Genomic DNA, 144179 nt, shown 5'->3' on the forward strand with positions numbered 1-144179 from the left:
CACAGAGAGGGAGTGAGCAAAAGAAGGATGTGTCGATAGAGAGTGAGACGAGGCTTGACAGCGGAAGAGACAGAGACAGAGAGGAAGGAGATAGGGAGAGTGACTGAGAGAATGAGGGTAGGGAGGAAATGTAGTGGTTGAGTGAGAAGAACAGACGGGGGGGGGGGGGGGGGGGGGGGTAGACCTTGTGGCTGTGACTCCAGTTAGACTTGTAGCTGAGTCATAGTGCATGAAAATAGATCAACAATAGCCTGGATCTCTCTATACCTCCATCAATGTCACCTCATGGTCACTGGGGGTATGATCTTTGGAAGTGCAGAACTGTTGCCATTTGCGGTTGTGTTATCTGCCGTGTGAGCTATGAACAACCAATCTCAGCTCATAGCTCCTGCCATAACCCCCCCCCCCCAGTCTTTTACACCTCATCTACACTTTGATAAAACCATTTCATCAATCCAGATGGGACTAAGCGAACAGCTTTGTACTTTTAAATTTGTTTGGACTAGATTACAGCTGTCTTGGTGATTTTTTCTAAATTGCAAGATAACAGATGGTCTGTTCAATACTCACATCCTGCTTTTATTTTTTTTTAACTCTTTATGTTACTGTTCCCTTGTTGGTTGTGACAGTTTTATATCACTACCAGCTTTGCATTTCATTAAACAACTTACTTTGTGCCAAGTGTTTGAAATCTTGTGCAAACATGAAACTGCATTCAGGAGCATGCACCCAGACACATACAGTGTATACTGTTGCTTTTGAGATACTTACAGGAGAATAACATCATCAATAAATCAGACGTGGCTGTTCTGGCTGTGGTACAGGCAGGAAAAGCAATCATAAAAAGTCCAGACACAAGAACACAATCATTCAAGAGTAGCAATACGGCCACGCTCTCTGACTTAGACTCTGACGGCCATGCTGGAGGGACACAGTGGAATTTATGTCCTAATCAATAATTTCTTGTTATTATTACACTTTTTATTGTTGTTATTACTACAGATAAAAATATAGTATATAGATCTCAAATAAATCTATAGTATACAGATCTCAATATATCTATTTATTACAAGATGATTTTCTTCTAATCTTCTCTTTAGTCCCAGCTGTTCTCTCCTTTCTCTGTGGAGGATGTGAAGGAGTAAAATGATGAGGTTAAGTGGAACAGGCTCAATGGAGATGTTTTAATTGATTACATTGGCAGTCATGACAGCCTTGTGGCTGTTAATGAGCAGCTCTGGTGCTTAGGTGCTTGGTGGAACAGACCTGTGTTGGAAAGTTAGAGAGGCTCACCTCTGCATCGTTATTGGCTCGTCAGTATAGAAGCAGTGTTTTGTGACTGCTGGTCAGTACTGATGAAAGTGGTTTAATGAGGTCCGGGGCTCATCCTGGACAAATAGCTTGAAAGTGATTAGGAGGTGGGAGGCAGCTGGTGAAACAGAAGGCCTTTCACAATACAGAGTATATATAGAGAGACTATAATAGGCCTTTCTGACAGCAGACATTTGCACTTGTCATTAAGAGAAGCACAGGTGTTAGTAATAACATTAACAATGTCTCTGTTCTATTCAAATGTCCCATTGCCATGACAGTGTGACAGTGAACCAGCATGTTCAGTGCCAGGAACCTTAAACTGAAGCAGCTAAATGGAATTCAGGCATTATTAATCTTATTATTTACACCTGAACTTTATCTACTGTGATGTGTCAAAAATGGCCTCAGTGGAAAAGGTCTACTACACTTCACACCACAACACATGTGTACACCTGTTATACTCACGCTCACGTATATCTACAATAGAATCAAATCCAGTATTACACATCACAATCCCTCTGTTTTTTTTTTTTGTTTTTTTTTAAATTTACATGTAATTATACATTTTTACTGTAGTGTGGCAAGATTGTGGCATCAGTGTAAATTTCCAAAGGACTTATTGGGATAAGACCATTCTTATCTTAAAAAAACCTCCAGACACTTGACTTTCTTTGTTAAATGTGGACTTTGAACTTGGACATTTCTTGGCCATGACTGATGATGACATATCCAGAAGGGCTGAGTCAAGGGCAAATGGACTTGCTTTTTGAAGATGCTTCGCCTCCAATTCCAAAAGGCAGCTTCTTCAGTTCAATGAAGAAACCTTTTGGGTGAGAGGATTTTAAAGCAAGTCCAGCTGCCCTCGACTTAGCCCTTCTGGATATATCATGACCTGGATGAGTGAGAATCTTCACACATATATGACTGATGACATTTTGCAAGTCCCAGAGAACACAAGTAGAGAACAAGAACACAGACTGAGAGAGGCCCACCTTCACTTTGCTATGTTTATCAACAATACAGCTGTTCTGTGTTAACTATAGAAGCATTATGACAAGAAAATGAAACTTGTCTAATGGCACAAAAGATTAATTGTTCATTATCCATCGAAAATTATGAAACATATATATCATGCCTATTTAGCACATTACCCACTATACTGATTCCAATAAATTGACTCTTGCTCCATAGCCCTGTCTTATCCATGCCCTTTCTTCTCCTTCACGTGTAATCTACCCATGTTTTATGCCTCCTGTGTGGGAGAGAAGATGAACGTGAGGATGGACGTGCCCAGTGAAAAGTAGGGAAATATCAAGATAAGCTTTGGGAAGATGAGTGAATTGAAAGATTAGGACCAGCAACCGCTCCACCATGAAGTTGAAAACTAAATCTCCATAAGCTGTAGTCCACATGACAGCTGTAAGCCTTATCAACTCACTGTCACATAATAATGAGGGGATAGTTTCTCCAGACTGTGATAAGGCAGGCAGGTGGCATTCATTGTGTTTTTGAGAAACATCTGCTGCTGTTATCATGAACAACTGTGTCTTTGCGTCATACCACTTTACCTAATTTGGTGATGGGAGAAGTGTTTGATGTATTGTATCAGTACCTCAGGACATTGGAATGAGGATGAATGAGGGATGTGGTGATGAATGGAGATGAGGATATCAAGACTGAGACTGAGAACATAAAGACTGAATAGCCAATGGGGCATATACATGTGAGCTGCTTTCTGCTGGATTACTAACTGTTTTATTTGAACCATCTTCTACATATGATGAAAAGAAAAAATGCGTCTTTTGATCTAAAAATGACTGCAGAACAGAGTGTGTTTTTTTGTAATTTCAGTCAGTACAACAATAATGTCATCAAGATGATGCAAAATGACCGCAATGAAGTTCTCATTTTGTGTAATATCAGTGAATCTCAGATTTCACCACTTAAGGACATGTCCAGTATATCAGTGCAGCTATACCTTTTGCTACCATGCAGCAAAAGTATACTAGCAGCTTAAATAATTTTACAGCACAATCAACAACTGTTAAATTTTAGGAAGGTGTTGGTAGAGAGGCAAGGAGAAAGGCTTTAGGTAGAAAACAGCTATTTCTGGTTAGAAACCCGTTGATTGTTTTAGGTAGGCTTGCCATTGGCACTTCAATGTGAGGGCTGGTCTGGGACTCTTGTGCTAGAGTGTTTGGTAATATACTGCACTCAACTATTCTGTTTATGATCATGTTTTCAGAAAATCTTGATCCTGGTTTCAGAACCTTGAATAAATCCTTATCTCAGTCTTGAGAAACCCAAACATAGCTATGTCATTCTGAGACAAACAAGGATTCTGTAGCATGTTAACACCTTATCCAGGTTTAAAATGTAATATGTCTGCACAGAAAATGTAATGTGATGCTTCCCCCCCTCCTTTTTATCCTCAATTCCCATTTACTGCAGCGCTTGTAGCTGTACTAGTGATTCCTGCTAGTTTTGCTCTGGGGAGATAATGTGATCCTTTGTGGCTGATACCATGTACACTCGAGGAAACACATGGCTGTATCTTCAGGCCAACAGTGGAGTCAGCAGATATGATCCCTCACCAGCTTCTGACCTGCAGACAATGAAAAGGTGCCCATGGTGCTTTTCAATTCTACTGGGTCTGTTTTTTGCATCTGTGCAGTACACCTGTACTCACGGCAGAAAAGTTGTACCTTACTAAACCACAACATTTCCCTAACTAACAAAGTACTTATTTTAACCCAAACCATGATCTTTCCCTAAACCTAGCTAAGTCATTTTTGTGCTTAAACCTAACCACACCTAAAACACAGTGTTTTGAATTTTGAGGACTTGTTTGCTTAGCAACAGCTGCCTGGAGAAGCTAAATCCAGCAAAAAATGCAGCAGTGTTCAGGCAGTCATCAACTGTGAGATAATGGATATGTCAAGGAGTCAAAGACACTGCTCAAAATCCTGAATAATGTTTTGATCACATATACAGGAACATGATAAATAACCCCTTGCTTTCATGTTCCGTGTCCTGTAAACGTCATTTCCCAAATATGATCAAAAACAGGATATGACTCATAATAATGATGCTGGGATGCATGTAGACATCCTCAGTGAAAGTAGGTTATTTAGGAATTCAAATACATACTGGGAGAATGAGTCAACGTGGATGTTGGGAATGTGGGGTGAAATTAGATGGGGAGTAGAAGAGAGATACAGAGAAATAGACATATGGTGCTGTCACAATAAGAAACGGATGTGAAGAAAGATGCAGGGTCAGCAGTGGCCTACACACACACACACACACACACACACACACACACACACACACACATACACACATAATTATGTAAAGCTGATGCATTCATGGAGCACAAAAAATGCTTCCACTGATTGGGATTAGCACACTTGTATAGGAGCATCAGTTGGCAGGATGCTTGTTGTCTTCTTGTATGATATGCCCGTTCAATTGTGCAAAAAATATGTTGCATCACATCTGCTGTCCTTGGGTTCAGCCTTTTATGGATGGTGTACATGTGAGGAAGATAAATGTGGACTGGGAGGTCAAATTTATAATATGCAGCTGATGTAGCATTGAGAATTGATTGAAAACAGACAAACAAACAAAAAATTCATACCAGAACAACAGAAGGACTTAACAAATGTGCTTATCAGTGTGTACAAGGAAACTGTGTTGTTCTTTTATACTGCATAGACTTTTGGTCTACACTTTCTGAAGCATACTTGACCCAAACTGACCCTACAATAGCCTCATGACTTGTCAGATTAGATAATGTACAAATCTTGTTCTTACAAAAGGACTGAGGCTGAAAACAGGTCAGAGATGTAGAGACAACATTTAATTGTCTTAGGGTCTTTATGGAACAGTTTGAACTGTGAGTCCAAAGTGCCCCAAGGACGTCAAAATCTCTACTCCTATTTGCTGCAGACTTTTTTGTGTCTGACAAAATTTGGAGGTTTTTTAATTCACTTTCTCTACAGTTACTCCAGGTACAGCAGTATGAGTTTGCCTTTCTCTCGCTAGGTTAAAAATGCAGTGGCTTGGATTGATCTGGAACTCTGTGTGAATACAGAGAAACCATTGTCCCACACATTTGGTGGACAAAAGTCTCAATCATCAGAAGTTAATGATCAACAACCAGATGTAAAGTCAACTCAGTCACTACTCCCTGTCTCACCTTGCTTTCCACACACAGAAAAAGTAAAGGAGTGCTGGGATAAGCTGACAATGCCAGTGGGAATCCTAATGTGCAAGTGTGTCAATGTCACGCTACTACAGGAGGCATCACAGCCAGCACTACAACTCCACTTCAAGCATGATGCAGCTGCCAGACATGTATGTCATTTTATAATACATTTGCTGCCCTTGCCCACACTTTGCCTGACACTCTGGAGGAAGTTACCAGGAGGCAGAATGCATTTCACCTGTAGCATTATTCCAGAAAGATTAGAATCACTGTCAGAGTTTCCCCTGAGTCCTTCCTATGTAAGCACCTCTATCACAGAGTGAATGGGAATCTACTCGCTACACCCCATGGGAAAGAGTCTTAGCCCATCGCCCTCCTGTGACTGGGGAGCTAGGGATATTCTCTCATCTGAAAAGTCACTATTACAGTATCTGATTTGGGGAGTCCTGGCTGTCTACAAGCCCAGGGGGCAATTTGAGCACGGAACTGAGCTATTGGACATCAGTTTCCACAAGTCTGTGGAGGAAACTTCCTGCACTGGGGAGTTTGATGTGAAGATATCCCACCTGCAACGTAATGACACTAGTGACTTTTATGTGTAAACACAGGAATGCATGTCCATAGGGCTGAGATAATGCAAACTAAAACTTCACTGTGCCTCAATAAAATGACACTTCACTAGCATAAAACTGTGCCTTGTGTTATAAGCCTGCATGTAAATAGGGCCTATTATATTAATTTAGCTAAATGGCATTAACCTTTACACAAGAAGCAGCAGCTCAGAGACTGATTTGTTTTATGAATACCTTGCAACATGAAGTGAGTGGTGGTGTTGGCTGGTTTGCTTCAGGATAAAATGTGCAGAATTACTGCTCAGTCTTAAAAATGCCTCCTGTGTGATTATGGCCTAAAATAGCACATCGGTCCACTTCCAGTGCACTGGAGAAGAGAACAGAGGGATGCAGCCAATGCATCAATGCAATATGTGCAATATGTAGTATGTAATATGTATGTGTAGTGTTAGTTTATTGACTTAAATGATGATGCAAAAAAATATAAAATACAACTTCATGTAGTACTATGGAGCCTCACTAAGAGTTTTTTTCTGCACCTTTATATAGTAACTTAAGATAATTTGAGATCATGCTGAAACCTTACAAATATCTTGTGAGTTAAAGATAATAGTACATGACTGAAGTTCTTTGAGAATTAGCAATGTAGTATAAAGTCAAGAGGTTGTAATTTGTAGCATAACAAGCAAGTAAAGCTCTGTAAATGTAACCACGCATGCTCAGTGGCGTCTGCCTTACATGGAACTACTTTCCGGAGACTGAAAACGTGATGGCTGTTGGCATCAGGCTTTGGATACACACACAATACTATTTACTTTTTGTCAATTTGTTGTTGGTTTCAGTTTGCATATGAAATTTGTTGAAAATAAGAGAAATATAGAAAATGGTCTTATCCTTTAAGTAGGCGACTGCCACACAACCACAGACACTGTTCAGGTGGCATACAACTCCATCTTCCTAGTTCAATGTGCGACCTCTGTGATGATAGATGGAACAATGTAAATGTCATTCTCAAATTATCTTCAGTGTATAGTCTGCTGTGTTTTTTTTACTGACTGTTCATTCAGGGTTTAGTTAAAAATATATCTTGATCTCTTTCTTTTTTTCTACCATTTTTTATCATCTCATCTCGGTCAGTACTGATGTAATCTGTCACCTCCATCACATGAACCAGCTGTGAGATCATATGATTCTCATATGTAGTCAAAACCCAGTGGACCGTCATGCATATCAAGTTGATGCTTCATCTTACATAGGAACATAGGCCTGTCGGATAAAAGCATGCACTGATGGAAGCCCTGCCTGAACTCTTTTTCTCTCTAAAAGGGGCATCATAATTAGCAGCTAAAAAGATTATAGAGGAAAGAAAATATTATTGTAGTCCATTTACTGTAAGTAATTTTGCTTTCTCTAAGTGTAATGTAAATACGACCAAGGCTCGTGCATCAGAAGGTGTACTCCATCAAAATGCCTGGCTGTAAATGAAACGTCAGTTTGATGCCAGTCACTGTCAGAAATTCAAATTGCAATTTCTCATTCTTTAATGTGTTTTCCAGCCCTGAATAATCACTCCCACTGAAAATCCTCACATGTGGCAAAGGGGAAAAAAATTATAATTACACATTATAATAATTTGGGATGGTGTAAAAAATAAACCCACATCAATTATACAGATCTGTATCTTTCATCTCATAATTTGGCTGAAATAAATCCCTTTTGCCAGTTTTAATACCAAATTGAATAGTTTTTTATGAGTTCTCAAAACAAAATAGTTCAAAATAGTTTGATGAACCTCATTTTAAGTTTACACCTACTGAGAATACAATATTTTAATTCAGCTGGTATCTCATATAGATCCTTGATTGACTGTGAGTGGGTCTGTTGTTTGTAGGGGAAGGAGCCAGAAAGGAACTACTGCCTGGGCAACTGAGAAGTATTGATTTCCAATCAAAGAAATTTGACCTCTGAGGCTAATATAATCACATTACATGGCATTTTTGGCACTGTTTTGTTGTTATACTTTCTAGAAACAGCTATTAATATGGAGGGTTATTTTAGAATTATCATTCTAATTTGTATTCATTCTATCTGTATATTGTGATGTAATGTAACAACTGTATACCCGCCAACTCACCTGATTTGTTTTAGCATTGATTTTCTTTGGATATGTGTATGCACTAATATTACTTTATATGTTTTCCACTGCTTTCATTGGTCAGGCTAACAAGGATGAGCATATGAGACATGACTAGTCTGCTTCTGTTTACTTTGATCAATAACATAGATATATATGTGAGAGGTATATTTATCACAATGTTTAATAGTCAGATAACCAAAATACAAGTTTCGTATAAAGGCATTATATGTTCATTATTTCATGTACATCTTAAGATTATTTTGGAATAAATATGTCCATGGTAAAATGAAACTACTTTTCTACTTTTTCTCTTCTGTTCAACATTCTCCTGCTTGCTCAGATTACGGAAAACAGCAAAAGGTCCATATTTATTCAGGGGACACGCAGATTTATGTAACTATTTCACCAAATGTCTATGGTCACTTACAAGTACTGAGTAATCGAACAATCAGTAATTGGATGTGACAATTTTTCCTCCAGTTAAACAAAGATAAAACAGGGATAATTGTTTTCAAAACCAAGAAAGAACAATTAAAAATCAGTGTTCAGCTTCAACCGCTAACATTAAAAACCACAAAAAAGCTGGAAATCTTGGTGTAGTAATGGACTCTGACCTAAATTTTAACATCCAGAAAATCAGCCTAGAATTGCCTTAAGAATATATAAAGACTTAAAGGACTTTTGTCTAAGCAGGTCTTTTAGAAAAACTTGTCCATGCCTTTAACTTCACTAGACTCAACTACTGTAATGGTGTCTTCCCAAGTTTCTCTAAAAAGTCAATCAGACAGCATGCTGCTGCATGAGCCCTCACTAAGATCAAGAGAGTGGATCACATCATTCCAGTTCTGAGGTCTTTGCTCTGGCTTCTTGTCTGTCAACATTCAGTTTTTATGCACCACATATCTGGAAGAAACTCCCTGAAAACTTGAGGTCTGCTCCAAATCTGCTCAGTTCTTTTAAATCAAGACTTAAAGGTCCAGTGTGTAGAATTTAGTGGCATCTAATGGTGAGATTGCAGATTGCAACCAACTGAAGTGTGTAGGAGAACCTAATGTGGCAGTGAAACTCATGAAAAATAAAAAGGCCCTCTCTAGAGCCAGTGTTTGGTTTGTCCCTTCTGGGCTACCGTAGAAACATAGTGGTGCAACATGGCGGGTTCCCTGGAAGGGGACCGGCTCTCTTTGTAGATATAAAGGGCTCATTCTAAGGTAACGGAGATGCAATGATTCTTATTTTCATGGGATTAAACACTAATTAAAACATAGTTATGAATATTATATTCCATTTCTGCTAAGTCAGTTCCGCTGGATGCTACTAAATTCTACACATTGGACCTTTAAGACACCTATGCCTTTCAAACTCTATGCCCTGATTTAACAAAGATAGATTTTTAGTCTCAGATCCCAAGCTGACGTAACCTTGTTGACATCATCAGGGTTACCTGACATAAGACATTATACAACAGTTTTCACAGGCTGAATAGTACTTTCCATGACTAATAAAATCTGGGGCATTCTCCTTTAGTTAAGTTAAGTTAAGTTAAGTTAAGTTATTGTCCACCAATGACAACATGGCAGTGTTATGGCTCTAACACAGCAAAACAACTGTTGTGGCTGTTGTAATATAAAGAACTGGTGTTTATAGCTTGAGCAGCCGACTTTTTGTTCTGTTAAAATGAATTTTTCACCTACAGATAACTGAGTCATGAATTAACTTAAATTTTTATACCATAATGACATACCATTGTTCCATTTGCTTGATGTTGCAGATGTGCAGCTTAAAAGAAATAGCAGCCATTGTCTATTTAAAAAAAGAAAGAAATTACATTGAAGGAAATGTTTCATTACTGTAAAATAATATGCTCTACTATTTTCTTATTAGTGTCTGTAAACAAGAACAATTCCTTCCTCCTTTCATACAATGGTATGTATTTAGCATTCACAAGACAAAATGTATATTCCACGCTTCAGTCATGTGTACAAATCCAAGAAAATTACATTAGATGTGTGAAGCTAACGCAGCAACAATAATCTCTGCACGTGGCATGTCTGTCTCCGGTGTGCTCCAATAACACACACCTCACTGAATACATCTGAGTTGGTTATATACTGTAAAACACTTTCTGGGCCAAATGTGAGTTTGTGCAGACTTGTTATTCTTGAGCCTCAGAGCCTCGAGCACCAGAGGCAGTTCCCATTACGGGGTAGAGGCATGCATCATCAGGCGTTGTCTCCTGACCCCCTGCGAGAAACGCTTCACAAGAAGGTGGCTAAAGACGGGTCTGTTGTCAAAACCCTTGTGACAGGAAGATACAGCAGCTGCATACACTTTAATAGTGGTATGAGACAGCTCTCTGCCCAGCAAAAACTGCAAAAAGGAGAAAATAGAACCGACTGCACACATCAGGGAATCTCACCTCCTTTCCTCCAACCAGCATTGGAAACCCTATAACATAGGCCAGAAGGGTCTGAGCCATCAGGGTAGTCCATGAATGCACCACTGCTAGCCGCTCTGTGTTATTGTGTCCAATCCTCCTCGTCTCCCATGTGGAGACTGATGAGGAAGAACAGGCCATACATGTACGCCCCTCACTCTGGGGTAAGTGCGTTTCAGGTGTACTTCTCTGACGAAGAGACGCCATACCCTCAACCAAAGAGATGCATTGTACACACCACTCCGTGACAAAGTGGTAACGGCGGCCACAGCAAGAGACAAATGCGATATTTAGTGCTGTTATGTCAGGTGAGGTGTGCTTTCTGACAGCATCACGCCAACTGTTACGTGCATGAAGCAGCACAGCACCACAATGTCTCTGAACATCACTGTCTAGACTGGCATGAGTGCCCTGGCCCTCTGCCTCCTTCAATGAACCGAATTAACCATGGTGTCGTGGAGAGGTGGGGAGGGTGGAGGAACTTCCTTTGTTAGAAATGTAACTTGTTTTAATCAAAACACTTTCAAGGCACAGCATCTCAACATCAACATTACAGCTGCGAACAGCATAAACAGCATGAACAGCATGGTGGGGGGGTATGGAAACCTTGCTTTCACATCGCAGGGTTGCTGGAGAACACTGCCCTCACCATTGGGACCCCCCCCCACCCCATAGACAGTCATTTCTGTGCTATTGGTTTGCTTGAAGCAGGAGCTCTCTGCTGTCGTGGATTTCTGTCTGCGCTCTGTGTCTCCGTCAGGGCAGCCTGAGAAGTGGAGGTGGCAGGAGCTGTGGATGCTCTGTACTGCTGTCGTTCTCTCCTTCTTGCTGTCACGCTGTTACACCTCATTGCATCCCCTCTCTGAGGATGGGCAAGCAGCAGATGATGGCAAAGCTAAGCTTCTCCTCCTCCAGTCATTTACGGCGCTGAGTAGCCGATGAAATGGATCCTAAGAGTCACTCAGAAGTGATGGGGGCTCCCAGGCATGTCCTGATTGGTCGGCTACATTTATGCAAAGTTCAGTGGGAGAATATGTGTGTATGATTGGAGGAGAGTAGTACCCATAGAGTCCAGTGGAGGGCGGAGCCTGTGTGAGATAGAACAGTATATTGCAGTGCAACCTTTACATGTAGTATTTTGAGTTAGAGGCTGTGACTAAAGTTTTTTGTATTTTTTTGGGCGAGGGGGCTAGAAATATGTACTCCCTTGCTGTGACTCTCTTGATGATTGTTTCTATTAGTCTCTTTTTCTTATACATGTACAGGATGTGGCAAGACACATTCTCGAGGGAATGTAAGGAGGCATTTTAGGAAACATGGAAAATCACTACTGCCAAAGTAGACAAGATACTGGGTAATACTGAGATATCCCAGAGGGAAACATCAGAGAAGATCAGAATAAATTTACACGGCTTTCAGCACAGATACAAGGATACAAGAAATTGAGAAGGTGAATACACTAAGAGACCTAGACAACATATTGATGAACCACAGAGTAAAAACATATCCCAAAAAAATGGATATCATGTAAAATGTGGCAGATAAGATTGATAAGACACACAGAAGGAATGCATTTAAGTCACAGTTGATGTAAATACAATGAAGACATTTGACAGAGACAGAGGACATGGGCTTATAAAACAAAATACTGAATATTATTATGGGGAAACATCCAGCAGGTTTGGCTGAATGCTGACAGAAATGGTAAAGCATCTTTGAAGCAAGTGTTGGAAGAATAGTTCAAATAGAGAAGTTATGTAAATGTTATGTGAGTGCTGGACAGTGGAGTGCAGCAATTTACTTATTTCATTTGACTTCTTCGAGGATGTAGATGCAAGCAAGATGTTGAACATGTGGTACAGCACAGAGAGAAATCTAAAATAAAAGGCAGACTATGTGTAGCGAACAAAAAATTGAAAATAGATTAATATAGAGGAAGAAAAACAGTGTACGTGTTCAGGAAGGGCACAGAACCACAAATAGTTCATCTTGACATTAACCATTTTAATGTTTACAAAATATTTATAACTCAGTCTTAAATCACAGAGACTCTTATTTCTTAAGACCCTTCACATGCACACTTCTGTGTGTGTTCAGGAGTCTCTATTTTGAGATGTTCCTGAGGCTTAAATGTTTAATCCAGTTAAATTTTTAAAATTTTTAATGTCTACAAAATATTTATAACTCAGTTCTATATCACAGAGACTCTTATTTCTTAAGACCCTTTACACACAAATTTCTGTGTTCAAGAGTCTCTATTTAGAGATGTTCCTGAGGCTTAAATGTTTAATCCAGTTAAATTTGTACTTTTCAGATTATTAAATCCACTGTGAGGAATGTCAGATGAGAGTACAAGGTCAGCAAAATGCAAAAAGTGATTATTCAGTGGCAGAGTCATAGGCTTTCTTTCTTACTTCTGCCTCAAGGAAAACAAGCAAAGAACTACTTTCTGTATCCAATTTCTTTTATTGTCCCTGTGTGTACCACATATTAACAAAAGTAAAACTTATGGGGCTTTTTTCCTATCCCTATTCAAGAGCGTGGTCTTTCAATTTGAGAGCTTGATTTATTGATTTCATGTTCATATTTTGCAATTCTTTCTGTCAAACCCTGCCCTTGCACTCAAACAGCCCCTGCTTGTGTGCAGATTTGCTCTACTTCAGCTCAAACTGTATGCTTGCACTCAGATATAATGTTGCTTGGACAGATTTCCAGCTCCAGCTTCAGCCCTTTTCCACGCAGTCAGGCTGCTTCTCTGCGCCTGTGAGACTTAAAACTTGAGATTGAAATTTACTCACAGATTTCTGCTCTGCTCTTGGATTTTTTTGTGCAACAACCTTGTCAAAATCCCCCAACTAATAGAAGGCCAGGTGTAGTGTTAACCAGTGAAATTATCCCTGCCTCTTTGCGGGCCTGTTCGCTTTACTTAGAGTGTCCTGTACAGGCGGTTATTCTTTAACTGTGTTCATCCACTCCCGTATGGAGGACCACAAGGGTCATGGAAATAATACAACCCAATCACCAGAACAAAACATTAGCATTGAACATTTATGCAAACCACAGAAACGTTGAATATATATTGTTTCAACACGTGCAATACGTATCATATCAACATTTCTACAAATGTAGCATATTAACATTTCCGTCCACTGAATAATGATGTTTTATGGTGTGACAACATTGTGGTTGAGGTCTGGTTAGGTTTAGGCACAAAGACCACTTGGTTAGGATTAGGGTTAGGGTTGGGGTCTCGGTAACTTGCAGAACAAAAAGTCTCTGGAAGGCCACGGATTTTGCAAAGTGCTGGGAGCAACAAGTGGAAATCTACAAACTGCTGCCAAGACAACACACACCGTTACCTCAGTAAAGGTGAGTTAGCCCAGCTGTTAGCATTGCCCCTGTGTAACTTGACGTTACTCAGCTTACTTTAATATCTGGCTGAAGTAACGCTATCATGAGATGTTGTAAGTAGTTTAATAAGCATGAACTCATTTCAAGACCATACACTGAGGAATTAAGAGACTGAAGCAGGTAATGTTTAATTTTTGTTGTTGTTACTGTGTGTATTCAAGTCACCACAGTGGTAGGCTATGGAGTGGGACTGCTGCACATACAATGCCTACAAAGGTGGTTTGCCAGCCTTCGCTTGGATGCCAAGAAACACAAGCGCCACTTGGTGACCCCCTCAGTGCAGGATGACCTGCGATACTGCTGGTCTCCACAGCACCTGTCATAGGGCACACCACTGGGATGAGTGACTTCCTACGTCACAGTGTTCACAGATGCGTCCCTGACGGGGTGGACAGGGACTTCCCTTGGGATAGTGATAGGTGGAGTTTGGCCTCCGACGGAGAGCCGACACATCAACCTCCTTGAACTCTAGGCCGTGATCTTGGTCCTCCAACACTTCAGGCCCCTGGTACAGGGGAGACCAAGGTATTGAAGCAGATCTGGGCCGAGTTCGGGAAGGCGAAGTGGATCTGTTCACCAACACCCACTGTCCCCTATGGTTCTCCCTGATGCTGCAAGATGAATCAGCCCTGGAGGTGGATGCATTTGCACACACGCCATGGCCAGAAAAGCTGCTTTACACTTTTTCACCTCTCTGGCTCATTGCTCTCCTGTTGGAGAGAGTGAGACAGGAACAGTTGGCAGTCATCTTGATAGCTCCAGGCCACCGCTTAGCACCATGGTACGCAGAGATGACTCAAATACTGGTGGCCCAGCCCTGGACAATCCCCCAGTTTTGGGGGGCTCTGTCCCAGGAGGTGGAGGCGATAGATGCGCTGCCCATTTTGGGCCAGCCCCTCCAGGCTTGGCTCCTGAAAGGGAGAGGCTGATGCAGGCTGGACTGTTCGTATGGGTTGTACAGACCATGCAGGCAGTGAGGGTGGGATCCACCCATCCCTGCTATAGGGCACACTATTAAAGTGTATGCAGCACCTGTCTCTTCCTGTCAACAGGGTTTTGATGACATCTTTAGCAACCCTCTTGTGAATTGTGTCTTGCATGGGGTCAAGAGACAATGCCTGATGATGCATGCCTCTACCCCCTAATGGGAACTGTCTCTGATGCTCGAGGCTCTGGTCAAGGAGCCGCACGAGCCTCTGGAGCACTCCTCTCTGAAAGCGTTGTCACTCAAGACAGCTTTGCTGCTTGCTCTGACCTCAGCTAAAAGAAAGTGTGAGCTAAGCGCCCTGTTGGTTCACCCCAGCTGCATGCTGCTTTGCGGTGACCACAGTGGAGCTACTTTCAGACCAAATCTCTCCTTTGTTCCCGAGAACATACAGAGTTCTTTCAGGTCAAGGGTTATTCAGCTGGATGCATTTTGCCGTCCACCCCATGCAGGGGACAGGGAGACAAAATTGTCTTTGCCCAGTTCACACGTTAGCATGTTTTGTTGAACGCACAGCCCCCATCAGATGCACAGAGCAGTTTGTGTGCTACAGGGCTGGTGTGGCTCAAAAAGCCCTATCCAAGAAACGCCTTGCTAGGTGGCCTTGTGAGTACATCTCCCAAGCCTATAGGTAGGCGGGAAGAGACCATCCCACTGTGATCCGTGCACACTCTAGTTGCAGCATGGTGGTGTCCACAGCCTTGTTTAGTGGGATGAGTGTCGAGGACATATGCATGGCAGCATTGTGGTCTATGTTCTGTCTGTTCATATGGTTCTATATCTTGGACATGTTGGGCTCCTTTTCACAGTCTGTCCTCGCTGGATCGACCGAAGACTGGTGAAAGGGGTGGATGTGTGCGTCAGCTGTGTTTCACATGACCCCCCTTTGGGCATGATACATTTGCATTTTTCCTGTGCTCCTTGATGACCCAGGAAATCAGGTGTTAGGGTCTGTTGTGGGTGACAGTAAACCCCTGCGAGTACCAATTCAGTGGTATACTATTGGGGTTGGCTGGGGCCCCCTACTTCTCCACTGTGGTGGCCTAGGCTATAGAAGTAGGTGGGCTGCGGTGACTAACCTTTGGCCAGTCAGGATCAGTGGGGCTGGGTCAGATGTTATGTCATGGCAGGGCGTTAATCATCAGGCTCCACCAACTACCCATAGAGTTCAGTGGAGGGTGGAGCCTGTGTGAGATAGAACAAAGGTTATGATATTGTAACCCTAGTTCTATTAGTACGGGCAGAGCCCTCTACCTACGGGCCCTGCTGCCTCTACACCGTTCACTTAAGAGGTTTTTGGATGTTAAACAGTGGGTACAGTGCCTTATATACTGTTGGACGTATTCTGATATGCAGGTCCTGATTGGCTGGCTACATTTGTCCAAAGTTCAGTGGGCGAATACGTGCGTGTGATTGGAGAAGAGTAGTACATATAGAGTGAGAGTGGATGAATCCAGTTAAAGAATGACTGCCTGTACGGGACGCTCTAAGAAGAAAAGTGAACGCGCCCTCAAGGAGGAAAGGGTAATTTTATTGGTGAATACCTGACCTTTAATTGGTTGGGGGACAGGGTTGTTGCACAGAAAATTGAGAGCAGAGCAGAAATCTGAGAGCAGATGTTTCACAAGTGCACAGAGGCTGCCTGGGTGTGAGGAAAAGGGCTAAAGCTGGAGTAGGAAATCCGTGCAAGCAACAATTCACCTGAGTATAAGCACACAGTTTGAGCAGTAGCAAAGCAAATCTGCACGCAAGCAGGAGCTATTTGAGTGCAAGGGCAGGGTTTGATGGAAAGCATTACAAAATCTGAATTTGAAATCAATAAATCATGCACTCAAATTGAAAGACCACGCTCTTGAATAAAGATAGGAAAAAAGGCCCATAAACACTGTGTAACCTTGGCTCACTATCCTTGGATCAAACTAGCAGGATAAGAAAAATTGAAGTTTACGGCCTGAGGAAGGCTAGGTCACCTCATCAGGGTCAGGTCTACATACTCAGAGTTTACTTAACTTTAATCTACCTCATTATTTCCATGTACTAACATACTGACATTAGCATGTTAACATGCTACAGCTCACGTTTAACATGTTAAGTTCACCTGAGGCTGATATGAATTTGTCTAGTGTTTGATAAGTGGAATTTTTTGACCCGATGATGGTGAAACTTCAAATCGTCCAGTAGAATTTAAGTGTAGGACTCAGAATGATGGATCAACACACAGTCATCCCTGGAGTCACACAACTAGCATGACTAAAAATGCCTTCTTTATCTGAATTTGCTATCTGGATAATCACATCTGACACTGATATGCTATTATGATGTCATTCCATTACAAACATTGTATTGTTTCCAAATTGTATGAATAACACATGTTGATTGTTGTGAAAATCTATCTGCAGGCATTGGGAATGTTTATGGAAATATAACAGGCAATCATCAGGAGTCACACGCACGTCCATAAATCCTTTGCAGGTGCATGATGATAATAATTTGCACAAAAAGATGATGAAGAAAGGTGAAAAGAATACTGATATATTGCATTCTTACTCTTTCATTCTCCATGGACAATGTTTCGACAACAAACAGGAGACCATTTGCCTCTATAAAGGGGAGTTTTTCCTTGCTGCTGTTGCCAAGTGCTTACTCATGGGGGAATGTTGGGACTCTGTAAATTAAAGAGTACGCTCTAGACCTGCTCTATGTGAAAAGTGCCTTGAGATAATATCTGTTGTGATTTGGCGCTATATAAACAAAATTCATTTGAATGGACTTGACTTGATTCTGTTAAAGGTGAGGATGTGAACACACCTGTATTGAGTTGTGATGACTCATCACATTATTGATAATACATATGATCATGCAGGTACACAATACCCATGTAAATATCAAATCAACATTATGTTAAAAGTACAGCATGAGTATAGCAGAAAATTAAAGAAGTTTTCTTATACATAAAAGAGATTACATTCTTCTACCAGCACATCTCAAAAATATGAATCCCCCAAAGTGGAGTCAGGTATCCTCAACACCAAAAAAAATTAAATTACTAGTATGCTGAGGTCTAAGGCATTAAATCCACAGCTATGAATATCTACTAATTGTCTTTTTTCATGATGCTTTCCCCCAATACATTTAAATAAGTGTGAGTCAGTATGCTATAACTCAGGGGACAGGAAACATCAGACTCAAAACACCCTCAGAAAGAACTGACTTTGATTTGTAAGTTCTCACTGTAAACTGAGAACATTTTGTGCTTGTATTACCTTGGGAAAAACATTCTGAAAATATAAAATATCTTTTACAACCAATACTACTAATAATACCACAGTGTCAAACATTTTTTTGGTAATGCTCTGTGTTTTAGACTCAGACTGCAATCTACCAGCTGGATGATCATGAGTGAATGTTTTTCATACAATCCTACATTTACACAACAGAATATTTCAAATATAGATGCATGCCCTATTTTAAAGGCTTTGTAAAAATCAAGGAACAAAAATTGCATTACCATAAATCAAACTTGAGCTGTCATTTAAGGCAAATATTGTTTTAAGGCCAGTAATACCTGCCTGTGTGGGTACAGTACCAGTCAAAAGTTTGGACACACTTTCCCATTGACTTGAATGAGAAAGAGTGTCCAAACTTTTGACCGGTACTTTATTGAAAATTATTTATTTATTCTACAGTAATCATATCAACTAACAATTGTAATCCGAATCAAAGAAAATTATTGGACACTGACTATCTGGAACAATATCCCATTCATCTTTGGTAATAAAGAAATAAACCAATGTTCCTTAAACTCAGATAACCCTTTGTTCTGTGCACATTCATCAAACTGATCTAAAATGATTTGCTAATATCCCATTCCACCCTTTCTAACGTAATTCACTGCATTTCCTGATGGACAACATTGTATTTGCTCTGAGATTGTGAAAAATACACAAAGCCAGTCTTTTGTCATGACCTAAAGATGCTAAATTTGATATAATGATGCATAAAGAATAGAACAAAGGAGAGTCTTTTCCTCACATAATGTCCTGGTCATGTGGTCAGACTTACCACAGTTTGCTTTCTTTTACCCCTTGATTCATGTAAGTCACATGATATATAGTGTTGTGTTCATTATGAATGGTAGCTTGGTTGTGCAGAGTTGAGGGTGGAAAAAAAGAGTTCAAGTAATTTCAGATAAACAGTGGAGAATAACATTAAATACGGTACAAAAAAGTCAATTTTTGACCAAATTGGACATATTGTCAATCATGTTAACCACCTGTAAGATAAGAAAAAATAGGATATAATAACAGCAAAGAAAAGAAAGAGAACATATGCTTTATGTATCATAAGAAGAGAGAGACAAAGATTTGAAGAATGCCTCACCTATTAAATGATTAAGTATTAAAGAATTGCAAGACAGCGGGGTTAGACAAGATGGTAAAGCACAACACACTCAAAAATGTCACAAAATGAACTGCTTCACAGTTATGTTGAGAATGTTTAAGGGCATGAACTACTTTTGCTGTGAAAATGGGCACTTTGTTGTATGTCTGTCAAGGTGAAACTGTAGGCACGCCAGAGCAGGGATGTGACAACAACTAATACTGACTGCAGGCTCTAAGAAAAAGAGCTGCTCTGAGGCAAAATCTGTGGCAGTTACCACCCATGATGGAACATAAAGACATGTTTTTTTAAACTGATTGCTTAAATTTTACATCATTGGTGCTGGATTTACTACAACAGTATGTAGTTGTTTTTATTTATGTAGTTCTAACTTACAAATGAAAATCCAAATCTTACGTTTGACCCTGATTAATATTTCTTGGGCATCTATTCTTTATATATTTGAAAGCTCCTCTGCAAAAATATCAGGAATGTCTCTGAAAAAATATTTGATATTCCAACTCCCATTTTTGATTGGTTCATTAGCTCATAAAAGTAAGCAGTTTGAAGTTGTTTTGAATGTATTATGCTACAATTCTTGATAATGATATACCAAATTGTTAAAACATGAGTACCTCAGGTGTCCTCCAATTTCATCTATAAGCAGCTCTGTAACCTTTGTAAATTGTCCCTCTAGTTATAATCATTCTTTGGTCCAATCACATCACAAAAACCTGACTTGGAAGCCACAGTGATAATAAGCAATTATGAGGGTTATGATTAATTGCTGATCTTAAATTTAGCAATGATTTTCTTTCAAGAGTAAATGTAGGGCAATGCACCTCTCTCAGACAATAACTCAGCCACTGACACAGGCTGTACAATTTCACAATTTCACTGCCTTAAGCACTGGGTTGTTATCACAGCTGTAGCTCTAGATTGGTTCACTTATCTGAAATACACAAGCACACTCTCAAATTTAAAGGTGCAGAGTGTAGAATTTAGTGGCATCTAGTGGAACGGACTTGGTAGAAATGGAATATAATATTCATAAGTATGTTTCAATGAGTGTATAATCTTTGTTAACTTAGAATGAGCCCTTTATATCTATATAGTGAGCGGGTCCTCTTCCACGGAGCCCACCATGTTGCACCGCCACGTTTCTACAGTAGCCCAGTACAGACAAACCAAATACTGTAGAGAGGGACTATTGCGTTTTTTGAGTTTCAGAGCCAACGTAGGTTCTCCTGCATGCTTGGAAGGGGAGGGGAAGGGGTAATCAGCTGGTTTGCGATCTGCAACTTAGATGCCACTAAATCCTACACACAGGTCCTTTAAACTATCATGCTGGTGGTTTTGCATGTTTTATTCAATTTACTATAAACCCCAGATATTTTATTTCACTACTGGCCATTTTTCAAACCATTTAATAATTTTCTACGTTTTAACTGTGATACCTCATGATATTCAACCCATCACAGTAATTGTTTATCTTTAGTAGTCATTATATCTTGTTTTATCTTTGTTAAAGCAGGTGAAGGTGTGGATTGATTTAAAACACTACTTTACTGTATCTTATTGTGTCTCAGGCACAAGAGAAATCCATTAAGAAACACCTCCGAGGCTAAGATTTAGCACACATAATGAGCTCAGCGCATTTTGAATGACAGTTAAGACCTACACCTATTCCCAGTATATAAAAATGAAAGGACAGAAAGTATGGAAACTTCAATATGGCTTAAGTGTAAATTTGATGTACTGTAAGTAAAATTTTCCTGATGTGACAAAGCTCTTGGTTTTGGTTTGATATTGGGGACAGCATGCCTTGCAGTCTTATAAGGAGCAAATTATTCTGGGTCTCCATGTGACAAGTGTGATAAGAGGAGATCTCCTGCTCTTGGATGATGTTTAGGGGACTGAATAAAGAACATATAATGATGAAATTATATTCTCTTTGGGTTCAGGAGTGAAAAGCCAATAGGATTTCACAGTATTACACTTCAGGTCCTCTTTTCAATATTAAAAGCCAACGTGTTATTTATCTATTTCTAATTTTATCATGTTTTTCTGGTACCTAACCAAAAAGAAAATGTATTTTCATTAAAATGTTAGCAGTGGTGGACTTTTACTTTTGCATGTGTTACCGGCCTCAAGCCTACGGGTACCTGGGCCAGTAGCTATGTTGCTACACAGTCCTGGGTGGCTGCGGAGCAGTAAGGAACAGACACAAGTTTATTGGTAAGTGACCAACTTAAGTGCCATTTTATTCTGTCTTATCAAAACCACAATCTTTGAAGGATGTTCAACTTCAATATCATCCTCATGAACCAACAATGTATTTCTGTATCGAAATTAAACATATATCCCCCCTTAACTGATACAGCCATCTGTATCTTCAGTTATTACTATCATTTCAATCATATTTCAGTCACGTCATGTACATATCACTTCACATTCAACTGGTTTCCACTCCTAACAGTATTGTTTACTGTTAGGAGTGGAAACCAGTTGAATGTGAAGTGATATGATAATTTTATATAAATGGAATACTATTGCATAAATGCACGATCAAATACATGAAAATGATATAACGCGACAGTGAAATGGCATACTGTAGCTGCAATGTCAAATGCACAAAGATGATGAAACAACTCCGTTAAATAACAATAAAACATCCCTACGTATATTTCTCCTCTCCCTAACACCAAGTCAGTCTGTAAACATGAACTACGTCACCTGGGGGCTGCCATTATCCAAAATTACGGTGCCATAAACTACTACAAATTCACTGTAATTTCACTTTTAGCTCATAGAATCAAAACTTAATACTTTCCCCTCACAAAAGGAACTGAAAATCTACTGTACCTTGTTATTTTCAGAATGTGAGTGAAATCAAGAACTATTCTTTCCACACTTACATCTTAGTCACTTTGAGCTAGGCAGCGTAAACAATAGATGCTAGCTTGACAAATACACTCGACACAAAACTACGTCCAAACTCGGTCTTTGAGCACACAAATGTAGTCGAATGCTTATCTAACATCTAGGGAGTATGTCAGCCTGCTCTAAGTTGTTTTACACCACACTGTACATACCTGCGGAGCAGTAATTAACAGACACAAGTTTATGGGTGTGTGACCAACTCAAGCGCCATTTTATTCTGTCCCTGACTTGACCAACACAACATTTAAACCAAATGTATTATCTGAGATATGAATGTATAAAGTTGCTTGCTATTTACATGTTTATTTTTTTTTTTAAAAATAAGGGGGGTTATCAGTTTTTTAATTACTTTTAATAGAGGCTATTTTTCCATCCTCTACACATTCACGCTGTGCATCTGGAAACAGCCATTGTGTTATGTTGTCTTGTGGCAGTATATTGGAATTCTATCTAATCTAATTCAATACACTGTCAGGCAAAAAATCTAATTAGACTAATATCCTGTGTTTATGGATGGCATATTCATGTATGGGAGATTGGATCTTAACGTTCAAAGATAAAATTATTTATACTGGCAATGTAGTTCAATATACCGTACAGACTCTGGGAGCAAAGACAAGGACAGTCATTCTAAATGAACTGTTTTTTTTTCAGGGAGTCTGCCCATGGGCTACGAATGCCTGGCTTTGGTCCCAGCAGTCACATTTTCACATTATGAGAAGATGAAGTAAGACGAGGGAGAAAAAAGAACATCATAAAAAAGTACGATAAAATATTGACCAAGTGTAACATGAAAATGATCCATGAAACTGTGAAAAATATTACAAGCAGTGACTTGTTAAAGAGTTTTACAGACTGTGTATTATAATGGTTACAAACTGCCATCACTGCTATAAAAAATCATATTACCACATCCTTTGTAATTGCTCACTTGAATCATTTTATTAGGATGTTAGCTGCCAGTTTACACAAGGACATTAGTATATATAAAATTAACATATGCACAGCTGTGTTAATGCAGCAAGGACAGCCATTATCGGCCTTATCTGAGTATAAGTTCACTGGGAACATCAAATGCCACTCAAAAATGCTGACAGTGCAGATTCTGAAAAATAGGATTGATGTCCTTCAGCTATTACACTGTAGACGCTGCTCTGTACTTATAAATACCATCTGCTTACTTAACAACAAATTCTACCGTTGAATTTGCATTTCAAGTTATTCTTAATGTTAATTTGAGATGGAGACTGTCCTTTCAAGAAAGTTGTTTTAGCAAATGCCTAATAATGTTTACATTTAAGAGAAAGATCAGTGGACATAGGACTTATGTGGAGCAGAGTAGAGTGACACTGTCATAGAACAATAAAGTCCGCAGAGGGAGGTTGGGTTAAAGGGGACATATCGTCCTTTTTGTGATTTCCTGTTATTTTTATACTGTTATGATGTTGGATGTTTATGTTAAACATGATCAAAGTTCTAAAACTTGAGGTAAACATGTGCGAAATTGTCCCTGCTAGTCAAAAGTCCAGGTTTCAACCTGTTTTGTTTGCAAACTTACCTCTACATCCTCCTTGTGACGATGTATTATTTTTCGCACATACCTTCACAGTCTCCATTCCATAGCCTTTGTTGCTAAGGTTGATCCAGGGGTTGTAGACATTGTCCACATTCATATTTCAGGTTGGATTACAGCTCAAACATGTATGGATGTATTTGAGAAGTATCCATTGTGAGTAAAGAATGAGAAAAAGAAGTGAAATCCTACTACTACTGTTTGTTTACGTATAGCCTCCCTAACCAATCAGAACAGAGTGGGGGCCTAAAAGAGACAAGAGCAAAAACAGCCTGTTTCATACAGACGCTGAACGGAGGGGCTGCATAAAGAGCAAGTATAAGATAAATAAGGAGTTTTTTGAACTGTAAACCATGCAAAGATTGAGAATATTAAGACCTGGATATGTGCATGATATGTCCCCTTTAACAAAATGTTGGACTTGTTGTTGGCCTCAGGAGACTGCTGTTTGCTTTCTGTTTCTTGCCAAAAGTTAACAATGGTTTCTTTTAACCATGACCCCAATCATCCCCCTAACCTTAACAAAGAGTTATTCAGACTCGAACCATGATGTTTCCCAAATCTTGCCAAGTTGTTTTTTGACTAAACCTAACCATAATAGAGTCAGATCAGAAAGCATTTTTATTTTTTTAACGGTAATGGTTTTAGAAGGAAGTGGCACATAAATTTAAATGTGTAGAAAGATTAAATAACGACAAAAGCACACAAACAGTGTCTGCATGAATTGACATATTATGTCATCCTGCTGATAGGTGCTTCAGATCAGAAAACACGGGTAATTACAAACAACGTATTTTGCCGTTTAATTTGAAGGACTTATTTTGCTCACAATATAAATTGTAGAATTGTGGTAAGTTGGTGTACATTTATTCACATTCACACAGTCACATTATGCTTCGAAAAGTGAGCATACCCAGTTCAGTCAGAGACACTTACATCAAGGAATTGAACATTTATAGCAAATGATTATAAGGAAAAGGCTCTGGGGCCTTTATAACTGTTCCGTACGCATAAAATAGGGCTTGAAAGAGGTGTATGCCACTTCTCATGAAAAAGTTGGGATTTATAAAAACATATTTGATGGGAAAATGTGCACACCTGTATGAAAACTCTGACCCATGCATATGAACATTTTGGAGACAGGGGATATTGGCGACACAGATGGAGAGGTGGTGAATCGAAGCCAGATTTTGTGATGATTCCTCTCAAAAAGTTAATTTCACTTAATATCAAATGTTAATTATAGATCCTCTTTATGGGTAGATTAGCATACACTATAAATATATAAAATAAACATAGCATAACATAATATATACATTAGACAAGTGTGCAAAGTTGTTGAAGTTTTTATTATAAAAATGAAATGTCATAGGGAGTATAAAGATGTACAAATTTGCCATGAGCAAAGTTATTGGAGGAGTAAAACAGAGTGTAGTTTGGTTGACAGAGACTATAAAACTGGCAGTTCTGAGAGTTCTCTGTTAGACAAAGGTGAGGTTTGTGGAGAGTTATAGCTTTGGGCAGGAAAGATTTCCTTTATCAGTCCTTGTGACAGCGAAGCTGAACCAGTCTGTTTGAGAAAGTGCTCCGCTGTCTATCCAATAGGTGGTGGAGAGGGTGGTCAGGATTATCCATAATGGATAACAGTTTGTTCAGTGTCCTCCTCTCCACCACAACTTCAGAGGTGTCTGGTTTGCAGCCAATTATGGAACCGGCCTTCTTAATTTGTTTATTTAGTCTGTTGGTGTCACCAGCTACAATGCTGCTCCTCCAGCAGACTACAGCGAAGTACAGTGCACTGGCCACAACAGACTGGTGGAAGATTTTCAATATCTTGCTGCTGGATCTAGCTTCCTCAGGAAATAGGGTCTGCTCATCCTCTTCGATGTTGGTCTTCCTGTTCAGTCTGTTGTTGATGTGAACGCCCAGGTACTTGTTGTCCTCAACCATGCCAACATCCTCTCCCAGAATACACAGGGGCTGTGTAGTCATCCTCTTCCTTCTGAAGTCGAACACCATCTCCCTGGTCTTGGCCATGTTCAGAAGCAGATGATTTCTCTCAGACCACTCCACAAAATCGTCCACCATTGCTCTGCACTCCTCCTCTCGCCCATCACTTAACTTCTGCAAGCATTTTTATTGAAAGTCTGAGGTGTACAAGGTGAAAAGGAAGGGAGACCGCACAGTCCCCTTTGGAGCTCCTGTACTACTCTCCACCATTTCAGACAGAGTACTGTCTCGTCAGACAAACTGCGGTCTGTCTGTCAGGTAGTCGATAATCCAGGAGAGAGGGAGAGATAGACGTGTCTACCGTTATCAATTGCAGCTTCTCCCTCAGTAGCAGTGGCTGGATAGTGCTGAATGCACTGGAGAAATCAAAGAATGTGATTCTCACAGTGCAACTGGTTCTATCCAGATGCGAGTGAGCTTGCTGCAGCAGGTAGATGATGGCATCGACCATTCCCATATGAGGATGGTAGGCAAACTGCAGAGGGTCCAGCAATGATTTCACCTGCGGTCTAAGGTGGGCAAAGACCAGCCTCTCCAGCATCTTCTTCGCATGAGATGTGAGGGCAACTGGTTGATAGTTGTTGAGGCCAGATGGAGTCATCCTCTTGGGAACAGGAACCAAGCAGGGTGTCTTCCACAGCACCAGTATCTTCTCCTGGTTCAGGCTCTGGTTGAGGAGGTGTCACAGAATAGCAGATAGCACATAGCTGATAGCTGATAGCTGGCTGGCACAGGCCCTCAGAACACTGGAGTTAATATTGTCAGGGTCAGCAGCTTTGCCTTGGTGGAGTCTCTCCATCTGTCTCCTAATCTGGCCAGTAGTCACATCCATCTACATATTTATCATAAACATTCAAACCAGCAGTGTTATTTGTGCTTGTGCTCATGAGCACCTATCAGTTTGAAAAGATAAGCCAACTCAAATCTTAATCAATTACATCTGTGATTTATTATTGAACTATTTATGAAATATTGAGTGCAATGCGCTGTCTCACCATCACATTCCCAACCCCCAGAGTGCAGAGGAGAAGGCTGGACTGTATGGTACTCACATTGGTGGTCAGTTGCAGAGCAGCACAGTGCTACTGAAATGCCAGGTTGGGGCAGGTGGCAGGATTCTGGAAAGTCTGGCTTGTCTTTCCCCAGTATGAAGCGTGAATATACTGATTCCTTCTCACTTCAACCACATTAACTAACTGATGAAATTATCATCATCAGTTGTAGAAATCCAAGATGACATCAAATAACTTTAAAGCATTGCAGAACAGAGCACTAATGATTTTTTAATAATATCTTCTAATACTGTGCATATATCACCAAGTATGATTTTAGCTTTCATATAGTTTTTGTGTGTAAAATCACTGCAGTGAACATGACTGTGCTATGAGGCACAGAGCGCACTGGAGACACCGCAGTGGCTGCCACACACATTACCTTCTACAGTCACATCTTCACCACCTACATTCATTGTGTAAATTAGAGAAACACCTGTACGCTGGATTTTGGAGTAAATATAAATGTGTTTATTGAACCACATGCACATCAATATTCATAAGGGCTTTTGCACTGACCATTTATGGATAATTGTGGGAGTGTAGGGGGTGGGATATGAAGTTTGCCCACATGTGCACATTTTCAAGTTGATTGTGATTTATAAGGGGAAACATGCTTGCTTTCTTGTGTGTGCACAGTTTTATAAATCTGATTATTTTTTGGTGCATGCCATTTTCAGCTTTGTGCCCATGCACACTTTTGATATGGATCCAATGTGCTGCTTTATGAATGACGCCCATGGTGTGTCAAGGAATTCTCAAAGAATCAGAGCAGTGACAAGGACTCTGTTGAGAGAGATTATTCCCCTGAATAAACATACATGATTATAAATCATAGTTAAATCAGAAATATAAGATATCTGTGTCTATGACACTGTGTATGTGTGTGTTTGTAGGGTGGGGGTGGGTGTGGGGGGCTGATGATTGAAATAAATATGTATGTTTGGATTTAGTATTTATTTACATTTTGTACTATTAATTGCGTTGGTTGCATTAGTGTTTTGTGTCTACCTGCCCAGTGACAGCAGAAGGAAATGAGCAACTAGCTAAATCTGGTACAAAACATTTCTTCTCCTTATGTGAGATTAACTTTTTTTTTTAAGCTAAACTAAACTTAAGGAGGAGGGTGGGTTGGTGGAGGAGCATGAGCATGATCAGCAGAGTAATAATGATAAGCGTTAGGTTATAATGTCTGTGCTGTACACCTGCATGAATATAATGATGTTACTAGTCAAAGAGCTGTGAAATGAGCCAATGTTTTATATTTATATGACATATTTGAAACAGCTGATGCCAATCAGCCACGACTTCAGTGCTTTGCCTGAACTAATGCTATACTACTTCAGTTTTTGTCATTATGCACAATTGATAAATGAGGTTCCTGGTGTAACACTTTCAAATTTTGTCATGTTTTTATATTAATTAAAACACCAGTAAAGCTTGTACATTGACAACAGCAATTTATGATTGATGTAAATAATAAACCTATGCTTAGCTGCTCCAGTCCAACATGTAATGACACATACCTCCCCTTCTTTTTCTACTGCAGACCTGGCAGAGTGAAGGTATTCTGGCAGATTGTGTTCAGCAGGGACATCTTGTTAAGGTGAGGCAGCCAGATCACGTCCATCTGTTTTTTTGTCCATATGCATACAGTGTAAGTACTCTCGACTTACACATAAATCAGCAGAGTTGATGCAATATGCCAGGTGTGAAAAGACAAAGTGAGATGAAGAGGTGTTGATAGTAACAGAAGCAGCAGCAGATACAGTACTTTTTCAAAATGTGTCCAATGGGATGAAGTAGGAAAACAAGCTTTCTCCTCTTTGTTGCTTCAAGGTCAGAGATGTTGCTGAAACTGTGATAAAAGATTAAGATTAAAACTGAGTATATCACTGAGAGCTCATATTGCACTAAAGCCTATTATGTAATACTAATGGTTTAACTTCTCATAAGAGATTATTGATTCAGTCACATAATGAAAAATGAAGAGAACCTTCATTTTTCATTTATATCCCCACTTTTGTTACCAGTTTCCACAGTATGCACCTACACGAACATCAAGGGAGAAAAGCAGCTGTGTTGAGTAAACCATTATTAGTAAGACCCAGCTGTCTTCAGAGACAGGAAACACACATGAATCTCAATCAATAGTCTTGTTTTGGAGATGCAGAACACTGTGACAAAACCAATTAGAGCTAAAAAGCCTTGCCAGCCTGCTAAGAGGTCCCAGCAAGACACCGTGTATATGTGAGTGTGTGTATGTTTGTGTGTACACATCCTGTAGAAAAACATGGGCACAGGGGAAAAGGGCCTAAAAATCTCCTTAATGGAAAAACAATTCTCAAAATTACCACCAAGATATGCATCAGCAGAAGTGGAATTAACAATTGAGCCCTTGACCTGCTATCGACTTTGTATTCCCAGAACAATGTTTAAGGTTTTTCCACTGATTTCAACAGAGGTTGAAGTTTCTTGGAGTCAGTAGAGCAGCCATTAAATGTTAATACAATAAGCTTTGGGTGAACTTGAACTAGAATGCAAATATACACTGAACAAAGCCATTTCAGAATTTACTGTATGGTGGCCTTTTTTGGCTGGACCAGCCCTATAACAGCAGTTGTCTGTGAGTGAGTGAGTGATGAAGTTTCACGATTGGTCGGCCAGCTGAGTGTTAGAGTTTCCTTATTGGCTGTTGCTCTTTCAAAATGAATTGGTGTGAGATGATAGAAGTGAAGGGCAGCAGCATGAAGCAGGGCGACTGTGTTCCCTGCTTCGAGCTCTGACACTCTCAGCTCCAGTGTTAAATGCAGAGAAGTCGACTAAACTTCACATCACAAACAAACGATAAACAACAGCATTAAAACACGAGTCTTGCAGGTAAAACATGCGACTCATGTAGCTGTTACATCAGTTTAGTGTGGGGCGGCTGCTCTGCAGGTGTGCTGGGTTTAACTGTAACTGCAGTAACCAGGCAGATTTAACCTTCCTTAATTTGCACCCAAAATGCTGTCAAAACTGTCATTTATAATTTCCACCACAGCCTGCAGGATCATCGACTGGGAAAGAGGCAGAAAAAAGGTGCACAGAGGCAGGAGGGAGAGCGCACAGTTAAAGCACCTCAAATAACCATCATTGACAAAACACTCAATGCATAGTGAAAAACAAGAGACATCCACAGAGTAAAACAGATGAAAGAGCAGGGGGAGTTAACAGATACGTAATTAGAATAATTAAATTAGAATTCAAATAAGTTTTCTTTCAAATAGAAAGATATGACTGGAAAGTATTGTTCTTGCAACTGCATTTATACCCTTTTTTAAAATCAAATGTAGCTTAACCATGTCATGTGACTTGTTACTTGTTACTTCAGTACACTTTAACAACAAATATTACTGGGACCACTATAGAAATTTGCAGATGAACATTTAATATCAAAGAGCTCACATTATAGACACTACCACTGACTATCCCTGTAACAAATTGGCCATAATTTCACGCATTGACCATACATGGTCCAGCCATATACAAGGTTTTGATGTAGTCTTGTTAGCATCTATGGGGCAATATTTGTCGGTCCACCACTTAGGTCCAGGCTGAAATATCTAAACAACTGGGATGGGTTGCCATTAAATTTTGTACATACATTCATGGTCCTCAGAGGATAAAGCCTGCTGACTTTGTTGACTTTTCATCTAGAGCCACATTTTGTTTTTTAGGAAAATGTCTTGACAATTTTTGGATGGATCACCATGACGTTTTGTGTATATATCTATAGTGCCCAGTGGATGAATTTGAATGAAACTTAATTTATAGTTGTATTATGGTTCTGAAGCTATATCGTAGGCCACGCTGCAGCTGGCGTCCGCTATGAAGATAACATTAAATGATGTTGCTGTCAAGAAGTTGTGATATGTAGCACAATAAGCTAACAAATCACTATAAATGGAATCGTGTTCCTGCACATGTGGATAGGTGTCTGCCTTATATAGAACTCTCTGGAGAGTTATCAGTTTTTGGAGCTGTTTCTAAACAAAACAACCTGCCCAAACTCTCAGTGGCAAAGGAACATGTCACCCAGTGCAATGGTGTGGGTCATTGACGTGCTTGTAATAGTTTTTGGACAACAACGGAGGTCTACGGCAGAGAGTGAATAAGAAATATCAGGCTTTGGATACACGCACAATACTTGAAAGTAGGATGAGTTCATTGTCAGTTTGGCTCTGCACATGAGATTTGTTGACAATAAGAAAAATATAGAAAAGCCAAATCCTTTAAGGAAGGTGATGAAAATCTTAATAATGTCCCTTTCAGTAACACACATCTAACAAAGCCATTTATCATCAATGGTCACCTATAAATCAAAAGGGTGCCCATTAGCCACTTGTGTTGATTATAAATCCATGTTCACTTTGCTCACCTAGTGCCATCATCAGGTCAAAATTTAATTGTCCAATACTTTGGTTTATCCATCTAACAATTTATATTTAATTACAATGAGCATTACAGTCTCACAAAGCTGCTAGCATGGGTGTAGACTCTTACTCTTGTTTTGTGTGCCTCATGTATTTTCTAGGTTGTAGCTGAACGAGTATGATTCTTCATGCGCTACTGTAACTTTTAAAAACAATTAAAAGAAGAGAACATAAAAGTAGTGAAATACTTATTCATGGAATCCTGAATTATATTTATTTATCATTCCACTTTACCCCAGAACAAATGATATGCTCTTGGATAGATGTATTTAACACTTTTCATACAATCCTCAATATTTTTTTAACAAAAAAACTAAAGATGTAAACATTTTTCACAGTGCATATGAAACTTCACTGACAACAATGATAATAATTTCAATAATTATAATGCAATAATAATATTACCTATAATAAAACCTATTTAGATAGATAGACAGACATTTTTCCCACATACAAACATATAGATATATGTACAACACATCACATTCAGCCTTGTTTGTGTCTTAGAAACCGGGGGAGAGGGGCTGCAAAACTCCTGATGTGTGTGTGTGTATTTGTATCTGCATATGCCAGCATAATACACTGCAGTCTAAAACTGCAAATCTCCTGAGTGTTTGCTTTTCAGAAGACAAAAGGAAAATAGGGATTCAATACAAAGACTTTGCTCTTAAGCTGCAGTCACATAATTCAGATTCTAGTTGCATCCTCTTGATCGCATTTAACTTTATTTGCAATGGCTTAGCACAGACATATAGAGAGCCGTGCGTATAGGATTTATCACACTATTCAGAACCAGTGTAGGCTTAAGAGTTCAGTAAGTGCATTATAAACTGATATAAATACTGCATAAGAAATCTCTTCTGATTCAGAGTCTCACTTCTCAAATGGGATTAACGAAGTCTTTGTCATGTTTCCAGGCTGCTTCTTGACAGGTAAGAATCAGAAAGTTAAGGGAGATAAGATGAGCATGTTTAACAAAAGCTCCACCTTACACTGTTCATGTGACAACAGAGGATTTCTTGACACAAAGGCAAACGATAATTGCATCTAGCAAGCTGTTTCATGCACACTTCCAACATATTAACACTTTAATTTCTCCATAATTAAGCTCGCTTGCAGTAAACTGTTCATCCAAGTGGCTGTAATCACATTAAACACTTCTGCACTACTTGGATTCCTTAATATTAAATGTTATATATCTCCAATTCAAATTCATCCGCATTATATTCAATCATAAACTGAGAGCCATGAATACATTCCATGATTAACTGGGAGGTAAAAACAATCACCTTCATAGAAGCTGTATACACAGTAATATCATCATAATGGACTCAATCTCCCACTTGGATGAGTGTGTCTCTTAGGAAACCAACAACACAATGGTGGGAAAGTGAGCTTAATAATAGCCAGACCATATTATGGCTGTGTAATTTTAGTGATTTGCAAGTAGAATATTTAAGTTCAGTTAAGTCTATCCTTCTCTCAAGAAGCTATTAAGAGGGCTAAAGGAAAATGGATTCCAGCTGCACTGAGAGAAGCCACAAACCTGGAAGCTGTTTTGCACTAAAACCATATAATACAAAACATTTATGGAAACACCTTCAAAGTAAAGCCACCAGTAGCAGCTGAAATAACATAAAATCCTTCACCCCCATTTCAAGACACTGCAAGGGGTTTCACCATCCTGTATTTACACATTTAGGCTGATATTCATGATAATATATTAATTAACATTGGCATCTGTACATACACATATTATCTACATACATGCAAACCAATGTCTACATGAAATCCCTGACATCTGTTATATACAGTATATGCACATAGTTTTAATGGGTAAAGCAAGTGAAGATGACTGAGGTGGGAATGGCTAGTGATACAGTATATACACCCAGATACTTGTAGTATTTGTTCCTTGAGTAGAACAGAATAGAAAAGAGTCAGAATCAAATTTTCACAGTTATGTTTCCTGGTTTGTATGTCCATTTTTGCCCAAGAGTGTGGGCTCAGCAAAGCCCATCCAGCGCTGGACTGGAAGCCAAGTCTTTGATATGTATGGTCCTTTAATGGTAACCTGCATATTGGTAGAAAAATAACAGTGTCCAAAACAACAATTTGGCTTCAACAGTGAGTGTAAGGTGACTGTAACCTTTGGTTCCAGCACGACATGCGGAAAATTCCTCTTGCATTTCACTGATCCTTCAGCTTTGACATTGCTTTTCTCCTAAATCTTATAGCCAACATGAAACCAGCAACATCCTTCACACATCAGAGGAGTAATCAGAGTACAATCATGTCGTTTTTTCAGGAAAACAATTGCACCATGCACAGTTACTGGGCTACTTATCACCTAAGTGTTCACTCTGTAGGTTACAGAGCAAGAAACAGTAATGAGCTGCTACCCTGTACATCCACATGAATAGTTGTAAGTTACATAACAGAAAAAATATGAACATGACATTATGTCCCCCCCCCCCAATAAGAATCAACAGTATAGTATAGTGAAAAGGCCTGTTTGTCTTTGCAAACATTGAGTGTTTTTACAGCAGTAAGGCTTTCACATGTTCATATGTCAGCCCTGGGCTGAAATTAACATAACAAAAAGCCTGAGGCTTCCTTAAACTCACCTCACAGTAAGCCCAAGGTTGAAGATTCACACTTGAACATCACAGTTCTGGGTTAATGTTATCAGAACGCTTGCAGCATATGACGTGTGTGATTTGATTTGACATCAGATGTCCCACTGCTTTTATGCTAACCTTGAATCACTCTAATGATCATATCTGTTTTTTGGAATAACCATGAAAAGTTGGGAATGAGTATGCTCCAGATTGGGGTCTGTGCCAAATGTTTGCAGTAGATATCCCCCAATCGAATTGTGAAACAACTGTGACTGGACGTTCAGAGGAAAAACAGCACTGCATTATAAAAGTGCAAGGGGCTGTGTTGGTGGTGGTGTGTTGTTTATGGTACCAATGAGACAATAAAATACAATCAAGGTAGACCAGTTTGACTACATAATAGACCCAAAAGGTTGAAGGCCTATTAGACACCAAAGCACTGCACAGTGTTTTATAATACTATGAGATTTTGGAAAGTTATCAGGGAGGCAATCATTTTATCTTTTGTTGTGTTGTTCGAGAGGTAAACAGTACAAATAACCCAACCAGGTTACAAAGCAATCTACCAGGAATTTGCACTTACACGCATTTGATTTGACAAATATAGGGTGCCGTGGGAAGCACGATGGAAAAATCGAGCCAGGTTCAAATATTTTTGCCAGATGATACTGTGTTTTCTTTTTTGCTAGAGCCCTCTGCGTCAATGCAGTGGTCCTACTGAAATGGGTATTGGGGTACTGCATTTTTTCATGCAGTGCTAATGTCTGTCTGAACATGGTCTAAGCCCACAGCTAAAAGAGCTGTAAGACCAGAGCTAAGCGCAATGTGAAAAGTCCAAAAGGGGTATTAGTTCAAATGGCAGTGGAGGTTTAGTGTAAATTTATTCAAGAAGCAATCACTACTAATGTCAGAGCAGTAGTTCAGGGAGTGCAGCCAGCAGCAAAATACATCATGTGCTGAACTGTTTGTTTTGCATGACTTAAAGCAAATTATTAATGACAAACTGAGTGGGAGAATATAAATGGAAGTGGTTCTATACTCAGGTATTCTGTGGAAACTACACAGAACTGCTATCTGTCCTGTCATCATGATAAAGAAAGGATTCATGTCATGGCATGAAAGTCATGCCAATCAACCACAACATGTGCTCAAGCAGATCTAATTAATCTTGTCCACGGCAGGTCTTTTTGTACCACCATTTGATGACCTATGCTGCCAGAGGAACAGTACAAAACCGCTTGTTGGACAAACACTGCGGTTGAGCTCAACTATGCTTGCTGGGCATTTTTTTATGTTGGCCTTGTGTCTCTCATGTTACAAGTCCTTTTACTGAACAACAGGCCCTCTCTTTTCCAAGAGGCAAGAGGGGTGCTAAAGGCAAGTGGCCTATATCCATGCATAGACATAAGGTTAATTTATCTTCTTTTGTTGTAATGGCTTAAGGAACATGTTTAATCTGCCCATTTCAGCATTTGTTTTTTGTTTGTGCGACAGATCCCAGAACATTTGGTGATACACAAGCACACTTCATACTTCTGCCCATGAAAGCACATGCTCACAGAGGCACATTAGAAAAAAACACATACATACAGTATAAATAAACCACAAGATATTTCTTTGTCTTACACACACAACCACACACACACACACACACACACACACACACACACACACATACACACACAGGCTTCAGGTAATAGGAGCACTCTAAAGGATATTTCTGCTTTGCAATTTGGGTCTTATTTTTGTAGGAATGGTAATAATAACATTGTACTCATCAAGTTAATTGCTGAGATCTGAGAACACGGCAACATTGTTAAAAAGTAAACCAATAAAAGATGCAGGTTTGACTTTTTACTGGTTTTAAATAAATTCCCAGGTGAGCAAAACTAATTTGGAAGAGAAGATGAAGGGAAATTCTTTCTCAAACTGCTGTAGGGCTGCAACTAATGATTACTTTTATTATTGATTAACCTGCAGATTTTTTTCACGATAATCGATTAATCATTTGGTGAATAAGACACCAGAAAATTGTGAAAAATGGCCATCACACATCCTGGAGTTTTAGGTGACTTATTTTGTCCAAAACACCAAAATGTTAAATTTACAGTAATGTAAGCAACCTTATGAAAAAGCAACAAATTCTAAATTTGACAGCCTTGTACCAGCCAATGTTTCGCATTTTTGCTTGAATAATTCCTTCAACGATTATTCGATTATCAAAATAGTTACTGAATAATTTTCTGTCAATCGACTAATTGAATAATTGACTAATTGTTGCAGCTCTAAATTGTTGTAAACATCCATCACAGTTTACAGACCAACTTCCTGGCAACTTTGACCTTTTTCTGTGCAGTTAAGGAGTTATTATCAACATTATTGATGCACTTTTGGTTTAAAATAAAGCGGTTTAAAACAATCTGGCTAAAATATTGACTTGTTTACAATCTGCTTGATTGTTGTCTCTTGCTCTGTGTGACTTTGTTGTAGTAATCTGTCACAGTGCTTCCAGATTTCAGCAATTACTTTGGTGAGTTATCATAACCAACAGAAACTATTACCAGAACTATCAAAATAACCCATGTTATAAAAAAGACCTCCCACTGCTGCAGGGCTCAGTTTGATGATGAAATAGCTACCTGATTGCACCTGATCAGCCTTCTGGAAATGAAAGATGGCAACATGTGAACATAACTCCCTCTTTAGATTATCAACCTTGTCCACCGTGCTTAGAAGAGCCAGCTCTCTGTTTTATGAACACTTACAGATTTTAAATCATAGCCAAAAACAACAATTTAACCACAGTCTTCCTATTCTGAATAAACATTTGATTGCTATTGGAATAAAAATTAGAATAACCGTTTATTATGATCCGTTAATCACTCTGATTATTGTATTCATTGTGTATTTTTGTCTGTATTTCATGCCAGAAAAGCAAAGCACTCGTTTCTCAAAAATGTTGACATTTAGATATTATCTGTCACATTGCAATATATGTTTGGTATAATTTGAAATTTGTAGCGTATTTCATATGATGCCCTTTAGAAATGGTGCATTTCTAAAGGCAAGATACTATGGTACATTTTGTACCATAGTATCTTGAGGTCTCTATATAGAGTACAATGAGAGAGAATAGAGCTTACTAAGTGTTATAGATTTAGATTGATTACCCAAAATCTTCTCCTTTTACTGTATTATTCAGCCATGCCTCCTGTCCTGGACTCAGCTGATTAGACAAAATTGACATTGGCAACTCCTCTCTGCAGAGAGATCAATACAACACCCCATGGGTAAAATGTGGGACCTCCATGTTCATTTTGACATTTGTAACAATGTTACAACAATTGTAATCCCTCTAAGTCCAGCTTGATTTACATCATGACTTCATGGATTCTCAGTCTTATTTGCTTAATGTTGATCAATCAAAGTGATCAGATAGTTATTGATGCATGTTAATTTGACCTGATGAAATATCAGTGCGCACATCTGTGGTTGCATGTTGGTTGGTGACTCACTTATCCTCCTGTATCGGCTTTTAACTTTGTGGTCATGTATATTTTGGCAGTATCACATATTTGAGGCATGAGGCAAGTTCTTAGTCTTTAAACTTTGACCTTCACAGTTCCAACATTATTTTCCTTCATTAATCTTTTAGTTTTTTATTACGTTTTCCCTTTTCCCTGACTTGCAGTTAATGTCTTTCAACCTTCTATCTTGCCATCTTTTTCTCTTTTCCACTTCGTTTGCTCACTTTCACACTGTCTGGCTGAGTTTGAATTTAGAGGAAGTCGCTCTGCAACTCGTTGGAGAGCTGACTGACAGCCACCTCACTATGGTGTGATCCTTTAAGTATCCTGGCAGTCTGCTGGGGGCTATAGTCTGTAAAGTTTTCTCTGGTGCCAGCGACTGCTTCAGGGCATGGACAGTGTCTGCAGGTACCGTGATTCTCCGGTAGCCCATTTGACAATCTTGTAGAGTTGCAGTCTTCTTTGTGGTGAGGTTGCCTGCAAGTTCCCTTCTGTGTGGAGCTGCGTTGACACATACATCCACAGAGTGTCCTTTTGCACTGGGCCACATCCCGACAGAGGAACTTGCGGAAGTTGGGCTTGAAGACCAGATAGACAATAGGGTTGTAAAGGGTGGAGGACTTGGCAAACATAGCTGCCAGAGCAAAAGCCATGGGGGGAACAGTTGCTGGGTTACCAAACGCTGCCCACATGGACACAATAGCATATGGACTCCATGCTGTCAGGAAACCGATGCAAACTGCCACAGAAAGCTGAAAAGAAGCACAACATCCAAAAAACATTCATCATGTAAACACAGTAAATAATATGTAGTCAAAGTAACCTTGTAAACTGAGCCAGCACATTTACCTTAATAATAAGTGCATGTGCATTGGTGATCTTGTTCTGTGGGGACATGTGCTGCTGCACAGCCTGGCGGGAGCCCCGGACAGTCAGCAGGATGAATGTGTAGGACAGGAAGATGACAGTGCAGGGCACAATGTAGCAGCAGAAGAAGAGGCAGATGATGTAGCTCATAGCTGCGGAGTTTTGGCTGGGTGCATGCCAGTTGATGCAGCATGCTGTGCCGTAAGGCTCAGCCCCGTATTCTCCCCAACCTGACAGGGGACCTACAGCAAACACTCCAGCGTAGCACCAGACCCCGGCAACCAGCAGACAGGCATGGCAGTAAGAAAACTTGTTACCTGAGGAGAAGCGTAATAGGGCAGAGACAGAGGAAGGAGAATTGGGGGAGTGATTACTGACAGATGAGGACATAGAGGAAGGATATAGAAACAACAGCATAGCAACAATATGCTACTGAAGCATATTGAGTCTGGTTACCGGATGCTGAAAACAGGCAATGAGTGAGGAGGAGAGAGAGGAAGACAGAAGGAGGAGGAAGTAAAGAAATATCATCCAATAAGAGATGAACAACTTAAAATGAGTTTCCGTTAAGACGGTTTCGTAGATTTGACAAGGAAAATTATATATATTCTGCAAATAATATCATGTGATATTATTTATGGTATTAAAGCATTTAGTGTGTGTATTTTGACCTCAGGTATATTAGGATAAGCGAGCACATGGCCCACATGAATGCACATGTGAAGGTAGCAATGTTCATAAAGCCAGGGACCCAAATATAAATATTATTCTGTGTGTAAGGAGAGTAGCTGCGCAGCATGTTTGCTTAGAGGCCAAAGTATATGAGAAAAACCATTTGAAAAGCTACACAGCTGTAGCTGTAACAATTGACTCCACTAAACCCTTTACTCCATGACATTGTGACATAAACAAATCTAAAGTTGATTTTTGTGATAGTTTTGGTATTTTATTTGTATCAGAAGCTAAGTCGCTGTATTAATGATGCATTAGTGTTTACGATTAGCATGATTAGTGGTGGATCACTCGCCTCTCATTACTCATGTGCCACAGTGTGAATAAGGAGATCTACAGGAAACACTGAATTAGCCCTCTAACTGTTGACTGTAATTGATTTAGACGATTGCTTCTTCACTGTGGAATCAGTGTGGAGGAGAACACAGGGAGCCTTATCTGCGGCACCACACAGCCTCTTCAGCTGGATGTCAGCCCCTCTTACAGTTCAAACTGAGGGTGGGGGTTGGTGATTAAGCCCTGTGGCAGACACTGAACTGTGTGGTGCTAAGGAAGGAGGCTGGTTAGCCATTACAGATGGCTTTTATCTGATGTGCAGCATCCTTTCACCGATCAAACTCTCCAGCTATCTGAGTGGCACATGAAGGATTCAACCTGAGCACTTTTGACATGCAGAGCTGAGCTCAATTTCTAACAAAAGCTGTCAAACATGTTCTCTCACATTTTAAATGGGATGCAGCAATCCGGCGTTTTCTCTCCTGATACCGATTTAAGGATGGGTTCACAATTTTTCATGTCCGTCCTAAAACAATATTATGGTGTCCAAATTAACATTGAACATTATTCAAATCATTCCTCCTGTTCATACTGGCCATCAAGAGATCCTTTCCTAATGCGCATCCAAGTATTGGGGGACAAAATCCACAGTCCTCCTTCAGTGCCATGATACCGACAACCGCTCTCTTTTTCCTTTAACTTTAAATCTGGATGGACCAGACCTGATACCAACCGGTCCATCCCTAATTTTAAATCTTTGAAGATGTGTCAGATTGTGTAGGTGAATGGAGAAACATTTGATAGCTTTTTTTTTTTTTTACAGTGCACTTGATCTTAGCTATATTAAGGTTTTAGTGATATATTTGGTTCCTATCGAACAAAAAGAAACCAGTCAGTCCATGAATCAGTATTAAATGGAAATGCTGTCATATCATATACTGCCATATATCGTGAGAGATTGTGATTGAGATCTATTTAAGGTCAGTGTTGCCTGAAAGGCCTAAATTCTCACAGCCAGTACCACTTAACATCAATACAGATATCCCACATTGATTCTGTTGTCAGTTATCTTTAACTGTAAAGATATTCCCCAGCTCTCCTCCTCATTCTCTGCTATTCACACCCCATCTTTTTCTTTTCATTAGACCCTCTTATTAAGAGAACCATGGGGGGATGAGTAGGAAGAGGTGAGAGAACGTGTTTGACTCATCCACCTCGAGTCTTTAGTTTGATTGACTTCGATCCAATGTTCACAAGTTCATCAGCAGTCATCAGTGGCTGTAGATTAAACCAAATGGGAAGCACTAAATCCATGCTCTTCTTTGAGATCAACAAGTAGGGGTTATTTTGTGTGTCAGCAGGGATCCAATCAGACCAACAAAACCCACATGAGGAAGGTACTGCAGCTATGGCAAACCACTAATAAAAGAGAGAAAGAAAGAAGCCTTCCAAATGCTCCATCTCTTCTGCCACCACTGCATGTGTTCAGTGTATCAGTTGCACCTGGCATGTTCTATAATGCCTTGCCCAAGGACATTTCAGCAGGAATATGGCAGATATCCAGTGACGTGAGCTGTAACAATGAGGCCAGCCTGACATAATCTATGAAAAAGTGTTGTAAGAATGGTTTTAAACAAGCAAGAGATCAGTATTAACATGAATAGCATTTCTACCTGTGCAGACACACCTGTCCTATACCCATTAAAATTAAATCTAAAATTTAAGACTGATTAGCGAGGAAGTCAGGTGGGTAGATGTAAAGATTTAAACTCTCTGCAGATCTTGTTTTTTTCTCTCATTTTGTGGTTGTGATATTCAGACTGAATGTGATGAATGTGGAACAGAAATCTCTGTAGAAATAATTTTACATATCATCAGTTTTATGAAGAAATTTGACTCCATGCTCTAAATAATAATCCCAGCTGGATATATTTCTTTTTACATAGTCAGTGTTTTTTTTAACATGTTTTCAAAGCTGTGTCAAAACTACAGAATTTCATATTTGAAAAAAGTAAGCATTTCTAATTCTGATTTCAGTGAGTCACAAAATTTACACACACATCCAATCCAAATAAACCTCAGATTATTGTCCCTTGACAACTGATACAGAGTAGCCCATGTTGAATTTAATGGGTTAATCTCTCCATAATAACTCCACACGTGGAAACTGAACCTTGTGTTCGGCAGCCCATAAATGTTATCATAGTTTTTGATCTCTGTCCCACAGAAACCCAATCCTCTGACATTTTTGCTGTAATTATATAAACACAGTTCCTATGCTACACATTTCTTTTGTCATGCTTTTTGCAAAGCACTTCCATGGAACATGGCTTGAAACTTCTCCACAAACCCACTCTGCAGAGGGAAACATATTTGGTCATTGTCAGACCTCTTATTCACAAGACAATAAGCTCCACTTATAGATAAAGAAAGTAGTAGCAGTGGCAATTTAGGCCTTTACACGTGGTTGTAGACATTTTGATGTCCTGTTCTACAGGAAAAGAAAGTAATAGCAGCTGCAATTTTAACACTTATAGTACCTGCAGGCAGTGGCAGCTGCTGCTGCGACTATTATTTTCCTTGCCTGTTGATGACGTATCAGCATGTCTGTATCAGGTCTAACTTCCTGCTGATGGTGTTAGTTTTCTTGCTAATAGGTGGCATAAGTTGGTCTGAAACTACTGTTGCTGCAGCTCTGCAAATATTGTCTACAGTAGGTGTGGTTTCGGGTGTGTTTGATAGCAGAGCTGTCTACTAGAGTGCATAAGCTAGTTTAGAAACAGAGGGACAGCATGGCTAAACAGTGTGTCGGTAAGCGGCGTACATTTGTTCAAGGTTCCTTGTGGTCTCATAAAGGCATAATTATTTGTGCATATTTGCATTTCAAACAGTTTTATTTGTGAGGCTTGTCGTCTCTGGGGTTTTACAATCTGTGTTATAGACTGTGTTCCTCTGGAAAACAGACAAGGGGAGCTCTTTAAAAACACAGTCTTGACTTCAATTATACTGTGTCTATTAGCAGCAATCGTTAAATCTACTGGAGTCTGGAATAGACCTCTAATTCGATTCGGAAGCTGCTAACCAGTGCACCAATTTTTGAAAGCCCATGTGAAGTTGAATGTTGACAAATTAATTAGTTCAGTTGTGAGACCTATGGGATACTCACTGTCCATCAGATCTACACAATCTCCAGCTGTGTTTATAACTCATTTAGGCTGCCAACACCACATTTCTTATGCTCTCTGCTACATGTTACTAGTTCTTGCTTGACAAAATCTACCTTCCTTTCTTCTGTTTCCCTATTATAGCAATCATACTTTGTTAGGGCATCTTTTATCTTGTGTATTAGGCATCCCATTGACACAGTATTGATACAATATGTGTCAGATTGGCTCTGTTCTATGTACCCCTGTGGTGTGTATGGGCGAGTGCGAGTGTGTCAAGCATATAAATGGGAACATCCCTGGATTGTGCACAACAGGATCCAGATTCCTGGAGTGCAGAATCTGTACTGCGAAGTACAACTGTGCATCCATCTATAGATTACGGACAAGTGAATCTGTATGAAATTAAATTATATACGGTTTCTGTCAATTACTTCCAATTCATAAGAATTGCATGTGAGATGTATCTAAATGAATTATGATTCAATATTATGAATTGTGGCTCAGTGGTGCTGTGACAAGTTATCACATTTTTACAGAAAGACAAAAAAATATGTAATGATAGTTTAATGAGCAAATTAGGAGTGACTGATGAGTCTTGGGATAAAAATCATTCTGAATTGAATTAACCTCCTGCAAAATTGATGTAGAAACTTATAGTTACTGGGATGAAAGCATGAAATGAAAGGTTTAATAATTTGCATTGTAACAATATATTTAAAAAAAGATATAGACCCCAACTCAACCGTCTGTGCTGTTCAGGAGATTTGGCTTAAACACGGGCAATCATATGAATAAATCCTCATTGGGCTCAGTGGCTAAAAGATGAATTATCCTCATTAGAAATTTGCTGCTTGAAGAGTTGGCAGTCATACCAATGCACACTGAAAGAACTGCACAAGGACTGAAAGATGGATGACTCAATGTTTAGTGAAACTATCTGATAAATGAAATGTCACAGTTTTTTACTACAGTTGCAACGTGGCCATAATAATGTGTGTAATCTGCTGCCTGTTTAATCAATATAGAGAAAGTTACAGTATAATAATAATAATAAATAAAAGGTTACAGTATGTATTGCACAAATGAAATCACCTTACTTTTTCCACTCCTGAAATCTTAAGACTTATTTTACTTTAGAGTCATGCAGTATTTCACTTCTGTGCAGAGATTTTTTGTCAGCTCCTTATAGTTCCTTTTGCTGTCAGATAATGAACTTGGTAACTATGGCTCCCAGAGGCCATCGGATTAAAAATGAGTGGGACTAAGACTTGCAGAATGAGAGAGTGCTAAATCTCAGTATTAGAGACGGCATTACATTAATCTAATAGTAATTAGTCAATAATTAGCTGACCTCTTAATGCACTTGACTAACATCGGAATTTATTTGCATGATAACTCTAAAATCTTCACTGGATGTCACAGATAATCAACATGAAGTCTAAAAACATTCATATCTACAGCACAGGGTAGGTATGAATGTTTGTAGGTAACTTGATATCAAGAGTGTAGGTTTGGTTTTAAAATTGGAGGAACATTTTTTTCAGATGGCTAAAATAATAGTGGATGTGTATTTGATCTGTATCACTCTTCTCTTTCATAGGCACATGTGCTCACTAAGTGTGTGCCTGAATACGAATACGTTATCTGGCAAAGCGCAAATAGTGGGTTTAGATTCTCGACCTCTCTGACTCCACTGCTGCTGCTGCTGTCGGGCTGCTGCTAGTCAACAATGTGTAACACACAGCTTGAAGTTGAGGGTTGCCAATTCATCAGGTTGAGTATCCCCCATCCCCCACCTTGATATTGGAAGGGACATGTGCCTACCGTCCATACTCAAATCTATGCCCGTACTTGATATGTTATCTACAACATAATGTGAACACTTAATGAAAGAGAAACAACATTCAACTTCCTTTCCTTATATTGTATGGTAGATACGACAGTAGTTGTCATGATTTTTGGGATGATTTTACAGTCTTTTGAACCACAGCATTTGCATTTTGGGCACATTTGCTATGGCCTCTTTAGAGTTCTGCTAGTTGTCTCGTGTTTCCTTGATACTATCACTGTGCTGGTTGCCAGGCCACTTTATTTCAGCTTATACCATGGTCTGAGTGAATACTCTTTTCGGATTGGCCAGCAGGTTTGCGTTAAAACTATTTATTGCACACGCAGTTTAATCACAGTTCTAAATTCATCCGCTACCCAACCTGTAACCATAGCAACATTAAAGAGCACAGCTGTCAAAGCTTACTCGTTATGAAGTTCTGAAGAATGGGATGCAGCCAAGAAAAAGAAATGGAGAAGAAAGAAACCAAGCAAAAAATGGACTGACGTCTGAAGAGCTTAAAATGATACAAAAAAGGCAACAAAAGGGGCAGTTAATATACTGAGACACTTTCTCTACCAAAAAGAAAAAAAAAAAAAGAACACTGATTTGGAGACATAATCTGCGGTTATGCTTAATGACACCTTATGTGAAGCGAACATAGTGTGGCACGTTGTCATGACAACTGTAAGCTCTTGCTTCATGACCTTTCGATTTTGAGTGCATAGCTTTTCTTTCTTTTCAGAAAAAAATTTGCGAATGCTTTTATTTTATATTGTTGGCAAATGACCGTGGTATAAGCAAGATAATCAACTTGTAGGTGTGCGTTAAACGGTTTTAAGGCACTTTGCCTCTGCGAAGTGTCTTAAAACCGCTTAACGCACACTTACTCGTTGATTATCCGTTACTTATTTGCAAATGCAACTAATTAACATTCCACCTAGAATAACCAGGCTTTGCTTTAAATTGTGACTTAAGAGGATTCTATAGTTTTTCTAGTCCCTTTTATTGGCATTTTATCAGAGTCTTCTAACTTGTGGATCTTTGCAATGTGGGAGAAATCGTGAGCAAACCCACACAACCAGGAGGAGACCATGGAAACCCCACACAGAGTGAGGTTCAAACACAGGTCCTTCCTGCTGCCAGGCAACAACTCTGACTCACGACTGAGGCTATGTCTGAAATCACTCCCTTGTTCACTCATTCACTACTCCCTATAAAATAGACACTCAGTAGTTTACTCAATAATGAGCAGCAAATTGAGATTTTGGAGACTCACTAATCATAACACACACAACAGTAATTTTTACATCTTCTGTTGGCAGAAAGTAGTGTACATGCGACACTACTTTTTTTGATTAATTGTGGAATTATTTACGGTACAGACTCAAATAAAAGATAGAAGGTAAATATAGTGCTGTCGTGAATAGGGAATGATTTCAGACACTGCCCGAGTAACCATGCTGCATTTTAAGCATTTAAGCAAGTTCATTATTGAACTTGGAAATAGCTTCACAAAATAATTACAACTCAAGGTCCACTTAGCCTTTCCAGGGATTTTAACCATATCACAAGGTCTTCATCAGCAGATGGAGTTTGCTCAGTTGTCATGGAGTTGGAAATATTGATATGCAAGCTCAGTAGCTGCTTTGATTTTGTCTATACGGTAGCACTTATTGGACTTCTTGGCTGTGTTTACTTATAAATTAAACATGATGAAACTGACTGTGCATGACAACAGACTCATATCCATGAAAATTTTGTGAACTCATTTTCAGGGTGTCTACATGTCTCAGCAAGTTAAGACTTTTTAATGCCATTGTTTAATTAAATTTAAGGCCAATTTTGCAATAAAAACAAACATCAAATGTGAAAACATAGGCATACTCTTCTGAGTAAATAAATATATCGTCAGTTCGAAATTATAAGTTAGGGAAATGACAATAACCGGTTGAGTTAAAGGCCTAATATGTAACTTTTCCACATTAAAATGTCTAAAAACGATTAGACCTATCTTATATATTTTGTTGAGTTGTGTACTTGCATTATTCCAAATGTTTCCAACAATGTTCAAACCCAGAAAAATCAGTAATTTTAATCAAGATAACGGTCCGTTTCATTTGGTTATCCATCAACGGCCTCATCTCCCCCTTCTGTGTGCACCAGCATTGTGGTCCTCCGCCAGAAGCTGTCATAAATTTACTGATTTTTAACGTCAAACTGTTTCATTCAGTGTTTTTACTGGTTTAATCACTGGGTCTGTTTGTTTTGGAGAAAAGGAGACCGCATAATTTGACTCCCAGTAAAAACCTCCTGAATGATGAAAACCGAAGGAATCCTAACCCGTAGAAGTATTTAACATCTTCCCAATCAGAGCTTAAGCCTCCTGTTGTCCTCAGGTCAAATTTGACCCGTGTTGAAATATTTTCATCAGAGATATGGATTTTTTTCATCTAATTGCTTGAAAATCACATGGATGGTTCCATACCACATACTTTGCAAGTAAAAGTAATTCATTGAATTTTGGGAGTTTTATCAAAATTTATAGCATCTGTGGACTTTTATCCTCCCAAGTCAAAATTGACCCGGGAGGACAAAAGTTGCATGGTCGATGGGAAGACAACAGGAGGGTTAAGACTACTTTTTAAGGACCTGTAGCCACCCTGCATTTGATGAACACCCTGTAATGTCTTAGTGGACACTTAATATGTCTTGGGCAGATCAGTTAGCTATCCGACCTCCAAAAGGCTAAGTGTAAATGCATCCAAGAAGCATTTGAGATATTTAAGGTATTCGATTTGAGTTATCCTTGACATAGGCTGTATTTATCTCTGTTTTTCTTTTCTATGATGATTGATCTGTAAACTGCTAAACAGCTTCCCTTAAACTCCACTGGATTATAATAAAAACTCTTTCACCTTGACATCACTTTAACCTGTGTGCATGGTTGCTATTTAATGCTTTGAAAAAGAATTTTGATTGTATGGCTAACTCAAGTGTACTTGGCATCTGAATGTCAACTGTAGACTTTGACACCATTATCTCTGCTGGCTGAGAGTGAATATTTCATGAATGAGTCAACATGTGCTGTAAATCAAAGCAGAAAAGTGTTTCATGCTTGGGTTTTGAATGTCGTTCTAATACATGTCTTTGCCTTCTGTAAAGCACTTTGAATTGCTTATGTGTTTGAGAGGTGCTGTATAAATAAAGCTGCTTAGTGATTGTGTTTTATTCAGCTGAATACATGTGCATTTTCTTGTTATAATGACAATAAATACTCACTATAACAAGAAAGGTGTTAGAATTATTTGACTGTATGTGTATCTCAAAAGAACTGCAATGTTGCTGCTGCTGAAATGGATGCATGTGGATGTTTGAATGAATTGATTAAGTCTTATTTTGTTTTAGGGCTAACACATAATGAAATTAAGCTCTTACTAAGCATCCTAGATGGGGTGGACAAGAAAATTGTACACTCTGTGTCTCATATTGGATTCTCATTCTAGATGGGTTTCTGAAAGCCCATGGGATGTGCTTGTCACAATACAAGCACCTACTATTATGAAAAAAACTTTATCATTGTGACGAGAAAGTTTTCTTGTTAGAGAAAAATGTAGTGTATATTTATTACTAAGGGTGGTAGTTCTGAATTCACATTTGGAACCTTTTAGTTGTGCAAGGACCAAAAAAAAAAAACCCAACCTACAACCTGTATACAGTCCGTCAAGTATTTTTAATAGGATGTCTTTGTCTGCTAAAGATGGATGGCGTGTCTCAAAATATTTATTGAGCTTATTTGGCACCATCACTGAAACTGTCTGCTTTTCCCTGCAGACAAGATGTGGTACAACTAGAATTTCCTATCCACAAAAAGCAGTAAGGCAAGAGACTGTTGACGACTAAGATTTTTTTTTTAAATTTTGTGCAAGATGAGTGATTAACAAAGACAACAACAAAATAAAACCCATATATGACACGGGACAGTACAAATGGTGGAAGCAACAGAATCAGTAGTAACCCAATAACCCAAACAAAACAACAGCATGAACAATAAATAAATAAATAAATAAAATTCTGGCTTAATGCTAGATGCATGAGTGTGTGTGTTCCTGAGTGTGTGTATGTGTGTGTGTGTGTGTGTGTGTATGTAAGGTAGGGTGACCAGATGAGATCGGGTGAAATTCAGAACGGGGAGTTGATGGTGGGTGTGGTCACGTGGCCACAGTGGGTGTGGCCTCCAGTACATTACATTCAGTGTCAACAAACAGTAAAACACGTTGGAGTCAAAACTCAACACTAAAATGTATTATTTTTGTTCATGAAGTCAACTGTCCATCATTAGGAAAAAAGAACGCAGTGACTGTGTTGTATGTAACTGTGTGTAAATCATTATCCGTTACATAAAATTCATTTTATTCTATTCATTTTATCAGGATGGTTTAATTTCCCAACGTCATGGCTATGCATTGCCTCTACGCGTAGCTGGTTATTGATTTGCTGCACTACTGAACACGGCTAAAAAAAACTACAACAGCCATAATTAATGTAGGTTATGGACGTAATAGCGCCCATCCCATAATGTTTTATTAGAGGTGTTTGAGCAGTCAACCGTAGGGTTTATAACAGTATTAAAGTCTCCGGCAATTATAATGTGTGTTGATTCATTCCACTGGGAAAAAACGTGGGTCATCATTATTTGGTCCATAGATATTAGCAAATGTGAATTTTGTGTTATTTATAGATTCATTGATGATGATATATCTTCCCTCTGGATCGATAACAGATGTGTTATGAATGAAGGGTATTTTTTTTTGTTAAGATTGAGACGCATCTCTGTTAACTATTGTATGTTGAAGAAAATATCTGAATTGTTTAGGTTGGAAATATTGTAAATATTGTAGAAAATGCCTGAGTGAGTGAGAGAGAGATCTGCAGTTGTCAACATGAACCCTTCATGATCATACATAGAACATATACAAATGAAAGTTAACACACATAAAGCTACGATGAGGTGAGAAGAAAAATGAGAAAGAAAAAATGGAAAGAGCTAGCGGGGTCATTAGCGAATGCATTAGCAGTATGCTGCTCAGGGAGGCAGGGATATCAGTAGGAATTATTTAGCTGTCACAGTAATGTACTATGTTCAAGTCTGTTCAGAAGAGCCATGATATTGCTTTGGAGTTGTGAAATAACTGTCCATGATTATACAGTTTGTCAACCACAAGGATCACGTGTTTGTTGTTTTTTCTGTTCTCCTTTAGGGTGGGCTACAGTACTTTTTGTCTCTCATTTATTTCTCATGGGTATTGATCATTTAGTCGAAAATTGTGCCCATCAGTTCTTTTACTTTGTTTTTGTCTTTTGTTGAAAGTGTTCAAATTTGGCAACTATGGGTCGGGTTCTCTGTTTGTGTGCCAAGACAGTGAACTCTGTGAAAAGCTTTCATCTTTGACAATGTCTGGCAGTATTTTGAGATGAGTTGTCATAAAGTCTTTGATAAGAGATTCTGGTTTGTCCTGTGTTTTTTCAGGGATGCCTGAGAAGATGAGATTGTCTCACATGATGAAGGTTTGTATGTTCAAAATTGTCTCTTTCAGTTATTTGTTTTCTTTAGTGACCGTTTGCATTTGTTTGTTGAGTGATTTGACAGAGGACTGCAATTCCTGGTTTGATATCAGTAGTGTTGTGATATTTCTTTGGGTAAATTCTAGACTGGAGTGTGAATCTTTTATTTCTTCGTGTAGTGGAATGAGGAGCTCTAATTTTCTGTTAATGCTGAGAGGATACTGACCTCAATTTCTGTAGTTCCCAGATCATCTGTATCAGTGGATGAGTCCATTTTCTTCCGTTTGTTTGGGTTGTTGGAGCTGTGTTGTGTGGAAATATTGATCGAGGAAGGCTTCTAGGTCTGTTATTTCTTCCTCTATGATATTGATCTGATCTGTGTTTATGGCAGTAGTTGGTATGTATGTGTTTCCTGATCGGATGTTATGTAGTAGTTACTTAGAAAGAAGTTTTGTGGAGTTTACAATAGTTTGTTGCTAGTGACAGGGTGTCGCCATGTTGGATCTCGCTTCTGTGAGCAAGTCTTGCGATACATCATAGTACCATCCCCCCGACAGAGTGAGAATGACCACCATGACGACTAAGATTTCTTTTCTTTCAGCTCTTTTTACAGTTAAAAATCTTTATATCAGTCACTATTTCTGACTGCTATGTATCTGGAAAACTAATGTGCAGGAAAATATAACAATTGACAAGCATCAGCCACCACGTCGTTACATCTTAGCTGCGGCATAACTACACATTTACCATATTTACCACATATGTGGTTAATGTAAATGTTGTCTTGTGTTTTCATACTGTGAAATGCTATTACAACCGAACAGTGGAACCCTTCTTCTTCCTTCGTATAGGCACCCCATACTGTGGCACCTACTTTGGGAACCAATGACTGAAGTCTGCAGTCTTTAGTCTGTACGCGTTTACAGGGTTACAGTATATTTATGGCTGAAGGAAATGACTCAGTGCTCATTTACTCAGCTATTCTGTAAAATGAACGACACAAATTGAAATTCATTAGTAAACACTGACAGTAGGGATGCAGTCAAAACATACAGCTGGGGAATCATGCAATTCCAATAATTGAATGATTTGTTATGTTTTCAAACATAAAAAAACACAGCAGGGGAGTACATAAATAAGGGAAGGGAGTGCATTAAAGGGCCTTATAAACATATCCTTATTTACATATCCTGCAGTTTAAAGAGGTTAGAACATGGCCTTGAATATTACCATTATTGCAACATGGCCACTTTTACTTTGTAACAAGCCCTTGAGGTACTGGCCTTACTACATTAATATTTCTCTTATCAGATTCAAGGTATTTGGCTTCAGGGGAGGGCAAGAATCTAAATTTCAACAAGATGATCAATACGGGTAAAGCGCACCTTCTGCTTAGTCAATATAAAAAAATTAATATTACTAACACTTTTAGCCCTGTTTTAAAATAGTCTTTTGTTTTTCTGTGATGATGGTAGTTTTAAATGGAATTACAAAGTAAAACATACAAACTGGTGGTCTTACCATGGTTTGGGCAGCAAACTTTGAGCCAGCAGACACAGGAGAGCACTGTGAGGTTGGTCAGACTGCACAGGCCGAACAAAACGCCACAGAAGGCGTAGACAGTACAGGTCGTTTTGTTAAATAGCCACCTGAACAGAGACAGAAAAAGACAAGGGAATATTGATTATTGACTGACATCCCGGTATCAGGCCAGGAGTTGTCTGCAAAATCCTACACAACTACACACCCAGTAGATGAAACAGGTAATACATTTTCTGGCCTTCCCCTGGGTTTTATACAACTGCAGTGAACAATGATGCATTTTGACCCAATCATGGCACATGTGACAGCTATCAGCTGTACATGCTCAGGGGATTAGAGCTGCAAGTAGGGAAGGCCACGGGATGAAGCAGAGGATGTACTGTATGAGAGTGTTATGTGTTGCAACATTTCACTGACTGTTTTGAAAGCTTTTTTTATCTGTATTTTATCTGTGATAGAGACAATATCCTCTTCTATAGGATTTTAGAAATACTGATGTCATGGGCCCACAATCCAAATGCTGAATCCCTTTAAAATGTCATTATTTATTTTTGACCTAAAACAGTTAAATTTAGAATCTATTAAGTCTGAAGGTTATCAGCCTTAAAGAATCCACTATTGCCGGCTCAAGTTGTTAAGGCCTCCAAACTCCCAGTAACAATGAGGGCATAACTTCAGTATGCTCAGAAGCTACAGTCCTGCTTCTCTGACTCTTTTTCATTCTCTTTGCCTTCTCTCCTCGTCCCTCAGGGACATACTGCATGTGACGTAATAGATGAAAGGAGAGAGAGAAGTGGGGATTTGAATGGTCACTCACATGTGAGCGTAGGCTGAAGGGATAGCAAGTGGGAACAGGGTGATGGTCATGCTCAGGTCACTGATGGCGAGGTTAACCACAAAGAACTCTGCTGGCTTCAAGGAGGACTTCTTTCTATAGGCCACGAACAGCAAGATCCCGTTCCCCAGCACCGACAGCACACCTGGAAGACAGAGTTGCAGGGTATATCAGGGCTGTTGGAATATAATACACATTTATACAGTTAAATGGTGTAAACGTAGGAAAAAAAACCCAAACATACCAAAAATGGTATAGAGAGTTCCCATGAGGAAGTCATTGTCTTTCGATATTCTGGACACGAGCAGAAACGTTTCGGAGGCATTTCCCATCTAGAACAAAAATGGAAGAACAGACACATAGGGAAAAAGACAGGGGAAGATAAATCTTTCAGCTTTGTTTTTGCCCTCTGGCAATTTACAAAAACAAGGGAAAAACAACTTTATTACGAATTTAAATCTTGATACCTGAGATAGGACAAAACATGAAGCGACTTGTGGATTAGACCACAACCACTGTGGCAATGCCCTAAAACCAAGTTGCAATTTTAAACACAGTTTAGCTTCACTTCACTTCTCTCAGTCTCAACAATTAGTAATGTTTTGAACAAGAGGCCAAACCAGATTCATACAGTCTCAGAAAGCCTCTTGTGGTACACATCTGTGCTAATGTAAGCCATTACACCTATATATTTCTCACTACTACATACATGTACATGTATGTATCACAACACATCACGGAAACATGTATTTGCTTCAAAATGGTTTTGAAAGTGTGTTTAACACTCCTTCTGTCCCTCGTTAGCTCTGCCACACATTTTCTGCGTAAGTGGTGACATAATGAACCATGAAGGGCATTTACTACTCTACTCCCTCTGCTTTTTATAATTTGCGACCTACACAGTCTCATCAAAGAGCAGAGAGAGAAGAGCCTGTTTCCGTGTACAAATTCAATTCCATCCTTCACCTCAAAATCAGTCTCATCTTGGAAACCAGGCAGTTATTTGCATACATAGAATGACCTGACAATACAGTGTTCATTGTGCCCAAGGCAAATTGCTGAGGCAATCTTTTTAAAGGAATTTATGGGTGGAGATAACATAAAAATGTATTCATAGCCTTCCTATTTTCTCAATGACTTCACCCTTACTTACACATTAAAGGGATCTAACAAAAAGAAGAGACATGTTAAATCACCTGGGGTTAAGAGTGAAGCTGCTTTTGGACAATTCCCTATTAACATACACTCAAGAGATTATCTTCAAAGAGAACTAGAGGTGAGGAAATTGTTTTAATGTTATCCTGTGATTACTTTTTATTAGAATTTTATGTGGTCTCTGTGCATGTAGCACAGCTTGTTAGCAAATACAGTCCTGCACAGGTTTGTGCACAAATGCAAGTGATTGCCTGTATTAGCATATGGGCGTATAAGTATGTGCATCTATTACAGTGGAGTTGTCTACAATGAACAATTTTGTTGTGAACAGCTTTTTACTCAAATGACATTGCATTGCATCACACTTTTAATTAATATTTGCTATTTAATTACTTTCCCATAAACCACTCCTATGCATTATGTCCACAGTTTGTCTTAATCACAGTTTGTTCTTGCGGCATCAGTCTACATGTATCTTTTTTTTTTTTGTCAGAATGAAAGGATCTACATTATCTCAGCCTTCTTTGATAGTGTCCTCGAGACTGTCTCATCTTGTGATTTTACAATATGTTTCGCTTTTTCCCTTTTCAAAGGTTTCCACAGATGTTTAGTGGTTGAGGTCTGGGGACTGCAGAGAGAACGAATGGGATAGGATGATACTTTATTAAGCCCTGAGGGTAGCTTTAGATGTCACACAGGCAGATGACACATAAATTACACAAATGGACAAAAGATACATTTACAAGAATCCACTGTGTAAACAAGTACAAGTGGTAATGGGTTTGTAATGTAATGGGTGTCAAGTGTCACTATTGTGGGGAACAATTAGAAGGAAGAATGACATGAATACACCAGTGCACCAAATGAAAAGCACATAGTGTGCAGGGTTCATGAATATACAGCTGTACCACGAGGTTGTATATGTACATAAGAATAAGAATTAGGAATGTATATGCATACTGTGTTCTAAAATAATATCATAGTTGTAAATGTACATGTAAACTAAGATATATAAATGTGTCGTATAAAATTAATACAGGCAAACTTTCTTCTCTCCAGCCCTGCATTTACTAAACTAAGGAAAGTTCATTAGAGGGAGAGAAAGACAGATTAGTGAAGTCTCCCGTGATTATCATGAGGGTGCTGGGAGTTAATGATGTAAAACTACAGTATGTTCAGACAGAAATTTGCAAATTTGCATGTATTTTGCCGCTGGAAAGTTTGTGTTTATTCGGCCCAAACAGCCAAAATGCCAACTGTACATTAGCTGTAAGCTAGCTAGCAACAGATGCACTGTCTGTGTCTGTTAGGGTGTATCTGTGTGTTTGTGTTCAGCTCAACTTCTGACTGAGCTCAGAAGCCACCAGAGACTCCAGTTCTCTCTGTTATTTCCCTCCCTCTCTCCTTCTTCCTCTTCTCTCTGTATGTTTATGAAGCAGATTCATGAAGACCTGGGGAATGTGTGACTTTTTTGCTCAAGTTGAAACATCTTCAACTTGCTTGGTGTTCTGTCTGAACACAAAGTAACAACCACCACAATATAGTATAAAAATTCACAAGGTATAGTCTTTTTTAAAGGATCTACAATAGCTGAAAACTCAGTCATCCGCATCTTGACATCTTACAATAGCATTGTTTGTCTTATACTCAAAGCCAGCTGCTACCTATCTATGGTACTGATTTAAGATGTCAGTATCCTCGAAATGAACTAGTTTGTATGATGAATCGTCTGACCATCGTCTGTCTGAAGGCAAAAGTGTTTATAGCTTTTTTTACGAATGACCGCACTCAAAGGCAAAGCAAAAAGCCTCTTTTTATATAGAGAGGATGGATGCTATTATCACACTTTTGGGAATTCATAGTGTTGCACTCATTTGTACACATGAAAAGTGACAGATTATCAGTTTCAGAAAGTTACAGTTCTGAAGTCAGAAAGGTGTTGGGGATGGAAGTTCAGACTCTGTTCGACTCTGATAAGAACTTAGGCTGAAGCATGCTCACCTCTTCAGCCCTCACACTTAGGTGTCCAATTTGCAGCAGCCCAGTTGCCTCCTGTCTTTGCTTTCTAACTGTTTTTGTGACTATTCAGAGAAGCCCTCTATTTCTAGTCTGGTAACCTATATTCCTGTGTAGCAATGCCTCCATAAAGCAAACTATGCTTCACTTCCAATTCTCCTGCTGTCTTGTGTAGGCTTCAAGCTCATCCAACTTGGTGACAAGCAATTTTCACAAACTCGGATTCTTGAGTCTCTCTGGTTCGTTTTCATCTTACCTTCACACCGTGCCTCTAACCCAGTTTCTAAGCAGCTTACAAAGGGATATCTCTTGTATTTTAAAATGAGAATCATATAATATTTTTCCCTTTTTTTTTACTCTCTGTTCCTGAAAATAAAATTCAAAGCCCCAAAGATACAAACACTAGAAATGTAGATTTTTTTTGAAACAATGGAAGAGTTTAGTTCTTTGTAGTGCACTCCGACTTTTAGACTTCACTTTATATGCAATTAGGTGCATCCTGAGCAAGTGGAGCGCAGTTGGAAACCAAGGTGAATTTGCTTCAGGGCTTTATACACCTTAATGACTCTAAACATTTTTATTCAGACTTCACATCACAGTTTGACTATCAGCAAGCCTTTTCTAAACACTAAGAAATAGTAAAACCACTCACCTACAACAGTTTTCAGCACTGCAGCAGCTAGTACCAATCTATTTTGTCTTTGGACACAAATATGCGTAAATATATTGATCTCCATGCAGATACTGTTGTACGTTTAAATTGTAGTTTCATAATTATTGATAGTAATTTTATTCCAATCTGAGACTCAATCTGATCTGAGCATCATGTTTCATTTTATTTCATTTGTTTGTCCCTTTTATTCATAGCTTGAAAAAAAGAGTCCAGAATATTTGATTCACTAAATAGTTGATCTGTTGGGCTTATGACATTATTTCACTCATCATTTGCAGTGTCTTGCATGGTGGTAAATTTTGAAAACAAGATTGCTCTTTCATAATTCCTGAAAAATTGACAATTGGGATACGCAGGGTTTTCAACCGACAGCAACATCATGGTGTCAGTAGTGATCTTACAGAATCTTAGAGAAGTATTCGGTGATATGATGTTGCATCTGCCTGCCTGTCTGATTATTTATGTGATTCTCATCCCCTTCTACTGTCTGCTCTCAGCAGTGTCAGGGGTACAAATGGACTGGTAAATGGATTGTATTTATATAGCACCTTTCTAGTCTTATAGACCACTCAAAGTCAAAGTCCTTTACAATACACGCCAACATTCATTAATACGCTGAAGGCAGAAGCTACCATGCAAGGTGCCAACCTGTTCATCAGGAGCAATACTGTGCTTCCTATCCAAAGTGCCCCACAATGTTTCTATGCTCACCCATTCACACACACTCACACAATTTGGGGTTCAGTATCTTGCCCAGGGACACTTCAACATGTGGACTGGAGGAGCAGTCAACCAGAGGACCTTGCTCACCTTGCCACCTCACTCACCCTCATGTATCAGAGAGGGAAAAAGGTGCAATAAAGAGTGAAGGAAAGTCATAAAATGACTGTCAGCATGTAGCTGAATGGTAGAATTGGTGCTAATCATTGTAGAGGACATCTGTGACAACTTAAGCCTTGCTGTCATACAAATTTACAGTCTGCACACACAGAGACAGACATACAGTGCAAACAGAAAGAGAGAGGGCAAAACTGTCAAGGAGACTGAGGGCAGTAAAGACTGTTGTAAAAGAATGGGAGGCTGGAATGAATGAGCACAGTAAAGGATGAGAGAAATCCTATAAGTGAAACTGTCAGACACGGGATTGAGCGCAGAATGATGGAGATTACTCATAAGAAGAATAGGAGACACTGACAATGTCAAAATTCAGTGATAGTGAAAAACATCCACCCTGCACACACACACACACACACACACACATGTAATTGAACACCCCTGCAAAATGCAAAGTAGGTAAGGGAACCTAGAGTGAGTTCTCCAATTTAGAAAACAAATGTTTGTAATTATATTCACACATACATTAATTCCTTGAGTCTCTGAGCTATGGTACTTGTATTGTTTCACTGAAAGATTCTAGCTAGAGACCACCTTCACTGTCAGACCTCAGTGTTTTTGAAGTATAATAAAACTGACAATCACCCATATTTTAAATTTACAGGACCCCAGTTTGAGGGTGGTAGCTTTTAGCGTTATCCGCAGTTGTTAATTCTCAGAGATATTGGTTTCAGGTTGTTCTTGTACCAGCCATAAGTTACTGATACCTGACAACAGTAACTTATCATGAAGCTTGTTACACAGCAAAACATACCATTACCTCAGATCACAGAAATTAAGATCTACCAGTAAGAGAGATTGAGACGAAAAAATCACATTTTGCTGAACATAGTGCTGTCATTTGTTTCAGAAATGGCTTATATAACTAATTTCTCATGCATCAGAAATAATTTTTGATAAGATTCATTATAGATCATCATATCTCTCTCTCTGTTTTCCAGTTGGCTGTCACTGATCAAACTGCACCAGTTGACACAAGTTAAACACCCTCAGCAGAATATTTATAATACAGGCAAACCAGTCTCCTATACTTTTCTGTACAGTACTACTAATATGAGTGCTGAATGTGTTTTAGATGAAATCACTGCCTGGATTTAGTATAAAGCATAGGGCTTTGACAGGTAGATGGGGCTTCGCAACATGCATTGTTGTTGGGTTAAGGCTTCTGAAGCACACACACATTATTGGTTCAATATTAAAAAAGTCAACGCGTCTCATTTTGCGTCAGTGTTGACTTTTTCAGTATTAAACCAAGACTACAAACTTTCCCTGACCTTAACCAAGTTATCTGAGTACCAAACAATGCCATAAAAATGCTTTTTTAGCTGTGATAAGCAGATATACAGAAAACAAATAAAATATGTTGACAGTTTTTCATTATGTGTTGGTAGTTTGCAGATATATTCAATATCAACATTTCCTCAATATGTTGGTTAAAAACTAGCAGCATTAACCTTCCCTTAATACGTATTTGGTAATGCAAATTATTGTATGTGAATGCTTTTCTTCTGAGACGTGGTTGCATCAGGAACACCACACACAACTTGGCATTCAAGTCTGGTGCTAACAGGATGATTCATTACTGCCTGAGAAAACAATTACTTGGAAGGAAGTAAAAAACACCTTTAAACCACATCTCGGTGGAATAGTGTTTGCTTGTGTCTTTATGCTGTCATAAATCTCTTTACAATATAATTTCTTGTGTACATTTAAATTACTAATCTGAAGGCAATGTAGGTTATATAAGGACACATGGCTCTACAGTATGATGGGGAATAGCACACATAGAGGAAAGGGACTGCAACAATTACTAATAATAATACTAATAATAACAAGACAAGGGAGCAAGTAAAATATGTTATTAATATTGTGAGCCTCAAATCAGGAGGTGTGTACAGGTAGTTCAGAGCTGCAAAAGAATACAGTAAAGACATGGTTATCCTATGTGAAATATGTTTTAGGAGCAACCAGGAGTGCCACACCAGAAGCTCTAAGGCTACACTTAGGCTAATTAAGACCCGACTAATCCAAAATGTCACCTAACCCCAAAAGCTTTGAATGATATCAGTTAAAATCTTCAAAATCAATTCTCAGCGTGACAGGCAAGGATGGGTGCAATATAATCAGGACTGTTGGATTTTGATAAAGCCAAGCAGCTGCATATTGTATCAGCTGGAGGTGGGAAATTAATTTCTGACTGAGTCCTGAGTGCAGGTGTTGCATTATCCCTGCTGTGATGAAATGGTGGCATGGATTCACTTTTCAGGGTTGACAAAAGATAGAAGAGACTGAATTCTGGACTGTCGATCCTCAACTGGACAAAACATGATTGCAAGACCCTTGTGAGTTGATAAATGCAAAATGTGGACTGTAGACACACACACACACACCAATGTAGCTGTGTGAGAATTATGACTTATGCTATTTGCTCAGATTTGGGCACTTACTGAGCTATTACAAGTCTGGTTTGACTCATGAATAATGAGTCAAAATTTGGCAACAGTGACCTAAACCGTGCGTGAAATAAGATCCAGCCCCCTGGAGAGGTAAAGACACATTACCCTCCAAATCACCCAGTCTACAGCTTATTTTAAGGTGCAACTGAGTCTGATTGTCTCTCTGTTTTACAAGCCTGCTGTGCACTGTGACAGAAATTAAGCAAATTATTTTTTATCACTGTGCTAAAAACGCAAATGAGCAAAAAAAGAGAACAGAAGCAATCAGTTAGGGATGCATCTCCAAGAGTAGAGCAAGTCTGGACTCAAAGACATGATACGCTGGGAGCCAGTTACAATAAATAAGCATGATTATGTAAACAGGACATGAGTGATTATCTTGTTTCCCCCAGATATTACTGATGAGAAAGAGACAGAGGACCAAAAATCCTTTTCCCCTCACTAACCATCTCCCTCTCACCCTTTTCTATTTTCCTCTTCCTCAGTCTTGCCGTCTGCAAACAAAACTCATCACTCATCCTTTACTCTGAAACCCAGAAATAAATGCTGAAGCATGTTTTGCTTTCACAGTAGCAGAGACAAGAGAAGCCACTCCTGAGGGCTCACAGGTGTATCCTTCGCGGGGGTCGTTTCATCTTTGAAAGGCAACCTCACTGTGGCTAGCGCATCACTGGCAGAACTTGAAAACACAGTAGGGGAGTTAGGAATTAACAATGTGAGTATAAAGCCTCTTTCACACATAGATTTTCACTATTCACACATGCAGCTACATTCAGGAACATATTCAAGAACATTCGTGTGTGTGTATGTGTGTGTGTGTGGGGGTGTAGTCGAGCATAGTGAGTGTGATCGAGAGAGAGAGAGCAGGTGTGTGACAGTGGCTGCCAGACCCATGGATGTATTATAAGAGCTGGATGGGGTTCCACCACTCAGCCTTGCAGACAATTTTTCCCAGTGGTCACTTGTGGTATTGGCAGTATACCACCAAAAAGGCCCAAAAAGCATTTTCCCCATAGACCACCATTGTAAAAGAGATGTCTGTAAAACTGTTGACAGGACACCTCAAACTACAAACAAGGTCAATTATGACTTTTTCTATCATGAATTGTTGATCTATGGAGGTTTTATATTTTTAAAACTTTCCTCGAGCCGAGAAAAGCAATTTAAAAATCTGTGATGTCATCGCAATGTAAAACTTTCCTCGAGCCGAGAAAAGCAATTTAAAAATCTGTGATGTCATCGCAATGTAAAGTCTATGGGCAGAGCAGGAACTCGCTGGCAGAGCCAGTGGGGGAAACACCACTGCATGTATTCAGTGGGCCGCACAAAGAAGCAAACCTGGAAGCTAGAAACTTTTTTTGGCGTATGCGCCAGCTGAGCAATTCTTATTGGACTGAATGGGCGCCATTTTTGGTTCAGTATCCAGCTCTTATGGCCAAACCAGAGCGTAGAGTATGAAATTAGCAGTATAATGTTAACTGTGAATGTCAGTGCAATGTGTGCACAGTTTAGGCTATTTGTCAGTGAGTAAATGCTCCTGTAGCTACATTTAGAGATGTTTCTCTTGGAGTGGCATGTCCGCCATCTCCGTTCTCCATATGCCTGCTTACTAAAACTTCAAAAGAGTAGGGTACAAAAGAGTGTGAACATTTTATGTGAAATATTTAAACATTCAAAAAAATAGCAATCTCCTCTATTCAGCGGAGTCTTGTGATTGGTTCGCTTGCTCCGTGTCAAAGCGTCTTTCATCAGACAGACAAAATGCTTTATCTGCCATTCCCTGTAATGTTAATGCTTTCATTCACAACACAGCCGTACCGGCATTTTCCCTGAAATGTTAGTAGGTCTTGAGGTGGGAAATTGGCGGTACAGATTTCAAAAAGATTTCGAAAGATTGAATATTGATCCCTGCTCCCATTCACACATGACCCCATGCAGGAAATGTTCTTGAACATTTCAGGGATAGACTGCATGTGTAAAAGTAGCTTAACAAAATATCATTACTCACAGTGTACAACACAGTCAGTGCAAGTTTCTAACTTGTAACGTTGCCAATTCAGCCTTTGTATTTTCTGTGTTGGCTGTGATTCAAATGTCAAGCTTGGACTGAATCACTTCTGACAGAGCGACTTTATCAATAACATGTCCTTTTTTGATGATGAAGTAGAAAATAAACTGCTCCAAATGGCCTCCATTATGGCCCGCTCTCTCCTTTTCTCAACTCTGTACCTCCTGTCACTTCCTGCATGTTGCTTCTTTGTGAGCGAGGGAATGAGAGGAGGAATCGTGCAAATGCTTTTAGATCCACACTATCTCTTTTCTCAGCCTCATGTTTTCCTCTTTCATCCTCTTATTCTCCTTAAGGGTATCCATTAATCTAACCCCTATTTTAATCTTCTTCCTTTTACAAACTTTGCTTTTCTCTCTTTTCATCTCCCTGGTATCATTACTTCTACTGTGAAAGCAGTACACAGTTTATCCTGTTACAGAGAGTTGCATGCATCTCACTACTTACTATGGTGAAAAAAAAGACAAGTCCTTAGCTTAGAAATGAACAAGTGTAGGCATTCAACAATTCTGAACAAAGCAACATTTCATGGGGTTAGTTGTATATGAATATGACATATATTCAGGATTTAATACATGCATTAGCATGTTTTTTTTCCAAATGGAAACCTATCAACATTTCTCTGGAATCACTTAAAAGCTCAGATGAATCCTGGAGGATGACCTGACAATCACCTGGTCCCTTGGACAATTAACAATTTATTTGATATACAGACCTTCTATAATTCACCTGAAGAAAAGAGGAGGAATTACTGTGCCTGTCAGTCTCATGAATACCACTGTAGCAGAATCAAGTCTTGCCTTGGAGGCTGAATAGGTAGAGAATGACAAGACAAAATGGGCCTTAAATTATTGAAGACATAAGCTTGCCAGCAGGGTGTCAATGTGGTTCTTTCTCTGTCCACATAAAGTAAGATGGAGATGATAGTGATTATATAACATGCTGTAAGCTGTGCATGTGACTGTGGGGCTATGAAATTAAACGCAAAGTTTCTTGACATTTCATTATAAGTCTTAAATTGATATACGACCACATAATGTCGTAATTTAATTGATATTTTTAAAATTAAATTCTCCATAGAAAAACTCCATACATTTACTGATCCGGGGTGCATTTTGTGCCTTGCATGCCATCAAACATACATTTTACAGCACACAGTTCAGCTGTGCATGAACATCAGGCTCCATATCTGTCTAGCTGTATTTGACTTCCAGATGGACGGCTGTGTTCTCTCTTCCTCTTCACCTCTATCATTTATTCCTCTCCACAACACTCTTGTATCTTCCAGTCATCCATCCATTTAGCAAACATCTCCCCCTTTAATCCAAACATTTACCCAAGTTCATGCAAATTATATGTGTTGCAGTCATCTCTTGCACTCCCCACATGTCCTGCCCCTGCATCATTCATACATCCATCTGTTCACCTCTTTGTCTCTCACAAACACCTCTCAAACAGCACAATGCTCACACATTGACATTCTCTCTTGGTGCTCTTCATCTGTCTTTAATATCACGAGTGACTCCAATCACTCTTCCCCCCTATTCCCTCACTCTCCCATCTGTTCACCTCAAGTTGTGCTGCTGCCCACTGCAAACACAAGCCTCAGACATTTCGATATATCAGTGGGGATTTGTCTTTGTGACAAACAGATGGATGTAGATATGCGTTTTTCAAAACAAACAGGTTGCACTGGGGCTTCATCCCTCAAAGGAATCAGCAAAAGTTTTTGATTGTTAACTTTGAAAAGTTTTCAAAGGACCAGGGTTCAAGTTACATCATTCAGGACTTGCAAGTTCTAACATCTGTGCTAAAGAGTTTGGGGCTAAAGGGCAGCAAACATTCAACCTCCACTATTTATCATCTTCATTTCTCTGCCTCCCTCCTTAATTTTGCCATCCTTTCATTCTTGTTCTTGTTTTCCAGTGTCTCTTTATAAGACTTTTGAGAAGTGGGATGTATATATGAATCATTTCCTGTGTTTTACATTTAAATATTGTAATTTAAATACAATTTCCACAGCATACAGAGGAGGGAAAACATCTTACTTTGATGGGCAATTTTCCAACCAGCCAGCACAGCACCCATGTGTCACGGCAGCAAGCAGGTGTTTGATAAAGAGCAGACTTCAAACTTGAATCTTATTACATGCTGAGAGGCATGCATACAGAGAATACAGAGGGAAAACAAATAAATCTGTCATGGATGGGGAGAAGAAATTTCTTTTTGTGTTTGTCTCAGAAATATGTTGACATTTCCACAAATCACAAATCTTGTTAGTCTTCTCACAAACATCATAGCAAATACTTAATATGATGGATTAAGACGATACTGAGGTTCGACATAAAAATCTAAAACATTCATCGTCACCGGTAAGAGCTTAATTTTCTATACTTACTAAACTGTGGCTAGGGAATTGGAGTTATTGTAGCGCATATTATTTAAGCTAGGGGTAATTGCTCTCTCTTCAAAGCAAGGCTTCAGTTTTGTTTTTTTCTTGTGTCTTTTTCTATCCTTCTCTCCTAATTAAAGTGCATAAATTGTCATGTTTGTTGCTAATCCTCAAATCTTGCCAGTAATCTTCACTCTTCAGCCTTTGTGAATGTTGCTCTCAGTTCTGCAAAGCTGTCATTGCAAACTATAATCAGAGTCTTTGCTTTACATAATTGAGTTAGATAAGCATTAAAATCTACGTCAGACTAATTTTTCAATTCAGTAAACACACTCTAAACAGACTCTTATAACCCTCATATACTTAATAGTTGTATTCACTCTGTGCTCATATATCTACAGTCAAAACATTATTGTTTTTGAATTGATTAAACAACTCTATTGAGGTTTTTGGGTCATTATTTCAGTGCTAACAAAGCTAACCATTATACTACATGCCTGTCTTGGAATCTATGAATTTAACTAGATTAATTAACATGTTGTTCCTCCAATGGGGACTTTGTTGATCATTTGTCCATTTGTCATCTTCCTATGACTACACTATGTCTTATAGAACAGTTACATTACACAACTAAGAAACGTCAGTGATGCTTAAGTTGCTTAGAGCAGATATTGTAGGAAAAACAAATGGAATACACTGTTGACTAACATTTTGCAGATATGTTCTGTTTGAACATTTTGCGTTGATAAAAAAGTTGATAAGTTGATAAAAAACATGATTCAGGCGGCATTATGTCTCTCTCCAAATGTATTTGCTATTTCAAATTAGTAGTTTATAAACAGAATTTCTAGAAGATGCTTCCTGACATGAGGGACAATGTCTTGTTACAGTACTGATTGATTTTTACAAAACCTTTGGTCTAACTCCTTTAATGGTATCTCGTCTTTTTCTGGTTTTCACAGTTTTATTATCGCTCTCACTAAAAACTTCAAAGGAAAACTCCTGTCCTGTCTTAATACATTCTAATTAAGTGCATATGCGTTGCAGAAGTGCACATGGCATAAATGTGCATGTGTGAGTCCCAAAGTGTTCCTGCCAGCCTGTATGTTTGGGCACTCACATTCATCAGTCTCTTACAACATCACAGAAATAAGAAAAAGAGCAATGGGATGAAATATGAAGAAAGGGTTCCCAGCTCTTTTGTGCTGACAAATTTGCCCCAGAGGACATCACAATCTGAACATATGAGACATACTTTATCCCTTAATTGGGATAAAGGAAAAACTCAATGAAAAAGCCCTGTAACATAAAAAAAGAGCAAGGAAGGACAGACATGAAATGGGATTATAATATGGATAAACAGAATTACAATTCTAAGTAAATAATGTAATATTTGATATAATAAGTTAAGGAGTCGTTCACTGCTCTGTCTCTTTCTCCCCCACTGCCTTCAGCTTCAAATCCTTCTTGCCTCCCATTCTCATCTCATGGCCACCTCTATCCTTGCCAGAAGGGCTATCATTTATTAGAATGTACTTGAAAGCTTTTTGCATCACACAAAATTCTTACATCACACTGCTCATCCTCTTGCAAAATATCAAGTTTCAAGGAGAGAAAATGCAGTTGATGGTGAAAAAAGAAGAAGAGAGTTCAGCCAGCTGGTCCAGAAATAAAGAAGCCTGCACTGTCTTACTCTAGATGGCTGTCAAGTCAAGTCAAGTCAAGTCAAGTTTATTTACAAAGCACATTTCATATGACATGCGTGGACTCAATGTGCTTCAAGATGAAAAGCAAAAAACATAGGCAAATGGGATCATACATAACAGAAACATGTAAGATAAGAACATATAAGATAAGAAGATATTACATACATGAAAACATATAAGATAAGGTATTACAATAAAAAGGGAATAAGATAAGAAGGTATAATCATTATTATTAAAAAAGGGAATAATAATAATAATACTGATTCAAAAATAAAAGTTTAAGTTTTTAACCACATACTTTAAACCTAACTAAAAGCTTGCGAAAAAGGATGTTTTTAGTCTGCTTTTAAAAGAAGACACTGATATAGCGGAGCTTAGTTCATGTGGTAGAGAATTCAAGACAGTAAGACTATAATGACTGAAGGCACCATGAGCTGATTTAGAGTTTATTCTACGTTTGGTGCAGAGACCTTTGTTTGATGATCTAAGGGATCTGTCTGGTGTGTACTGAGTGAGCATGTCAACAATGTAGGAAGGAGCTAAGCCATTCATAGATTTAAAAACAATAAGAAGTATTTTAACATCAATTCTTTGTTTAACTGGGAGCCAGTGATGAAATGATAAAATAGGAATGATATGTTCTAATCTTTTGGTTTTAGTTAATACTGCTGCAGTATTCTGAATGAGTTGGAGTTGATTTAATACCTAAGTGTATTACAGTAATCTAGTCTTTTAGAAATAAATGCATGAACCAGCTTTTCAGAGTCTGACTGTGATAGGAAACATCTTGCTTTAGATATATTTCTGACATGATAAAAGGCAGTCTCAGAGTTGTTAGATATGTGCCTCTGGAAGTTAAGATCAGTATCCAAAATCACACCCAAGTTTTTGGCGTGCTCACAAGGTTTTACCAAAGGGGAGTTAACAAAGAGTGCATCTGGTGCCTCAAAGCCTTGGGACCTACTAAAAGAATATCTGTTTTGTCCTCATTTAGCTGTGAAAAAAATTGGCCATCCAATATTTGATATCTGCAATAGATTGGATGACGTCATTCACTGGGCTAAGGCTGTTGGCAGAAACAGAATAATGTATAGGGGTGTGCCTGAATACAAAGCACAAATAGTGGGTTTTTTATGAATACTTGTTTCATACAAATATTTATTTGTTTTTGTTTTTTGTTTTCAGGAAGAAAAAAAAAACATGTTAAATACAGGTGCACACGTCGGTTACATTACTATCTCAGTCTCTCTCCTCTGCTCCACTGTTATGTCTATCAGCAGGTCTCAACAAGGGGATTCACATCCACCTGCTACATGATGCACATTTCCTAATTTGGACATCACTCCCACAGTTGAGGGTGTTCCCCAGAGATAAAGCTGAGCTACTGACACAAGTGAAGTGCTCCCAAGAGAACACGTCATGAACACTTATTGTAACACTAATTTTCTAAAATTAAAAGTGTAATGAAAACAAAAAAAGGATTTTTAAACCTCTTTCCACTTTTATTCGAATACAAATACAAATACAAATAATTTTGCTGCCTCAACAAATACAGATACAAATACAAATATTGGACCCTCTGCACATCCCTAATATATAACTCTGTGTCATCAGCATAGGAGTGATATGAAGTATTGTATTACTGAATGATGGACCCAAATGGGAGCATATACAAATAAAACAGCAGCAGACTGAGAATTGACCCTTGAGAGACTCCATATGGAATACCGACTTCAACTGATTCACAGTTACCAATAGAAACAGAAAAAGATCTTCCAGTGAGATAGGAAGAAAGCTAATTAACAACTGTGCCTCTAAGGCTAAAACAGTATTCTAGCCACTAAAGAAGAATTATGAGGTCAACAGTGTCTAAGGCTGCACTGAGGTCAGGAAGTACAAGAATAAAGATTTTATGGTTGTCTGAGCTAAGATCATTAACAACTCTGACCGGGACAGTTTCTGTACTGTGGTTAACTCTAAAACCAGACTGGTAAATGTCAAACAAACTGGTCGATGACAGATATATATGTAATTGTTGGTGCGCAACCTTTTCAATAATTTTTCTCAGGAATGCAAGGTTTGAGATTGGTCTGTAGTTCTCAAGAACACATTGATCAAGATTACTCCTTTTCAACAATGGTGTTATAATAGCATGTTTGAGATTCCAGAGAGTAGGGATGCATTAACAATCTCATGGACATCATCTATAAAACAGCTGAAATGATTTTTGAACAACTTAGTAGGCATTGGGTCAAGAACACATGTTGCAGAACTTAAAAGCTGCACCATTTCTTGTAGTTCACTTGAATAAGAGCAAAGTTGGACAGAGTGTGGGCAGCATGGCACTGAGTTAAGACGGTGGAAGAGGAGAGGTCAAACCCACCAGCAGAGGAAGTCACAATATTATTCCTAATATTGGAAATGTTGTATTTAAATTATGAGGAAAATTCATTACATTTCTCTGAAAAGCTCAGCAGGTAATTACCTTGGAGGATTAACCATTTTATCAATTTTACAAAAGAGAAACTTAGAATTATTCAAACCTTCAGTAATAATTTGAGAAAAGTAGTGTTGTCTAGATTTTTTCATTTCTTCTTTCTTCTTTCATTTGTTATATTTCCTGAGCAGGTCCTCATAGATATTATAATCAATCTGCAATTTGGTCTTACACCACTTGCGCACAGATTTGCGGTGGGTTCTTTTTAGTGCCCTCACACTTTCCACATCCCTCCAAGGTGCTTTTGTTTTACCATAAATAAACTCAATTCTTATAGGTGCAATATAATCCATAATTTGTGTCACTGAAGGGTCAAAATTATTGACCATATTGTCACACGAAGATGAGGAAGGCAAATTAAAATCAGAATGTGACCAGGTACACCTAACAGAATTAGTATATCTAGCAATAAACTTTTCTGATGTGTCTGCACAAATGGAGTGTCTTTTGACAAATTTTATACCAGGTACATGTTTGGGCATCTGAGCCTGAAATACAAGAAATACAACAGTGATCTGAAATCCCAACATCTAGAGTGCACTTTGGAGTTATAGCAAGTCCTTTAGAAATAACCAGGTCAAGAGTCTGACCCTGATTATGAGTAAGCCTGGCAGTATGCTGTATGAACTCAAAAGTTGATAACATGTCAGTAAACTGGTTAGCAAAATGGTTTGTGGTGTTATTAATATGAATGTTAAAATCACCAGAAATAAGAATTGAGTCATACTGAACAGTAATTTTAGATAAAAGTTCACTAAATTCAGATACAAATCCTTTTTTCAAGCGTTGAAGGGCGGTAAACTGTGAGCACTAGACTAGGATATACAGACTTGATGCCCAGAGCTAAATACTCAAAAGTAGATTAAGAACCAAATAAGATGCTTTTACATGATAAAATATGTGAAAAAAATTCAGCTATTGCATTTTGTTTCTGATGTAGTTTTTGGCCTCAGATCAATTCTGTCATTTCCGCAGCAGAAACATGGTCACAGAATCTCTGATGGACTTCACTTCTGCATTATGGGCGCTGTCCTTGTGCCAGACGCCTGCCTGTGGTGGCATAAAGCCAAACCTGAGTGTTTGTTTGGGTTTTCACTGTTTTATCTTCACTAATCCCTGGCTTGTTAGAATCAAATTACATAAGCAAATGGTCACAACATTCAAACACACGTACATGTATCCACAAAGCCAGAAAAGAGCAGCTGTTTGAGCTGCGATAATCGCCAATCAGTGTAGGCGTGGAGAATTAAAAGGAGACTGCAGCTCATGTGAAGCCTATGGCTATGTTCACATTACAGGCCTTAATGCTCATATTTAGACGGAGCTGATCTTTTTGTGTTGATAGTTCACATTCAGTTTATAGGGCTCTGGTGTGAACACCGTTGAGGTCTAAACTACCACGCATGCGTACAAGAATAATAACAATAACGTAATTTATGCGAAACTCAGATCATAAACATGGATGACATGGCTGTGCTAGCATTTGGTTATGATAAGTTCCTTCCAGTTTATCTTGAATAGCAGCTTTTCCATAAAGGTCCAACATATTTATTTTTACCGGGCTGTGATGTGCTGACAATGAATGATAATGACAGGCAATATGCGCATGTTGTTAAAGATGTTAAAAAAACGACAGAGTTCGCTACAGTGTAGCCAGAGATCAGATATGAATCAGATCTAGCAACACATATGCAAGTGGCCCAGATCTAATATCAAACAATCTGATTTGGTTTGTTCACACTTCCATGAGAAAAAATCAGATGTGAGTCATTTGGAGGCAAATTGGATTTGGGCCACTTCAGCATGTAATGTGAATGTAGCCTAAGACTGAGGTTGGGGTTTTATTAGCAGCCCAACACATAGAGAGGAAAACAATAAAAGAAGAGACAGTAAGAGAGGCCAAAAAGAAGCTAAAGACAGCTTGTCTGCGCTCCTGCTTCTGGCATGTGGTTGACAGTAGTCCAGCAAGGGCTCTTATTCTCTTAGCTGGCACGCTGAGATCTCAGGGAAAACAAAGCTTTCTGGAACTGGGTCTGACTACTGACAGCATATAAACAAAACTGACCTAGCAGCCTGCCAGGGCAAGATTAGCTTGGCAAGTTCAACTGTTAGATGAGAATAAGCCAAGTCAAGAGACAGGTGCAGAACATTGTATAGGGAGACACACACACTGTTAGACAGGGGAGGTGCATTTGCAATACTGTAAAAGACTGAGTCACCAGACCTCCACTACTTGAGCCGTGTGTAATCAATGTATCCATCATCTTCCATACAGAATAGAGAATTCATGAAAAGAACAACTTGTTGCCATTTAAAATCATTTATCATTACTAATCAGATATGTGAACTGGGTTTTGAGGATTTTTTCCACTAATCCTCATGCTCTTTTTACAGCTGAATGTTGATTTGTTTGTGTGTTTTGTTTAATGCCATGCACATAAACATAGATGGAACACTTACATAATAGATATTGAAAGCATATAAAATGTCTAAAATGTAAGTCATAAATCTTCTAAAGTTGATTTTGCTGATCTTCACGGGACCGGGAGAGAGCAACATCCTTGTCAGAGTGGAATTAATAGCTTATTTCAAATAACATAGCTCCATCACTCACATAAAATAAAGACAATAAAAATCCACAGGTCACCACAGCTGAGACCTTTACACTGACAACTCCAGGGCGTACTATTTCCCACAAGGCAATTGTGAATTGTGTGCAATAGGAAGAAATGAATTGCAGTAGGGGGTCTCTTGCTCTTCATCAACTACTAATACAGAGAGCAGAGAGGGATATTGATCAATTTAACACAGAGTAAGAGTAAAAATGTCACTGATAATGCTGCAGTCCAACATTGTGCTTTCCTCCAAACACAAACAAATACACATATAGTGTGTACAGGGCTTGTGATCATCTGATGTGTTTTTGGTTGTGGCATCTTTAGTTTTTGTTCATGACTGCAGCGCCCTCACATACTGTGAATGATGCAAAATATGTCTCCTTCATGTTTGCCTTATTCCTTCAGTGTGTTTCAGTCGAGAGAACGATGTGGTGATAATTCATCATTTCACACTGCAGTCTACGGCTACAACTAACCATTATTTTCATTATTGATTAATCTGCTGATCAATTTATCAACCATTGTTTGGTGTATAAATTGTCCGAAAATAGTGAAAAATGCCCATCACAATTTCCTAGAGCTGATGGTTCCATAATCCACCTGCTTGTTTTGTCCAACCAACAGTCCAAAACCCGAGGGAAAAAAGGAAGTAGCAAATTCTCACATTTGAGAAGCTGGCACCAATGAATGTTTGGGATTTGCTTTACAGCCTAATCGATTACAGTAATCTTTTATATAGTTTCAGCTCTACTGCAGTATGTTGCTTTAGTTTGTTTCAGTTTGCTTTATGATGCCAGTGCCATTTGGCCATACAGTATCTGTATTTTACCCTTCTCATCTAAGCACACATTTGTATCGTAAAGCAGCTGGATTGTTGTCATGATTGTTTTCACAGTGTTTCCACTTACTTATATTTACAAAGTAGCTCTAGTTACTTTATTTTGTTTTTTGTTTTTGATGTATTTATACATACAGGTGACAATGAGTGTGTTGGTCTGATGTAGATGTTCTGAAACTGAATTTCTGCCAGTTCATTACTGAAATGGAGACTTTTGCTTTTTTGGAAGTGAACATAATATTTTTAGTGTATAAACACAAACTCACACTGACGCACAAACACACTGTGATTGATTAAACGAGCACTGAACTGTATTGAACTTGATTAGAGGAAAGATAAAATAGCAATGATATTTTAGAGGTGGAACAAGAGACTTAAATGTCATGTCTTTTGTAGAAGAACTGTTTGTCCAGACAATTTCTCTAATGACTTGGCTGACCTTCACAACCGTGATAAAACAATAACCAATCTGCTGACAATGTAACACAGGAGTGGTTTATCACTTTCACTCTCTCAATTTCTTTAAATGCTGTATGCCTGTACTTATATGCTGACATATGTCTCATATACAGACCACACACTGTTTTTAAAGGTTCATATCGTATCATACTGTATGCCTTTAACTCATTCTGTTACCTATCAAAACCAAAATAAAGATAAATGTGGTGGGAACTACCAAAAAGTCTACAAAATTTGAACAAGTGGAAAAACAAAACCAAAGGTAGTCAGGAACTTGTCCTAAAATGATAAGGAAGGTGCTAATTGAATGTTGCAACTAAAAATCAGTACTGAAAAAGTTTGGCTTGCACCCGATTTCATCTCAGTGAACAAAAACAGATATTTAGTTTTTATCATTTAAAACTTGGAATAAAAGGTAAAGCAGATGTGATAGCAGATAACACTTGTTTCAAACTCATAATTTAACTCGACTGTGTAACACGCAGCATACAGCATAACAGTGTTAATTTACTTTTTATATTGCCTGCAGCTATTGTTTCTAATTACGCCCACTGTAAACACTACATTCACTTCACATTCATTCCAAGATTATTTTCCTCACCCTTTGTATGCATTATTATACAGCCTATTAACCACAGTCACACAAAGCAAAACATGTTTTACTTAAGCAAATCAATGAATTAATTAGATCTTGTAATTAATCTCGATAATAATTGAATCAACTCATCAATGAAAAATATGGGTATGCTTCAGTACGCTTCAGTACGCTTTTAACCAGTTTGTTTTAAATGCAAGTTCAGTTTAGCAATTATTAGCCGATGATGGTCAGAAAAAGGAAAAGGGAAGAAAAAAACTGTAGGCTTGTGATTCTTACAACTGCAATAAGTGTTTTTTGACTACAAGGGTTTTTAAAGTTTCATCTTACAAATAACAATAATATATTATATCCATTATTTGATAATTAAATTAATTAAATTTATATTTAAGTTTTTCAAATGCTTTATAGACATATACAAAGAATACATTGTATTTAAGAACAAGGATGTGTACATATACTGTATGAATTTAAGTTCACTGTCTACCTGCCTTTTTGCGCCTCATGAACGCCTGAGAAAAACGTTTGTCTTTTGCTCGCTAGATACTCAACTTTCTTTACCAGCCACTAACTTACTTCAGCAGTTTGTAGTTGCTTTACTCAGCAGATAGCATAAACTCGGAATGTCAGAGCTTCTTTGCTCGGCTGCCTCTGGGTTCACGTGGTGGAGCTGATGAGAACAGTGAGACTCAACCATATAGTATATGTGTGGCCTGGGAAACCAAAAGCTAAAAGCTGAACTAACACAACGAGTGATCCTTTTCACTTTTCATGGAATTATTTGAATGTGTTAATATAAAAAATATTGCCTAATGCAGTTTAAAGCAATACTTTTTAAGTCCAGCAGAGCAGGCCGTGCCCTCTGACACCCTCCCATTCGCACTAGCATGGGTCTCAGTTTGTTGTATTTATGTTTCAACAGTCATTTGTAATTTTGAATGCATTCAGAAAATGCCTCTATGTGTCATTCTGGAGTATGTGGACCAATAACATATTTTGACGTTTACATCATCAGTTACATATTTGAATATAATCTCACAAAACCTAAAAACTTAAAACTCCAGTGCAAGTGTTCAAAAATTAAAGATGGACCTTGAAGCCACCTTCATCTACCTCTGACTCCTAGAGAGGTTCAGTGATGATGTAATGTCATGTTACTTATGCCTTTGAGCATAGAGAGGACAGTCATTATTAGTTCAACCGCAGGAGGTTGCTTTTCTGGAAAACATTTTTTAAAAAAGGCCTTTATAATCAAACAAATAACCAATGCTGTTTTTTTTCTAGTGAGGAAGGACTTGTGCAACGTCTAAAATAAATGTTGCCTTAGGACTAATGTGTCCTCTAAAGGCTCTTAAAAACACGAACATGGTTAACACTGTGAACTATTACTTACAGTCTATGGTTTCAGGACTATAATCAGTCATGATAGCATCTATAGCTTGGAGCTGTTTCTAATGAAATAAAGATTGTCTTTGATGCACAGTGTGTAAGCTATTGTACCTAAAGGAAGTGAATTTCATCCTGATGTTTTTACTTCCGAACCAAAAATGTGCTATGAAATGCTGTAATTTTTTTCATCATTCTGAACTCTGACCGCATATTTACATGAACATAACAAGTATACAATTTGTAATATATAATGAATCTAATGGGATCACTAATTTTTTGAGAGCAAAATCCTGAGTATGTTTAGTTGAAATCTGGTTTTACTGTATCTCACTGTTTGGGAGATTCAGAGCTGGTGAGAACAGATGTAACTTACTATTTTAACAGACTCCAACAGGACACTAACAGGCGGATACAGACGTATCAGACGGCAGATAGTTCATATGTTTTAAGATCAGTTTTACACCTGTAGATACTGTGGATCAATGAAAAATCTAGAGTGAGAGCTGGTTGACAGATTGACACTTCAATTCAAAATCCAAAGCATTTGGCTCTGCTCTCACTTGAAGCTTGAGTTCATGGGCTAAAAACTGACAAAACTGACACCTTGCAAGTCTCAAGCTGGTTGCTTGAATTAGTGACAGGATCCTTGCCAGCTCAAAGCAGCTTTTGTCCTTTATCAAAACTTGTTTTGCAATCACAAATCTGTCCCTGCACAATCTCAAAGTTTGATCTTCGCTCTATAGTGCTGTGGTTATATAATGTATGTCTGCTATGTTTGTACTCAGTGAGAAGTCTTGTACAAGTCAGCTGAGTTGACTTAAATTCAGTCGTACTGCTATAAATGTACTTTTTTGCAACAAATAGCACAGCAAAACAGAAGACAGCAGCAAAGGGAGAAGTAGAGTTGGGTGTGTGTGTTGTGTGTGTGTTGTGTGTGTGTGTGTGTGTGTGTGTGTGTGTGTGTGTGTGTGTGTGTTGGTGGGGGGCCTTGCGAAGATGGATCAAGGTAGACAAGGCAGCATGAACAAAAATGCTGTATTTTGCATTTGCACTTTAAGTCATTCGAGTACTTTTAAGGTCATCTGTTCAGTGCAACAGCCAGCACTTGTGAGAGAATATTCACTGTTCATCCTGTTGAAAAAAAATGTTGGTTCAAATATCTCAACCGGGTTTTTTCCCTTTGCTACTTTCTTTCATGTACAGGCCTGGAAAAGCCTGCAGTCCGTGTTGCAATATTATATTTTTGAGAGATTTATAAAAATGAACAGTCAAAAGAATTAAGAAAATTGAGTAATGAGTAACCAGCAGGTAGAAATGTAATGTAATGAGTCATTTTTAAAGAACAAAAGTCCAAATTCTCTGATTCTAACTTCTTGAATGTGAATATTTTCTGGTTTCTTTAGTCTTCTATGATAGTAAACTGAATATCTTTGGGTTGTGGACTGTTGGTTGGGACAAAAGAAGACATTTGAGGACTTCATCTTGGACTTTGGGGAATAGTGATTGACATGTTTCACCATTTTTCATTTTATTGACAAAACAACTCATTGTATCTATCTATCTATCTATCTATCTATCTATCTATCTATCTATCTATCTATCTATCTATCTATCTATCTATCTATCTATCTATCTATCTTCGCTGCTTTGTTTTCTTGTAGCTGTTTTGGGATTTAGGGTTTCAGATTTCTGCCATGAAGCTGTTGCAGGAGGAAAACAAGCCGTGGCATTTGGAGCCAAGATACGAGCGAGTCTCAGGTGATGTTTTATTCAGAGCAGTGGAATGGAGTGTAAGTGAAGGGGGGAACGGCAACACACAAAAATGGGGATGACAGCGGGGTTCAAGGTGTGATTCTAACAATGAGTGATGGTCAGGTTTTCTGGTCTGCGTATGTGTCTGTGTCTGTCACCTGCTGCCAGCACACAAGGCAGACTGAGACTATGTCAGATTCTCCGCTGGTCACCATCACTTCAAAGTTTTATGACAAGATTTACTGTTGAATAAATTGGTGATGAATGATTCCTTTCTTGGCACAAAAATAGTAGAAAAGGAAACAGTGGAAAAAATACATGTTGAGGCCAACCCTTGCTACAACTTGCACAAGACTGTCACGCTATTAAGGTCACTGCCTAGGTAGCCATTTATGAGACTACCAGAGGAAAATCCATTTGAACATATCTGTATAAGAGGAACACACCATGGTATGCTGAAATGCTTATGAGTCTTGTCACTAAGTGCACCATTTCCTGACTTTCAGTTACACATTATCACACAATCAACATTATTCTGCTAAAAAACACTTTGTAGCACCATTACACTCATTACACTTCAGATACAGAAAGCTTTCAGGATACCTTTGTTCACCTATAAACCACCTATAAAGACGCAACATACAAAGCATTTTGAACACACATGCATTACAGTCAAAGCATGTGAACTGGGTCCATAAAATGACAAATTCTCATCTAACCTTCATATTAGAATGAGCTGTCCGTCACTCAGTAACTGTACTTGACGTAACAGAGGATACAAGTCCCAGGAGGCACACTGAGATGACTATTACTCACTCTCTACTGATGCCACTCTTACCCATTCAATCACACGTAGCTCTCAAGGTTGTTGTCTCTGGAGCCACATAGTATGCTACCACTAGTCAAGAACTAAACCTTCTACTTTCAGAGCTTTTGCTCCTGGTTGTTGTTCTGCTTCTCTTTCTGCTTTCCAGTGTCAAAGTAAGTATAACACTGTAATATAATATAATAATAATAATAAAAAATTCAGAAGGTACCATGATGAGAAAAATACAGAGAGACTTGGGGATGAAAGTGTAGAGTTTCAAGTATGTAAACAGACTATATGTCTCTTCATGCATCTCCTTTGCCTTGAGATCTCTTTGTACTTAAACACAATTCAAGACATTCAACACAGAGACTCCCTGAACCTAAAGCTTCTTTCATGAGGAAATCACCTCAACCTCACAACTCCAGAGAGGAGGCCCTGAGGGTTCGAGTTAACTCTATACCTTCACTTTTCTATTTGACTTTGTGTGAAACTACAGAGATGAAAACAGGATCACAGTCATGCATGACACACTCAAAGCCTTTTCAGCTGTTTGTGGGCAAGCCGCACTCAAGAAGAAACATCTGCACTTTTGCACTTTTCAAACAACCATATAAACAAAATTTACTCACAACTTGTGGTAAACCATTTCTTTATTCTTCTTGAACATAAAAATCTTACTCTTTGTTTTCCTGTTCAGTGAAGAATAATAGACAGTACTGTTTATTTATATTACATGAAATGGTGCTCAGCTTTGGACTTAATTTTTTCAGTGTGGCTGACTGAAACTGAGTTCGACATTTATGATTTCAAAGGAATATGCATCTGCTGAAATGATCCGAATACAAAAGGGGAAAAAACCAACACACATGATTTATCTTAGAAAGAACACAAAGATTATCATTACTATCTCTGGTGGGGTCAGGGGTTTTGTCATCTGGTTAGATGATAGCGATTACACAATTAAGGTCAGCAATCGTCTAAACGCATTGAGTGCACAGCAAATTAAGTATTTGGCATGTGCTCTGCACGAGGATGTCATTGAGAATGAATGAAAACAATACATACAGTGGAGTTTTTGTTCCCCTTTTAACTGTGAACTGCTGAACCCCCTGCTGCTCCAGGAAAAACAAACTGATCACACAAATGCTTTTATGCAAGATACAGAGTCTTGTATAAGACTCTTGTCAAACTGATTTACTCACGCCATTAATAGAGCTTAAAATTTTCAGAAGCGCTATAAAATTCTGGCACTGAATCTTAAATGCCATTAGTAGCGCTTTAAACAGTGACAGTAGACCTAACTGAGGCAGCAAGTGGCTGCATATTTCACTGATAAAAGTAATTAGTGCAGGAACAAACCCTCAAAAAGGGTCTTCTACCCGGAGTAGAACAAAAACATGACCTTGTTTTTTTGTACTTTGACATGTCCCTTCCATGAAATGGATGATTATAATTTTTGTTTTTACTGCAAAAGCCATTCAATCATCAGTGAAGTGATTCACCACATAGGCAAAAAAGTGGAAAACACCTGCCCTGAAAGAGGGAGTACCAAATTAATCCAATGTCATTTTCTACCTGCAGGTTATACTTTCATCATATTTTCACTGATGGTCTACAGGTAGTGTCCCTACACTCCAATACTAATACTTTAAATAAATTTCTTCACAGTAATGTATTTAAATCAAAATCCATATAAAATACTATAAAGGTTTAAAGATATTTTTAAAATATTTTCAGCATTTGTATTAATTTAGAAACTTGTGACACTTAAAGTGTTCACATTTCTTATCACTGGTGAGAAAAGAGTAGGTGCAGTCATATTAAGGCAAGGTCAAATAAACCATCTGTGAATTTATATACTTTACATTAGAGATGCACCGATCTGATATTGATATCGGTACTGATGCCGATACTGATGTAATTCACTCATCGGATATCAGACTGATGAAAATTTGTGTCATGAGATACAATTACCACCTGCCTGATCTGCAGTGAACGAGACTATTAAAATATATGCACTTACCTTTTAAGAACAGACTACTCATCCTGTAAGGATCATCTGCATTTCTCCTCTGCTGCTGTCAATCCCAACATCCCAACATCCCAACATCCCAACAGCACTTACAGCTTTATAAGACCAAACAGGGGCAAGCATATAACTGAAAATATCAATGCTGTGCTGGTATTTAAAAGAAGTCCATAATCCTGTCAGAAATTATGTTCATGAGGAAAACAAAAACATATTAAATGAGATTGAACATTAAAAAGGTCAGATTGTTTGATGATTTCTCAATAGATATGACAAAAGCCAGTGTGTTCTACTGCGTACTTGCAGCAGGCAGACCGGCATGCCACATGGAAGAGTGATGGTGGTTTGCTGATGTCTAATCAGCTATTTGTATTTGACATATTATCAGATACAGCTCACTTGATCATCAATCACAGCACTTAGTGGCAAACTAATACTTATTTTTGATCAAACAATGTCAGTGATGAATTAAATTGAATTATTCACATAGATGCACATTAACTACAATATTGTTATGAATTAGAAGTGAATATTTCCCAGAAATATTAACTGTTTGATATTTCCACCTATAATAAGGCCTCATATGAAAGGCTGCTGATTCACAATAGAATTATATTTTGACGTTCTGGCTGCTTTGGAGTGTAGGGACACTAGCTGTAGACCATCAGTGCAAATATGATGTAAATATAACCAGTAGGTAGAAAATAACATGGGATACTTCCTGTTTTAGGGCAGGTATTTTTTTTTGCACTTTTTTACCTATTTGGTGAATCACTTCATTGATGAATTTAATGACTTTTGCAGAAAAGAAAAATTACGACCATCCATTTCATGAGGGGAACATGTCAAAGTACAAAAAAACAAGGTCATGTTTTGTACCCCTACCTGGAGTAGCACAAGATTGTGTTGGTTTGGTTCCTGCTCTAAATAGTTAGATACTTCGGACAGAAGTCGAAGTGTGAAAATGATAAGTTATGGTTCAGCACAGCACATAACCCCCCCGTAAGACCTCACCAATAAAAAAAAACTGAAATATAGTATGTTAATTAGTGCACTTCAGAGGTGCTGCAAGGTGGATTTTGATACCTTTGGTTAGTGCCGGGCTAGCTGCTTCCCCTTGTTTCCAGTATTTATGCTAAGCTAAGCTAACCAGCTACTGTCTATAGCGTCAGTAAGAATAATAGAGGAAAAAACATGAATAGAGGCTTTAGAATACTAGATAAAATACAATACTTTGTTGTACATGTACTATTTGAGTTATGTTGCATTATTAGAGTTTTTCTCAGCTGCTTTGGCTCAATTTTCGAATGACAGTTGTCAAAACAATATGTAAAATTCTTCTGCTAAATTGGTAAATTTGTTGTCAGGTGAAATTTGAACTTTACTTATGAATGGGGAGTTTCTCACATCTTAGATGAACTAATGGCACATGCTGTCCAGTTTGCTTATAGATATAAGTCATGAGTATGGGTATTGTAAAACACATTTATAGAGCTTGAGGGCAACAGAGTTACTACAATTTGTAAACATGGAAGAGCCTGCTCAGAGGAACATTGGACGGGGGCAACGGAGGCGTAAAGTGGAGGTGTAAAGTATACAATCATCGACTACAAAATCAAATTACTTTGCTTGCTGCAGTGGATGCTGCTTGTGATGGCATAACAGCAGAAGTGTGCAGAGGATAGTTGTGGCATACAACATTATTCTTCCCCTGTTGCATTTCCAGGGAGAACATTAGGTGTGAGGTCAGTGAGAATCTGTGGCCAAACAGGAGAGACAGGATGTCCCATGACTCCCAGCACTGCAACTTTATTTTGTTACTATACTACTGCATATAGTAGGCCTATGTTGTGTTTCAATTTTCAGTTTTTTTCTGTTTACTGTTTAGTACTGTGTTGTGTTTTCATTACATGCAAAAGTAAGTGCTCTTTTGCTTTACAAAGTGAAATGTGAAACCTTGTACTCTTGAAATCAGCGTCTGAAAAGTGTTCACTTTGATGCATAATAGCAGCATTTAGCTTCAGAAAAATAACAGTTTGGTACAGTAGGCATTCAGTGTCAGAGAAAACATGTAGGACAAGACAATGGAAATTAGGAGATGAGGAACACACTTCCACAGTCCACTGTCATTCTGACAAAACATCTAAACATTTTAACCACCTTGGTTTTACACAATGTCAAAGGAACGTGCCATTTTGGTGGCAATGACTTATTCATTGACACAATTACTTGATTGATTAAACATGAATTAAAGGTTCTGGTTGAGTTACAGCCTTTTGCAGGTTAACTATAGCGTTGCGAAATGCATTTTCAGAACATTAAAAATATTTTGAGAAATGTGCTAAAGCAGTTGAGAAAAAATGTCAATGAATTTATCAATTTAGCAGACTTTAAGACTGCTCCATATCAATGCAATGTATGAATCATGGGCTTGACAGATTTTGACAATTAGATGGACTATTCTGCATGTCTTACACAATGAAATAATTCTAGCATGTTTTTGAGAGTAAAACTATTCAACTGAGAAGAAACATAATCTATTTTGATGACAGAGACATATGCAACTAATAATTGTTCAAACTGTGGACAATTGTACATAATTATTTGCCTAAATGTGCTAAAACATTTGCAAACGGTAACAAAGACTGAGAAATGCCCTTTCTGTTGTGCACAAGTAACAATATACATCACATATTGATTTGACAACCTCAACTATCATTCAAGAATTGAGACAAAACAACTGAGAAAAACTGTAACTACCACTAAACAATAGGCTACATTGTGTCACATGAGCACAGCCAAAGGAAAATATGTGAAACATGAAACATGTGTGTGATATTTCAGTCAGCTGATGACACAATGAGGACATTAGTGGCATCTTTCTATTGTTTATTATTATTATTATTATTATTATTATGATTCTTATTATTATTATTATTATTATTATTATTATTATTATTATTATTATTATTATTATTATTATTATTATCATTATTATTATTACTTGAACAATGAATCAGATCTCCTCTGTAATGTTAAAGTTTTACAGGCTGTACAGTAGCTCTGTGTATGCCACTGAAATGGTTGCACATAGAAAAGCAATAGATTAACTTAAAATCCTTCTGTGATATCATCATTTCCTTGTTTATATGTAAATTTTGTAATTCTGCATATTTTTTTTACTTACTATGAATGTGGTGCAAATAATTATAAATACTCTTTATTTTGCATGCACAAGACACTTTTTGTCACATAATTTGATTTATTGGAATCCTATTAAAGGAATTCAGTCCAAAACTAATTAAGCTTAATGGATATTTGGTTTCCAGAAATGCAAAAAATAAAAAAAACTGAAAAGCACACTGTGTCTTATCATGTTACATAGGGAAGTGGTACTGGTTTTCAATTTAAAGTACACATTTTCAGATTAAGACATATATTTTAATTAAAAGGTGGTCTTGATATGGAATGTTTTTTAACAATGTGTAAACAGATTTGACTTCCAAGTTTTATAAAGGTCATCCACAAGTGGTAAATCCATCTCTGGTGAACATCTTGGGTGGCATGTGTTGGTCTGATCATGTTAAATCCTCTGCCTCCTGCTCTTTTAGTTTGGATAGGAGAGCAGACCGTCTTGGGTCTGGTGTTTGATAATTTAGGAATTAAGCATTTAAATTTGAGCTGGAGACGGGCTTGTCTGGCAAATGATTGAGCCAAGATAGAGCGGCTTCATTTACAGCAGATTTATCACATTAGATTTATTACATATACAAACCAACACAGACCCTCTCTTGGGCTTGACAGGGTTGTGCAAAAAAGATTGAGATGGAAAATAACAGTTTGGGAATAATTGCCATAGATGGACAGCAGAGAAGCAGGTTATGTTGCAGGGATGGTACGAGAAGTTGGAATAAGTGAGATGAATTCTAGTTGACCATGAAGGATGAAAGGATGAAGCCGATCAACAGAAGATTAATTGGCAACTATTTTGATAATCAACTAATCATTTCTAGTCATTTTTTTAAATCCAAAATTATTTAGTTAAACATTCTTAAATGTTCATATTTTCTGGTGTCTTTAGTCTTCTATGAGAGTAAACTGAATATCTTTGGGTTTTGGGCTGTTGGCCAAAACAAAACTCGACATTTGAGGTTACACCTTGGGCTTTGAGAAACATTAATTCTATTTTTTTTTACCTTTTACTGACATTTTGTAGACCAAATGAGTAATCAATCAATCAAGAATCAAAATAATTGTTAGTTACAGCACTAATGAAACCACAAACTAACCCTAACCACAAACAAACAGCAACCTTTAAGGTCTACATGGGGAGTTGAAAATGTTTAGATGGAATATGTTTGAGTGAATAAAATCAGCTGGGGACTATAATGGTAAATAGTTTTGCAGTTAATCAAAGCTTTTAATACCTGATTTTGGTATAAAGGCTGTAAAATGAAATCAGTATTCTCTTTGCATCTCTTACTAGTAATTCAAAAGCAGAGTGTCATACCTTTTTTGTTTTTGTAAGAGTGTACCCTTCACTTTTTGTCCTTGGTTCTTGATTGTCATATCTATAAAAGCACCAAACTCTATGACAGAGAGGAATTCATGAGTAAATGAACTGCATGATCAATGAGCATGCCTTTTTTCCTCTTTACTTGAGACCTAAGGTTTGTCTCGAGTGAACTAATCAGCTTAAGTGCTTAATCTTCAGAATCCAAAAACAAGCTAATTCTTATTCATTTCACTAAAAAAACAGACAGAATGGCATTACGTTTGTGTCAGCTGACTGTTTCAGTGAACATCACAGCAGCAGTAGTGGGCATGTAGTGAAGGACTGCATTGGTGCTAAACTGCAAATTACTCAGAGCTGACCCCTGCGACTTTTCAGAACACAGCTAATTGTATGTCTGTAGAGATGAGCCTCTTTAACTGAATTGCGTCATATGGTGTGAAAGCATGAACTATGAACTTTCCACAGAAAGCCTCAATTATTTTAATCAACATTAATTCCCCATCTCTCTATTGTACAGCAAGGAGATGTGGCAGTAATGCTTAAGTGTCTTACATGTGCAGCATGAGAAGATGTGATATTTCTGCATGCCTCTAACTGAAGGCATGGTGGAAGAGGCCAAGAGCTCAACATAATGAGAAAGAACAATGAAGCATCTGATAAAATCATATAGAGAAAATGGATGTTAGCTTGGGCGCAGGCTAATCAATTTTATGGTATCAGTCAAGACCATATGGCCCAATTTTTAACACACATATGGTTCAGCTCTTTTTCAATATTTCCCAAAGCAGAAGAAGTTGGGAAAGAAGATTTGCAGTCACGCGCTATTCATAGCGTCTATATCATTAATACATCACATGGACCTGTAAACCATCATTGTGATAGTGTGCAGTGATATCTCATCAACAATTTCAAAAGTCAGAAATGTAATCAAATTTGTAGTGCTCCTATTGAAACAGATGTTACAGGGTGTGTCACATTTAAAGTTAAAAAAAAGAACAAAATAAAATGATTCCTCTCATGTAAATTAAAAGAATGATGAAGTAATGTATCAATATTTTGTTTCCAAATGCGCTTTTGATTGGCATTCTACAGATAGCTGTGTAGACGCATAAAAATCACATCAGTTTTATGTTTTATGTTTTATTATATCTCACCTTATTTTTCCATCTTCACCTTATCATGTAACCCATGGCTGGCTTTGGAAAAACATGTACGCCTGCTCTAATGTATGTGTGAGATGTGCACATTCTGTTTTTATAAATACCAGATTATGTGTGGGAAATGGCGTATGCATGTTTTTTGTGTGTATGCATTGTTTATACATCTGGCCCAAGGTGTCATTCCTAACTAAGGATGCACCAGTCTGATACGCCGGATCAGTATTGGGGTCGAAGCAGATCAGGAGACAGCCAGATGTGACCGTACCTCAGTTAAATGCTGTTTCTTCTTCATTGTCATTGTTAAATTCAGCTATCAGTTACATTTATTCAGTCACAGCAGGGTGTCGACTCAGTTTTTAGTGCCACAACAAAGCTTGGCCTGATGTTACGCAAAATAAAAAAACGACCACAATGAATCCCACAGATTTTAAATTTGGGAAAAAGAGAGCTTGGTATTAGATCAGGGATCCTTATTGGCAAATACCTTGAGGTATCAAAATTGGTATCAGGATAGAAAAAATCTATTTGGTGCATCCATATACTCAACCATACAATCTTTCCTTTCTTGAAATCAGGTAGTTTTTGTTGGCTTAACGTAACTATATCTAATCCATATTGTAGCTGATACGGTACATGTTGATATTACAGGAATAATCAAATGAAAAACACTGGCTGTGAACATTCAAAAATGTAGTGACTGAACATAATCCCAGGCTTTGCAGGAACATCCAATAGCAACACTGTGTTTGACGAGTGGATTGCATTTTCACAGTGGAGAAAATCAGTTGTATGGCCAATGCAATTCCAGCGTGGGTGAGTCTGAAGTGAAATGAAATGGGACAGCCACATCATCCTTGTGTTGCAAAGTAAAACAATTGTTTGTGATTTTATTCAGTAACCCCATGTTCTCTGGGGAAAGCTTCCTCTGAAGAATCTAAATCTAATGTTGGTTAATCAGATGTGTACAGTGAATGAGATGAAAGAAAAAGGATTACATTGTGTTCCTGATTGGTTTTTTTCCATTTCCACAAGGGGCTACACCTCATTTATTTGCGATGTCTGTTGGATGGGCTACAGTGATGGATTGTGAGCAGAAGAACATGTGCATGCTAAAAGCCTCCAGGAGAGATTCCACAAATTGCTGGAAAGATGCCAGTGCTCACTCACTCATAAAGCTTGCCCACTAATTTAATTTACATTCAACTGGAGTGAAGGTCAGACAACTCTAACAAAACGTTTCATAGATGTTTCGCGCCTTATTTCCATCCATTTCTGGTGTTTGGTTTTCTGGCAGGCAGTAGCTGTCTGTAGCTGCAGGCTGGTCCAGATAAGCAGAAAAGGCTTTTTCTCAATAAGGTGTTAATTACTCTGAAAGCCAGGCTAAGTTCAAGATATCAGCTTGAGAGTTCCACATCAAAGGAAATTGGCTTTTTCTGTGCTGGCACTGGTTGAGTGTAAGTGCTGATAGACAGATGGATCCTGGATCAATTCTTGAAAAAGAAACTGACAACATGAATTTAAGTAATTGTTAGAGGTGGAAGGAAGAGATTAGATGAGAGTGTATGGTTTAATTATTTGTTGGATGGATTCAGACTAACAGGTGCAGTAAACAGAATGTTAAGGCTCATTCAGATGGTGACACTGCAGCAAAAAAAAAAAGAGCATTCATTGCAGTGAGACCATGGCGTTGCAATTACATGTAGCAGACATTGTAGCATGTGCCATGTATCATTTACCGCACTAGTATCCAGGCAGAGGAGAAAAAATGATTACTGCCATGGAAACATTACAATCCTACAGTACTTCACTATTAGTAATTAAAGTCATACAGTAACCTAACAGTACTGGGTTTCAGGTCAGGTTAGGGTTATTGTTCTGGGTTTGAATATGTCATATTTTGACAAATGAAGCCAAATGAAGCATCACATCTTCATGTTTATGACCTATGATTAAGAAATCACACTTCCAGCATCCTCCTACACATCTAGCTTGACACACTTTAACACACCAGACTGTGCAGTGTTGGTCCAGTCTTTGAAGAATAATCACATTACAACACAGTCTTTCCATTCAGCCCAGAATTGTTTAATGTATCCCACATACCAGCCTGTGACTGCAGGCTGGTATGTGGATCACAGCAGACAGATTAGATACACCAGCAACGTCAGTGTTGGACAAAAACAACACTCAGTAGATTAGTTCACCTCGTTTTGAATTCCTGTGAATGCGGTCAGAGTGTTGTGTTAAATTAAGTGTTTTTTTTCTTTTTTGAGTAAGAGTTTTAAAGCATTTCCGCTTTAGCGGAGTGTGGGAAAGGGTTTTTGGAACTACCATCATGAAGTCAACGCCTCCAAACAAGTGCTTCCCTCACCCTCCAGTAACTACGGTTAAAATGTAACATGATTGGAAAGCATTCAAAATGCATAATAACAGAAAGCACAATAAAAGATAGTCAAGGGTCATTAAAAAAGAACGTGAAGTGTAAAAGCCTCTGTAATAAATGACTTGACTTTTATTGTGCATGGTAGAAGATTTAGTCTGTTGGAAGAGAAAGAGACAACAGATAATAATTACGGAAAGTACAATTTGTAACATCACATAGAGACAGAAAAATAATTGTACACATCACTTTTGGCTTGGCCCAAGGTATGGATGGAATACCAAACATGCCTAAAGGCACAGGCCCAATGTGAAGTGAAGTGTGAGAGTTATTATGGGTGTCTGAGCGAGGTGTATGAAAAACAGAAGGAAACAAAAAATCACTTTGAGGTTGTCACAAGAAAGAAGCCATAATGACTTCTTCGAAGGGAGTGGGTGTCACCTCAGGTTTTACGAAGGATGACATTATGACAGTAACCAGAAAACTCTTGGACTGTCCACCAAAGATGGTGCTAACGGAGGGACTGAGGGAAGGCATAGGGACCCATCATCTAATAATTCAGTCATGGCCAAAGGGTGGTAAGTTTTTTCTTTCTTTTTTTTTTTATACCATAGACAACCATATCATCCTCCAGCTTCAGTGGAAACCTGAAACTCATTAAAACCGGAGTTATAAGCTTATCACATGGTAAATGACATGCCAGTGTGACTGATTCATTCACAAATCTTTTAGTCTCTCTCCTTCCCCTCCCTTATTTTTTATGAAACAGTTTTACCTCCTCTTCAAAATGTAAATGAGTCCTATCTATATCCATTCAGAGAAAGACAGCCAGTTATTCCATCCACTACATAAACACTCACTGCCTACTCCACATAATAACGATATTCCCTATAAAGTAAGATTTTGTATGTCAATCTGTTGCTTATGCAATTATATTTTGCAACTTAAACTGTCTGCAATTTTATCTTTGCTGTCTCAGTCCCTTTTTTGTCACCCAATGGTGTGGTGGCACCTTATTCATCATGCAATTTGCTGAAGGGCACTCTGTCCCTTGTCTATTTTGCTTATTGTGCTGTCAAGCCCCTCTGTGCCTCTTCCGTGCTTCATTCATCATCTGCATCCACTCAACAGACGCCTCCTACATCTGCCCTTGCAACTTTGACCTCCGCCTTTTAGTGTATTTTTTAAATCAGTAATAGTTACATTTTTGTTCTGCAACATTTTCGATTTAATAATAACCTTTACATATAGAGCTTTAGTGAAAGTTCAGTCAAGAAGACTATCTTTTGCATGCTCAAGTCTGTAGTTTTATTACTCAAACCATGTGTCATTCCTGTCCCTCACACATTGCCGGGGCCCATCAATTGAGATGTCAGCTGGTCACGAGCACAGTGCACGGTGACACACCTTCATTGTCAGCCTATCATCTTGTGGTTGTCTTTTTAAATATGTTTTCTCCCTCTCTGCCTCAGTGCTTTCATGGTGCCATTTTGCGTGCCCCACCATCTTCGCAGATTCATCAGTGCATCACTTTATCATCCTCATCAGTCTTATCAGTCTCAGCGGAAGTCATCAGTCACCGCCACCACCACCAATGTCTGGACTCCATGGAGAGATTTATCTTGCTGCTGCTCAGGACTCGTGTCCCTCGATTACAAAGTCTCCCTGTAGAGTCTAAGCGCCGAAAGACTTTTGACAAGACTTAATCATCAATGTCATCTGTATAATAAACAATTCTTTTTGCTTCATTTACTTGTCTCTCCTGATTGAACTACCTTTATGTGTCCTATAAAATTACCTGTATGTCTTGGACGCTTTACTGCAGCAACAACACAAAAACAATATCATAAGAACAAAATATAGTTGGAAAATGTCATCCAAACACAACATAAAAACATCAGTATCCCATTACTTTGTCAACTTCTCCTATATTCTACCCCTGTAGACTTTACTGTTCCTCCCTTGGTATATTTTCTACATGATTGTGATGTTTAAGAACGGAAATGAAAACCCAGGCAATCTGATATTTTGAGATTATACAAACAAACGGTTTTCCAAGCAGCAGCAGCAGCAGCAGCAGCAGCACAGAGATCTTCCCAAATAATCACAAGTTGGGTTAAAGGTAAGAAGCTGCATAAACACACTATGCCTGTATAATATTGTGTTTATTTTAGCACAGCCATGCAACACATCTGCATTCTATTTATTTCCTCTTTTAAAACTGGGAGCTGTGGAGAATAACAACAGATTTTGCTGACTGGAGGATGCCACTTCCTCTATGGTTCTATGGTTTCAGTGCTGGTTTCTATGAACTTGCAATTTATAGGTTCCTGTAAGCTCTTACAGTAATGATATTTATTGCATTTTCCTGAGGATTATAATTCATTTCTGCTGCCCTCAGAAGTGACCTGTCAAGAATTCACCATAAAACTTGGCTGATGAATGACTTCACCATACTGTAGAAATATCTTGCCCACATGCCATTTAACCTTCTCCATCCTCCTAACTACTATTCCTCCACTATACATGAGCTTTTTAATCTTTTGAAAAACTGGAACACCTCTTCCCCTGCACTTATACCTCCATCTTGGTACTGCTTTTCATCTCCTCTTCCTCTCCCTTCTACAGTTTCCTTTCCCGGTTCAAATTCAGTTGATGAGCTGCTTTCCCTGGAACTGCTGAGCATCCTTTTTTGCTGCATCTCTTTAATGACTTGTCATCCTCAGACCTGACACAATGGCATAATCGTAGGTGTTGAGAGTAGGAGGGGGGCATACTGTAGATTAGGATCTGTGTCAGACAGACATGAGAGGCAGAGGGCCAGAGGGACAGTAGCACATGGGATGCTGTGATGTAATCTTCTCAACAGACAAAGAAAGTCATGTTAGAGATGAGGAGAAGAGACAGCAAGAGATGTGGCCCTGACTTCAAACCAAACTCCATAGAGATGCTTTAATGAGTCATTTTGAAGTTAATGAGATCTGAGGGCTTGTGTGCATAATACATGTTGTGGGAGTGTGCAGCACGCAGTGTTTATTTAAATGTGTATGAATGTGTGTAGGTATTCTTGACTGCGTATATTTGATCTTGCAAATGTCTTTGCAGTAGAGGTGGTCCTCAGTGATGTTTTGATTGATTGGGGAGGTGGCGGGGGGATTATGAAGGAGAATGGAGGGCGACTGTAATACTTGTAATAATATTAATAACTTTAGCACTTTTCAAAACACTTGTTTCAAAGTGCTTCACAAACAAGGACAAATAAAAAAAGCAGGAAAACAATCAAATACAAAATCAAAGTCAACAAATAAAATGACACATAAAACAGTTAAAAGTAATGATAAAATAATGGATAAAAGAAACACATCAAAGTGAAATAAAATAAGTAACAGATAAAATAATTAAATCATCTCTTTTCAATCTAACGTATGGCAAGAGCCATACAGTAGATTTAAAAGAGATGATTTAAAAGAAGGAAGTGAATTTAAGTTCCTCTGGTAAGCTATTCAAATGAGTTGGAGCCCTAACATCAAAAGCCCTGTCACCCTTGGTCTTCAGTCTTGACTGGGGAATAGCTTAGAGGGCCTTATCAGAAGCTCTCAAGCTACAGGATGATGAGTAATGATTTAGAAGCTCAGCCAGGTAGCTCAGTGCCATACCATTCAGGGCCTTAAAAGTCAAGGGTAAAATTTTAGAATCAATACTAAAACGGACAGGCAGCCAGTGAAAGGAAGCCAAAATAGGGGAGATATGGTGGTGCTTTCATGATTTGGTTAAAGTCTGGCGGCTGCATTTTGCACACCCTGAAGCTGTGCAATCATGTTTTGGCCAAGGCATGTGAACACAGTATTAAAATAAGATAGAGGAGAAGTGATAAAAGCATGAATAACTCTTTGAAGATCATTAAAAGAAATAAAATATCTAATTCTAGAAATATTTTTCAAGTGGAAAAAGCATGACTGAGCTAGCCTTTTAACATGGGACTCGAGAGTGAAGTTCTATTCTAAAATAACTCCAAGGTTTTTAACAGTGGGTACCACATGCTAAGCCAGAGAGCCAAGAGCAGACAGAACTTGGCCATGAGTGTGCTCAAGGCCTACAATAAGTTTCCATTTTGAAGGAGTTAAACTGAGGAAAATTCACTGCCTTTCAGTCCTTAACTGCATCTAGGAAATTATGCAGGGAAGATAATTTAGCTGATTCAGATTGTTTGCAGGGCAAGTACAGCTGAGTATCATCTGTGTAGCAATGAATTGAAATGTCATGCTGTTTGATAATGTGTCCCAAAGGGAGCAAATAAAGAGAAAATTAAACTGGTCCTAGAATGGAGCCATGCGGCACCTTGTACATGGACAATGCTTGAGAGGAGGTAAAGCCATCAAGAGACACAACAAATTTTCTGTTAGAAAAGAGAACCACTGGAGGGCAGTCCAGAGAGATACCAACTCATGTTTTCAACCTTTCAATAATAATGTTATGATCCACCATGTCAAACACAGCGCTACAATCAAGTAGAACCAGTGCTGAGCACCTGCATTAGGCTTCATCAAGATATCATTGACTTTCACAAGGGCAAAAAGACATAAAGCACAAGCTAAGACAGACAAAAGTGTGTGTGAGTGCGTTGGGGGGTGGGGGCATGACTCTTCAATTGAATGTCCTCAATCGTGTTTATGAAAAAGGTTAAAAACCTTCCACAATCTGCATTTTAAGTAACAGGGACACCAGGAGAACCAGGGCTGACCAATCAATCAATGGTCTTAAATAAGAAAGTAGGCTTGTGCTGGTTGGAGGTGATGAGCTCTGAAAAATATTTTCCTCTTGCATCTTTAATTTTACTATTATAAGATTGTAATAAAAATTTCATATGCTCACAGTGTACTGAGAGCTTGGATTTCTTCCACTGTCTCCTCCTACACTCCCTTTTCATGCAACAGATTCTTTCAGTAATCCAAGGTGATATAGTAGATGAATTGGACTTAAATAAATGTTTTAGCGGAGCAACATTATCTGAAGCAGTTGTGCACATATCATTGAAGCAGTTGACTAAGTCATTTGTGTTTGAAAGCAAATCTAAGGATTTACCATACTCCATAAATAAAGAGGAAAATCTTAGAGCACTTGTGTCATTAAAGATGCATGAGCAAGGAAAGAAGTGAAGTTATCCACGAATGGGATATCTCTATTTCTACAATAGCCCTTTAATCAAATATGAAGCTGATGTAGATGGCTGAACTTCACATCATCAAAACATGTGGGCGTGTGAGGGGGGGGCCGGAAATGACGCACTGCTTTCTGGTGTCCAGCAGATTGTCCACAAGGCGCACAAGCTCCCCTTTGAGAATCTCTGACTGTTGATTTTTGATGTTGTCGATGCTGATGTGAACAACTGCAGAGGCAGAGATGTGTTGTTCAATCTGTTGCAGAGCAGTGGATGTGACGTCTTTTACGCAGGCACCTGGATAACAGAAAGTCCAGCCTCCACGTACTGCAACATGCCAGACCATAGAAGTGTCGACAACAAGCCGCACTCGAGAGTGCATGCCTGACCACCTGGGGGGCTGGACCTGGGCGGCAGCAGGAGAGGCACAGTCCGTGGCAGCGGAGGAGCCACCAACTGGCTCGGGAGGCGCCTGAGCATGCACGCCTGACCACCTGGGGGACTGGACCCAGGTGGCAGCAGGAGAGGTGCAGTCTGCAGTAGCAGAGGAGCCACCAATGGGATCCGAAGTGGAGGCCCGGGCAGAAGATAGATGGCTGCCCAGCTGGAGCCTCACTGGACAGTGCAGTCCATCTCCACCGTCCAGGGCTTAGAATTTATTGCACAGCTTAGGAGTGTGAGATGAGAGTGGCTGGAGGGAACGTTTAGGACGACCTTTGCTACTCTTGACTAGGACCCACGGCTCTGAGTTGTAGGGAGTGGAGCAGACTTGGGACTTGGGTCTAGCCCCGAGGATTGGCCACATGTCATCATTCAGAGCCAGGACATCAGTTGAAAGAATCGGCCCCCCTCCGGTGGTGACAGAGCCGGAAAGGGAAGAGTGGCATCACCATGTGCGACAGAGGCTGAGCACTCAGTGGACGGACTGGTGCATTCACCGCCACAGCAGGAGGAGCCCACTGTGGGGAGATGTTGGGCCTGGGTAGTGGCAATGGACGAAAACCCCAGGATTAGCTCATCCTTGTTCTTAAGATCCTGTTTCAGCTGTCTGATGTCAACTGTAAGACAGTGTTGCCATGGATGCAGCTTGGAAACAAATGTGTCATCTTTCATGATTGCAAATTGATTTGAATTTGAGTGAGTGAACTTTGATAATGGCAAAGCATCTGGTATAAGGCTGATTGAGAAGCAGTTATATAATCATCACAACTACACAGAACAAATGAGAAAAGCAGTAAATTAAAAAAAAAAAAAACACCAAGTGCAAAAAAATCACTTCATGTATGTTCAAAATATATGAAAATGGATTTAAAGTGCATATTTATGTATTATAAAAAATGCATTCATTAATTAAATTTTTAGCTGTTATATGGCCGTGGAACAAGCTGTGAACACAAAACTGACATATTATCTCCTTATAAAGTTGGGTTTCTGAGTTATGTTTCTGGCCAACCCGCAAATGCAAAATTCACTCTCCTGATCTCCTGTCTTGGGCTCTGCCAACTCTGGAGGGAAATATCCAGCTTTTTAGCAGCTAAATGCTCCACTACTCCACTACTATACTGTATGCCATCTGGTACTGTGCAGGTAGTGTACACTGGGTTTGTCAAAGCTTTTTCACTGAAAACAACTGCCAGCTGTGGCTGGAAAGGAAATTGATAAGAGCAAAGAGACTAAACCAAAACAATAAAGTTGGGTAGTGTAAAACAAAAACAAACAATGAGCTGAAAGATACTAAAAAGCTCCATAAAGCATAGAAAAACTGAGACCGGTACTGGGCCAGAGAACATTTGCTTTTGGGCTAAGAGTAAATTGTGAGTTGTCAGAAAAAGCATAAAAATAATTATATTCTTTTTGGCTAGACCACAACAGTGGATCCAGCCCTATAAACGAGTGACTGACTGAGTAGCGTTTCATAAAAGGTCCAGCCATATACTAGTTTTTGAGCTAGTCTTGTTTGCAGTAATTACCTTTGACACGGTCTGCCTGTGCTACATCATTATTTACTATCACAACCCCCAACAACAGGAGCTGAAATAGGTCATCAGATCATGAAGTAATCAGTCCTTCATCACCTGCTTAGCTGCTTGATATGCATGTGCTGTAGGCCTATTATTGTTATGACTAAGATGAAAAAAAAACTTTGAGCATTTAACAGAGATTGAGGAAAAAAGTAGGGGATATAAAAGGTGGAAATATCCAAAAGCTGGTACTGTAATTTTGTTTTTTATGATAAACTGCCTCTTGTCCCTGCTCAGTTGGTCTGCAACAATGTCGTTAATAAAAAGAGACTGTTAAAACCCCTGAATTACAACATTATAAGTGACTATCATCCCTAACACTGAGAGGAACTGACACAAGGATAACACAGGCTGTGAAGCAAAAGTAGCACATTAGCAGCAGCAATAGCTTCATTCCTCTGTCAGCGTTTACACAGGATGTGTTCAGGCACATTATTGAGTGTAGGTCACCCGTGTTATGGCAGCGCTCAGAGCCCAGCGCACAATCTCTGTCTTTAACAACACAAGTTCAAGAAAACTACAGACTACATGCTCTGACTGTTAAAGATGTGATAATTGGTGATAATCAGTGCCAAGTCCAACAGTATTTTGTCACATTCTAATTAAATTATACTCATTTCTTGCTGTGTGGTTTGATATTTGCATTCAGCCTGCCCGTAAGGGATTGTGTGACTAACTGACATGTCACACCAGTGGAAAGTATGGGCACATTTTAACATTCATATATTATATTATATTCATATAACAATCATACAGTATCACATTTACAGCTACAACTGTTATGATAATATTGTCATTCCATGGTAGTTTATTAAGCTTTAGAGTAACATTGCATGTTCTATGCCATTATATAAAGAGGATGGGAGGTAAACATTTGGTAACAGTGAACACAACCTATTATTTGGTGGCTGCACCCCTGTCAGTGGACTTCAGTGTTTAAATATGCCTGTGTGTGTTTTGATGCATTTATTAGTGTGATGGTGTCTGTGTATGTAAGAGCATCTTCATGTTGTTCTTACAGTCTAAGCTGGGAGTGACAGCCTCATACATAATGCATGTTGTACATGAGGATAAGGATAGCTGACATTTGGTTGCTTGTCATTCAGGATATATCTACCCTGGGGGACTGACCATGCTCGCAGATAATCACACAAGGGTATTTACACACACAAACACACACACACACACACATACACACACACACATACACACATGCACACACATGCACAGTACAAAAGCCAAAGCGTATTTCTCTTCAGGGTACTGTAAATGGCAGATGTCCCTGTCAGAGTCAAAGGCTCTGTTCAGCTTCAAGGCAAATCACCGAAACACTGTGTAACATCATTAAATAATTGTTAATCTCCCCATTCTCTAACGTATTACACAATTCACTGTACTCTGTATATAGAATACGAGTTCAGAGATGTTTCACAGTTTTAAATTCACAGTTTAATGCAGGCATTTTTAACATGATATCTCAATGAGGCAGGCATGGATATTGGAGCATTAATGGTTTGAGTACATTTGTGTATTGACTAAAATTAGGCAGAACATTGGGTAGCATGACAACACTTCATTACTCACACTAATCTGCACACAAACAGCCCATAACACAAAGTCATGTGTCCTTCTGAAACACACACAGCATAGTATAGACTCACACAGAGTTACGGAGAAAGCAGCTGCTCAGACATGGCTTACTGTTGGAATCACACTTTATTTTTAAACCGGCTGTTTGTCACCTCAGTGAGGACACCAAATGAGGGGAATAATATGAACCTGTCATAACACAGCGTTTGAAGGCTTGTGGAAACATTATTTATGTTTTTGAATTTCTCATAGATTCTCTTATATGCTATTCTTCATCTAAATATTTGTCTTAATTACATAACAGCACTCTCATGTACATTTTGTGTTGTGAGGTTGGTGGGTTTGGGTAGAGTTTTGTTTGGATACAAACTGTGATAAAAACTGATTTAATGACGCAGGATATAATGAACCTCAGACTAATTAAAGCATAAATTCTTATCATGTCATACTAGTGTACTGTACATACTAGATTTTCACACTGCAACATTTAGCAGAACACATGAATACCTTGCTATTGCAGACAATGTCAATATTGCTCCATACCTCAGACTGCATCACTTGATTTGCATCAGTTTTCCTGTTTTAATATGTGTAATCATGACAGTGTGACAAGCTGCTAAATGTGAATATAGGGTAAGGCCAGAGGCTCAGATGTGCAATGTTACTGTAACACATTTTCATATTCTCTGATTTAGAGAAACTTTTAAATGAAACTTTACCCTGCGAGGCCTGAAGAATTAGGAGAAATTTTGACCCTGAGCTTCAGGCTGAGAGTCAAAAGCTCTAATTGGGTTATGAGAGGCAGTGGGTGATTATGGTAATGTACGATTGCCATAATCAGAAATAAGCTAGCACTGCTTGTCCCCAGTGAAACCTATGCCTGTGGCATCCTCACAATCCACATTTGACATGTGGGAAATTGAAGAAACATGCAAATTACTGCTATGTAGCTTAACCCTGAAATGAATGGAAACTCTGAAACAGGACCTGTGCCATAAGTAGTTAATTCCAAATGAGCTAAATCCTAAAGTTGCAGATGAGATACAAGCAGATTGTGTAATTAATGTAATGTTCTTTATTGTCCTTTTCAATAGACCATTTAGTGTTGATGACAGCTGTAATCACAGCTGTTGACATGATCTTAGCTCTGTCAGCTGGCTGGAAATTAACCCCACACTGCCACAACAGAGTGAGATTGAGCGCAAGAAAAATCAGAACCTGCAAACATTTAGACAAACAGTAAAAATATTATTAATGCAGTTCTTTTATTGACCTGGACATAAGCTAATAATGTAGTCTAGACAGCTGTAAAATTTACTGGGATAATGCTTCTTTTAGTCATGGTAATAATCTGATCTTTTCTTTGCAACTTTGAGAGCATCTTGTAGCCTGTAATTTTACATGAACATACATTTATGAAATTGAGCATAAACTACAATATACTGTATATCACAATGAGTAACATCTAATGAAATTTCAAACCTATCTCTCCAGTTTGTTACACTTACTGATTACAGCAAAATGTTACAATAATGATTCATAGTGCTACACATTAACTGGCTAGTTGATGCAATATATCAAGCATTTTATTATGGTCTTACCTTTATCCATAGCCGCTTCGGTTGATTCAGCAAAAAATATCCACAAGCTCTGATTTTGGGTAAAATGACCCAGTCTTGGGGATGTGCAAAACCAGATGACACTCTGTTGCACCAACGGCAAACTGGAATCATCACCTCTTTATCACACACAAATGCTGTCTCCAGAAACATTTAAATCTATTTTTAAAAATAGGTTTAAAAGTAACCCCTACGACAACTCAGACCATTTCATAGTCAAACAAAATACACAAAGCTTGCATCTTTTCCATATACCATACCAAAATATTAGAAGAATACTTGCGCAAAACATCAACATTTTCTTCGAAAATACCAATAAAGATATAGCTAAACGTAAATGCAAAGAAACTCTTGTTTCAGTGGTGAGAGATGAAGAAATTGCTTTTGTTAGTGATGTATTTTCTACCCATCTCTCTCACATTGCCATCATGTGCCATTATATAACCTCTGTGAAAGAAAAACTATCATAGGGCACTGGCATATGGCCCATTTTGACCACTGATTATTAAGAACCTTCTTTTTTTTCAGTATGCAAAGCAATAGAAAGGACACAGAGGATGGTTTTCAATTCATGACATTGCATTATACAGTTACAAGGACTACAGAAATTTCTCTCTATCTCATTTAGCTCTTTACAGGTGTACAGTATGAACCCAATCTATTAAAAATGTGCTTGCAGTATATACAGGATGGTGGACATTACTTAACGAAAGAAGACAGAAGTGCACAGGAGAGGACACAGAGCACAAACATCTTATACAAGGCCTAGCTAAATTACAAAGGACACAGTACTGTGTGGGGAAAAAAAGAAAACATCTGACCCCTTTTCAAAACAGCAGATTAACAATTGAGCATTAAAATGAATCTTTGATGGTTGCTTTTCATCCTAATGTCCTTAAACTACAATAGCAAAATACAAAGAATAGGGTATGGATAGTGATACGTGCAGGGCATACCTGAGGATTAGGAATGACAAGAACTGTAAACGGTATGTTTTTCTTTTCCACGTGGAAGACAAATTGGTTTTCAAACGTAAAGACTCCTTTGTCAAACACAGATCATGCGCTGTCTCTCAGTTAGGGTGCTTAGAAGTTCTTTGTTGCAGGCTTTTATATATATATATATATAAAACCCTTGACTAGCTTTAAATCTTCAAATAAACAAGCAAAGATGGAAGTGTACACATTATTCTTCAGTGGTAAACAATGTGTTGTGCTCTTCAAGTTTGGTGTTGCATCATCCCTGAAGCCTGCCCTGTGACCAATTAATAAGATTTGTAATAGGACGGTGATTTTAGGTACCCACCTACCCTGGAACATTATCTCACAAAGGTATGAGTTTCTGATAAATATCATATTGAATGCTCTGTTTAGAGGTGAATGCACTTACTGTCTCCCATTCATTGACAATGTTCTTGTGCATTTTACAAGATCCCAGATGAAAATCCAACTACAAACCCTCTTTGTGGGAAAAGTATTTGGTTTACACTTGCTCTGACTCTCATAACCCCTAAGGCTGAAATCTGTAACTTTATAAAAAAAAAAAGTTGTCTAGACGGTAGCATGTTGTTCAGGCTCATTTACTGTGGTTGAACTTGATGTCTTGTACTGTAAAGGACCCAGGATTTTGTTTGCTACTGCTGTGCTAACCCTCAGTCCCATAAAAAACCCATATTATCTTGACACCTACACAATAAACTCCCTTTTCTCTCAGACATCGCCAAGTTCCACTGGGATACAAACTATCCTTTGATCAACAAAACTTAATCACCACCACACAATTCAGCTCCCTTTGGCAAATCTGGACTGTGACCTTGAGACCTTTTGGAGTGCATAAATCACTAACTGAAGTTTATAACAACAACAGAGAGCATAAGAATACATTTATAAGGAACAAACAGTGGAAAAACAGAATACAATACTGTAGGTATTTAGGGTTATGCAAGCACTCAGTTTGTTAGTGTGTCACCCAAAAGATGCAGCTGAATCCTGACTTTTCAATAACAGACTCAAATCTCTCTACAAAGCAAGAGAGAGAGCCTCAAGAGAATCCCATTGATAGCACTTCAAGGACAGCAACAACACTTTCATGGACCTACTTGAGTAACCATAGTGTTGAGTGTGTATTAAAACACACACACGCACTCCTCATGATTCCTTGCCAGGGCAAAGAGTCAACTTCTATGTGATCTATTATCTATATTACACTATAATCTATATTTTATTGTGTAATTACTGTATTTCAGTGATCTGAGATTGCCCTTCGACCTTTACAAAGTTTTCCTATCTCTCCATCCACTGCCCTGCAACCATCTCCAAGAGACTGCAAGTCGCTGCTCTGCACTTACTCGACACTTAGGTTACCATCTCCACCATCATACAAGAAATGCTTTGCTCACTGCGAACCTGATTTTCTGAATTTATCAACTAAATTCTTCTCAACAATTAAATAACAACAACTAAAAAAATAAAAATACCACTCCTTTTAAGAGCTACTTTTAGTAGTAGTAATGGCCTTGGACTAAAATTGGTTTCTCTATCTCACTTTAACAGTATCCCTGAGATATCTAGAGCATTGTCACAACTATCTGCTCTGTCATCATAACACCATTCTGTGTATGTAGTCAGTATCTTTTTGTATTTTGTTAGCTGTGTTAGTTATTATCCATAGTATTGAATGTGGTCAATTATAAACTTATTGTATATAAAGTTCAGTTGGCCTGTGTTTAATTGCTCTCATTTGGATCACTAAACTGTATAGATTTTTGCTGCCCTGCTCTTAATTATATTTAATGGCACAAAGCAGTAAAGACTGGGACTTTCCTGTTTGGCAGACTTTGTTCCATTGTGCATCAATGGCAAAACTGCTGGAATGCAGTGGTTTTACTTGTTTTAAAAATCAAATTCCCCATTGTCAGAAAGAAATGAGGCACCCTGTAACAAACACAGATGGACAAATGCACAACCACACAGTCATGTTGCTTAATGAGCTGGTAATCATTTGCAGCACAAACCATCAAATCAAAGCAAACACACACATGTTTTCGTGTATTTAAAAAGTGAAGATAATATACATCCAGCTGCACTGCAGACATCAGCTCATCAATAGATCATAATCATATTGAAGAAAACAACCAAGAAACCAAACATTTCTGCAGTTATGGACTATCGATCATGGTCCATTTTGCATTTCATTATTCTTTCACAGCACGTTTTTTGTGATAAGCAAGCAGTATTTGGATCCAACTTGGCAGAAGAGAGAAAACATGCTCCAGTACCCTGGTTCTTAAATAAAGACTCTCTCTTGTTCGTTTCTCATTAATCTAATGTTCTCTCTCTTGAAAACAATGTTTGACTCTTAAAAAATGATCAGGTTTACCTTATCGTATTCTGAACTCCTAACAGTGTTTTAACCTGACAACACAGTGTGAAACTTTGCAGCCAAAGTTACATTATGTGTATCCGGGAACACACACGCTGTTATTTTATGGGGTAATAAACAATGTAAACACCTCAATAAAAAAAAAAAGACTTCCCAATCTACAATTGGTGCACAGTGCCGTTTCTGCCATGTCCATGAGGTAAAGTGAACATTGTCCGGGTGGAAATGTGGATCCTGTAGGCTTTAATTAAACTGTCAGGGTTTCTAACATTGTGCTGCAATTCTGTTTACATACAAGCAAAACATGTTTATTCTGCCATGAACTCAGAAAACATTCCCCAGGCTTGCAGGAATTTACACTTTTGCACTTGGATTGTTTTGTAATTTGACACAGCTGACATGGTGCTAAAGTTTCTGGATTACATGTCAGACTTTAGTCATGCACAGTAGTTGGCTGGATGCAAATGAGCTTACTCACTGGCATAATATCATGTTATCCAAAAGCTGTTTAAAAACAAAATTGGCAGATTTCTATGTGGATAATGAGAGAAAGTAGATGTTGTGTTACTCCAAATACATAAAAGTGACAAATTTATTCATTTGTAAAACAAAGTAACTAACAGTGGATGTGTCAATATAACTCAGAAACATCAGCCTTTTGGTTTCTTCTTGACTTTTCAACTCAATATTTTCAATTTTCCCATGGACAGGGTGGTGAGTTGAAAAAGATGGAGCTGAGATGATGGACATCATGGCAGTTAAAGTGAATGAATCACAGTAAATTGAACCAGATTCACATTCTGGGGGATGGGTGGTTTCATAAGTCAACTGACAGACACTCTTGCGTGGTGTTACGAAAGACGTTGTGTATGATGTTAACAAGTACATGTGTGACTATCTGCCCACACTGAAAATATAATGAATGTTCATTCATTATGCACTCCTACACACTATGTCAGTGACCTCTTCCGTTCATGTCTGGATATAAAGATTACGACAAGGAGGCGTTTTCTCAGTGTGTGTTCATATTTGTGTGTGTGCATGATTGTATGCACTCCTTTACCATGATTAATGACATACGGTTGACTGTTGTTACAATATGTTAGGATATTTCACAACTACATAAGGAGATAAGTTTAATCAGTTCCTAGAATACACTGTAATTTACTCTTTTACTCCCTTTTTCAAGTACATTAAACAACAAACACAGTGTGAAGGGTATGAGAAACATTAACCAGGAGCAAAGAAAAAAAAACACAGGTATTATCTTGAACAGGATGACATTAACAAGATGTAACCACCACAGAGTGAGAACACACACAGCCAATGGACAGTAGCCTTATAAAATATCACCTCACTAATTCAGAGCTATAAAGGAGCTCTCCTTCAGCTGCTCCATAAACCTGATTAATTGTGAACTCAGCCTTTCACCCCCAGTGACACGTCACTGCAAAACACCTTCCCTCCTACACTGATGTGGAAAACTGCTGCTTACAATAACACCTCCATACTGCCGCACAGTAGGACTAACTGGGTTACATCACCTCCACATAGGAAGTCAAATGACATATTGAGTAGATGTGCATTCATGCAGATGCACCAAACATACAAACATATGAATGCATACTTGCATCATATGATTTTTTTGTCATTATCGATGAATTGTTTGGTCTATAAAATGTATGAAAAAAAAGAAAATGGAAAAAAACACCTATCACAATTTACCAGAGCACAAACTGTTGTCTTCATATTGCTTGTTTTATCTGACCAACAGCCCAAAACTTTTTAAACGGAGAAAACCAGCAAGAAACCTGCAAGCGTTTGGCATTTTACTTCATTACTTCAACTTAAAAACCATTTACGATAAATTTTCTGCCCATCGAGTAATTTCTTAATAGTTTCTTCACTCAGCGTATGTGTTCAGGGCAGTGATCGAGCATCCTGGGCTAGAAATCTAAAATACCATGCATCTGTAATGTTGCCAGTTTGTTGCATGTCACCCCCTTTCTCTCTTCCCATGTATTTTTCTACTGCAAAAAGTTTTGTTGTTGAAACAAGATTCTTCTCATTATAACGAGAAAACTTTATTGTTGTATTGTGTTAAAACAAGAACGTTACGCAGACTTGTGTTACATACACAACTTTGTCTTTTGTGTTGATGTACCATTTTACTCAGTGCAGTCTCTGCTACTGCTGATATTTTATTACAGGATGCTTTAGTGGTCCCGAACATCATATGAATCAAAAAATATTTTGGCACAGAGCAGTAGGCATTACATATTTCCTCCAGTAATACTAGCAGCAGTGCTTGACAAAGCTTGGTCTCTCATGTTGGATATCGGATGTGAGCTGCTTAATTATTATGGCTGGTCAGGCCAGTGTAGAATATCAGCAGCATAGGATGTTTGTATATCTGGTCCTAGACCAATTAGGGGCATATATCCTCTCCAAATAATGAGACATATGAGCTTGTGTAACTGAGGTGTCATCCAACTCTAGTCCTGTCATTCATGCTGTAACAATCAAATTTACTATCATATAAGTGGTTCAATCTTTTCAGTCTGAAATGTTTGCGCTTGAGCAATGAGTATATTGTATAACGATTTCTTCTTAATGAGATGAAATTAGACAACACAATGCCTGCAAGGCAATCAGTGATTTTTGCGCTTAGATTCATGCTTTTGTGTTATACAACAATTTATGTTGGTAGCATGAAAACTAAGCAGAATCAATTATATGAATCAAATTAACATCTATTCAGTTAACTAATCAACTAAAGCATATTTTAAGAATGAAATAATTATCCTTAGAATGACTTAAAGAGGCATTCAAATGCTCAAAAGCTGCTGATCTGTTATTTATTAGCTTGAAGAGGTTAAATGTCATTATATATAGCATATTAATGCCCATGAAGTAGCTCCATACTTATGTCAAGTGTCATGATAAAGTATGCAATTTAAGTTCATAATTAATGAGATGTAAAAGCAGAACCAAAAGACACACACAGTATAAAGTGTTTAAGTGTGAGGCAGAGATGGAACTTCAGAGAGTGCTTCAGATATTTATGGTTCACATTTCAAAAGGAAACATGTATATTTAGGAAAGCTACCGAGGGAGACATTTGATTATGCCAATTTGTGTTTTTATGAGCCTTGATTAGACGCACATTCACTGCAACCCCCCTTTTCTTAGTGGAGGAGCGACAGGCAAGCGCAAGTCACACATGGAGCAGGGAACCAATTTATTGCCTGTTGATTAGCATTTTAAAACAGTTTATATAGTTTGAAAACCGCTTCCTATGAAGACTACTAATTTACTGCTACATCTGTGTGTGGAAATAAACGCTTAATGTACAATGTATGCCAATCTAATTAAGTTTGTCTAGTGTACATGGACATGAGGGGAGCCTGTTATGTCATGACTAATGCAATCCGCATGACAAATTTCAAGTAACTGTCACTCAATAAACTGTACTGCACAAACAGAACCTAGCTTGGATTCGGTTAACCTCCTGAACAAGTGTACTTTTTGGAGGTTCAGAATTACAGATGAATAAAAACTTATCACAAAAATCTCTGAAAGCCATATGAAAATAATCAGCCCACTGCCTTTGACTGCTGCAGCACTGTGAGGCGAAGACAGATAATAACGTTATGCACATAATTACATAGACACAAGAGCTGGGAAGAGATAGCACAGGGTTCAACACTTGATATGGGCAAGTCCATCAGTATGTTTGCACACACAAAGCCGGTCAGAACAGACACAATAAACGGTGAAACTAGGTCCTGGGACAAAGGCAACATCATATAATGTGGTTTACATTCAGTTTCACAGTTTCTTACTTTTCTAAATGTACCATATATTAACTAAACATGCTTATATAATAAAACTCTCATTGGGTTAGTTATTTTTTAATTAGCTTCTGAGAACAAAAGTATACAGAATAAGTCCCACTAAAACCCTATTTGAAGTAAATAAAACACTTTTTCTGCTTACCTTAATGAGAGGGTATGCCAGAGCTGGCTGGAGATCATGGGTGTCGAGTCGAGTCCAGAGCGAAGCTGGTCAAACCTTCACCCTTGTGTGGCCGCACCATAGCCAGGACAGTTGAACACGGGACACGGTGCAACGCTGTAGACTTCTGCGTAGCCACTGGGAAAGTCTGGCGTGTACTACGCACTCGAGTGCTCGCTCACACTGCCACTGAGTGAGAGAATCCACTCACACTCAGCAGCAGCCTAACAGCTGTGCTCAGGGAGATCCAAGAGGCGACAGATAAAGAGAGACGTGCTGCTGCCTTGTGCTGCTGGTCTCTCCTTCTCTCTGTCTGCAGCTCCCACTCTCTCTCTCTCTCTCTCTCTCTCTCTCTCTCTCTCTCTCTCTCTCCCCCCTCCACCCCACACCCCCCAGTCCCCTCTCTGCTGCTCTGCTCTCACTCACTCTTTCTCATGCACACATGCATTCTCCACACTGCATCTCCTCTCTCTCTCTCTCTTTCTCTCTCTCTCTCTCTCTCTCTCTCTCACACACACACATGCACACACATTTCTGTCAGTCTCAGCCTTTCACTGTATGCTCCAGATTATTTTCTTCACACAGCATGCTCTCATTGTAGTTCCCCCACGTAGAATGTCTTTCAAAGGGTTTTAAAATCTCAACCAGTCTTTTTTTTATTGGTACACTTAACTGTCAATTCCTTGTTTAAATGACTGGAGTGCTTTTATTCTAACATTTTCACCTCATGCACCCTCTTGAAAGTATCTCACCATAATGCACAATCCTCAGTGGACCCCTAATAATAATTTTAAATGTTGGACTACATACAGTTTACAGGAGAAAGATAGAGGCACTGAAAGGAGAAAGACCAAGAGATGAGAGACCAAGACAGAAAGATAACAGTGAGGAGGCAAAAAGGGATAATGACATGACACAAAATGGAGATCTGGATGTGGAGAGTTCTGCAGGGTGGGGTTGAGACTGGGGCACGGGTTTGGCTTTGAAGTGCAAGTGAAAGCAAAATGTCATGGTTAATCTTCGCTAGCGAGTGCAGCTTGTTGCCACCAGCAAAGGCACACTGGTGTGTGTACCCTTGCTCCCTAGTCCATTCGAATACAATTTCACAACACACTGGAAGATCTAGTGGGAGCATTATTCATAAGGAAAACAGAAATGAAAGACTTCACATTAGTCTTCATTCATTAGTTGCACCAAAGGAAATGGATGAATGTGTGACCTTAAAGAATGTAATTCATGTATGCAGTATAATGAAAATGGTAGCACTTTTGCATTCATTCATGTATGTATTTGAATGTAGAAATATGCCTTCATTCAGTGCAGAGCTGTGTAAGAGGAATAAATCAGAGGGAGATGAAGTGAGGGGTGGAGGCAAAGCAGCAGCCAATCAGAATTTACATAATCCTGTTTGATCTAGATCATATTTTGGTAGCTATAATACACTATCAATACCATGAGAGGCTATATTCATACAAATACTACAATGGTAGTTTTATATTTTCACACATTTTAGTAATATCACTTACCAATAAAGGCAACATCATCATGTGTCACATTTATGAATCTCTTAAACGCTAAAAAATACATCAACATATTGTCCAATGCAATGAACAAAGGATAATACATTTATGGAGGATTTTTGTAATGTTCATACCTTTGCAGCATGTAAAATAATCAACCCTCTGTCTGTCTGCACTGCCTTTGTGTCCCGTCTCTCTGTTCCACAGCACCATCTGCTTAGTCTTGGACAGGATACCCCGATGTTTGCCTGAATCAGCCATAAACATGGACAGCCGTAACAGAAACACACCTGGTGAAAAGACTGACATGCTGCTTCCAGCAACAGAAATATGCACAAGACAATACAAGGACAAACTGATCAAACAACAACATTCAAATATATAATTTTTTCCTCTCCTAAATTGATGCTTAACTTGATCTTGTAACAGTGTTTAATGGTGTTGTTTTTGAAAATATGTGATTGTGTTTTTATACTGTGCTCCTTCCTTGACAATTATACACAAATATAATTATTATTATCACAGAAATGGTGTCATGGTTGGTAAGTAAGCTGTACTGTATGTTAGATTCATGTTTAGAGAGTAATGATGACTTCTTGGCAACAGAATGTGATGGATGAAGTGATCAGAGACACTCTGGCTATACTTGCCATGTATCATTAGTGCAATATTTGGTCAGTTATTTTGTTTAATGTATTGATTATTTGGTCATTTCTGATTCTTAGTAATTCTCAGTGCACACACAGTGGCATCCCATGCAGTATGAGCAGAGGCAATGAAGGAAATGTAGCTGAAAACATATGCTTGGATTAAACATATTGGAGAGGAGTCAAATCAGTTCTCAGTTTACTGTATTGATTTAAAAAGCCAAAATCTAATTTTTCACTAAAAGTCTGTGGGAAAGATTTACATTTCTGCCTTAACAGGAGTTGTGACGCTGTGTGTTTAGCACAGTGAAGAGGAATCCAACTGACGCAGACCATCCTCCTCCCATCGCCCTCTGGCCATCTCAGCTGTATCTTGTGACCCAGTGTGACCGCTTGAAAGAATCTCGTTTACAATTACACTCCGCATTTGAGCAGACAAGACCAAATGCTCAGATGCGCAGCACAATTACACACAAAATCATTGCAAAGAGGTGAATTGACGTGAATACGCGTCCGCACAAGTTGAAAATGTTTCAACTTGAGCCAAAAACTTGCGCGTATCACCAGACTTTATGAATGTACTTCATAAATGTACAGAGATGAAAGAGGCGAAAAGGGGGGAGACTGGAGGGAAATGACAGAGAAGGCAACTGTCCATCTCTGCTGTGTCTTGTGACCCAATGTGACCGCTTGAAAGAATCCTGTTTACAATTACACTCTGCATTTGCGCAGATAAAGACCAAATGCTCAAGTGATGACAGATGCAGATAGAATTTAAAAATAATTTTCTTAACGGCAACTTTTACATCAGATGTTCAGACAAAATGCGAAGTGAATTTTTTGTGTGGTAAGATTACATAAATCAATGCAAAGATGTGAATTGATGTGAATATGCATCCAGGTGAGTTGAAAGATTTCAACTTGAGCAAAAAAAATTTGCGCGTATCGCCAGATTTTATGAATGTACTTTATAAACATACAGAGATGAGAGAGGGGAAAAGGAGAGAGACTGAAGGGAAATAACAGAGAGAACCTGGTGAGTTCACTCAGATGCTGAATAGAACACAAACACACAGACAAGGTCAGTGTCTTCTGTTACTAGCTAGCTTACAGCTAATGTACAGTAATGTATTTTGGCTGTTTGGGGTGAATAAATACAAATACAATCTCACGTTCAAACTCGCACAAGTAAGTAAATTTGGTCTGAACACACCATTATAGGGATGCCCCCTGAAACCCAGTTCTAAACTGGAACTGGTTCTATAATTTTAAGAACTCGAGGTATTTTTAAGGTCGGTTCTTTTATCTTGTAAACTTTATTGTTGCTGCTCTAGAAAGATTTAGTTATATTTAAAGTATAAATGAATTCTAATCCTGTTCTGAATTTATGCTTTTTTAAAATAGCATATTTTTAAAAAAAAATATATCTTTAGTAATGAAAAAGAACCGATAAGAGTATTGATAAAGAACCAAACTGATACGGAGTATTGATAAGAGTAGTAGCATCGATAAAATCCTAATGATACACCAGCATCCCAATTAAAGCTGTACTGATTAGTTGCTTAATCAACTGGATTAATTGATGGACAGAAAATTAATCAGCAACTATTAACAGTCATTTTTGACTTTTTTTTTTTTTAGCTAAAATACCATGGTTTCAGTTTCTCAAATATGAGGATTTGAAGCTTTTCTGTGTCATACATGATAGTAAACTAAACAAAACAAGACATTTGAACATGTCACCTTTGTGCCATAGAAAATTATAACGCTAATTTTTCACTAATTTCTGACATTTCATAAACAAAACAATGAATCGATTAATAAACAAAAACTGAAAAAAAAGAAACAGTAATAATGAAAATAATCATCAGTTGCAGTCCTGATCCCAATGTACATATTTTTGTTAATTAATAAATAGACCAGCCTTTACTTTTGTGGCACCAGTAAGAGAGCAGTGTACACCATGTGTGTCTCTACTTCATGATTACTAATTCCAAGGCATCTTCCTCGTCATCATGCATCATCAAGGCCATCAACATGCATAATCATGACGATCCTCCCTTAAATGTACATATATCCATAAAGGAGAATGCACATATCACTGATCACATGTAAGCTGAGTCTCCGATGACAAACTGCACTCCCAGGCTACAGTGCCTTTTGATAAATAACACACATCTCCGGGTGCAGAATGCGTGTAAAAAGGAGGCACAAATGGCTTATTAAATCTAACTAGCAGTTTTTACACACTGTGCACATCTGGACTCAGTGGTCCACAAAAAAGTATAGCCTTATGAGGGCTTGCTTCTGTATTAACACCAGCGGCACAACAATCTTATCAGAACTGAGCTATTAAAAGATTCTGCATCTAAATTTTTTTAAAGCTGTAATTTTGGTAGCAGTATGATAATGTTATGGTTTAGGTTTGTGGACCAATTTTAATCAGCATTGTTGTTTCAATATACAAAATTATCATCTCCAATGCTAATACTGATACTACTACTAGTGCTTGCAGTCTGAATGAAGGCTGTAAATATCCCATACCATTCCTGGCTGTCAGGATAGTACTGGGACTTTCTGTGTGGACATGATAAGCGTAATGAATGCACTGCTGGGAGTTCACTTAACTTGTTAAATTAAGTTACTAAATAAACATGATCAGCATATCAGCAGACTTCCCAGCATGCATTGTTTAAGAGTTAAACCACTCCAGAGACTATGGCTGCAATGATTATTTTCACTATCGATTAATCTCCTGACTATTTTCTCAATTAATCAGCTAATTGTTTTGTCTATAAAATGCCAACAGCCCCAAACCAAAACATAATCAGTTTACTATCATGTAGGATCACATGAGAAGCTGAAACCAGCAAATCTGGGGGCACTTTTGCTCAAAAAATGACTTAAAATGTTTCGATTATTGAAATAGTTGCCGATTAATTCCCTGTCAATTCCCGTTTAATCAACTGATCACTGCAGCTTTACCAGAGACCCTTCTTTTTTATACTTTGAAAAAAACATACATGATGGAAACTTGGTGTGTGTCTTTCCGTACTTTTTTTTTTTAGCTCTTTTTGTTCATGGTACTGAAAACATTGCAAACCACGATGGAAGTTAGTATTGAATTAATTCCTTACACTTATACTTTGTCAAAGCCCCTGAGAGCAGCCTCGCATGTTAACTTGTTTCTGGTACAAAATGGCTCAAACTGCTCTAAGTTCTTTGTGTTAAATGAAAAACTGACTCTTCAAATGGAGAAAAAGGAAAAGGAAAGCATATCTGATTGTGACCTTTTGTCAGAGTGACTGAAGAGCTGTTGAATCAATTTAGTACCTTTACCTTATTGAACTCTCAAGTTGAATTTAGAGCTGCAACGATTTGATTAATCGTTCAGTTGACAAATCGTATTTGTCAACTGTTAAATCAATTGCCACCTATTTTGATGATCAATTAATTCTTTGGAGTCATTTTTTTAAGAAAAAAAAGTCCTTAATCTCTGATTCCAGCTTCTCAAGTTTGAATATTTCTGGATAGCTCTTGGTTGTTGACTGTTTGTCAGGACAAAACAAGACATTTGAAGACATCACCATGGGCTTTGAGAAACAGTGATTGGCATGTTTCACAATTTTTCTGACATTTTATCAACCTAAACTAAATAAAAACTAAAACTATAAACTATAAACTAAATCAATTGAGAAAATAAGCGATAATGAAAATAATTGTTAGTTGCAGCCCTAGTTGAATTCACTTATCTCAGTTAGTTTTACATTTTCATGTCTCGAGATGACTTTGCACTAATTCTTTAACTTAAGTTCAGTTAACTCACATTTTTGAGGCAGCAAGGGAACTTACATTTCTACGTTGAACCAGCTTAAAATGTATTAGACTGACCCTTGAAATCAATACTGTTGTGGACTCAAGAAAACATTTCTATTCACTTATTTATGTTGATTTAGTTTAGTTTAGTCATAGACACCTATTTATATTACACTCAGCATACCAATGATAACAATATGGCAGCACAGTGGCCTCCCATTGAAAGTTTCTGAATGGCATTGTCAGCTATTTAGGTCTGTATGATGTCATGAGCTATATACAGTAGCTCTATAATGTGCAGTATATCTATGCTAAGCCATGCATGGTTGTCTCAGGAGGGTATCAATCATCAGGCATCACCCCTAAAGCTTATATTGCAACCTTCAGAGGGCTCTGTCTGCATAAATAGATCTATGGTTATACCACACAACAATCATCATCATCATCATCATCATCATCATCATCATCATCATCATCATCATCATCATCATCACATTCCTGGAAGTGTGACCTTCCTCATTCTCTGTCTCTCACTTTGTCTCTCTAGTTTTCCCTCACTCTCTCTCTGTCTTTGACTCATTCTTGAGTTAGCGAAAGCAAACAATTTGATATGTGGGTCAGGGCTCTGTGTTTTATTTTATGAAAGCCAGGAATAAAGGAAGGACTCACAGGAATAGAGGGAGTAAGAATTGTTTTGTACAGAGAGGAGAAAGGAGGAGAGTCACATGTCAGTACACGTTGAACTGTAACTAATCAATCATCCTTGTTTCTCTCATAGCAGGAATTCAATAGGACACATGCAGGTGTGTTTCCTATGATGTTGTCATGAGGATGTTATCGAATAACCCATGTGACTTAAAATTGTTCTCACACTGACAGATGTGAAAACACGAGGATTTAATGTGTATCTGCACATTCTGGCAGGTCGAAGCTTGTTTAAATTATCATCAAACGTGGATCATTTTTAGAAAGGTCATGTGCTTACTGAATGTACTGAATGATTCAAATACATAGTGCAGGTTTTTAATGTGGTATGAAAAAGTGTTAAGGTAACACAATAAGGTCACATTAATTAACATTAGCTAATGCAGTATTAAACATTAACTAATAGTTAATTAACAGTTAACTAATGTGTCTAGTAATCATTTACCAATGGTATTCATGTTAATTGAGGTATTAATAATTTATACATTATTTAATAGTTTATAAAGATACTATTAACATTAATTAATACAGTAATAAGAATTAACTAACAGTTAATACAATAATAAGCATTACGTTACTGTTAACAAATGTCTCTTGTTAACATTTAGTAAGGGTTTATATGTTAATTAAGGCACTAAATATTAGTAAATGATTGATAAAGATGTTAATTAACATGTCATGAAGTTCACAGCTAAGCCATTTCATTAAGAGAAAACTGAGTGTTTTTATAAATGTTTATTTAAGGGTAATGATTGTCCACTTACTTGTCCATCCTCCAACTAATGACTTATTTTTGGTAAAGGTTGAGATCAGTGGACACACTCCATGGTCTTCATGTAGAGGTTTGCTCGTTGCTTTATCTTCATGTAGCCTTATAGCCTAACCTATGAATTATTTTGCATGTTATACTGTATAAGCGTGACTTAACCATAATTGGCTATTAACTAATGTTCTTTATGACCCTTATTGTAAAGTTGAATTCCTTTAGTAACACTTCATAAATGCATTAGAGTGCTGAATAAGCATTACTTAACCATAATCAACCATGCATTAATGCTCTTTGTGAACCTTGTAAATTTGAAATAGTCACACAGCTATTAAACTTTAGTGAAACATTTCCAACTGGAAATCAATTCGTTATGACAACCATCTGTTATCAACATGATTCATTTCAAATGTGTGAGGGGATCTCTGAAAACGGGGACCATATATTTTACTACATATGTTCTGCAACATTACTAAGTAAGACATTACAATTTACATAGTAAGTAAACTGAAACTGTACTGTAAAAGAAAGCCATGTTTAAACCCATGGTATTACAAAGTCCTTACCACATCCTTTCATCAAAATGGATGTTTTCCTTTTCCATGCAATATAGACAAACTTGTGCTATATGTTCCATAGTGTTACTAAGTAAAACATGATATTTTATTGAATAACATTGAAACAGGAGAGCTTGTGATGTAAGGATCATAAAATGAACGTGATAATAAGATGTAACAATATGTACCAACACAAAGCTTAAATTATTGTTATATGTAAATATACAATTATTATTATATATGGATTATATATTATTATTATTATTATTATTATTATTATTATTATTATTATTATTATTATTATTATGGATTCAAAGACACAACTCCCTACTGTAGCACTTATATTTAATTTAGGCTATGATGCTACTGTGTTTACTTACTCTGAGGAGTAAATATGAAAAGATTGAGTGGTTAACGAAACAGTTGGCAGGTTTATTACAGTGCATTCAACATTTCTCCAACAGTTTACGGATATTGAAATAAAACCCCCCACAATGAAAAGAGCTCTTGTAATCAAAAATAATTAAATTAAATCAAATGTCCTTAGTGTCTCTCTTTTTTTTCCTTAAATGTCTCTCTCTCCAGGTAGGATTAAGGTGTGTGATTCTTTATCTGGCACTTTTCTGCAAATCTGTTGTGTCAGTCCTGCAGAATGGATCTGAAGCAGCTGCCACACTGCTTCCAGGTTTGTTTCAGCAAAGGGTTAACTCCAAGCTACAAATCCAGGCTCATCAAAAAACCAATCTGCACGTACAATACAGAATAAATCAGATAAATCATCATACAGTCTATTTTCAACTGAGATCTCACCCACTTCCTCAAAACTCAATTTCACAACCCTGTTGTCTAGGGATTTTTCCAATAATTTCATAGTATTCCACCAAAAATCAACTTCATCTGGTATCAGTAGAGCAAGGCATTGCTCATATAAATGAAATACATTTCCCACATGTCGCATATAACATGGTATCATAATCCCTTTAAATAGGATCTGACAAAGCAGAATAACTTTTGCAGAAATTAGACAAGCATAACTACATTCAACATATTATCATGAATACAACTTATAAAAATACATTTGTAGACTCTATGTACATCCAAAATACTTTGTAGTACTGTTCAAAATACTGTTCAAAATACTCTGATTGGTTTTATCTTAATTTCATGCAAATTAACTGAATTGCTCATATTCTTCTAAGCTAGCAAGATGCTATGCTATGAACTATGCAACTAGTGCAGGCTAATTCAACTCACTTGAGCTTCCAGAGTAAGTAGGCCTGTCACAACAATTGCGTTATCAACTTATCGTACGATAACCTAATTATAGACATTATCATGTCCATATATCAACTTATCGTACGATATATGGACATGACCTTGATCATTTTTGCTGACCTCAATATTGCCCATTGTGTGTTTGTTTACGATACTATAAATGATATTGTATGTGTGTTTGTTTGCATAAGAATGTCACCAACATTTTAGCCGACATAATGCCAGAATAAACTGCATGATTTATTGTGTGTGGTCTATCTATTTGAGGTAAATAAGCTGTCTGCCTGTTTCCGCAGGCAGGCAGTTCACTTGTAACAATGGTCACAAAAATAGGAACAGTTGGCAACGGGTAGGAAGACAAATAAGGCAAAAAATAGTTCAAAAGCAGTTAGGCCAGTTGTGCACAGGTTGGCAACAGGCAAACAAATTTTGGGCAAGCAATAAGCTAATGGGAAGCTGCAGGAAAGCAGCTAAAACACTAAAACAAAAAGGCAAAATGGGCAATTTGGTACAGAACAGTAGACTACAATATAGCAGACAAACCTGACTGGGAAACCAGGAGACTGGACTCAAATGCAACAACAGGACTTGGCACGTAGGCTTTAACAGGCAATGGTAAAAAAAGAAACGAAGAATGGTTTACAATCTGCAGTGGACGGGGAGATTAACCAAGTCCAAAAGACTGAGGAAGACAGGAATTAGGCAGGCATAGGTGGGCAACAGGCACACAGGTATTAGACAGGTAACAGGCTCAAAGTAAGATATAAAGGCAACAAAGATGATGTGGCAAACTTAAAAGTGTCCTTTATTGCAATAACACTATTCATTGAACTGCACCATCCGACAAGCATTGATGGGTGCACATCCAGCAGATGCTCAGCAGTTATTTTGTGCACTGCAGAGTTGAGCTTTCAGATCAACTCAAAATCAAGACTGGATTCATTTCACAAACCACACTCTAGTCACGGCAATGACGAGTTTGAGTGTCAGTTTGAGTCAAATCTCACAGAAGCACCTTATCTGCTCAGCCGACTGAAACAAAGTGATTAATGACTAATTGAGTTTTACAACTTGACAAAGTGATAACAGTGACCTTGGGCTCCAGTAAACAAGCAGTGCAGTAAAGGAAAGGGCCTGTGTATCTGGTATGAACAAACAAACTCACTAACAACAAATTTATGCAAGCACATACAGGAACCTGCATCAAAATATTATAAAGTGGATTCACATTCTCTAAATTTATAGCTGTTTTTGTTTATATCACTTGTTTATCATTGTTCTTTACTTACAATGATATATATATATATACACACATATACATATACATACACACACACACACACGTATATATATATATATATATACACACACACACACACACACACACGTATATATATATATATATATATATTGTATATTGACTAAATGCACACAAGCATGTCTTGCTTGGCAGGGTACATACTGTATGTGCTCTGATAGACAATCCTATAAAGCCCGTGCTGTCTCTTTACACATAAATTCCATCATCCATGATAGCCTCTAGGCCATATTGACTTTGAACACATCAAGCATATTCTCTGTAGCACTAATAGCTTTCTACACTGAAAACTGGTTAGACTGCATTCTATCTATAGCTTTGGTTTTGCTTTATTCATATTACATCTGCAAATTAGTTGGATGAAGGTTAAATACTTAAAATCAACTTCTGATGGCAACTTGTGACCTATTGTATAAAGTGGCTGAAGTTTAAGATATGAGGTGGCTAATGACTGGGAAGGGATGAGCCTATAGTTTTGCTTTTGATCTCATTTAGGCTTTTAGTAATGATTTTCTATGAACTGTTTCTATGCAACAGCAGACCTTTTAAAAACAGGGTGAAAAGAGACGAGAACAAAGTAAGGTGAAATTAGGCCACACAGTAACAATGAGATTCACATGGTTTATTATTCTATTTGTGCAAGATTTCATATTCTGTGAAAGCGTATCTATCTTGAAGTGAGAACTGTGGGGGGAGGCAACCTGATTGGTGATAAATCACAGTTTTGCAGCTGACTGCCTTTAATCTTTTCTTATTGTCTTTATTTCATTTCATTTGACCCTGCCCCGTGTTGTATTGACTATATTTGATTTGACTTTCCACGCCTCCTTCACATGTGAATTTTATTTTTCCATCTTGCCCCTCAGGCAGATAAAACTGCATTATGTCCTCCACTGCCTGCCCGCTCCACTTAGTACTCCTCCCTCCTCTCCCCCTCGTGGTAACATTTCACATCTAATGTCACTCATTCATACAACTGACCTGGGTCCTCCTTTAGTTTGTTCACGCCATCATTCAATCCTAATAGACTCAAAATGAATTAAACTGTTCCCATTCATCTTCCTGTCTCTAAGTGCATCTTAAAAAGCCCCAGGCACCAAAAAATAATTCAAAGGTTTAGGGAATGCTTGACCATTTCCATCATATGTTGACTTAATCTACGGTATATGTTGAGCTATAGGCGCCGCCATTCTCCTTTTGGTATGCTGTAGTGTAAACATGAAAGAAAATCAAAATTTGCCCGATTGGCTTGACAACATGTCACATTGAAAATCTCACAATATCTGCTGGCTGGCTGAATTAAAAACTAGGGATGTTCATTGAAGAAAAGTGACAAAGGCATCAGTTGAATAAAGTCTCTTTCAGTTTTCCCAAATTATATTTCATTATATTTCAAATTATATTTCTTTCAGAGAAAGAAAGAGAGAGAGAGAGCAAGAGAGAACACAAGAGATGATGAGTTACAGAGAAAATTAAAAAGATTTAATTTTATTGGGGTTACTTACTTTCGTAGGGCACCCTGATGAAGGCAAGATAACCAGAAAGGTCTGGTGAAGTGAATAAAATATGGTGTTCTGGAGTTGTGCTTTGTGTTTTGATTTTGATGGTTATACTGAATTAAAAATAGATAAAAAAGATAAAAAAAAAAGATAAAACTCAAGTATCAGGTAAACATGTACTGCTGACAGACATCTGGAATTTCAATGCAATATCACACATTTGATATAGTCTTTTTAAATTTTCTATAAACTGCTACCTTGCACAGTTCTTCGACAAGCCATGTCTTTCTACACTTCTGTTCATCGATGAACCACCAGAGCAAATCTCAGAGGGAAAATTTCAGATGACGTTATTGGATTCAACCTCACAGCTCACAGCACAGTTTGATGCATTCCACTAATAATGTTTTTTCACCTCAGCAGCTTAAAAGTTTTGTATGTTATCAGGTTCCAGTCAAAAGAAAACTTTGGCAGTATATGCAACTACAGATATTGCTTATAAAGCAGCATGTTGTTATGGAGTTCAATATGTTTACTGGTCAATGTATGGATTTGGCTGCAAATCCCAAAATAATGGACTGTAAGTATATTTTCAGATAGAAAATGAAATTGTGTGCCGCTGAAAAAGGATATTTGTAACAGGCTTTCTGGTGTGACTCAGAGGTTTTTCTCGAGATCACCTCAAGTTAAAGTCAAGTGGGGACTTGTACCCTCTGCTGCAGTCTTCTATACAGTTAGCAGCGTGTTGACAGGTTTTACAGCTACAAAATGATAAAAAATGATGTTGGGATTCACACTCTGCTGGCCTGCCACTGAAGCAAAAAGATGAGGATTTTGTTTTTGTTTGTTGTTTTCAGTATCTCAAACCAACCAAATATAAATGAATATAAAGAAATAAAAAGCTGTTAAATGGTAACTGTATGAACAGAGGATAGGATTGTGGTGCATGTATTGACCAGTGGCTATGAATGAAAAAAAAGCACAAAGTGACAGTACACAATGTGTCACAGCTCACTGGACCAGGGTCAGTATCTCTAGGCATAACCAGCATCATGTTACAGCAACACTGTCAGCTCCATCAAAGAACAATCGACAACATCGACCAAAGTTTACCTCACACCTAATAACTTGTATGCATGTATGAATTTTTGTCATTGTTGGCAGCTTCACAAGTCATCCACTCTGTCACACATTCAATCAACCAGCCTGTGGCCTTAGCAGTCAACAAGCCAATCGACTCCTGTTCCCCAGTTGGTTTGTCACCCTGTTTTCTCATTATCTAGCCATTCTGCTTCAAAGTCAGTCTCTCTCTCTGTTTCTCTGCCTCACAGCCTTTCTGTGGCTCCGCACAAGCTAGTCACTCTGTTTCTAATAGTCTAATAGTTGTCTGCTCTGATAACTCCTTCCAACACATTCTCCATCCCATGGCTCACCTTCAGCCTCTGTTCCCAACGTAGCTCACTTCCAGTACTTTTGTACAGTACCAAACTGTACCTCTTGTCTCCCCATGAGATTACTGTGCTGTAAATGAGACAGATAGCTTCTTTATTCTCTAATTATTTCTCTCTCTCTGCCTCTTCGACTGACACAATCTTCCTTCTCTGTACATCAGCCTGACTTTCCAGAGCCTCTGCTCAAGTCCGGGCAGTTTGGGTACGGTCTGTATTTGTGTAAAATGTTTCACTTTTATAAAATGACTGTTGACATTTTATACAAGTCTTGTACACTGCCCCACTTTCACACTTACAAAGTCCTCAGCCCTGCCGAAATGTTTGTCACCATAATCATCCTCTCCAGGGGACTTAAATCTGTATCTGCTGGTGTCTTGACTGACACAGGCTGTGTCACAGGTGAAAATCATAGGCCATACCCAACAATCAGCAGCCAAGGCTGGTTTTACTAGATCTGTCCGTCGATCTCTCATTTTCCTCACTTTGACCACTGTTCTATTTCAGACCTTATTATTTGTGATGGGGATGGGGTTGTATGTATACGTTCCCTTGAAAATTTTCACCTGATTACTTCTCAGACTAGGATTATTGATAAGTCTAAAAACAACAACTGTTGTAGGAAACTTGATCATTGACATTATGAGGTAACGATTTGCTGACGAAAAGGAGAGTCTGAAGTTACTCTATATATCCAAGCATTACTGCTAAATAGGAGTGCTGTTTTTAGGGATTCAGTCACCACAGGTGACATCAAAAAGAGCAGTAAAGGGTAATAAATTCCCACTACAGACAAGTTCATATTCTGTCCACATGTTTGAAGTCCATGTAGGCTCAGTAGGCTCAGTATCTCTCTTTCCACTTTAATCTCTTCCATTACCTTCTTGTCTGTGGTGTCCGTTATATAGGGATTACCCTACCAGGGTCCAATTTATCATTTCCAAATAATAATGCATTCCTTCTCAGCAAGGCACTGCGCACTGTTGTTTTTACTGCTGTCACTTTTCCTTAACCACATGTTCTCCATTTCTCTCTAAATCTTTAATATTTAATCAGTCTTCCTACCCTTTGATACTTTGATATCATGTACTTACTTTCTCTTTAGCATACATTTATCTCTTCTTTACATGTGTCAGAAACACTTACGGTCAGATGATATTGAATCCTTTTCTACATAAATGGTTTCAAAGATTGGCAGAATAGGCTCTGCTCCTGACTGTACTCCCCAATGAATCTAAGCAGCAGCATAAAATCCTGCTATATAGAGCAGAACCCGACAGGAACACCTCACTGAGAAACAGGATACACAAAATGCACAAAGCAGGAGATTCCATCACCAAATAATTGTTAACAAATGAGTCAGTGTTGCCAAAAATCATAATAACAGCATTGTGAAATTTGCAGATGACACCACAGTGATTGGACTGATAAATGACAACAATTAGGATGCCTACAGGGAGGAAGTGAGGCACCTTTCCATATGGTGAGATGAGATGAGATGAGATAATTTGAAATTAGGAAGTTAAACCACCAGTTTACGTCAATGATGTCCCTGTTGAAATTTGAATATCTTCAGATTATTAGGCAATCAGATCTCAGACTCTCTCTCCTGGTCTCTAAACACCAGTTGTGTCGTCAAGAAAGCACAACAAAGACTAAACTTCCTGCAATGGCTTAAAAAATATGGAATGTCCACAAAAACCCTGGACAATTTCTACTGAGCTACCATCATCATATAAAATCATATGAACGTCACTGCCACAGATTATTATGAAGAACGCCAGCCACCCAGCACATGGTCTGTTCTCATTCCTTTCAGAGCTTGGAACAGCCACCTCAAAGACAGTTTGTATCCCCAGGCGGTTAGATTTCTAAACAGTGAGCACTTTATATGACTCATTATTATTTGTGGGATTTCCTACTGGCAGGTATGAGTAAGGCATAACAAAAAGCAGTGGCATATGAGTGACAGAAAGATTATTAGATTATAAAGACAGCCTCATTATCTAAATAAACATGATTAGTGATTGTCAGCTGACAATTGTTGCAAGGCTTCATCCCAAAGCCTATCCATGTTAATAGCTTAAGATATCGGATATCATCACAATAGATTCTGTTGACAGCTCTCAGTCTCACTGAATTAATGTTAGCTAAAGTTATAATTTCACAGACTGACACACTGCTGCTCAGCCCTGAGTATCTGGAGATCCCGGTTAAGGGTGTTTTCAAACCCGCTGTGTTTTATTCGACTGAATCAGACTCTGGTTCGTTTTCCCCCTTGGTGCAATTTGTTTGGGCAGATCTGATCACAGCAATTGTACTGATTTGTGGACCAAAACAACTGCACCAAGACCCCTTGAGGAAGTGGTCTTGATCCAGTCCCAAGCTAATTCTGAAGCGTTTTTTTTAATGTAATGGGAACATGATATAACCTTGATCTGACCCAACTACTAGGTGTACTCTGCAGGTTTGAACTAAATGGTTCCTGTATTCAGGTGTGCTTTGCATACTGGGATGCAGATGAGTGAAATCAGCAATTGCTAGCAGCTAACCGGAGAGTGAATCGAGGTATGACGTGGACTAGCACATTAAAGCACATAACATTAGGACCTTCCCACCTGTGCTTACACTCTTGCTTCTGCCCCAGACACAACTCTTTATTCTCTCTAACAAACCATCTTTTGCTGAGCCCACTTGGCACACTTGCTTGCCCAAAATTACAAGCTGGGGATCCAAGAGCTCAACTGTTCCTATTGAGTAGGCACCTATACACACACAAAGCTGCAAATTTTTTTCAGTGTCTGTTATTTGCTTTGTGTCTATGCTGTCATAGAGGCAAAGCAAATAGCAGACATTGAATATACTGTGAGGGGTACATAGGAGCTGAGGGTTCAGGTCATCGGTTATGGTTAGTTGCTCCTTTAACTGGCTTGCTTTTTGCTCTCTCAACCTCCCTCTTGTTACCCACACTTCTAATCCCTTTGGTTGTGCATATGACCTTTCCCCCAGGCTCCCATCTCTCTCTATGTCTGCACCCTCACTCTGAAACTAAATAATTGGGAAAATTCACAAGGAAAGAGATAAATATTGTTTTGCCCTGCGGTTAATTAGGGATGAAAAATATCGGAAAAGTTCTTAACAGAGCAACTGAAGCATAGATAGAGGCCAGGAGGAAGACATCTAGAAGCAGTAATAATCCTCTGGTACTGATCAAGCATTACTATTAGTCATCCCTCATTATAATTTTTGCCTACCGGTTACTGACCCTTTTCCATCCTTACATCCCGGTAAAACAGTCCCATAGGTGTCCTGCCAGCCTCTGAAGTAAACAAGACTAGGTCAAAACCTAGTATATGGCTGGACTGTGTATGAAATGTTAGTTTGTTATGTTATGTTTTAATTTGTACATTGCCTGGTACCATGAGACATGGATATCATCAGCATTTTTAAGATATTTGTTTTTATGTAAGTTTAAGTTTAATTATTTGTATAGCACTTCGACACAGTAGTTGTAACTCAAGGTGCTATACACATAAGAAAAACATTAAAAACATACATTGTACTAGATTTTGGGTATAGACTATATATATGTGCTGTTGTAAGAAGGGTTGAGTTAAGATTTAGGTGTTTTATATATTATTTCACTTACCAACAATCCCTAAAATTGTTTTAATGCAACTATGTAACTATCAAGTTAATCATTGGCCAGACCAGCCATGGACCAGTCCGTGAGTGAGTGACTGAGTGAGTGACGAAGTTACACCATTGGTCGGCCAGCTCAGTGTTGGAGTTTCCGCACTGGCCATTGCTTTTTCAAAATGAATCAGTGCGAGATGATGGAAGTGGAGGACAGCAGTGCAAAACAGAGCGACTGTTTCCTGCTCTGAGCTCTGACGCTCTCAGCTGCAGTGTTAAATGCAGCGAGTCAACTTAACCCCTGTTTAAACAGACACATACCAGCGTCTCTGCCATCTCCTCCCCTACCTCCACTTGTTTTTTTTTAACTCAAACATAGTTTAACCGTGTCATGTGATATGCTATTTCAGTACTATGTGCATAACAGACAACATCTGTTATGCACATATATGTCCTCATGTTCGTATGTGTATACATGTCTGTCTTTGTGAAGCACTTTGGTGCAAACCCTGTTTGCTTTTTAAAGTGCTATATAATAAAATAAACCAACATTTATCTTCCAAAAGGAATTATATCATAAACCAAAATGCTACAGAGACATTAGAGCCAGCAGTAAATTGCCAAAGAGCTGCACAGATCAGTTCATCGGATCATTTTCCCCCCTGAATGACGACGCAGGCTGCTGCTGCAAGATGACTGGCTGGTCTCACCCGGCCAGCGGCTCCTCACATCTCCGAAAATGTTGCAGCGGATTTACAAACAGGCGTTATTTGGATAAACTGATCACATATTGGGAATATACATGGTTACTCTCTTGCCTAGAAAAAATATTAAATCTTAAGTGACATATTAACAGTCCTAGAGGGAAAATTATGACAGTCTGGCTCAAAATCTCCACCATGATGCCATTGCCCTCAGACATCTTTGTCGGACCACAAGGCATACTGGGTAATGTAGACCCAGCAAGGGCCCTCCTCTCCATGCCAAAATGCTGCTAGAAAGTTGAAACTGATAAAACAGAAAATTGAAACTAAAAACCAGTGACACTGAAAAAAAAACTGAGTGTAAAAAAAAAAAAACTGCCACTGAAAAAAGACAAACATGAAGAAAAAATCTGAAGATTGACATTGAAAATCAAATTATAATGCAAAAAATTTCAAAATAAAATAAGATAATAAGATTGTAATTTTTTTAATGTCCATATTTTATTTTTCAATGGAACTTTTTTCAGTGCCAGTACTTGTTTCAGTGCCAATACAACTTTTTCCAATACAAGTGTTCCAATGCCAATGTTTCCTTTTCCAGTTCAGGTTTTGTAAGGTGTGTTATCATTTTATTCCTTCTTGGTGCTAGAGAAGAAGAGATCAACTGATCTTTAGAGCAAGTCTGTTCTCGAAATACTTGCAAGAAAGGACAAACACTATCAGATGCTTTTTTTTGCTATTCTATATATACAGTAGGCTATATAGAGATATTTATACAGTATATCTACGGTGTCTCCCTCCCTCTCCTGCAGTGCAAAGGTTGCCTAAGACCCTTGAGCTCCATACCTCCAAAGAGGGTAGAAATTGGATCCCATGGTTTAGGTGCAAAAGAGAGATTATCTGGGACTACATCATCAGATAAATGATCAGTAAATTACTGCAATGCTGTGAAGCCAGCACAGGGCGCTGCAAAGTTCATGCTATGGTAAAGAAAAAATGAGCAATGAGCTGCTTCTACCTTCCTGCTGATCAAGATGCAGACTTGGATAGGAACAGGCAAGCCTGAAATCTGTTGTGTCAAACAGAAGAGAGGAAAAGAAACATTTGCTGTGCTGAGAAATCAAAATGACAACACAGACGTCAAAGAAGAAGACACTGTTGCTGTTAATCCTACACCTGCAACTTGTCCTCTGTGTCTTACTTCATAGAGATAAACCCTCCTCCTGACTTGCTATATCTCCTACTTCAATTTGCTGAATTAGTTTTTGGTTTCTTGAGTGTTTTGTATGTTTTCCTTTCCCACTTGCTCTTCCTTCTCTATCACGTTCACTTTTTGCTTTTCTCTTTAACTGAACTACGTCTAAAATGTTTAACACAGCCTACCGCCTCTAAGCTCTATAAGCTTGGGCTCTATTCAACTCTATGGAGGCTGCCCTGACAAAAGAGCAGTGATGATATACTGTACCTTATACACTTTTCTCCATTGACACTAGGTGACAGCATAGCCAAGGATCACTTAGTCTGAAGATCATATATGACCTTGTTTTTGCCCTGTCTTAGGGCCCTTTCACACCTACCTAGTTTGGTATGGACTTTTGCACTTTTCAGTTTGATCTCAACCAAAACTAAAGGTGTGAAACCTCTTCCAGACCACAGTCTAGACCAAACAGCCGAACCTTCGTCCGACGAAAAGAGGTGGTCTCAGTCCAGATAAACTGAACCATGGTCACCTGATGTGAGTGACGGGATTGACTGGAAGTGTGGCTGAGACAAGGGATAGGTCCAGAGACGAAAGCATGACACTTCAAAGACTCCAGGACCTTCAACATGTGGATGAAGTCCAGTTTGAGCAGTTCCAGCTGCTGTTTTGTGATGTCATTCACTCCCACACGGACCACAATACGATCAAACTTCGGATGGTCCTGTCTAATCTCTTGGATTCTGCTGTTAATATCCTGGATCCTCACACCAGGAAAACATTACATTTTTGCTGTCTTCATCCTGATATTACGGACTATGGAGTCTCCTATGACCACAGCTGTGAAGTGGGAAGATGAGGGGGCTGAGCTGGAACTGGCTGTTCTTCCAAAGGACTGCAGTGGTGGGGATGGAGGAGAGTGAAGCAGCACAGGATGCAGTGGATTAACCAACACCCTGAGGTTTCTTCGCAGAGCCGGAGTAACTGCTGGGGGGAAGGCAGGCTTCCTCTGGGGCATCAGACCAGCTGATCGCCCTGCAGTGTCCACAGGTAGGGGAGACCAGGGGCATCCCTTAAGTGGAGGAAACTCCTGTTTATCCAGGGCATTAAACCTGTCAGTAAGCTGGATGTCCCCAGATGGTAAGGTGGCGCAGGGACTCTTTCTGCCATGTTTGCTCCTGCAGATGGTCTTCCAGGGCTCCATTTTCTGGGGGGTAGAGCTGACCGGAGCTTTCAGTTGAGCACCTACTTTGCTCCAAGGATCCACAGCCTGGGAGGGAGCTGGTTCCGAGCATGGCATGGTAGAGTCAAGTTCTCCTCCAGCTACAGTGGCATTGGCAGGGCCAATGCAAACCAGGGAACAGAGGAAATGTTCACCTTCTTTGATCCGATAAAGAGTGGATATTCTTTGCTCCAGTTCGGCGATTTTCTGGCTGAGTCCAAGACAGCTCGCACACCAAGGCAGAGAGGTAAGTGCATGCTGGGCGGGCTAAGTACATTGTCTTTTTCAGCTAAATGGTGAAGATGAGCTCACAGACTCACAGTCAGCCGTACAGTTTTACTCAGCTCATTTCCCTAAAAACTTCAAATCCAGACATCCGATGAAAAAATTCTTCATGCAGTAAAAGATGCAGTTTAAAACAACCAAAGTCTAAAAAAAAATGTAACATGAAATGTGACTTAAAACAGGATAAAAAGTCAAATTATGACAGCGTTTTTCAAGTGAGCACACTACCCTCTCTGTCGCAGTCAAGTGACGTGTGTGTCATGTCATGAGCCTCGGTAGCACATGGAGGAGAGGAGGAGAATTAACTGAAATATGGTCTTGACGACGTTATAAAAAGTCAACTGGAAAAAACTCACAGACAAAAAATGCTGACACTTTCCAGGTATTTTCAGAGAGGATGTGAGAGAGGGGATATAAGAGGACGGGAGAGCAATGCCACCTGAAGATAAAGTAATGCCATAATAATATTATTATAATGGCAACTAAATGAATCTGTTCATTCATTTTTTTCCATTAATTCAAATGGCAATGGACAGCTACCTGCCAACTTGACAACACGCTGACGTAAGTCGCACACCAGTCAATGAATCAATCAATGTCAAGTTCAGGGAGATGCAGACCACGTAGGTGATGATGATAGGACATAGGAGTGCCATTTAAAGTTCTTTAGTGCGCTGGCATAATTACAATATGAAACCAAAACTAACCGGATCAAATGTATACAATGTAACAAAAACATGAACCTTGGTTCAGAACTTGGTTCGGACTTTCAGGTGTGAAAAGGCCCTTAGTCACTGCAGTCAATCCATGCCACTGGCCTAAATGGTAGTACAAGTTTTTTTTTTTTTTCACTGATTTCCTCAAAGAGAGCTTTGCTATGTCAACTGAGCAACCCTCCTGCCCCCTTAGTCCCAGTATAGTCCTACTCGTCCCTGTGAAGGATAATGATTCCACGCTCTGATACTGTTCTCTATTGAGGCAGCATCCTATCATTAATTCAGTTTTATGCCCAGACCACTCAATTGGAGGAATACACATTCTTTTGCTTTTACAAATGGTGCGACTGTCTTCCTGGCCGTATGCCATGAAGATGTCTGGCCTCTTCTTCACATTCTGCCGTCTAGTTTCTGTTGCTGTATGGTGGGACAACAATAAGTCAGAGGATAGTTTACCCATAGCAAGGCACAGGTTGCTGATATCTAATAACATTTATTTGCTACAAGTGAGAAAGGTTTTGGTTTATTTCAGCTCTTCTTGGCTCCTCTGGCAGGCAGACAGGTGATTGATCAAAGAACCAAGGCAACGTACAAGTGGTTCTTCCCCGCCCTCAGCCTTATGAGCTAGAATGGAAAGCAGATTAGTCAAGGACTGAGGACTAAAATGTCTGTTCAAATGAATAATAAAATACTTAACTCCTGTGTGGAGGTGTGCAGAGACCCCTCGTATGATGTTACACTATAAATAAACCATAGACTGTATAAAAATGTGGACGTTGTTACCGAGACGTCACCTTTTGGTTTCTGAAGAGCGGTTTTGAAGCTCAAAGTGGGCCGCTCCGGCCGGAGCCATCTTGGCAGTGCGTGACGCTGCCTAACTCCCGGACAATCAAAAATGGGCAAAGAGGCGGGCCGAGTGGCTGAAACAAGCCACCTAGCGGCTGGCGGACCTGTCACTTAAAGCAGCCATGTCCTTCATTATGCATAACTTTATGGCTTAATAGAATTTAAACGGGAGAGTTATAAAAAAATTCACCCCCCGTACAGTTGTCATGAAAAGGGAAATTAGCTATAGAGACCAAAACTGCTTTTTGTACCAGGCTGTAAACATTTATTTATTTCTGCTGTAAAGTTGGGCATTTTAACATGAGGGGTCTATGGGGATTGACTCGCGTTTGGAGCCAGCCTCAAGTGGCCATTCAATGAACGTTTTTGGCACTTCCGTCTTGGCTTCATTTTTCAGCCCCTGAGGTAGCCACTGAAATAAACTCAAGTTTCAACTCCAAAAAACAAAACTATTGCTCTACCACTCTAAAAGAAAAGATTTCTCTCAGTTACTTTTCTTCACATTTTGTCTCCCCTGAGCACTGTTACCTCTCACACACACCTCTTCTCAGCTCTAGCTGTTAGACAGGTGAGAGCGTTATGGCAACTGCCTTTGGTCTGTAACTTCTACCTCACTGAAGGCAAAGTTGCTTTCCCAGCAACCTTTCCTGGCCTTGGCCTTGGGCCAGATGTCAATGAATCAGTAGACTGGGGTTCTATCTTCCCGTGTTACATGACCAGGTCCAACACAGCTTAGAAACCCAAGATATTTGAGGAAAGGTTAATCAATTCCACTCCCACTGTCTCAGCCATCATGCTTAAGTGGGGTTTGGAGTTGGCTCATTGAACGAGCATTTATTAGATACAGTATAATTGTGACCATTTGTATTCCAGTTGGCAAAGGTTTCAATCCATCGAGTGGTGGTGAGGGCGAAGGACAGATAGATGTGGTAAGCACTTTCTAACTCTGGTTAATTGTATTGCATGTACCGTACTGTGTGTACGACCTTTCCATGTGTCAATCTGTGCTGCTTGATTCTGGATTCAATAACAGGGAGTTACAAGTCTAATCAAAATATCTAATGGACACGAAACTTGGAGAGGTTTGTTCTAAGTTCATAAGGTACAGGGTTACTAAGGAGACAGGTGGTACGAAGTAGGGATGTGGAGTAGGGAAGTGAAGAGAGCCCAGTATTTGTATTTGTATCTGTATTTGTTGAGGCAGCAAAATTATTTGTATTTGTATTTATATTTGAATAAAAGTGAAAAGAGGCTTATGCTTATGCTTTTAATTTTAGAAAATGTGAAAAGTGTTACAATAAGTGTTCATGAATAAACTACCTTACGAAGGAGGTCCCCACACCGGATCTCGAACTGGAGTCTCCCAGATCATAGACTGGCTACTGAGCTAAAACTTTTTTCACTTCATTGAGTAACAGTGACAGATATCTACCTATTTATACACCCATAACACAGACACAGCACACTGTGTAACGTGTAGGGAAGAACTTCAAAGGCGATTCTTGCTTTGCACTTTTCATTTATTGCCTATTTTTTACAACCTAACTTTGTGGAAAGGAGAAGGGGAACACCCCAACTTTGGGAGTGATGTCCAAATTAGGAAATGTGTGTCATGTAGCAGGTGGCTGTGACTCTTGAGGGACAGAGACTGATTTAGCGATGTAACCGACCTGTGCACTGGTATTTGACATGTTTTTTTTTTTCTTGGAGAAAACAAATATTTTTTAAAATATTTGTATGAAACAAATATTTGTAAAAAAAAAAACAACCCACGATTTGTGCTTTGCCAAATAACATTTGCATTCGGGCACACCCCTAGTCTGCACCAATGTGGGAGAAGAGACACAGCTGAGGCTGTGTTTGTGCAGATTAGGCAGCCCAGTACAATTTTGTGCTCATTTTGGCACAAAATTGCATTTGCGATAAAACCCTTGTAGAATGTCAGATCTTTTCTACATCTGTTGTCATTGCACAGCAGCAGGAATGATATGTGTGTTTCAGCTACAGTCTCTGATTTGAGAGAGAGACTGTGCATCATTTCACACAGGGATGGCACAGCAGAGGAAACTTAAATTTTTTAAATCTTCCAACATGGCGACACGATCAGTCAAGATCTATGGTAACTAATGTTCTGCATTTTCTAAACATCAGACTTAAAAGCTGTTACTCACAGATACCAAGTTTAACAATAAAATTATTTGAAGTAACGCAGCTGTCCTGCATCATGAGCTCCATCAAATCTGTCCAGACATTTTTATTAAATAAAAGTTCAAACTCAGTTTAGAGAATCAAAATGTTTTTTTCTGTCATGTCATGAGGACCATTACAGTGAGTTTTCAGTTATGCCACTTACAGCCAAGTCTCAAAACATTTGCAGTAATCAGTTGAAGTCTGCAAATAGACACAGCATGAATACCTTAATTCATCATTTAAATATTTCAACCAAACAGTGATAGAAATTGTCTGCTTTTCAAACAATAACCAGCTAATTTCCAAACCTGATTTTGTATCTATTTATTTAAGGATATTGTATATACTTAAAAGCATAAATGAGGACTTTCAAATATGCAGAGGAGGAGCAGAACTGCAGAGGTTAAATGTATTAATTATCCTATAAAAGTTGGAGCACCAGTATGCCAGTAACTGCAGCACATGAGAACACATCAGTTTTATTTTCATTCTACCATTGTCAGCATATTGGATTGATGTATATTAATATTTGTGGTGTCCTGAATGTATATTTTGGAACTTCTGGTGCCTCACAGAGGTGAACTCATTTCTCTCTCTCACTCAGCCTCTTTCCCCTTTTTCACCTGTTGCTGCATTTAAAGGGAATGAGAGGAGCTCAGGTGATTGGTCATTATTGAAGCCTGACCCAACTCCACCAGCGCATAAGGCATTCCTCCCGCTAATAATGTATTCAGTCTCGCCTCCATGTTGCACCTGATTGCGCCTGGATGAACCCAGAGTGTGCCAGTGCTGATGGTCAGGAAAATCGCAAAAATATGTTGATCACACACACATGTGCCATGCGCCAGGAATTAAGACTTGGATCTGCACCTGTGCCCTATTTCAGGAAAATAGGGCACACTGTTGCACTGAGTACATTTTCAAACTATAATCTAGCCTTTGTTAGCATATTGCATGCATATTGTTCTGGGAGCCTGATGTTAAGACCAAACATCTCATATTTGACTGGCCAATAAAGTATGTTGGTGATGCAGTAAAAGTTAGTCCAAGTTCAACTTTTCTGCCGGTCGACCCAGAGTTTTTTGCCTCCGGACCGACACCCCTGCTGTGCAAACTCAGTGATGTCACTGAGATTAATGAGGGTGTGATTTTGAATGCAGTACTGTTGTCTGTCTGAACACAGCCAGAGAGAGAGAGAGACAGTGAGAGGGTTTTTTAATGTTAAAACATTGGCATTTTCCTTTGAGTCAAGCTGAAATTTCAGGCCCCTTCAGTAGAGATTATAATAATATCAAAGCATAGTAATTTACACCTTTATTAGGACAGCAAAAATATAAAGTATATGATCATTGATACATTGTATTTTCAGCATCTCTCCCTCTTCACTCTTGTTAGCCCTGGGCTTACTGATGGATTGTTACTTGGGCACTATTCAAGATGTGCTTGGCTGGCTGTGCCATACCATTAAATAGGTTCACACTTGGGAGTGCAAGTATGTGTGTGTGAGAGAAAAGTATAAATGAGAAGTACTGAGCAAGGAAGTGGTGAGCCAGCTGACAACAGGTCATGGTGTGAAGTTTGATGAATGTGTTCCTCAAACTTTCTGGCTTCCTCCGTCAATGGAAAGGTAAGAGGACCAGCTTGACCTCCACTAGTGAGCCTTGGACTGTATACTATGCTTCCCACTCACACTAGCTGCAAGAATCATTTATTATTGTTTAGAATTCCTTTGTATCACCAGAACATTTTGTTCTGTGTGCGGTTTGTTCATTAAAATTAGAAATAGCTCAAGGATAATTGACATTTGGCAGTTTAGATTCATTTGTAAGCACCAGGCTTAAGACATTTAACAGTAAACAACTTTAAAATAAAGCTCTAAAGATTCATCTGTAAACAACATAAGAGAATTAACAGTGTGCAGTCTTTGTGGAAAAAAGAATTTCCTTCTTTCCATGCAATAACTGACAGCACTTAATGCATTTTCAGCACAATACAGTCAAGTCAATATCACAATTCACAAATTTGCTTCAGGGGGCTCTGAATGAAGAACATGAAGCACCACACGCTGCTCAAAGTTCTAGTACGTAATGCTTACAAGGTCATCCATACTGTTCCTGATAATGGAAATTACTCTGCTACTGCTTGCCAGTGTGATGGCTACCTTGGCCGACAATGCTATCAGGAGCAACTGAAGCCAAGAATGGTGCTCCACAATACATCAAGCTTTTATCCCTGAGTATTAACAAAGCACACTATTCAACTGTGTGACTATTGGTGTGATATTCACATCCATGAGATTACAAAAAAGACACTAAAACATCTAGTCTAACAACTCTGACACTTGATTCTGTGTTTTAGGGATTTTTCTCATTATAAAATAATATAAATTACGATGTCACCATACTTGACAAATTATCTTTCTGCCTAAATTCTTCAAGCCAATCAGTCCCTGTATGCTGTTCTTTAAATATCCTCGCAATGCTGTCTTTCAGACCTACTATTGCACAACCCACCTCCTTCCCATCAACACCTTAACCTCCAGGATGTCCAGGGAGACACGACTGACAGTTTCCATCAAACATCTGCTGGCTTTACTCCACCACCACCAGCGTCTAGACTCTGTGGGGGATCCTGTCCTATCTCCACTGTCCTATCCATTAACAAATCTTAACGAAGATGCTTCACATCAACAGAGTCTAATCGCCAAAATTTATTATCTAGCGCTAACCTCAATAAACATTGTTATACACTTCCTACTGATCTCTCCTTATTAAAATACCTTAACAATACCTTTCTAAAATTAGCTAACTTTTAATTGATTTGCTCCATATAAACCCCCACCTTTTATGCAATGCCATGCCTGTAACTCAGGGACTGTGCAGTATCTCTGCTCATCTGTGCATGACTAGGCACCATTCAAACAGCTGTCAATGTGAAGAAGAATCAAAGACGTTATTAACTCCTAATTATTTTCCGTCACTTTGATTATGTTATTTGTCAGTCACGCAGACACTGGAAAAGACTATGCAATACCACGGAGTCCTGCCTCATGCTGTTTCTCATCTTGTATTATTGCCATCATTAGTTAGGGTAATCCATGTGGCAATGACAGATGTCGATTGAAATTGTGATCTGAACCAACAGGTTTCAGTATTCATTGTCAATACTGTTAATATACAATAACATATAATATTAATACAGTCAGTTACATTAAAAGCAATGTGCAGTGCCGAGATTGAAGGCATCATTATCGCACAATGTGATAGATGCAGTGATCCATCCTCTTGTGCTTTAACTGTTGGATATTAATAACTTTGCTGATGTAACTTTCATTATTAAGCCTCATGGACTGGCAAGAGAGAGGCTTGTGGCATGACTTAGGTGACAAGTACATTAATCTCAGATTCTTCTAGTATTCATCAATGCTCACAACTATATGGGAAATATTCTATACAACAGCCATGTTGATAAGTGGAATTTACCATACCATAATATTGAGCCCATTATTTTGCAAAAAAAAAAAAAATACTGTAATTATTTTGATTTTTGAATGTTTAAATACAATTTTATTGCATATATATAGTTATATATACTGTATAGTAAATACACACTTTTCCAACACTGCAAATTAACAATAATAATAATGTAATTCCCTCCACTTAAGAGATATTGATATATTTTATATTCTGTATTCACAAATGTAAGCATTATAAACTTAAAAACTGTATCTAAGTATGCATTCTCGGTTTTTGTTAATGCTGTTATGTAATATGTCTCATGGAAAATTCACAACATTTGTGCATTAAAAAAAGAGTTTTGCATTACAAACATCACAATCTAATACCTTCTACCTTGACTTCGGAGTGGACCATCATGATGTGACTTGAATTAATACAGTTCTATCAAAGAGAAAAATGATTTCACACGCTGTGATGAGAACACATTTACGTAGTTCAGCAGAAAAGCAAAGTGAAGTAGAGGAATAGATGAAGTAAATGGAGGAAGGATTTAGTACAAACTGAATGTCAGTTGAGTTAGCTTTTGAGCGCAAAAGAGAGTAAGGTGTTAATAAAAGTATGCCTATTATTCAGCCTAAGGTTCCTGCTCTGGCCAATTTAATGAAATATGGTAATTTCATTAAAGAAAACACAACAGTATTACTTTTAACCTTAACTCCAGACCCGAGGTTATTCACATCCACCCTGTGTTCCTGTGTATATTAATGGGCTGCAGATTTAATTTCAGAAGTGAAGGTACAGCAACATCTGTAGTCATTGTGCTGGTGTTTGACCAAAAGGCATGATGCATTTTTAGCAGTATTTAAAAGGTCTTGACTGAGAGTTGAAATTGAATCAATCCTGCAACCATATACGTGTCGGCAGTGTAATGCGTGTGTGACACAGTGATATTTCACAGGCTTTTTTCTTTCTCCATCCCCATAATTCCTTCACACTCGAAACATGCATACAAATACAGTATGCATGTTTATCACATGCATCTCTAGATGAATTCTGTCAGGCAGACGCTGCTCGGCGGCTAATCGCTGTAAGGCACCAGCTGCTGAGAGCGAAATATATAAAAAGCATGCTTGAATTGCGCCACAACCCTCTTGCAGCTCACAGAACCTTTTCACAGAGGACTCGATTTAATTACAGCACATTTTCTATTACAATCCAACCAGCTACATTATAGGAATGGCACCTATACCACCATGCTGGCACTGTATATACGTGCAGAGAATATGTGAAAATGTGAGTACATATGCACTCCTGTATACTATTATATTTGGGCCTTCAATATGATTATGGCTGATTGAAGTGACAGACACAGTGAGAATTTAGAAACCAGGACACTCTGAGGATGTGATGACCTTTAATGCTAATACAGCAACCAAGCTATAACCCACAGATGGATTGTGGGACTTTAATCAACATGTAAGAGGTTTAAAATGCTCTGGAGAATAAGGTGCCATAAGCCTTCTCAACTGCCTCAATCACTTACCTACTGCTACACCAAGCTCTGCACTGCCAACTAGTCAAATAGCTTAAGGGATACAGGTCAAGTACGTCAGCCTGTGTGTGTGCACGAGTGTATACTTGTGGGGATGGATTTCAATAGCCTAATACAGTGCAGTGTGTTCATAGGGTCAGGTTTTGTTTGTGTTACTGGGATGAATATGATATAAATAAGCTTGATGGCAGGAATGGATGAGTGATGCATTCAAACAACCTTTGTCAGCTTGTAAATTGGTTTTGCTATTGCTAAAAGAGTCCTGCAATCCCCTTCATATTGTGCATAGATATGTGTGCGGGAGAGTGAGAGTGTGTGAGATAGAGAGATGCTATGGTTGCAACCATAAAAAGAGGCATTTTGTTTAGCAGTTAATACAGAGTCTGCACCCGTCAGGAGGTAAGGGGGTATCAAATTCATGCTGGCAGGTCAACAATCACACATGCACACAGAATGTGAATTGAATCCTATTACACCGGAGATTGAAATCTATTCCTCTCAAAACTCATTCTGGCCAATACAAATGCAGATGTATGCACAAGCACATGCAGGCATGATTGACTTACAAGCATTACATGAACTGATGCCATAAAGTTCAATTGCTTTAATGTGTGATTAAAATGTGGTTTTATGTAGCTTTTGGTTTATTTTCATTTGTATTCATGTAAGATAGGAGAAAATCTGGCCCTGGAATTTGAGCTTTGGTGTGTTTTGAAAGGTAATGAGCGTGCCCATATATTCAAAAGTCTCCAGGGTTTGTTATTTTCAGTATTTATTTTATTCTATTTGCAGTGTAACTATTCTGTAGTTTTTCCATTTGTTTTACTTAATTAGAGGGACTGTAGACATTTTGTAATCAGCGGCTCTCCCCTATACTTGAAGATTTTCTGAGTTGTGCTCATCACAACAGTGCATTGTTGCTGTAAACTATGGTGGTCAGCATCTCCGTGCAGCAGGAAACACAACCTGTCTTTGTCCTTTAGGGACATAAAATGCAGATAAAAATCTGTTCAAACCTGCTTATATCAGCTCTCTCTGAAAAATCTGGGTATTTTTCTGTGAAAACTGTATTGTATGGGTATATATGTGTGTGTATCTTCCCAGAATTCATATTCCTGGGACTGAATACATATACAGTATATATTTTTAGTTAATTCCTAATGTCTAACAAACTATAAATACAATTACAGCATTTGGCTAATAACATGATATACTATATGTAAGAATTAAAGCACAAAAAACATGCCAGATGGCAAATTAGGCAGCAAATGGTCTCATTTCTCAAGCAGAGGAAACAAATGATGACTGCTCTGCTTATGAATGGAAATGATGCGCATTTGGTTTAATGACTTTGGTGTGTGAATTATGAGTGAAGACTTTGAGTCATTCATTAAATCTTCTGTTTGGTCTTGCTGGTGGCATATACTCTCTGCCCATCACAACTTAATTATGACTGGATTATGCTGGGTGGGTGTGTGTGTGTGTGTGTGTGTGAAATGAGTGAGCTGAACTTTCTTCATTCTGCAAAGTTTTGTAACTATACTAACATTTCCCACTTTCTGGGTGGGAAACAGATTAGGTGGAGAAATATTTGGTTATCCTGACATCTCCCCAAGTTGCTAAATATCTATCCTGGAGGCAGTGTACGTGACTCAGCCCCTGACTGATAACTCAAATCAATAAACCAACATGGCAAAATCCCTATTGACAAACTCTCACCTCTGAAATACATGCTGACCCGTCTGTCTGTCCAAGCTATTGTGTGCCAAAGCAGGGGGGCCTAATTTGTCCAAACAACATTTGTACCAAAGCAGGACAGTCACAGGGGGTCTTTCATGGCTATTCCACACTCAAACACATTTTCTGTCCAAAAAAATGCTGTCCAAAACACAATTTCTTACAGTTTAGTGATTTGTGATGACGTTTAGCATATAATTTATAGGAGCATGCATTTAATATATCAGTATAATAGACTGTAAAATGCATGGACATGATGATTCCCTTGCAGCTAAATATCAGATCCATTTTGCTTCAGTCTGTATTTTGTTCAATACATATTCAAAACAACGCACATTAAATTAAGCCGGCACTTAGTGAGATTAAACATACAGTTCTATTTTTTTTTTTTTTTTAATTTGATTTATTGATTGGGACAGTGTGCAGTTTTCAACAGTAAAGATGCACTGCACCAGAGTTAGCTCCGAGCTAATTGCATCCATAGTCCCCCACAATCAAAATATCTGACAAGCGTAGTCACTTCTCCAGGTTTTCAAACCAAGCAGGCGAATTACCATGCAATGAACTAAAGAACGTGGAGGAAAAAGCAAACAAATGGCAACTGAATAAGCTGTCCGATCAACACAAAAATCAACAAGTTGACCTTTGGGCTTAATTATGTCCTTTCACTGCTTCGAAGATCATGATACACAATGGCTTTTATATGTCTATTCCGAGGAGAGAGGCACACTGCTACAGTGGAAAGACAGTGAGAAAAATGGTGCGCATAGCTTAAATGATTATGGTTAATTGATCAATTAGTCCAACAGAAAATGAATATGTAACCAGTGTTACCCCCCTACCCCCTCCCCCCCAGCCGCTCCAAAGCAGTCAACCCATAGGAAACACTGATGTGTGTTCAATGTGTATTAAAACGTGATTATTTTCTGATTTCATTAGACTTCGATGATAGTAAAATGAACATCTTTGGGCTTTGAACTGTTGGTTTAGTTGAGTGTGAAATCAGGATCTGGGGAATTGTGATGGACATGGTCACTACTACTCAGCGGGGTTTAGGATGTTTTTACAGCAATAGCCTGGTGAACAACACAGAAATATGACAACATCAACACATGTACACAGTCCACACATCACAAACAGACCATTTGGGCACCAACACACTTGAGGTTTCAAGAATTCAGTGACTGCTAACACTGCCAAGATGGAGACATTTGATCTGCTGTAACCACCAGTGGTGAAGTACATTCACTTATTATCTCCATTTTATGCTTTATAGTTTTACCCCTCTACATTTCAGGGGTAATATTGTACATTCTTCTCCTCTAGACTAATTTGACACTTGTGGTAACTTTGCAGATTTTACATAAAAAATGATAATCTTGAAAATCATGAGTCATTAACATAGATCAAATTAATCTACATAGTATTTCCCGCATATTCTTTCAACAGCGGTGCGGTGGTGCTTATAAAAATGATTTTATTTGTTTATATTAACTATTTCAAATAGTGTACATTTTCTGTGTTGGCGCATTTCACTCTTTGACATTTATTACAACACAGCTATCTAGGCCCCCAGAGCCCTTCTGGGGGGTCAAAAGCTCCTGGCAAACGTTAACTGCCAACTTAAATTAGTGTGAACAATATAACAACAATGCAAAACAATATACAAACAAACAATATAATATAAAAATTCAATATTTCAAAATACAGTAATCATGTATAAACTAGCTATTTCCATTTAAAATCAATTGGCTAACAGAATCACTATATATATATATATATATATATATATTTATATATACACACATAAAATAGGCTATTAAAATGCTATATTAGTCTATTATCTACAATTATTTACAATTCTTATCATTTCAGGTATAAAACAATTATCTCATTCCCTCGTAACTTCAATCACGCAACATTTACATTACAATATAATCTCCCTCGTTCATCCTCTCTGTTTACGCGTGACGAATGAACATGAACATGAATAAATCTATCTGGAAATAGATTCAAAAATATAGATTCAGAAATATATTCTACAAATATAGGTACTGGCATTGTGGGCTCAGTGTGTACACAACAGCACTGCTGCTAAAAAAAATTCTGCAGGAAACACTGCTACACTATATAAACTAGTTTAAGTTAGCTCTGCTATTTGCTTTGCTATTTTTTGCCAATGCATATTTTTATTCTTGATACTTTATGTATCTGCTGATAATGCTTATCTTACTTTTACTGGTAAAATTTTGAATGTGGGACTAGTGGAGTATTTTTATATTGTAGTATTGTTACTTTTACTTAAGTATAAGATCTCAGTATTCCTTCCACCACTGACAACCTTTGTGTGTGTGTGTGGGTGTATAGGCTTATTGTAAATGCGTCCTGGCGTGTGTGTTTCTGTGGTAATGTCCATGTCCTCAGCAGGAAATCAGCACAAGCCTTGCAGGGGGATCAAACTTGGACTGTTATTAATGTAAAACAAGAGGAGCCATTATGACTCTTTCAGCCTGAAGAGATGAAAAAGATTCCAACAAAGACTTCATAAATAGTTTGGTGCTCCTCTGATCAGTATCGTCAATACCAACCATTTATGATTTACTGAAAGCCTTACAGCAAATCGTGAGAGAATAAGAGGTATGATTTCCTTTTGAACAAGATGTGACATGAAAGCACTCTTTGTGACGCCAGGCAGATATAAAACCAACATTTTGACTCATTATTTTTCCTTTGATGACCGCAGCACCATCACTGAAGAATCTTGTTCCTGGAATTAGAGAGAGACTCACATGTGATAACAAACAAACACACTAACTAAAGACAGAAAGAAAGATGCAGAAAGATTGATCTCTTCAAATATTTTTAATTCAATATATGTATGTTGTCATGCAGCCCTTGCCAGATTTTTCATTTTATAATATGTATATATATATATATATATATATATATATATATATATATATATATATATTTCTCCCTCTGTGAACTCTTTGAACGTAGCCTCTAGGGGCTCCTATTAGTGCACCATGTGTGAGGAGAGATGAGGAGGAAAAGAGCATCAAGGTCTTCTGAAAATCACTCCTCCTCTGTTGGATCAAGGGATGGAGAAGGGAGGAGAAGACGAAAGTAGGCAGGAAGGGATAGGAGTATAAAGATGGAGGAGATCAGTTCAGAACTAAGAAGAAGAGGATTCACAAGCTTACTCTGACTAAAAACGGTACATTTTTAATGTCCAAATGCCGTGATTCCCACAGGACTTTGTGAGACTGTGGTGGGTGGACATACGACCCTCTAGGGGGATCCAGGTGTGTCATCCCCTGGAAGAAAACTTTAAAAACATTTTAAAGTTAAATACATCAATCTGGTGCACGTTAAGAGCAAAATTATGAGGCCAGAGATCTATGAAGAACTTTGTGCTCTAGTAAACAATTTAATCATGAACACATGCATCATGTATAGATATGAATACTGATGACACAGCAAATATAATCAACTATTATAACTATTTTCTGACATTGTTTGTTCACTACTTATTTCTGCTGAAAACAGTAGGATAAAAAAATAGAGCTGTAATGATTAAGCTATTAGTTGACAACTATTTTGATAAACAAATAATATTTTTTTAAGGAAAAATGCCAAAAATATTTTTGTTGTAGCTTCTCAAATATGAAGATTTTATATGAGAAAAAGTAGCTGTATTGGAAACAAACAGTTTATTTCTGTCTTTGTCTTTCTGTAATGTACCTTGGTCAGCTGGTATATGTAAACAGCTAAATGTAGCTGTTTGGACAAAAGGTCAAAATATTTATTATATTAATTTACTGCCTATTGTATTATCTTTGTATTCTGCTTTTGCCTTGTTGCTGAAAAAATATTATGCTTTGCACTTTTACAATAACTACTGGATTGTATGAATAGAGCTGTAAAGGCATATTTTAGTTTACATATTTTTGAGGTCAACTGAAATGTTTGGTAACTTAATCCTTAATTTATGTTCAAAGTGTTTTTTTATAACTGGCTTTTGCTTGCTGAAGATTTTACACAGGATACTGTATGAAATCTTGATATAAGTTACAGCATGATAATGTTTGTTTTACTGTGGTCCTGTCAAGAAGCTGAGTGTCTTCACCTGCCAGATTATAAAATACTTTAACAAGCCTGTGGGCAGTGAAATATTAGGTGCAAAGTTTCAATTCGACTGTTGTAATTTTGAGGAAGAACTTCAGAGTTGTTAAAATTCTTGTTAGTTTGGTCAAGCGAGAAGGAGTGCAGCCTGCTTTGGGAGGTGACCTCCTTGGAAGATAACCCATGACTAGATGTAGGTTTGCATCTAAGGCCTGCTTATCAGAGCATGCACTCCTTCAATTTTTCCTTATTCTCTCTCTATTTTTGCCTCTGTTCCCCCACCTCTCAAAGCCAACTATTCTATTTTTACCCCTTATTCGTGTCTTTGTTTTAAAATCCATTTCTTCTTTAATAATTTGACTCTAATGAACTGTCAGAGATCAATCTGATCAATTTACCACATTAGATAAGATTGTAATCTGGTTTATCACTGACCTCACAATTAAAATTTATAATTTAATACTTTCAACATTTTACTGTCATTTTGTTATTCATGGCATAAGTAAAGTATTGATATATAAATACATGTGATTAATAGTAACATGGACAAATTAATGATAGCATTTGTTTTCATGTGGCAAATCTGAGAAAATAACTCAAAAGAAATCTGCATCTTACCACAATAAACAAGACAACAACAACAACAACAACAACAACAACAATTCTTGTGTAAGAATTTATTTGTGTTGATTTGCATTCTGATGTATGTGTTCATGTGTGTATACAGTGTGTACATATGTGTCAGTATGCCTTGACTCACACACACACACACACATAGTATGCGTGTGTGTGTGTGTGTCTGTGCGTGCGCTTGTTGCATATTTGTGTATGTTGATGTCACTATAAGTCACATCTCTATGTTCTTGTGAACAGAGTTATATAATCAAAACCCCAGCAGAGGGATAAAAAAGAAGGGAAAAACATTACAGAAGTCATTATGAGATAAGGCTCATTCTCCTCCTGGCTCAGACCCCTGACAAGGCTATGAGTTACTTAAAATAGCCCCATGTGTTGTTATTCACATTAGACAGTCAACAACATCACACAGTGGATCGAGCTTAAGAGAGAGAGACAGAGAAATCAGTAATCTGATGTGGGACATTCAGATTAGTTCTAGGCAAGATGCCAGGTTGTATAACTGTGTGTGTTTACAGTGTGTGTGTGAAATTATGAAGGTGATTAGAGCTAGGTATCAAATCCTGATATTTTGATCAATCTGTAGCACAGAGTATCATGAACTGTCAAAAACCAAACGTATTTTCCAAAATGTTAACCATTCCTTTAAGATTCGATGTTTTATTGAATAACAAAGGACTTTAAATAAGCTAAGAGTCACGCTAACAGTTCTGTGAGGCTGTACTTGGGCAGAGCGGTGCTTTGAGCTAAATGCTAAAATCAGCATGCTAACATGGTCACAATGACAATACTAACATGGTGGTAAGCAGGTGTAATGTTTCCAATGATCACCATCTTAGTTTATCTTAGTTTTCTCATTTTCTATTTAACACAAAACACAAAGCACAGGCTTATGGGAACATCATTAGTTTTGCAAGTAGGTAGTCAAACCAGAATATTGGCCAAATTACATTTCTGACCTGATGATGGCATTGATGAAAAGTGAAGGGATACAATTAATCTTCAGGGGAATATGAATGTTTTGTACCAAAGTTTATGGTAATCCATCTAATAGCTGTTGAGATATTTCACTTAAAACCACAAATTTCAACCTCATTGCGACTCCAGAGGAAAAATCAGGGAACCTCCAAAGCCTCATCCTCTGGTAACCATAAACATAAAAAAAATACAAAATTTTATGACAATCCATCCAATAGTTGTTGAGATATTTCAGTCGGGAAGAAAGTGGTGGACTGACTGACCGACACTAACATCCATAGAGCAATGCCACATGCATGGCTAAAAATATATAATAATTGGTATTGGTTCCCAGGACTTGAGGTAAGAATTTCAAACAAGACCAAGCCCTGAATATATATGGGATGAAAAATAATGTAAGTCAATGGAAGAAATGTGTAATGCCAGTACTGGGGCACAGTAATAAAACAGAGGGGTGGGGAGGTGAAGCCACACAGAGGAGAGAGAAATCACAGAGCAGAGCAGTCCTTGTTCTGCCTGATATCCGCCTCTGTGACACCTTCTCCCTCAGGGTATTGTGACATCCAGAGGACATGTCCAAGCAACTCTTATCAGCCTTTGCAACACACACACACACACACAGACGCACACAAATACACACAGGATGATCCTTACTCAGGTCCCAGCTTGAGGAGAGTATGCACTGTGTAGGTGTGTGATGACAACAGTTCTGGGTGATTTATTTGACATCTTACCCTTTCAGTACTGATCCATTACTGTTATGGTCTTTGACATAAGCTCATAGTCCCTCTTCAATTCCAACAGACAATTAACTAAGAAAGATAATGACTGTTATGTGAGCTTTATACGACCCATGCAGACATGCATATGTGCACTGCATCATTAGGAGCCCTTTCTATCTTCAGACCTCCAGTACGCCAGGCACTGTTCATGGTTCATTTAAAGAGGGACTATTTCTGTCCTGCACATCATGCGGAAAGCCCTTCAGTAACATGTATGAGGGGACACTTCACACGTGTGGCCATCATGTGCTCGGTACATGACACTTAAATTACATGGCACTATGGGGAATGTAAGTGGCTGAAGCTGATGTGCAGATAAACGTCAGCACAGTTTTAGGCAGCCTGCCATGTGGGCCTGTAAGAGGTGAAGACAAAGTGTTAAGTAAAAGGGGTGGGGTATTTCTTGTTGTTGTTGTTGTTGTTGGAAGCACTGGGGTGTTTGTGGTTAGGGGGAAGGAAGTGATTATAGTCCATAAATAGCAGCAGCAGCTCAGTGTGTGTGTGTGTGTGTGTGAGTGTGTGAGTGAGTCATTGCACCATCCAGAATTCTCAGAAAGTTTCATCTGAAACTGTTAATCTTGGAGACCTTTAGTGATAAGCAGGTATTTCTGTGGTGTGTAAAAGGAGAGGTCTTATTTCTGCCATGGTGAGTCATGAGTTGTTCAGGGTGACTGGATGAAGTCCCCTGTATTAAGCTTTGTGTAGAGGAAGGAAGGCTTGTCAAAAACATTGTCCCTGTTTCTGCTAGTTGGTCAGGGAACAGGAATCGTGCCAGCTTATTACATTGGAGAGCTTAAGCAGAAAGAGATTCCCACACTGCTCTGACACACTGAGATGGTCAAGTCAAAGCAGCATTACCTTAATTACCTTAATGTAAAAACACTCTGTTACAAGTCCTGCATTCAAAATCTTACTTAATTTAAAGTACATAAATATTATAAGCAAAATTTACTTAAAGTATTAAATGCTGAGGTACTTATTATTACATTAAATTACACAGACAGTTTTGTACAAAGTAACAAACAATAAGTGCATTCAAACTCAACAGAGAGTTTAAGTGTCAAAATGTCCAATCAAAAATAGAAATGCAACCCTCCCAAATAAACAACTGTCTTCAAAGAGCTACATTACAAGTGCTGTTTTCCTTTTCTTAAATAAATAAGACATAATCAAGTGTCAACGAGTCAAGGTAATTATGCAGGAGGGCTAATTATATATATACATATATATAGTTCCAGTCAAAGGCTTGGACACACTTTCTCATTCAAGTGAATGGGAAGGTGTGTCCAAACTTTTAACTGGCACCATATATATGTACACACACACACACAGTGAGTCATTGTATTAGTAAAATCTGAATCTGCAAAGTCATTAATAACTACTTATGTCAAATAAATGTAATGGAATAAAAAGTACAATACAGTATTTCTGAAATGCAGTGGAGCATAAGTATCAGTATAGCATGAGATGAAAACACTTGAGTAAAGTACAAGTACCGTCAAATTTCCCTTAAGCACAGTGCTTGAGAAAAGTGCTTGTAGTTTGTTGTACTGCATTTTCCTGTAGGAGTTGGGCAAGTGGGCCACCATGTTTACAATAGGTACCTCTGGGGGAGATATTTCACACCTGGCACCTAACCAGCACACTGTGGTGACTTACAGCAACAGATGGGGGATATTCAGCTGTTGAAAGTCATGGAGAAGCTGTGGGCTATGAACAGTTTTCATTATCTTTTAAGTCCTTGCATGTCCCAGGCTTTGTTCTGACTTCTCTGTAGTTAGACAGAGAAGTCACTGTCCACTGGGACTTTGCTCTGAATAGTGTCACACAAAGCACAATATGCTAATGAGGATGAAAAATGACGTCTTTATGAACAACATCTATTTGCCTTTCATTTTGCTTTGATTCATTCACTTT

At 38.4% G+C, this 144179-nt stretch overlaps 1 protein-coding gene across 1 annotated transcript; it reads right to left on the reverse strand.

Annotated features, from left to right (window-relative positions):
* Positions 1–31681: 31681 nt before the first annotated feature.
* Positions 31682–104891, reverse strand: opn7b (opsin 7, group member b). The gene is made up of 6 exons (XM_067592457.1): positions 104629–104891; positions 52701–52788; positions 52439–52601; positions 51601–51728; positions 38494–38828; positions 31682–38396 (listed from the first exon to the last, which is right to left on the reverse strand). The coding sequence occupies exons 2-6, from the start codon at positions 52786–52788 to the stop codon at positions 37896–37898; spliced, it is 1215 nt and encodes a 404-aa protein (XP_067448558.1). The 5' UTR covers positions 104629–104891; the 3' UTR covers positions 31682–37895.
* Positions 104892–144179: the final 39288 nt, after the last annotated feature.

This window comes from Thunnus thynnus, chromosome 6 (genome assembly GCF_963924715.1).
Source record: "Thunnus thynnus chromosome 6, fThuThy2.1, whole genome shotgun sequence".
Lineage (NCBI taxonomy): Eukaryota > Metazoa > Chordata > Actinopteri > Scombriformes > Scombridae > Thunnus > Thunnus thynnus.

What these genes read in the sequence shown, in the direction of transcription:
- opn7b (XM_067592457.1), bottom strand. Translation starts at nt 52,788, where the DNA reads ATGGGAAATGCCTCCGAAACGTTTCTGCTCGTGTCCAGAATATCGAAA. An exon ending in AACTCTCTATACCATTTTTG is followed by an intron (nt 52,602 to 52,700) that starts GTATGTTTGGGT and finishes TCTGTCTTCCAG; the next exon opens with GTGTGCTGTCGGTGCTGGGG. An exon ending in CACATGCACTTATTATTAAG is followed by an intron (nt 38,397 to 38,493) that starts GTAAATGTGCTG and finishes GCTTCTTTTCAG; the next exon opens with CTTTCTGTGGCAGTTTGCAT.